Consider the following 144,179-nt stretch of genomic DNA (forward strand, 5'->3'; position numbering starts at 1 on the left):
GCCCGGTTTCAACCAGCCGAATGTGCGGTCGCCTCTCAGATCGCTCTAGAGCAATCTAAAGCGACCAGGCGAAGTCACCATTAAATAGACGTCTCCCGATTGTAAATAACGTGGCGCCAAAAATGCGCGACATGACGCGCGAAATTTTTCACTACCGCCTTGGCCTAGCATGTTTCCAGCATTCCCTGCCGCCTTTATCCTCCCGATTAGAGACGCCTCGGCACAAAATGCACCTTCTACCCCACTTTTTTGGAACCCCCTCCCCCCCTATCGCCCCATCTACTTCTTAGCGCCAGTTCACCCCGAATATGCCGGTGCCGTACCTACCTTAAGCGCGTCAGTAAGCAAGAGAGCATGCGTGACGAATTACACTCTCGTCAAGAGGCGCCTTAATTTTGGTATCGCTTTTCACAAAATCCCTACTGGATAAAATATTCAACTTTGGTTGCCGTCACCTAGGTGACGGCAACCATCTCATCTCGTGGCTATAGCTATAGCCACGAGATAAGTAAAATTCGTCACGCGTGCTTCTGGGCAGGCATGTCCTGGAGCTTACTTTTTTCTCTTTCTTGATGACAGCAGCGAGGGTGAGAGCTTGCCTGTCGCACGTCTTCTTGCTCAACACGAGTCAAATCCTTTCCTCCTCTCCCTTCACCTCGTTTATTTCATTTATCCATTCTATCTGCTATCCTTTATTTCCACTGCCCCAGCTCAGGTGCTTTCGTATCAATGGCAGATGTCGGAGTTAGCAGAAATCTTTTCCTTCCTTTTTATTATTTTAATAAAACCACTTAGTACCACTAGCCCGGACCAGTACTTAATGAGAAGTCTACTGCCTTGGCCAGCGACTATGGAGTAAGGTGGCAAGCCAGCGTCTTTTGGCAACCAGAGCAGACAATTGCACTGAAGCGAGAAAGGCGGCCTGTGTTGCTCCGAATCCCTTTAGTTGAGTTAGGCGTGAATGGTGGCATTGAAATGAAGCCGTAATCTAGAATTGAATTTTTCTGGTTTCTTTGTGAATCGGTCGCTTTTGTTGTTTTTCCTTCATGCTTTGAACTGAAGGAAAAACTAACGTTTTTGTATACTTAGGAACAGAAATTTGTTGTTGCTATGTTGCCTTATTCAATTACGAATTTCACTGTACCGATTATTTTTAAATATTTCTAAGAAAAACCAATAAAAAAGACAGATGCCTTGCTGAATAATCAGCAAGGTGTCGCACCCTACTATCAATCAACGTCTATTCAACACTATTCAGAGGGAAACTTTGATCATGTGCATAATTTTTTTGTGGAACAAGCCTTTAGCAAACGAGAAAATATGAACGTATTCTTTCAGACATGCACTCAGTTGTCCACCCCAGAAGAGTGTGGCGACGGATCGCTTGGAAAATAAATTTCCTATTACCGCTTGGAATCCTGTACTAATGGCGGAATAATAAGACAGTCATCCCAGTTAATGTTGGACAAGCGGGTCTTAACCACGCAAAAAATTGTTATGTTCGGCAGATCATCCTCCGCGCTGCTCGCATACCTGAGAAACTTGGCATCTAGTAAACAGCTTTTAAGTTAGAACAGCAAATGTAGCATAATCCAGCAGCATTTGGCGACCCTGATACTGTAAATTATGACTACGAAGGAGGCGCCAATAACCGCAGGCTTTTTTTCAGTGTAGCCAGTGAGTGGGGGAACGCAGCGAACAGTCATACCTTTTCGATCGGTGTGCATTCGCAGCGACTGCATCATGTAAAAAAACATTCAAATCTGGCAGAATATTGCTTCCACGAGCGAAAAAAACCATGTAGCGTGAATTTCCAGTTTATTCGCATCATTACAGTCGCCACGCAACCGCACAAAAACCGCGTTACATGCAAGCGCGCAGTAACACGACCGGCGCGCGTGACCATAATGCCGCTGCGAGGGGAAACGGCGGCGCGGGGTGCTACAAAGGGTGCCCTCACCCTGAAAGCGGAGGCGAGGCGAGCGGTCATCGATCCACACTAAACACAAATCAACCCAGATGGGTGTTTTTGGCTTGTCCTCTAGCGTCCTCCCAAATCGAGGATCGATATACACCGTTAGACTTGGGGTAGATTTCAGCACCAAAAATACGGAGGACTTACGGTTGGCGAAGGGAGCATATTGGGTGTAAATTTTTACACCAAAAAATATGAAGCACTTGCCGTTGACAATGGGACTATATTTGGTGTAGATTTTTACACCAAAAAATACAATGCACTTCCGGTTTGCAATGGGACGTTTAAACCGCGGCGATACGCTGAGCGGTGGCTGCGGTGTCGCGTTTATGCAGGCGCCGATTTTGCAACGCCGGCATTTAGAGGAGGTGATGACAGCGGTCCGTTTTTCAATATTGCATTTTTGCTCTTTCTTACAGGGCTACTAGAACTGCTAACAATATAGACGGAACGGTGCTAGTTAGTTAATCACAATAATCAGGTTCGAATGCGTTTTGTATTCATGAACAAAGCCCAATCGAACTTCAATTTTGAGATATAACAACGAGCCCCGTTCCGTCCATGCCGTTACGAAGTAGTACTGTAAGGAACAGGGCAAGAACGCTGGATACAAAGTGCATCGAACCGTTGTCTTCACCTCCTCCTGGATGCCTGCGTTGCACGATCGTGGCGCCATGCATACACACGACGTCGCAGTCACGTCGCAGCGTATACTGCCGTACATCGCGGAAACAAAACGAGAACAGCAGTGGCGGCAAGGAAAGGTCTTTAATCTGACTCCGCTGAGTATACGGCACTTCTGTAAAAAATACACAAACCATGGCTCCGGCGCTAGCCGAAAGTATATTGACGGGGTGGTTCGCAATGGGCAAGAAAAGCAGTTGGGGAGACGACAGGCAATGAAACTGAAAACAAGAGCGTGGTAACAGATCTACGTGCCAAATTCCTGCAACACATTTTTCTTGTAAAAGTATACCATCTCTTTACTGTGGCATAAAAACCGAATCCCTGAAGTTAAAGAACCTGAATAGTGCACAAGCCACTTGCGGGCAGCACCATTTTGGACAAATAAAGTTTGCCATCTCTCTGCTTTAGAAGTTTTTAAAAAGAATGCATTTGTATATTGTATCCTTAAAATCCGTTCATTACTGTTACTTAATTTTCCAGCCCATAATGAACCTTTACAAAGAAAATTTTGAATTCCGTGCTCCACTCGCGCATTGAAAATATTTTTAGAGCACTATTTTAATCCAGTCTATAAATCCTCAAAGTCGATAAAAGCAGGATTCGCAGTAAGGATTATACAAAAACATTGCATATAGCTTGTGCTCCGTGGTTTTATTTTCAAACAAAAATATAGTTCTTGGATTTTACCTTAATAGTGCAAGGTAGGTGTGTAAGTTTCACAAACTATATTTTCGTGACTGCAGTTTTAAGCACTTTACAGAACATTGTTACTAGCACGTCCTCAAAACACTGTTCGCAATTTAACTTGTGCATGCGACTTACATTCATTCCATTGGATGTTCGAAAATACTGAATACGCAGACCACCGCTACAAATAGCACTGGATTATCACAAATGTCAGTTAGTAACCTACACACATATCTGAAATAATAACACCAGCAGCATTAAAAGGCTGCTTAACATGTCAAGCTTATTCAATTGAAAAGAAATTAAAGAGCCTGCGTAAAGTAAAGAAAAGGTCACAACGACCTGTAGATTACAATTTCATTCTTTTAACTGGAGGACAATAAACAACATTTGAAACCACAATTCTTGGACAGGTATTAGAGATAAGGACTAACTTGAAATCAGCACCTAAAAGTAATCAAAACGATACAATACCAAATCATGAAAAACAATGCAGAGTTGACTTGAAAAGTTCTTCGCTACACTTCAGGATAACTGGTGCTGTCCGATAAGATTAGCTAAAAAAATATGCACTAGACAATTCCCAGTGGCTAATTCCAAGAGGCTAACTTCAAGATGCAGATTACAAACTACAGTAAAAGAAATACTAAACAGACATCCTAAAGCAACCCACTAAATCTACAGTAAAATATCACAGGTATCCAACCTCTAATGTTCGTGTTTGTTCTTGAGAAACACATACGATGACCATAACCTTAGAAAACGTATACAATACATTCAGTTTAACACAGTCACATAAAAAGAACACAAAACCAAACTTTACACTCAATATATGGAGGCCTATGCTCTAGAGAAAGTTTATGTGCCCCGAAAGATATGTTACCCACCCATTTGAAGGAGCCTGTCGGAAATAAAATGCAGGACCCATAACTTATATGAAAAAAATTAGAGTACAGAAACACATGCACACATGCTTTTCAATCTAGCTAACAAGTATTGACGAATGCTGAAACACAAGGAATCAGTCAACCTGGCATCACGTGACTGTGCGCACTACAAGCAAAGCAAAAACCCATGGGCTTAGGTCAAAGCCCTCAGCACACAGGCATTCTCTTTGATCGCGGGAAAAGTATTCATCACCTTCACTTTAGGACGAAGTGAAGAAAAATTCTAGAAAAGTTTCCATGGCAACTGATCAGACTAAGGACTAGTAACTTTGTGATTAAACAAGGAATTGAATTTCTGAAGACCTGTGTCTAAGCACATATTTCCTTGAAAACTTAATTGTGCACCAAATCAATTATCACCATTATTTTTTTCTAATTAAAGGATATGTATAAATGCTAGCAAATGTCATGTGGCAGAACGGGAAGTCCCTTAAAAACAAAAAAATACAAAATGCTGACAGTGCTTCCAGGAAGCTGTCCGAGCTAGATGCAAAAAGATAAAAACCATGACTAGCCCATGCAGGGACAAGAAACCAGTGGGGTGATGAATCTTAGGGTCAACGAAATGTTGCTATTCCTGTTTGTCATGTCTTTCCATGCTGTCACATAATGCGAGTACAGCATTTGTCGAAGTTTAGAACCCAAGAAATTCGCTTCTGAGCCTTGTTGTGCATCGATAGCATTCCAGATCTTTTGAAGGTATAGAAAATGTTGCCCTGACCACCGTGAATGTTGGACATCCGTGGATGCTCAGAGGCCTTATTACACGGCTCAGAAGCCAAACCCTTTGGCTCTGTACTTTTTGACAAAGGCTATACATCAGTTTTCTCTCACACATTCATGCTGATATTGTTTTCCTTTTTCTTCACTCTGGCCAACTGTATCATGTTAACATTGATTATTTATAGCAGCACAGTTTGTATTCCACTACCAGTATTCCAAACAGTACTAAAAACCAGACATGTAAAACATGTACAGGCAGATAGAAGAGGCCACTGCGAAGGAAAAACGAAGTGGTTTTTAAAAACTGATGAGCTCAAAACCATCGAAGCGTGGTTTATTTAAAGCCAAATATCTAAAAGCACTCTCAAGAAAAGTCAGCAGACAGAGTGCCTTCTTTAGATTTTCAAAACGCAACACACAGAAGGCTGCAAACAGCAGAATCCCCACAGAAGCGATGAGGTTTTCACTACAGGGTGATGGCCAATGAACAGAAAAACTGCGCCTTGATAGGTGAGGAGGCATGCTGTGAGTGCTTGGTCCTGCAAAATTAAAAACGAAATATAACTGACATTTCTAACACTTGTAGAAGTGAAAAATAATACTGTCACATTTCAGTATAATGCACATTATGACTACACTATCCTAGGGATGAATTCATGAGGGGGTGGTCTCCCCTCCTCAAAGTGAGAAGTTTTACATGGAAAAACCATGCTCAACCCAATTTTTTCAAGTGCAAAGTAAAAAAAATGCGAGGTTCAAACATGTCACTGACCGATTTTTAAAGATAATTGTAACCAGGTTAAGCTACTTGGAGCTATCAACACTGTCTAGCATCAACTTCATTGCCCACCACTATGTGCAGGAGACCTTGGTGACAAGTTTTGTATCAAAACTTTTTCATTCATGATTCGTTAGTATGGATGAAACACTTTGCGAGAATTTTGCTGGGAAACCAGTGTCCATATTACAGAGGTGCAACTGTACATATGATTTGTTCATTAGAGCCATGATCACATTTACTGGGCCACCACAACTATGCAAAAGTTAAACAAAAAGCTGCAATGGCCTCCCTGCCAAAGATTTGAAAACCATATTCTGGCTATAAGACAACTGAGCTGCTTAATCTCATTTAATTGCAACCAGCGCAGCAACAGCCTAACTGTAATCGAACTAGAGGCTAAAGAAACAATGGTGAGCCACTGCTCGTTAGGGAGCGTGATACAAAGTGCGTATTCGACAGGTACAGCTGCACATGAAGTCTACCACTTATGCTTTTTCCGTGACATTTGATACATATGGCGATTACAAGAATTTTTGCTGAGCATCGAAGAAAATGTTTTCTAGGGAATCACATTTTGAGCACCTATAACAGGTCGGGATGCAACAATCAGTACTCCCCATGAATTATATTTGCGTGTGTATAATGAAGACCAAAAAATACAAAACTGGTATGGTGTTGTTCAAAGTGTATATCGCCATTATACACAGCTTGTGAAGTAGCACTCCACAATGATTGGATGCCATCGAAGACTACAACACAAAACACTCTTTTCCAACTGAAAATAAAAAATAGCTGCACCGTATACAGACCTCATTACCATTTGGCAATAAAATGAAAAAACCACAGTCGCAAAAATCAAATGGTGATCGCCTCTCCATAATTTCGTGCAAGTCTGAAGAAACCACAACCGCCTCAACATTGGGTTAATGGTTAGTTGAAAAGAGTGGTAGTAAACACGCGTGAAAATGAGACAGTAGCAATGCAACTCCCAAAATAGCGTCTCAGTACGCTGTATCTGGTTTAGTCATGAAATTACTCTTTTTTCAGAACTGAGCATAGTTGCAGCAGTTACACTGGCTCCTTATTCATATTATTGTCTTTTTTTAATTGCAGAAGTAACTATGCCTGAATTTTAACAAAAATCCCTTCGGGGTCAGCAGCTCCTTAATGCCACTGTTTGCATCCCGCGTCTTTGAAGATAACGAAACACCACGGCTTTGTGCCAGCCCCATTCTAAAATAATCACAAAACCCAAGCTTTGCTAAGGCTCGTGACATCAATGACTAAATTTGAGTAAATCCTGTGCCTAAAAGGTAGTCATCAGATGGTCAGATAAATACTGAGCTGCTATTTTTGTACAAAAATTTCATTTCCTGCCCATGTCCACCAATAATTTGCACAAAAATACCTACAAGTGTTGCAAGGGGCATCTTTCTTTGCGACTTAACTCTGAACTGTTTGGTACTGCTTGTAGATTAAACTGATGCAACCTTGGAGTTCTTCATAGATTAGAACCTGTATAGAACAATGTCCAGTCAGGTTTGATACCAAACAAATCATTATGAATAAAATGTATGTCGTTTGAATTACTGGCTCCGATAATGATAGGTGAGCACGGCAATGGAGTATGTGATGCTTTGAAATTAAAGCAGCTGTTATATTTTCAGAAATAGTGACAGCACGTTTACACTGCACCCATCGAAGTTATGCCGCAACGAACCGCAGAACATAAAGCAAGAAATGACAGCCGTTGCTTTCTCGTTTTCACTCGTGTTCCAGTGACAAAGAGATTGCACCATTGACTGAAAGCAACAAATAATCAGATTGGAATTCTAAATGTGGCGGCCGAATCTATGACGGCAGAATACAAGTATGCACTTCAGAAGCTTTGAGCACATTCATAAATTTGCTGCGACGCGCACGATAAGCAAAATTATGTTGTTTTTTTTGTGGGGAACCATGGCATTTTAGAAAAAGCGACCTGATTTTTTATGTTAATAGCGATGACGCATACCTCGTTCTGCGAACATGCATGAAATTAAGAGTGGCCAAAAATGCTGCACATATACAAACTAAAGTGACACAAATGCTTCGGAGGGCACAAAAATAACAATGCCGAAAACATACAGCTGCTTGCAAGGTGTACTTCTGTGCAGACGCAAGGAGACTTGTACTACAGAGCGCTCGTGCGGTGCTTTGCGGAATGAAGGTGGACTTATAACGCAGGCAGTGGGATTGACTGACAATGCAGGTGCTCAAGCGCTGGCGCATAGTCATATAAAACAACCCATACACTGGCAGCGCGTCGTTAAGAAAACTGCGCTAATGTTTTGCTCCATTCCGCAGCACAGTGCTTCAGCGCTCCACACAAGCCTGCTCACGTCTTTATCTTACAACAATATTTAAGACGCAAAATCACTTACCATGACGGCGAGATGGACGTGAGACGGCAGGGATTCAAAAATATCCTTTCCGGCAGCAGTGTCGAGGTAGAAATTTCTCTCCCGCTGGCCAAGGGCGCGGCAAATCCAGCGCTTGTCTCAATTCACACACAACGGCGCCATACCGCCATTCGCAAACCAGAGCGAGGGGAAAAAGCCCAGCCGTCGTTTACGACATCTACTTCGGTGAACTCGGTTAAGCATCCATTTTCCCTTTCTCCGTCGCGCATCGAAAAGCAGCAGCAGCAAACGCACAGTCGCCCCTCACGATATCCGTTCCAAGAGAGGCTCCAGACAACCCGCCGCGCTCACTTCTGCGACGCAATCCGAGACGGCCCCGCTGGCGCTGCTAGGCCTAGCGCCTACGCCGCTTCGGTCACAGCGTCCTCACTCGCGAGTCACGACTCTCTCGCCGTTTTCTGATCTTTTGCGCCGCCTGCTGTCGATTGCATCTCGACTGAAACCAAAACTTGCTGCTTCGTTCCGGAACTAAGCGAAACAGATAAAAGTACACAGTTCCACTGGCGCGTTCTTTTGAACAGCAGCAGGAATTTGACCTCGCTCCGTCCCAGTTGCCGTACGGTGTTTTTTTCTACACCGTTCGGAAGGTTCCGAATGGCGACAACCACTCCGTTTGAGACGGCTGCTGAACGATTGCGGACCTCGTTAGCACACCGTCAGTTCTAGCTGGTGTTGCTTCGGTGTTTATGATATGTGCACCGTTTGACCGGTGTTCTCGTCTGGCGATGCGGTGTTTTAAAGCGGACGAACACGGATAAACCTCCCATCTCGTGTCATTCGTGTTTAGTGTGGAGGCACCCTACGCAGCGCGAGATAGCATCGCCGCGGTGGTGCCCCGGAGCCGCTCCTGCCGCCGAAGCCGTGGTCTCTCAACTTTTGCGCACGATAGTACGTACCGGGAGTAGCGCCCTATAAGGTTAGTTATGCAGAAACCATACTTCCACGTACAGTAAAGAGCCGTTTTACTAGTGCGTGTGGGTGCATCACTCGTCGGGCGAGACGATGGCCCTATATCTCCAGTAACTGCGTGGCGCTAAAAGTTAGCCATAATAGAGCATTCGTGCTTCATTCCGAGCTCCTGCAGATTTTCAGGGCTGAATACGATGTCCGTGCACTAAGTTTTCAGTATCATAAATGAACCTGTCGTCCCCCCCCCTCGACTGATATCGACACGACTTGGTGTTCATAAGCACACGGTTATATGTACTCAGCTGCAATGGCTCGAGCAACGGGACTAAAGACAAGTAAAAAGAGTGCGTATAATTGATTCTGTCGTTCACTTGACAAATGACGTGACTAACTCTTATGGCAGCGTTTGCGGCCGCTGCATAATTTCAACCGGACACAAGCTGTACTTAACACGAATGAAACATTACTGTACTCCGCATAGCTCACGAGGCGTACAGAAAAAGACGCACGTGGCACTACGCTACTCGTGCAAATGCTTTACAGCTAAAAGTTCGTCCTGCTGCGCGTTCTTGTCTCGTCCCGCTGCGAGTCACGAGGTGTGGGATGGACGCGAACTTTTTCGGCGAGGAAAAGCCTCCAAAGTAAAAAAAAAAGACTAGAGAGATAGCTGCACGAGATACATGTGTGTACTATCGGGCCGGAATGAAACGGGAACGCCTGGCCTGCGGTCAACTTTCATACAGAAAAAACACCGAAGTTTGGGCCAGTTGGTAATGATCCATCTTGAGAAAACGAAGGAGCATGAGAAAACGGGGACGAAAAAGACACACATACGAGAGGACGAATAATAATAATAATAATAAACACCTTTATTTTCAGACAGCACATTTACAATTCTTAGGACAAGTCTGCCCAAGTCATAAAGGCTTGTCGGGCAGTACTCGGCAGTCGGTGAATGACATATGAAAAACAGGTGTGACAAGCAAGCAAAGAATGATAAACCTTACTATGAAAAGCAAAGAAGAAAAAGAAAACAGATTAAATAACCGACATATCGGTTTTTAAGAAGTTCCTTATTTGTGACAGCGAAGAAACTGAAAAGATCGAATCAGGCAAAGAATTAAAAATTTTGGGTATGTAATAATTACGAGTGAAGTGGCCATAATGAGTGTAGCAGCGAGGTACCGTGAAACGGGGGTGATGTCGAAAAGAACGCTGCACTTCCAACTGATTTTTATTGAGAATACTAAAGCTTAAATACAGCGCTACTATCGCCTCATGGCAATCAACCGAAATGATTCAAAAACGCCATTTTATTATCAAGAAGAGACAAGGAAGCGGTGCCGACACACTGACCACCAGCTTTTCTGATGTGATATGCCTCAATAATCTATTTCCACCCGATCTCTTCCACGCCCAAGAATTTTAGCTTTCCGAAATATGGGTTTACACTTGCAATCCCGGCAGTGGATAGCAAGATGACCACTCTTCCCTTCTTTCACCAGATTATAATGCTCTCTAGCTCTCTCATTAAAACAGTGTCCCGTTTGACTAATGTACACTCTATTGCAAGTGAGCGGAATGCTGTACACTACCTTAGTAGTGCAACGGCTGAAAACGAGTTGGTGGTTTATAGTGCAAATCGGCCTTTTCTTACTAATCAGCATTGGACAAACTTTTGATAGCTTGCTTGGGGCGGAGAAGAGCACGTCAACACCGTATCTGCTTCCAACTTTCTTATGATTATGAGAAACTCTGTGAATATATAGAATTATTTGAGTTGGCAGCCTCTGGTCTTGCTTATCCGTCTTTTTGATGCACTTTTTTTTTGCAACAGCATCTCTGCAACAGCTGACATTAAATCTGGAGGAAAGCCGGACATGCGCAATCGCTCAGTTTGCATTTGGACACTTTCAAACATTTGATGCGGACATGATTTTTCCAAAGCAGAATTGAGGAAATTCGTGGCTATTGCTCTTTTGATTATTTTTATAATGAGCACTACTGTAAGGAAGGAGTGCCTTTTGTGTCATAGGATTGTACACCCAGCATATATGTCCGTCCAAGAAATGAGCTCTCAGGTCAAGGAACTGTACACAGTTTCCACTAGGGGGTACAAAAGTAAACTTTAAGCCTTTTTCAACCGTTTTGAACGATGCAAGAACATCATCAACAGCTTCGTCAATAGATAAAACATGCGGCTTGTCCATTATCACCAAATAATCATCAACATATCTAAAAATGCGTGGGTTAGGTCGTAAGCTATGCAAGCTTTTGTCAATGCAGGAAAGAAAAATGTCAGAAAGAACGGGAGCAACGCACGACCCGATGCATATTCCTGCTTCTTGTATCTAAAACCGGTTGTTAAAATTAATGGCAGTTGACTGTAGATACAGCTCTAAAAGGGCTAAGAAACTGTCACTGTTCACTTCCCGCCCTGTTTTGAAAAGGCACTTCTGCCGAATCCTGAATTACCGATCTAAAAGCTATGGGTAATTCAGGATTCGGGAGAAGTGCCTTTTCAAAACAGGGCGGGCGTGAACAGTGTACCGTTTCTTAGCCCTTTAGAGCTTTATCTACAGTCAACTGCCATTAATTTTAACAACCGGTTTTACCGATCCAAGTCCCACACAAGTCGCAGCAGTGCTTGAACTTCGAGGGGAACAACGCCTTGCTTGATGCAAAAAGAAAGAGCCCGGCACTGGCATGTGGTAACTGCGATTAAATTCACACACTTGACAATAGGACTCTGCCTGGTTTGGTGGGATGAGAAAGAGCCCAGTGTAGAATAAACACTATGCAAAAGCACCGAAGTTTGGGCCAGTTCGTAATGATCCATCTTGAGAAAACGAAGCAGCACGAAAAAACGGGGACGAAAAAGACACACATACGACCGGACTAATGCAGCACTTCCAACAGATTTTTATTGAGAATACCAAAGCTTAAGTACAGCGCTACTATCGCCTCGTGGCAATCAACCGCGATGATTAAAAAACGCCATTTAGTTATCAAGAAGAGACAAGGAAGCGGTGCTGACACACTGACAACCTGCTTTTCTGATGTGATATGCTTCAATAATCTCTCTTTCTGTCCGATCTCTTCCACGCACAAGAAGTTTAGCTTTCCGAAATATGGGTTTACACTTGCAATCCCGGCAGTAGATAGCAAGATGACCGCTCTTCCCTTCTTTCACCATATTATAATCCTCCCTAGCTCTCTCATTAAAACAGTGTCCCGTTTGACCAATGTACATCCCATTGCAAATGAGCGGAATTCTGTACACTACATTAGTAGTGCAACGGGTGAAAACAAGCTGGTGGTTTATAGTGCAAATCGGCCTTTTCTTACAGATCATCATTGGGCAAACTTTTGATAGCTTGCTTGGGGCGGAGAAGAGCACGTTAACACCGTATCTGCTTCCAACTTTCTTAAGATTATGAGAAACTCTGGGAAGATATGGCATTACTTGAGTTGGCAGCCTCTGGTCTTGCTTATTCGTCTTTTTGATGCACTTTTTCTTTTGTAGCAGTGTCTCTCCAACAGCTGTCGGGTCGTGCGTTGCTTCTGTTCTTCCTGACATTTTTATTTCCTGCATTTACAAAAGCTTGCATAGCTTACTACCTAACCTACGCATGTTTAGATATGTTGACGATTATTTAGTGATAATGGACAAGCCGCATGTTTTACCTTAGTACTTAGAGAAACTTGGTCACTAAGAGAAACTTGGCCACTAAAAGAAACTTGATCACTTATGAAAACTTTGTCACTTAGAGCTTTATTTACCTAACGACACTTACATATTTAGAGAAACTTGGTACTTAGATAAACTTGGTACTCAGGGCACTTGGTACTTAGCAGAATTGAGTACCTACAAGAACTTGGTACTTATAGATAATTGGTTACTTATAAATTCTTGGCTACCTAGAGAAACTTGGTCACTTAGAAAAACTTCGTACTATGAGAAAGTTCGTACTATGAGAAAGTTGGCACTTAGAGAAACTTGGTAGAGAGAGAAGATTGGTACTTAGAGAGACTTGGTACTAAGAGAAACTGTCACTTAGAGAAACGTAGTCTCAGAAAAACTTGGTCATTTTGAGAAAATTGGTACATAGAGAAAGTTGGTACACAGAGAAAGTCGCTACTATAGAAAGTTCCTGCTATGAGAAAGTTGGCGCTATGAGAAAGTTGGCACTATCAGAAATTTGGTTGATATAGAAGTTTGGTAGAGAAGGTTGGTAATTGGAGAAACTTGGACACTTACCGAAATTTGGTACATAGTGAAACTTGGTACTTAGAAAAACATGGTACTTAGAGGCACTTGTGGTAATTAGAGGCACTTGGTACACAGAGAAACTTGGAACCAAGAGAAACTTGGTATTTACAGACAATTTGTCACAGAGAAACTTGGTTCCTTAGATAATCTTGGTTCCTTAGAGAAACTTGGCTCCTTAGAGAAACTTGATTCCTTAGATAATCTTGGTTCCTTAGAGAAACTTGGTTCCTTAGAGAAACTTGGTTCCTTAGAGAAGCTTGGTACACAGAGAAAGATGGTACATAGAGCAAGTTGGTGCATAGAGAAACTTGTCACATAGGGAAAGTTTTTGCATAGAGATAATTGGTACATAGAGAATGTTGGTCACTTAGAGAAACTTAGTTACTCAGAGATGCTTGGTCATTCAGAGAAACTTGCTACTTAGAGACACTTGCTCGCTTAGAGGCACTTGGTCATTAGAGACAATAGGTCACTAAGATAAACTTGGTCACTAAGAGAAAGTTGGTCACTTAGAGAAAATTGGTCACTTAGAGAAGATTGGTTACTTAAAGAATATTGGTTATTTAGAGAAGATTGGTTACTTAGAGAAGATTGGTTACTTAGAGAAGATTGGTTATTTAGAGAAAATTGGTCACTTAGAGAAGATTGCTCACTTAGAGAAGATTGCTCACTTAGAGAAACGGTGCAAAGAAAAACTTGGTACATAGAGAAACATGGTCACTTAGAAAAGCTTGTCACTTGGAGAAGCTTGTACTTAGAGCAATTTGTAACATTGAGAAACTTTGTACTTAGAGAAGGTTGGTACTTCGAGATACTTTGTAGTTTCTCTTTGTAGAGACACTTGGTAGTAGAGACACTTTGCATTAAAGAAACTTGACATAAGAGAAACTTGGTATTAGTGAAAGTTGGTCACATAGAGAGACTTGGTACTTAGAGAGATTTCGTACATATAGTAGGTTGATACTGAAAGAAAGTTGGTACTTAGATAAGTTTGGTACTTGGACAAAGTTGGTACTTAGAGAAACTTGGTACTCAGAAAAAATTGGTTTTAGAAAAACTTGGTACTGAGAGAAAATTTGTCATTCAGAGAAACTTGGTCACTTAGAAGAATCACGGTTAAAGAATGCCGCGCTAAAAACAAGTGCAAACGAAGAAGTACACAGGACTGGCGCTGACTACCAACACATTTATTCAAAGGAAAGAGCAGCCATCCAAAAATGCGATTCAAAAACCACGTGGCGAAATAAATCAGCTGCCGTAATAAAGTTATCTAACACAGACACAAATCATTGCCCACAATATCAATGTAGCTGCACATCAAGGCGACGCAACGTCAGCCCCGAACCCAAAATCAGAGGACCAGGAAGAGCCATAACATGGAAGCATACACGTCCTCGCAGACGAGGCAAATGACAGAAACAAGTACAGACAACCAAAACAAAGACGAAAACAACATAGTCATCGCAAAAACTGTGTCAAAACTCGAAGCAAAGGAGAGTCAAGGGGCTAAACGCTTAACAAAACCAAACAAAACGCTACGCTAAAGCTGAGTCAACCGCTAAAACCATACAGAGTTATAGAAAAGTTAAAAAGTTCTAAAGAACAAGACTGATTCCGATTGAAATGCAAAACAGAGTCGTTATTATAAAGTTCTAGAGAACAAGACTTATTCCAATTGACATCCAAAACAGAGTCGTAATTAGAGTGTGCCTAGAAACCTGGACTCCTTGTCAGAAATTAAAATTGAAGGCGTGCTTATGCGCTTGTCTTATTTGGCGATCATCCGCGCCTTTATAATGACCCTTCCAATTTCGGTCCTCGCATGTGGAATAGTTCGCACCTTTTCAAGTACTGCATTGGTCGTCCAGGTGCCCGCCGCTTTTGACGAAGCTGTGGCTTATGTTCTCGCATCGTTGAAAACGGTTGCAAAAGGCTTAACGTTTACCTTTGAACACCCTGTTGGAAACTGTATACAGTTCCTTGACCTGAGATTTCATTATTTGGACGAACCTATATGCTGGATTTACAATCCTAGGTCACAAAAGGCACTCCTTCCCTACAGTAGTGCTCATTCAAAAATAATCAGAAGTGCAATAGCCAAAAATTGTCTCAAATGCGCTTTGGAAAAATCATGTCCGCATCAAATGTTTGAAATTGTCCAAATGCAAAGTGAACAATTGCGCATGTCCGGCTTTTCTCAAGATTTATTGTCAGCTGTTGCAGAGACGCTGCCACAAAAGAAAAAATGCGTCAAAAAGATGGATAAGCAAGACTAGAGGCTGCCAACTCAAGTAATTTCATATCTTCACAGAGTTTCTCATAATTTTAAGAAAGTTGGAAGCAGATACTGTGTTAACGTGCTCTCCTTCGCCCCAAGCAAGCTATGAAAAGTTTGCCCAATGATGATTAGTAAGAGAAGGCCGATTTGCACTATAAACCACCAACTCGTTTTCACCTGTTGCACTACTAAGGTAGTGTACAGCATTCCCCTCACTTGCAATAGAGTGTACATTGGTCAAACGGGACGCTGTTTTAAGGAGAGAGCTAGGGAGCATTATAATCTGGCAAAAGAAGGGAAGAGTGGTCATCTTGCTATCCGCTGCCGGGATTGTATGTGTTAACCCATATTTCGGAAAGTTAAAATTCTTGGACATGGAAGAGATCAAATGGAAATAGATTATTGAAGCATATCACATCAGAAAAGCAGGTAGTCAGTGTGTCAGCACCGCTTCATTCTCTTCTTGATAATGAAATGGTGTTTTTGAATCATTTCGGTTGATTGCCATGAGGCGATAGTAGCGCTGTACTTAAGCTTTGGTATTCTCAATAAAAATCAGTTGGAAGCGCAGCATTCGTCCTGTCGTATGTGTGTATTTTTCGTCCTCGTTTTTTCGTGCTGCTTCGTTTTCTCAAGATGTTTCGTACAGCACGCGCCTTTTAGCAGCGCCAGCGATAAGCTTCTGACGTGTGCGCTGTTTGCAGCTCTATCCCTAGCCGCCCTCTGAGGAACCAACGCTCGATTTGCTGCAGTGTGACAATCCCCGTCTGGCGCCTGCATGGCGCTAGCCGCGTCACTTCGAGCCATGTCCACGGTCCGGGCCAGCGGGATGGCGTTGCGGTTTCTGTCCTTTCGATGACCGCGTTATCTCGTTGTGCGAATAATAATAATAATAATAATTGGTTCTGGGGGAAAGGAAATGGCGCAGTATCTGTCTCATATCGTTGGACACCTGAACTGCGCCGTAAGGGAAGGGATAAAGGAGGGAGTGAAAGATGAAAGGAAGAAGAGGTGCCGTAGTGGAGGGCTCCGGAATAATTTCGACCACCTGGGGATCTTTAACATGCACTGACATCGCACAGCACACGGGCGCCTTAACGCCTTAGCGCCTTTTGTTGCGGAAGAACGCCAGAGGTGCCGTGAAAAATACTCCCAAATTATTTTGCTTCTATTCACTACTAATGGTCACAAAACCAAAAGTAAAACCGGAGCATCATACCGCAATACCTTGAACAAATGAAATTTCAGTTGAATGTCTGTGATGCACAAAATTAGTCACAAACATCGCGCCGGAGCGGCTGTCACTCGCACGATCACGACAGAGCTCATTCGGCGGACGAAGCTGTGCCATCGCACAGAGATAACGCAACCTTCAAAACAAGAGAAAGCCGCAACATCATTCGGCTAGCCCAGACCGTCGACAAGGCGAGCGTGACTATCGAGGCAATGCGGCTAGGGCCATGCTGGCGCTAGACGCGGATTGCAAAACTATAGTGCCTAGAATACTTGAAGTGCAATTACCGCCAAACGGTGCGTATTGGAAGCTTTGACGCCGCTTGGCGCTGCTTCCGTTAGATGGCGCGCTCTACAGCTCACAGGAGGTCAAGAGGGCAATAGAAAAGCGCAAGGAAGCATCCAGGGAACACAGATATTCCAAGAAGAGGGGGGAACCAAAACCCGAAGTAAACAGAAAATGGTATACCTTCATAAAGTGTAGAAGGGACGCATCCTATTTGATTAATGAGAAAATTAGAAGAAAGGGTGCCCAATGGATGTCAAAAGTAAATAAAAAGGATAGAAAAGCAGCCCAAAAATTCTGGAAACATCTAAATGCAATGAGTAATAAAACTAGGCTAGAACAAAGGTTTATTGTTACATATGAGGGTATTCGACTAGAAGGCGATGAAGCAATAAAACACATAGGAACAAGGATGACGGAAAAATTTTCAGCAAAGCACGTGGTACATAATTTATCGAAGGAGGATAGACCGGTTACAGCAATAGCTTCACTTGAGCAAGGAGAGTGGGAAAAGGGCAGAGAAGAAGGTTCCTAGTGGCACATCAACAGGACCAGATGGTATCCTGATTACGTTGATAAAGAAGTTAGGACCAAAATCCAAGCAAACATTAATTCAGGTTGTGAACAAAATGATAGTGGATGAGAAAGTTCCCGATGAATGGCGATTAAGTAGAATGAACATGATATATAAGGGAAAGGGGGACAAAGCAGACGTAAGTAACTATCGCCCCATAACAGTGACATCTGTGGTTTACAGGGTGGTGATGAAAATTATAAAGGATAGACTGCAGGCTTGGGTGGAGAACGAGGGGGTGTTAGGGGAACTACAGAATGGGTTCCGGAAACAAAGGAGGTTGGAGGACAATCTATTTTCATTGACACAGTGTATAAAAATTGCGGAAAAGGAACATAGGCCCTTATTGCTAGCATTTCTGGATATTAGGGGAGCCTATGACAACGTTACTCAGGAGCATTTGTGGGACATATTGGGCACATTGGATGTGGAAAATGGAGTAATTAATCTTTTAAAAGATATATATAGAGGTAACAGAGTGCTCATAAAATGGGAAAAAAATGTATCAGGGCCTGTAGAGATACAGCGGGGGCTTAGACAAGGATGTCCTCTGCCCCCTTTGTTGTTCATGTTGTACCTGCAAGGTTTGGAGGCCAAGCTAGAGGGGAGCGGACTAGGTTTCAACCTATCTTTTTTCAAGCAAGGGGAATTGATTAAACAGACATTACCGGGACTAATATATGCGGACGATATAGTGATAATGGCTGAGAACAAGGAAGACCTGCAGAAGTTGTTAGACATATGCAGTACAGAGGGAGATAGATTAGGCTTCAAGTATAGTAAGGAAAAATCTGCAGTCATGACATTTAATGAAGAGGGCGGCGAGCATAGAATACAGGAGTTCGTGCTAAAAGTAGTGAATGAGTACAAGTATCTTGGGGTGTGGATAAATAACAGTGTTGAGTATCTGACAGAGCATGAAAAATATGTAATGAATAAAGCTAGTAGGAATGCAGCTGTCATGAAAAATAGGGCACTGTGGAATTACAATAGGTATGAGGTGGTAAGAGGGATCTGGAAAGGGGTGATGGTCCCTAGCCTGACCTTCGAGAATGCGGTCCTGTGTATGAGGCCAGATGTTCAAGCAAGGCTGGAAATTAGGCAACGGGGAGTAGGGAGGCTAGCTTTCGGAGCACAAGAAATACACCAAATTAAGGGGTACAGGGTGATATGGGATGGGCGTCGTTCGAGAGCAGAGAAGATAGTAGTAATATAGCATTTGAGGAGCTATTGAGAAGAATGGGGGATAAGCAGTGGGCTAGGAAAGTTTTCAGTTACCTGTATATAAAGAATGTTGACACGCGAAATAGAGAAAGCGAACTAGAAAATTGACAAGCAAATATCTGGACAGCAGTAAGGGGTCAAATCAGCAATTATCGGATAAGAAAAATGTTAAAGAAGCAGAGAGAGCTCTGTGGAAAACAGGGATGCTTACGAAATCGGCACTGGGAACATACCGGACCTTTAAGCAGGAAATTGCCAAAGAAAAAATCTATGATAATTGTAGGGGAAGCTCTTTGCTGTTTGAGGCCAGGACTGGACTTTTGCGAACTAAGACATATAGAGTCAGGCACCACGAGATAGACCCGTTGTGCGGTGTGTGTGGAGAGGAGGAGGAAACGGCTGAACACTTGATACTTTTCTTTAAAGGGCTTCACCCTACTGTGGAAAGAAGCGGTGCTGATTTACCCAAGGCATTGGGGTTTAAGTATAGTGAAGGGAAAGTAAATTTTAAGCGGGTAGAAGTAACCAAACGAAGGTTATATGATTGCTGGCTAAAAGGAAGAAAGGAGTAAAATTTCACAAATCATGACTAGGTGGCTTGAGCCACCGCCCGATATATAGGGTTCAGTCGTATTCATCCATCCATCCTGACAGCCATGACAGTCATGGTTAGGTGGCTTGAGCCGCCGCCTGATTGAAAGGGTTTAGCTGTATCCATCAATCCGTCCATCCATCCATCCGTCCGTCCGTCCGTCCGTCCGTCCTTCCACCGATCCACCGATCCATCCATCGATCGATCCATCAATCCATTCATGTGAAGGAAAGGTAGATTTTAAGGGGGTATAAGTAACCAAGGGAGGTTACCTAATTGGTGGCTAAAATCAAGACAGGAGTACAATTTCACAAGTCATGGCTAGGTGGCTTGAACCACCGCCCGATTTAAAGGGTTCAGCCTTATCCAGCCATCTATACGGCAGGCCGCCACATGGAGTATATGGTTGGATCCTCGGCTGCGTGTGTTGCCAGCGTTTTGTGCTGCTTTTTTGAGCAAATGCTGCCTTGAGGATGCGCGAGGAGGCGACGACAGAGTAACTATTTTGTACACGACGAGCTGTCGAACAAAATAGTAAAGTACTGGATTCTTGCTAGGTTTCATTTTTTCCCAAGTCCCTCAATAAAGACATCGACTTTTAGCTAGCAAAAGAACGAAACGTATCTGAAACCTAAATCAACAATAACTTGAATAACAGCTATATATTTTCAACTTTCTTAGTGTACTCTCGTTTGACGTAAAAAACATTTAAAAGTAATGTCCAATAAGTTTGTAACAAAAGAAAAAAAAAGCTATATAGTTGTCTGCAATTTATAAATTTGTTCAATGTTTTAGGGTCATTCATTTTGTTTTCATCATTGAAGAAAACCGTCAAACAATTCAGGCAAAAATCATTGAAACAAATAACGTCTGACACAGGAAGTTATTTTTTCAATTAGCTCTATCAGAAGGGAACTTGCCAGATTTTGCTCCTCGTGCGCCGCTTGCTCAGCAAAGTGCGTTAACTTTGATAGCGGCGCTGCAACCGCACTTCGGCTAAATGTCGTTAATTTCAGTGCACCTGCGATTGCGGCTCAACGTTTCAGAAAACTGGGGCTTCTAGAATGAGTTTGATAAAGAGCGCGATAAAGATAGATATAAAGTGATAAAGAGTTTGATACAGAGCGCGAGAGTCGAGAGCGATGTGTAACAATGAAATTCACAGCAGAAAAAAAATCCTTCTACGAAAGTAGTTATTCACACAGGCACGACACATATTGTTTGCAAATAAAGATACTGCATACATGTGAAAGTCTAAGAACAAAATAAGCGCAGCGGATCTCAGACATATCGCCAAACGCGGCCGGTTTCTTTCGCCGCAAGCAGATGACTTCGCAGCGAGCAGACGTGTTAGCTGACGTCAGCCCCACCTAGACCTTTCCCAGAGCATCGCGGAGGTAAGTCACCCTAGCGGAGGGGCCTTAGCGCTGGCGGTGCTGTAAGCACAGTTCCCCTTTTCTAGACATTGCAACCGCGCTCTCAGTATGCTTTCAACGGCTGACAATGTCGGGTGCGCTGGTATACCTGACTACCTCGTCTGTGCCCGATCGCCGCGTAGAGAGCGCGCCCGTGACGGCGCTGTTTGGCCGCTTTTTGCCCCGGCGGCTGCAACATTACGCTCGCGTCTCTGCCTATGCGTTCTAGTTTCCTCATCGCGCTGGCCGGTACGGCGAGCGAAGCGCTCATGCTGCGCTTGCCATTTAAGTTCGTTGCCAGGGTCTGCCGTTATTTAAACAAAGGAAATCTTATAAGCAGCGTGCTGCGCCTCCAACTGGATTCCATAGTTGGTCCCAGAAATTTTTTTCGCACTTAACAAAGGCAAGGACAAAACGGGAACAGAGCTAACGCGAGTTGGTGTAGCTCGGAAGGCTAGATAGAAAATAATTCTGCTAGATAAATTTTCCGGTACTAGTTCACTTTTCTCTTTCACATCGCGCACCCGTGTGTTTTCGCAGATAAGTGTCGTATTTCCGCTTGAGTGTCCACGGTGCTCTGGAGATGATTCTTGAGTGTGGAAAGAAAGTGGCATGTTTCCTGTACAAGAAAAAAAGGTAGATGAGTTATGATTCCAACTGAATCTCTTCAGTCATGTCAGTTTCCATTGGCATGATTCCAGGTAATGCCGGAAAGCACATTGTTGTGACTTGCCGCATAAAAAAGGTGCTGTTTAGGCCGACTGGGAAAACTTGCTGTATACGCATCGTTCGGAAGGGTGGAAAAGGTGCGCATTACTAGCATATAACATTTTTGTCAGACCAAATCTAGAGTACGCCAACAACGTTTGGTTTTCCTTTACTAAGAAGCTCATTAAAAAACTTGAAGGCGTGCTCACAAAGGCATTAAGTTGTGTATATAATATACACCCCCTTACAGACTCACCAACACAATTACTAAAACGTGCAGAACTCCTAACCCTAGAGAACAGAGCAAAATTTGCAAGACATAAAATTATGTATCACCTAACACACGACCATCTAAAAGTGTCCGCTACAAAATGAATAACGACCACGAGTAAATCGACCTGCCAAAATCTCACATACAAATTAAGCGAATTTCCATTCCGTACCGGCATATTCAAATACTAATTTTTTTAACCAGCTGCAATCGAATGGAACAATCTGAACAAAGGTATTACTAACAGCTCATCATTAGATGCGTTTAGTGCCCTGGTTACAGATCAGCGGTTTGTTTCACAGTAGTTATTTTCATTTTTCACACTCTCCTATTCTGACCTGTCTTTACCGTTTGTTCGTGCCCAGGCTAATATTACAGCACTAATTGGAGCCGAATTATTTTTTTTGTGTACTTGGCACCATATTTGCAGCCTACTATTTGTACCTCATCTTGAATTCTCTAACCGATTTGGTAAATTTTCTTGCATATATTATTTTTCAAGTTGTTTTACCTATTGATATGGGCACAACTGGTTGCATCATTCACAGCCGTTCCCGTTGCAGTCCCTGATGGGACTTACAGTATCAAATAAAACAATGATAACTTGGCGCACTTTTCGCATCTTGGTGCCGTTGATAACGCGTCCTCGGTGTCATGCCGAGTTGCTACTGGGGCAACGTGTACGTCGTATATACGCAGGACACGTCCTAACGCTTCTTTTATGCCAAGTGCATAAGAAATGGCAGCACGTGGTCGGCACTGTTACCGACAGGTTCCGCTGGGTGAAACTAGTCACTGTACAAGTGCATAGAGTTGCGTGTAGGTCTGCCGAGTTGCTGCAGATAGCCTCCAATTAAATAATGAGGGAAAGCCGCAACTCCTGCATACTGGAGGCGGACGCGGACTTCGTGCAGTTGTTAGGATGTGTTCAAGCTCAATCTGTTTATTTATTGCTGACGAAATTGCTTTACGCAAATTGCCTTGCATTGAATGTCGCAGCTTGATAGTAATTCGTCGGCTGCACGGAGGCCTACCTCCACGGAGTTAAGGACGGATGGACGGAACCTATAAATCCGGCACTGGCTCAAGCAACTTAGCCATGACTCCTGAAATTTTACTGTTGTTTTGATTTTAGCCACCAATAGATAACCTTCACTTGGTTAGTTCTACCCGCTTAAAATGTATTTTCCTTCACTGTCCTTAAACCACATTGCTTTGAATAAATCAGCCCCGCTGCTTTGCACCGCAGGGTGAAGCCCTTTACAGAAAAGTATGAAGTGTTCAGCTGTTTCCTCCTCCTCTCCACACGCACCGCACAACGTGTCTATCTCATGGTACCTGACTCTGTATGTCTTAGTCCGCAAAAGCCCCGTCCTGGCCTAAAACAACAAAGAGCTTCCCCTACAAATAATATAAATATTTTCTTTAGTAATTTCCTGCTTAAAGATCTTGTATGTTCCCAGCGCCGATTTCGTCAGCTTCCCTGTTCTCCACAGAGCTCGCTCTGTTTCTTGAACCTTTTTCTTAACCGATATTTACAGATTTGCCCCCAATTGCTGTCCAGATATTTGCTTGTCGACATTCTAGTTCGCTTTCTCACTTTTGTGTCCACATTCTTCATGTACACCTAACTGAAAGATTTCCTAGTCCACTGCTTTTCCTCAATTTTTCTCAATCGCTACTCGAATGCTATCTTACTGCTAGCTTCTCTGCTTTCGATCAACGTCCATCCCATATTATTTATTTCTAAACACTGCTGTCTCAGTGTGAGACATTGCAGGGGTGGTTACATAGGTTTTGTTTATTGCGATTTAACGTCCCAAATGGACTGAGGCTATGAGAGACGCCGTAGTGAAGGGCTCCGGAAATTTCGAATACCTGGGGTTCTTTAACGTGGACTGACATAGCACAGTACACGGGCCTCTAGATTTCGCGTTCATAGAAATTCTGTCGCCGGGGCCGGGATCGAACCCGCGTCGTTCGGCTCAGCAGGCGAGCGCCGTAACTACTGAGCCACTGTGGCGGATCGGTGGTTACATAGAAAAAATAGTCACAATACATGATAATGCATTTCTTTGACAAACTGCTCAGTAGGTAGGTGTCGCAAAGAGTCGTAAAGTTTATTCCACATTTCTTCTTTGTGCGGGAAAAAAGAATTTATGACAATCGAGGAAAGACCTTACTGATTTAATGCTATAAGACCGCTCCGGAGGGTTACACGAGCAGAATGACTCGGAAATGAAATCAGAGCAGCTAAAGAAACAGACTTGTGCCCAATTTTGTGTATCATGATAAGCCGGTCACGCTGGCGTCTTTGCCCTCGTGAAATTAGTGCTAACGCAAGGTAATGCTTTGAAAGTGAAATGTTACGGTCATAGCTTTTAGAAATGCATCTTATCACTTTTTTTGTACCGACTGTAGCTTCTTTGTCATTCGCAAGATGAAGTGACCTCCCAACTGACGCGTATTTAAGAAGCCTGTCTAGGAATTTATAAGCTGTTAGTTTGCATTCTTTAGTCTCGCCTTTTAAAGTTCTTAGGTAGCCTGTTTTTTGCAATTTTTTTGCTCATATAGCGTCAAAATGTTTGTGCCATTTTATTTTAGAGAAAAATACTGCGCCAATGTTCCTGAAATTCGGGGACGCTTTCTAATGCGTGTTCCGCATTGCCGTACTTGAATTGCAATGGTTGTTTTTTTTACTAAAAGTCATACTTACTGTTTTCTTCAATTTCACCTCCATTTTCTAAGTTCTGCTCCAATCGCAGAAAGAAGGCATACCTGATCATTAACGCCAAAAACGCTCGAATAAAAAACACAATCGTCTGCCTACAAACTAAAGTTAAAAGTACTGATAGAAACAACTTGATGATATAATTAACATATATTGTGACTAAAGAGTCCCACAACGGAACCCTGTGGAACACCCTTGAAAATGCGAACCGGTGATGACTGCTCATGATTGTAATTGAGTCCTGAGTTGCGAATAATCTGTGATCCATCCGAGTAATTTATCACCATAGAAGCCTGTAAGAAAAGTGAGAAGATTAAAAGGCAAGATTTATGTGGCATACTTTGTAGAACGCCCTGATTTGGTATATTTCACAAGTCCATGTACTCCCAGAGCTAGCCTCCGTACGCCGCGTTGTTTAATTTCTAACCTTGCTTGATGATCTGGTCTCATGCACAGGACCGAATTGCTGATAATCAGACTAAAAACCCTCACCCCTTTCCAGATCCCTCTTATCACTTTGTACCTATTGTAATTCCGCAGTTCCCTATTTTTCAAGACAGCGGCATTCCTATTAGCTTTAGTCATTACATATTTTTCATGCTCTCTCAGATACTGAGCACCGTTATATCTCCACACCCCAAGATACTTGTACTTATCCCTGCTTCTAGCGTGAACTCCTTTATTCTATGCTCGCCGCCTTCATCAATAAATATCATGGCTGCAGATTTTTCGTATTAAACTTGAAACCTAATATATCTCCCTCTGTACCACAAATGTCTATCAACTTCTGCAAATCTTCCTTGTGACCATCCATTAGAACTATATGATCGGTGTATATTAGTCCCAGTAATGACTGTTTAATTCATTCTCCTTGCTTGGAAAAAGAAATGTTGAAGCCTAGTCCGCTCCTCTCTAGCTTGGTCTCCAACCCTTGCAGGTACAACGTGAACAACAAAGGAGACAGAGGACATCCTTGCCTAAGCCCCCGCTGTATCTCTATAGGCCTTGTGCGAAATGCGCTGCTATCTAGCGGCCGCCGCGCGCTATATAGCAGACATGCTATATAGCTATATATAGCTATATAGCGCTATATAGCTATATAGCAACACGTATATTCATGTACGCAAGACACGCGCACTCAAGTTTATTCTTTCTCAAGGTGCCCACATATTGTTCTGTACCTTGCTGTACACAGAAGACGCAGAATGGCGCCCAGGAATATAGGTAAGGGCACTTGATTCGATCGAATTTCTATTTTTCGGCGGCGATCACCGGCATCCGCGACACTAATTTGCGGAACCGTCGCCACTTGTCTTTCGAGAGCATAACGCGACGTATTTACCGCTAGGCCTTAAAAGAGATTAGTAGGAAGACATTTTTTAGGAATCAAGAAAATAGTATACTAAAGCTGTTTTTTCAGTACTGTTTAGGTAAAGTGCTGAAAATATCGGCGTCGCAAGGGGCAATCGTGATTCGTTCGTTGTACTGGTGCGGGCCGCGGCTTGTCATAGTTTCTTCTGCTACCGCTATCCGACGCAGCGGTTTCAGGCGTTAGTTTTGTCCGTATGTGTGCTTTGCTTTAAAGAAGACTAATGACTGGAACATAGGCGAGTGAAAATGGTTACTCTGGGCGCCCGTCGCACATATATTTAGCAGCAAACGAAAACTGTACTTGCCTCGACCATTTCTTCGTCTTTAGCGCCGCAGGCAGACATATAACTGCATGCAAAACTTGTACCTGAGTTTTCTGCGGCGCACCGAATGTCTTCTGGACGCGTAATAAGTCTCTGAAAATTTGGTTGGAAACCTTAGCAGCACGGATAGGCCAACTGACCACACAAGACTCAATTTTACAACCCCAGTTGCCAGGAAATATATCTTCCAACAAGCACACGCCGTACAAATGCTATCGCAGGACGCACGCGCCACAGCAGAGGAGGCACTGGCCACAGTCATCCTCCACCCTGGCGACGTTTCACTGCTCTCGCTTTTCTGCAAGAGATGGCGGCACTTTTTCATGTGGCCTATAGGCTCTGATGCATTTTTTGCATATATATATATATATATATATATATATATATATATATATATATATATATATATATATATATATTATACTAACGAATAATTACTGCCCCTTTCACATCAAATGAGCCCAGTGTGTCCAAGTCCTCTTGAATAACATTCCCGCAGGCTTCACTGATATGCAGAAATGCTAGCCATAGGGGCCTGAGTTCTTTTTCAGCAATTTTTATACACTGCGTCAATAAAAACAGTTTGTCCTCCAACCTCCTTTCTTTCCGGAATCCATTTTATAACCCCCTAGCACCCTCTAAATCTCCACGCAGGCCTGCAGTCTGTTCTTTATAATCTGCATCACCACCCTCTAAACAACAGATGTCACTGTTATGGGACGGTAGTTACTTATGTCAGCATTGTCCCGTTTCCCTTGTATATCATGTTCACTCTGCTGAATTGTCATCCACTATCATTTTCTTCACTACCTCTATCTGTAACGAAGCGGTGGCCAAATAGTTGAGCATCCGCCTCGCATGTCGGAGGTGCGGGGTTCGATCCCCAGTGCCGCCGGGTACCCACCGGTGTTACAATTGGTTCGCATGGTCTGGTGCTCGAAATATTTAGGGGGAAATTCTTGACAAATGGGTCTTTGACCCCACCTTAAGAAAAAGAAATCACCTTGTGTCTTGGCGCTCTTGCGCCCTTATGCCCTTGCGCCATAAAATCAATCCTCATCATCACTACCTCTATTAATCTTTGCTTAGGATTTGGTCCTTTCCTCAATATGAACATAACAGGAATAACATCTGGGCCTGCTGGCGTGCTACTAGGAACCTTATCTGCCCTTTCTCATCCTCTTTGCCGATGCGAAGCAATTACGGTGTCAAGTCTATCCTCCTTCGATAATTTCTGTGCAAAATTTCTCTTCTAAAATTTTTCCCTCAGCCTTGTTCATACGTGTTTCATTGCTTCATTCCCTTCTAGTCGAATACCCTGATCTGTAAATATGAACTTTAGCTCTAGCCTAGTCTCGCTACTCAAGGCGTTGTGATGTCTCCAGAATTTCTCAGCTGCTTTTCTATACTTTTAATTTACTCTTGACATCCGTTGGGCACCTATTCTTCTAATTTTCTCGTTGATCGAATAGGATGTTGCCCATCTACACTTTATGACGGTATCCCATTTTCTGTGTAGCTCATTTTCTTATTCCCCCTTTTCCTAGAATATATGTGTTCACTGGATGCTTTCTGACCTTTCTGAATGGTAATCTAGACCTCCTCAATCCACTAACTCTTGGTTCGCGCTTTATTTTTCCTTTTGGCTTTACTCGCATCTTGGCTAGCTCTAGCTAAGGTAATCGAGTTAATATGGTATAAGTTCATTGTAGGGCATTATTCTCAATATTTACTTTCTCAATTGCTTTGGATGCTGCTTCCAATTCCTTCTGAGTAGAAGTTCCCCTTTGATTGTGCATTTGGCTGCAGTCCTGCATTGGTGTCTCTTCTGAAACCCAACTTCATTCGTTTGTGGTCACTACCTAGACTTCAGGAGCCTTGCTCATCTATGCTCATTAACCCTAACCTCTTATTCATCCAATCTGACTTAAGAGCATAATCTATCGTCGAGTGCGGACTCCCGGCATGCCATGTTATGAGCCCTTCACACTTCTCGGTACTGTTGCATGCAAATAAATCATGCCGGTCACAGATATTCAGCAGCATGCTTCCTATCGAAACTGTGTACCCATCTAGCTCTTCTATGTGTTCACTCATGTCGCCTTTTATAATATCACTAATATCACCCTGTCCTCCAAGCTCATCAATGTCGCTTGCAATACATTCTATCATTTTTCTGTTTTCACCTTTCGCATTACCTCCTGTCCGCAGGTATACTAAGCCAAAGAGTGTTTGATCCCCTGCTACTTTTCTTTTAGACATAAATGTTGCTTGCATCGCAGCTTAACCCTTTGAATATTCATACTTTTATGAATGAATGCCCCAATTCCACCTTCCTTTCTGCTGCACTTTGTTCTATTGCAATGTTCCCATGCGTAGTCTGGGTTGCAGTACGGTTGCTCCATGTCCCTAATATGTGCATCCTCTAACCCATATACGATTAATTCCTCCTGCCTTAACTGTTCTCTATTTCCTACAATTTCAGCCTATTCCTGCCTCCTTGCATGTTAATGTGCCCCATATCTGACTTAACTTGGCAATACTGCTTCTGTCTCAATCTTCTCCTATGGTTCCATCGTTTCTTAGATATTGGTTCTTCCATTGGTTCGTCCTTGCTTACAGTGGTTTTTCAGGACTCTGAATGCCCTCATAAAGAGCTGCTGCCTGGCGACATATCCTATTCCCAACCCTCTTGCCCGCTGCATCATTGTAGTGAATGCCATCCTGAGCAAAAGAGTGGGAGCTAGCCTGGTACACGTCGCTGTTAACTTCCATTGCCCCATATGTAAGTCGTCGTCTCTTTAACCTAATTGTCCGGTTAGCGTAAACGACCCTCCTTTCCGTCCCGCTAGACAGGCTGCACACCTCTGAGATTGTGCACTTGGTCGCATGCACCCTATCTGAGGCCTCTTTATGCCTACGCATCTCCAATTCAAACTGTTTCTCGAGGTTCTGGCTCCTCCCCTTAAACGCAACTTTGAGATCAACATGGATAAAGGCAAGGTGTTCTTTATCCATGTTGTTCCCAACCACCTCCTGGGTTTTGGTCATTGCGGTTGCCATGCACTTTCCTGATCGGGTGTCCTCCTGCACCCAGCTGTCCGCCTTCACTGTCCTTAAAACGCCTTCCTCATCCCTCGCTATGTTCGGGTCACCGACTACCAGAACCCTTCTGCGCTCTAGCCTTTCACTTCCTGCTTGCCACTGTTGCCCTCCGGATAGCGTTAGCTGGCTCCTGCCGCCGAACGCTACTGCTGCGCGTCACCATGCCCGTTGTTACCTTTCCGTCTTCTCCACTGAAAGCGTGCTGCACTGCCGCGCCGTAGGGCCGACGAGCCTCCTACATTTTACTGCTATCTTCTCCCTGAGGGACAACAGTATTTAGGTGTACTACGCTGTCCTCGTCAATCACCTGACACTACCCCGAATTTAGGTGAACTGCCTTCCGCGACTTGAGCACTTCCACCTGGTCTTCTAGCTGGACCCGTCTTTCCCGCTCTTCTTTCAGCTCGCCCACAGTTCGCTCCAAAAGGTCGGCCTTAGACCCCTCCCTCTTAAGCGACTCGTCCGGCTTTGTTTCAAGCTTGATTCGTTCCTCTTGCTCCACCTTCAGGTCCCCTTTGAGTTCCTTAAACCTGGCTCCCATCCCGTTCCAACATTCTACCGGCGTCCTCAAAACACTTCTATAGCCTGCACGCGAAGCTGGCCTAGTCTGCCTCAGATAAAGTCCCGAAGTCCGTCCCGTCTACATAAATCCAACGCCCACAGTCATCGCACTGCACTAGCTCCCCGTCAACCCTGGGTTTCCTAGGTTGCGGACCCATCGTCCGGAAGACTACGTAACATAAAAGCCCTCCAATATTCCTACACAAAACCCTACGGTACACACAACTCCGCTAGCCCTCCTACCCGTAACGAAGTTTAAAACCACCACACCTAGAACATGTACAAAAACAAATACCAAAAACGACTTAGCTTCGAACGCAGTCACTGGAGCTCCAAAAAGCGTCCTCCGACAGAGTCACGAGCAAAAGCCAAATGTGAATGTGTGGCGCCATTCGTTGTATATGCCACAAATCACAAACATTTCCGTTTAAATTTCGCAAACATTTGTGATAAAACTGAATGACATTCGTAACAAAACTTCTTTTTCAGTCAGGATGTGCTCTGGCGCAAAAAAAGGCAGCAGTGCATGACGATAGGTGCACGAATTTTCTGTCAGCAACGGTCTTATGCTAAACGAAGCAAAGGAGTTGGCTTCTCCACATTTCATGCAGGCTTTACAACTATGTGATCGGTTTGGCTAAAAGAAGCGAGAATGGTTCAAGGAAAACAAACCCGCAACTCTAGGTACTTATTCAGCAACACTAGCTAAGCGAGCGGTGCTGCGCGGAATACAAACAATTGTTGCGTTAACCACAACTCTCTTAATATAGAGATGAAAGGGGTTTCACGTGCAGAAAAAGAAAGCTGTGGGGAGTAGTAACGCTTGAATGCAATAACAGGAAACACAGATGGGACTGGAGCCTAACCGCCCAACGCTTCGGGAGCGCCATCATGGGCTAAGGGGTTTACGAAAGCCTCAACAACGACAGTCCTGATTTTGCCTGCGAGCGTCTTGGGAGCGGACGTCACTTGGGGTTCACACAGGTAGCTGCGGCTCATGGCGGTGTATTCACACTGAAAACAGAGTAGTTATGCTGTCCTCGTACATACCTGACGAAATCGGTAATAGAAGGAAAGGATGTAAGCCGTAACAAAACACCCGTGCGAAGCGGTTTTACAAACGCCTCAAACACGACAATCGTGATGTCGCTTCCGGCCGTTTTGGGAGCGGACGTCACTTGGGGTTCACACAGGTTGCTGCGGCTCTTGGCGATGTATTCACGCCGAAGAGAGTGAGAGTAGTTCTGCTACTCTCGCGAGTACCTGACGAAATCTGTAATAGAAGGAAAGGATGTAAGCCGCAACACAACGACCGTGCGACGTGGTTTTACAAACTCCTTAAACTCTACAATCCTGATATCGCTAGAGGCTTATGGTAGCGGACGTCACCATAAGTTCACACAGGTTGCTGCGGCTCTAGGCGCTGAGTTCACAACGAAGAGAGTGAGAGTAGCTATGCTGTCCTCGCACGTAGCTGACGAAATCGGTAATAGAAGGAAAGGTTGTAAGCCGTAACACATCGCCCGTGCGACGTGGTTTTACAAACGCTTCAAACTCGACAATCCTGAAATCGTTAGCGGCTGTCTCTGGAGCGGACGTCACTTGGGGGTCACAAACGTTGCTGCGGCTCCTGGTTGTGTACTCACAGCGAATAGAGTGAGACTAGTTCTGCTGTCCTCGCACGTACCTGAGGAAATCGGGAATGGAAGGAAACGATGTAAGCCGTAACACAACGACCGTGTGACGTGGTTTTACAAACGCCTCAAACTCGAAAATCCTGATATCGCTTGCGGCCGTCTTGGTAGCGGACGTCGCTTGGGATTCACACAGGTTGCTTCGGCTCTTGGCGATTAATTCACACCGAAGAGAGCGAGAGAAGGTCTGCTGTCCTCACACGTACGTGACCAAATCGGTAATAGAAGGAAGGTATATAAGCCATAACACAACGTTAGCGCGACGTGCTTTTACAAACGCCTCAAACTTGACAAACCTGATATCGCTTGCGGCCGTCTTGGTAGCGGACGTCGCTTGGGATTCACACAGGTTGCTTCGGCTCTTGGGGATTAATTCACACCGAAGAGAGCGAGAGAAGTTCTGCTGTCCTCACACGTACGTGACCAAATCGGTAATAGAAGGAAGGTATATAAGCCATAACGCAACGTAAGCGCGACATGGTTTTACGAACGCCTCAAACTTGACAAACCAGATATCGCCCTCGACCGTCTTGGTAGCGGACGTCGCTTGGGGTTCACACAGGATGCTTCGGCTCTTGGCGAATAATGCACACCGAAGAGAGCGAGAGAAGTTCTGCTGTCCTCGCACGTACGTGAACAAATCGTTAATAGAAGGAAAGTATATAAGCCATAACACAATGTCAGCGCGACGTGGTTTTACGAATGCCTCCAACATGACAAACCTGATATCGCTTGCGGCCGTCTTGGTAGCGGACGTCGCTTGGGGTTCACACAGGTAGCTTCGGCTCTTGGCGATTAATTCACACCGAAGAGAGCGAGAGAAGTTCTGCTGTCCTCGCACGTATGTGAACAAATCTGTAATAGAAGGAAAGGATATAAGCCGCAACGCGCAGTCCGTGCGAAGTGGTTTTACACACGCCTCGAACTCGACAATCCTGATGTCGCTAGCGGCTGTCTCTGGAGCGGACGTCACTTGGGGTTCAGAAAGGTTGCTGCGGCTCCTGGCTGTGTATTCACACCGTATAGAGTGAGAGTAGTTCTGCTGTCCTCACACGTAACTGACGAAATCAGTAAAAGAACGAAAGGATGTAAGCCATAACACAACGCCCGTGCGAAGTGGTTTTACAAACGCCTCAAACTCGACAATCCTGATGTCGCTGGCGGCCGTCCTGGGAGCGGACGTCACTTGCGGTTCAGACAGGTTGCTGCGGCTCCAGGCGGTGTATTCACACCGAAGACACAGAAGTTCCGCTGTCCTCGCGCATACTTGACGTAATAGGTAATAGAAGGAAAGGAATTATGCCGCAACACATCTATGCGACGTTGTTTTACAAACACCTCAAAGTCGACAATCCTGATGTCGCTTGCGGCAGTCTTGGGAGCGGACGTCACTTGCGGTTCACAAAGGTTGCTGCGGCTCCTGGCGATGTATTCACACTGAAGAGAATCAGAGTAGTTATCCTGTCCTCAAACGTACCTGACGAAATCGGTAGTAGAAGGAAAGGATGTAAGCCGTAACACAACGCCCGTGCGACGTGGTTTTACAAACGCCTCAAACTCGACAATCCTGATATCGCTCCCGGCCGTCTTGGGAGTGGACGTCACTTGCGGTTCACACAGGTTGCTGCGGCTCCTGCGATGTATTCACACCGAAGAGAAGTAGAGTAGTTATCCTGTCCTCAAACGTACCTGACGAAATCGGTAGTAGAAGTAAAGGATGCAAGCCGTAACACAACGCCCGTGCGACGTTGTTTTACAAACGCCTCAAACTCGAGAATCTTGATATCGCTGGCGGCCGTCTTGGGAGTGGACGTCACTTGGGTTCAAACAGGTTGCTCCTGCTCCTGGCGATGTATTCACACCGAAGAGAGTGAGAGTAGTTATGCTGTCCTCAAACGTACGTGACGAAATCGGTAATAGAAGGAAAGGATGTAAGCCGTAACACAACGCCCGTGAGACGTGGTCCTATAAATGCCTCAAACTCGACACTCCTGATGTCGCTAGCGGCCGTCTTGGGAGTCGACATCTCTTGCGGTTCACACAGGTTGCTGTGGCTCCTGGGTATGTATTCACACCGAAGAGATTGAGAGTAGTTATGCTGTCCTCATACGTACGTGACGAAATCGGTAATAGTAGAAAAGGATGTAAGCCGTAACACAACGCTCGTGCGCCGTGGCTTTACAAACGCCTCAAACTCGACAATCCTGATGTCGCCTGCGGCCGTCTTGGGAGTGGACATCAATTGCGTTTCACACAGGTTGCTGCGGCTTCTGGGGGTGTATTTTCACTGAAGACACAGAAGTCCTGCTGTCCTCGCACATACCTGAAGAAATCGGTAATCGAAGGAAAGGAAGTAAGCCGCAGCACAATATCCGTGCGAAGTGTTCTTACAAACGCCTCAAACTCGACAATCCTGATGTCGCTGACGGCAGTCTTGGGAGTGGACGTCACTTGCGGTTCACACATGTTGCTGCGGCTCCTGTCGAACTATTCACACGGAAGAGAGTGAGAGTAGTTCTGCTGTCCTCAAACGTACCTTACGAAATCGGTAATAAAAGGAAAGGATGAAAGCCCTAGCACAACGCCTGTGCGCCTCAAACTCGTCAATCCTGATGGCGCTTGCAGCCGCCTTGGGACTGGACGTCATTTGCGGTTCACACAGGTTGCTGCGGCTCCTGGCGATGTATTCACGCTGAAGAGAGTGAGAGTAGTTATGGTGTCCTCAAACGTACGTGACGAAATCGGTAATAGAAGGAAAGGATGTAAGCCGTAACACAACGCTCGTGCGACGTCGTTTTACAAACGCCTCAAACTCGACATTCCTGATGTCGCCTGCGGCCGCCTTGGGAGTGGACGTCACTTGCGGTTCACACAGGTTGCTGCGGCTCCTGGCGATGTATTCACACTGAAGACAGAAGTTCCGCTGTCCTCGCACATACCTGACGAAATCGGTAATGGAAGGAGTGGAAGTAAGCCGCAAAACAACATCCGTCGGACGTGGTTTTACAAACACCTCAAATTCGACAGTCCTGGTGTCGCTTGCGGCCGTCTTGGGAGCAGACGTCGGATGGGGTTCACGCATGTTGACGCGGCTCCTGGCGATGTATTAACACCGAAAAGAGTGAGAATACTTCTGCTACACTCGCACGTACTTGAAGAAATCTGGAATGGAAGGAAAGGATGTAAGCCATAACACAACGACCGTGCGAGGTGGTTTTAAAAACGCCTCAATCTCGACAATCCTGATGTCGCTGACGGCCGTCTTGGGAGTGGACATCACTTGCGGTTCACACATGTTGCTGCGGCTCCTGGCGAAGTATTCACACGGAAGAGAGTGGGAGTAGTTCTGCTGTCCTCAAACGTTCCTGACAAAATCCTTAATAAAAGGAATGGATGAAAGCCGTAGCACAACAACCGTGCGCCTCAAACTCGTCAATCCTGATGGCGCTTGCAGCCGTCTTGGGAGTGGACGTCAATTGCGGTTCACACAGGTTGCTGTGGCTCCTTTAGATGTATTCAAACGGAAGAGAGTGAGAGTAGTTCTGCTGTCCTCAAACGTACGTGACGAAGTCGGTAATAGAAGCAAAGGATGTCAGCCATAACACAACGACCCTGCGACGTGGTTTTACAAACGCCTCAAACTCGACAATCCTGATGTCGCTGGCGGCCGTCTTGGGAGTGGACGTCAGTTGCGGTTCACACAGGTTGCTGCGGCTCCTGCGATGTATTCACACCGAGGAGAGTGAGAGTAGTTATCCTGTCCTCTAACGTACCTGAAGAAATCGGTAATAGAAGAAATGATGTAAGCCGTAACACAACATCCGTGAGAAGCAGTTTTACAAACGCCTCAAGCTCAACAATCCTTATGTCGCTGGCGGCCGTCTTTGGAGCGGACGTCACTTGGGGTTCACAAAGCTTGCTGTGGCTCCTGGCCAAGTATTCACACCGAATAGAGTAAGAATAGTTCGGCTGTCGTCGCACGTACCTGAAGAAATTGGTAATAGAAGGAAAGGGTGTAAGATATAACAGAACTTCCGAGCGAAGTGGTTTTACAAACGCCTCAAATTCGACGATCCTGATGTCGCTGGCGGCCGTCTTGAGGCGGACGTCTCTTGGGGTTCACCCAGGATGCTTTGGCTCCTGGAGATGTATTCACACCGAAGGCACAGTAGTGTTTTTACCCTCGCACATACCTGATAAAATCGGTAACATAAGGAAAGGAAGTGAGCCGCAACACAACATCCGTGCGACGTGATTTTACAAACGCCACAAACTCGACAATCCTGATGTCGCTGGCGGCCGTCTTCGGAGTGGACGTCACTTGCGGTTCACACAGTTTGCTGCGGCTCCTGGCGATGTATTCACACTGAAGACACAGACGTTCCGCTGTTCTCGCACATACCTGACGAAATCGGCAATCGAAGGAAAGGAAGTAAGCCGCAGAACAACTTCCGTGCGAAGTGGTTTTACAGACGCCTGAAACTCGACAATCGTGATGTCGCTGGCGGCCGTCTTGGGAGCATACGTCACTTGCGGTTCATACAGGTTACTGTGGCTGCTGGCGATGTATTCCCACCGAAGAGAGTGAGAGTAGTTCGGCTGCCCTCGCATGTACCTGAAGAAATCGGTGATAGAAGGAAAGGATATAAGCCATAACACAAATTTAGTACGAAAAGGTCTTACAAGGGCCTCAAACACCTCGATCCTGATGCCGCTTGCGGCCGTCTTGGCAGCGGACGTCACTTGGGGTTAGCACAGGTTGCTGCGGCTACTAGCGAGGTATTCACAAAGAAGAGAGTGACAATAGTTCTGCGGTCCTCGCAAATACCTGACGAAATCGGTAAAAGAAGAAAAGGATGTAACCCTTAACACAACGTGAGTACGACGAGTTTTACAATCGCCTCAAGCTCGACAATCCAAGTATCGCTTGCCGGCAGCCTTGGGGCGGACGTCATTTATGATTCACACAGGTTGCTGCGACTCCTGGTTATGTATTCACACCGAAGAGAGAGAGAGAGAGAGAGAGTAGTTATGCTGTCCTCAAACGTACGTGACGAAATCGGTAATAGAAGGAAAGGATGTAAGCCTTAACACAACGCCCGTGCGACGTGGTTTTACAAACTCCTCAAACTCGACAATCCTGATGTCGCTTTCGGTCGTCTTGGGAGTGGATGTCACTTGCGGTTCAAACAGCTTGCTGCGGCTCCTGGCGATGTATTCACACCGAAGAGAGTGACAGTAGTTATGCTGTCATCAAACGTACGTCACGAAATCGGTAATAGAAGGAAAGGACGTGAGCATAAACACAACGTCACAGCTACATAGTTTTACAAACGCCTCAAACTCGACAATCCTGATGCCGCTTGAGGCTGTCTTTGGAGCGGACGTCACTTGGGGTTCACACAGGTTGCTGCAGCTCCAGGCGATATATTCACACCGAAGAGAGTGAGAGTAGTTCTGCCGTCCTGGCCCGTACCTGAGGAAATCGGTAATTAAAGGAAATGATGTAATCCATAACACAACATGAGTGCCACGGGTTTTGTATACTGCTGAAACTCTTCAATCCTGATCTTGCTTGCGACCGCTTTGGGAGCGTACGTCACTTGGGTTTCTCACAGGTTGCGGGAGCTCCTGGAAATATATTCGCACCGAAGAGAGAGAGTAGTTCTGCAGTCCTCGCACGCACCTGACGAAATCGGTAAAAAAACGAAAGGATGTAAGCCATAACACAACATGAGTGCAACGGGTTTTACAAACGCCTGAAACTCGTCAATCCTGATGTCACTTGCGGCCGTCTTGGGAGCGGACGTAACTTGGGGTTCGCACAGGTTGCTGCCGCTCCTTTCGATGTATTCACCGAGAATACAGTGAGAGTAGTTCTGCTGTACTCGCACGTACCTGGCAAAATGGATAATAAAAGGAAAGGATGTAAGTCTTAACACAACGTGAGTGCGACGGCTTTTACAAACGCCTGAAACTCGTCAATCCTGATGTCGCTTGGGGCTGTTTTGGGAGCAACGTCACTTGGGGTTCAAACAGGTTGCTGCGTATCCTGGCGAAGTATTCACACCGAAGAGAGGGAGAGTTGATCTTCTGTCCCCGCACGTACCTGCCGAAATCGGTAAAAGAATGAAAGGATGTAAGCCATAACACATCGCGAGTGCAACTGCTTTTACCAGCGCATGAAACTCGCCATTCCTGATGTCGCTTGCGCCCGTTTTTGGAGTCGACATCACTTGAAGTTCACACAGGTTGCTGCAGCTCCAGGCGATGTATTCACACCGAAGAGAGTGAGAGTAGTTCTGCTGTACTGGCACGTACCTGACGAAATCCGTAATAGAAGGAAATGACGTGTGCAATAACACAACGTCACTGCGACATGGTTTTACAAACGCCTCAAACTCGACAATCCTGATGCCGCTTGAGGCCGTCTTGGGGGCGGAAGTCACTTGGGGTTCTCACAGGTTGCTGCTGCTCCTGGCGATGTATTCACACCGAAGAGAGTGAGAGTAGTTCTCTTGTCCTGGCACGTACCTGACGAAATCGGTAATAAAAGGAAATGATGTAATTCATGACACAACATGAATGCCACGGGAATTTTAAACGCCTTAAACTCGTCAATCCTGACGTCGCTTGCCCCCCGCAGGGGGGCGCCTGCAGTCTGCAGGCGTCCCGACGGTGTGTGGCGACACCCCGCAAGGGGATGATGGTGAACAGTGCATCACCACGGACCCGAGCACGCACGTTTCGCCGTGCGTGGCATCGCCGTGTCAGGGGAAAAGGGGATCCTTGTGGTTGAGCCGATGCCGAGCGTTTGGACCTTTGAGGCCCCTCGGCGGAGGCAACACACCACTTTGGCCCCTTCTTCCTGTAGACGGCACCTTCGTCCTAACCCGACCGAGGGAAATCGGCAGAGGCCTTTTCCTATTCTCCACTTCATCTTTCGCTTTCCTACCCTTTTCTCACAACTCTGCTGTCTCCTACTCACTTCTTGGTTTTTTTCCTTTTTCCTGGCGGCGAGGGTAACCTTGTGTGGCTGACAAACCTTTGTTACGCCATATTTGGTTATAGTGATGGTGTACAGCTGGCGTGGACAGGGCTTTTTGAAGGCCCCTGTACCGTCATCATGTAGCGCTCCATGGTGCGTGGCTGCCACCATTGCCGAACAAAGAACACATTCCATGGCTTCTCATTTTTTTTTAACCCGATCTCCCTCGAAAAAGAGGGCGCACCGAGACAAATAAATTCTTCAGAAAAAACGCTACAAGCTTCCCTCGATTCCACGTTGTTCACAGCGAACACGAGGAACAGACTGCTAGACAAGTGTCACCATTCATTGTTACTAGGACTTTAACAAGTGCCATAGGAGAAGGGTACAAGATAAAAAAACTAGCAAACGAAGAGCTTCTTTTAGAAATTTTATACAACCACCAACAAGAGAAATTGTCAAAAGTGAAGTCATTTGGAGATATACCGGTCACAATCAGCACACAACAATTTTTGAATACTGTTCGGGGAGTTATCTCAGATGATGACTTCAGATATGTAACTGATGAAGAACTTCTGGAAGGTTTGAAGGAGCAAAACGTGACCAACGTGTACAGGATAAAAATTAGACGAGATAATAAATAAATCCTCACAAAGCACATTGTCCTGATTTTTGCCTCTAGTATTCTCCCCGACTCCGTAGAAATAGGCTACATAAAGCTCCAAATAAGACGGTACATACCAAACCCACGAAGCTGCTTCAAATGCCAACGTTACGGCCACAGCTCTCAGAGTTGCCGGGGCCAACTCACATGTGATAAATGCTCTTCCCATGAACACGATTCTGAAAACCGTGCAGTTGAACCACACCTATGTGTAAATTGTGAAGGCAACCATCCTGCATACTCACGCGCAAGTCCAGTTTGGAAACAAGAACAGCAGATTGTCACAATCAAAGTCAAAGAAAACAACATTTAGGGAAGCGTGGAAGAGGGTAGCTTCGATACAAAAACCTACTTTCTCCGATGTCGTGCAAAGGGGCACAGCACCGCAGCCGCTTTTTTCCACTCAGGCCACACGCAGTGAGCCTGTAGCGGGGCCACCTGTGCCCAAGTTGACAGCATCTAGCGCTGCGCCACCACTCACAAAACAGGACGCGCGGGCCTCCAGGTCCGCGGGCCCCAACGTCCCTCCCCACACGGAGAGGCCGAACATGAAAACAAACGTGCGGCTCGCACGTTCGTCCAGCGTGTCGGAGGATGCGATGGACACAATGAACACAAGTCAAAGTAGTCCTATGGCGTCGACGTCGGATGGGCGGCTGGGCTCCATAGACCGAAAAAAAAGAAAAGCACCGAATAATGGCGCCTGAAAATCCAACCTAGTTCCTTTCAGTACCCACATATTACAAGATGGCTTTTATACACTGGAACTGCAGGGGACTCTTACAAAACCTAAGCGACATAAAAGACATATTAGCCACATACTCACCTGTCGCCTTTGAGTGTACAGGAGACAAATTTAGGCTCTCAACACGAAATCATTTTAAAACACAATAAGATCTTCCGCCGTGACCGAGAACAGGCGAGCCGTCTTTCGGGAGGCCTAGCCATCATTGTTAACAGTGGAATCGCAGCCCGAGAACACAAGTTTAAAACCAAATTAGAAGCTGTGGCGGCCATCCTGCACACATTTAAAAACTCACAGTGTGCTGCGTTTATATAGACACACATCTTAAAATAACAGTCAAAGACCTACACGACCTTTTAGCGCAACTACCAGAACCGTTTTTGATGGTCGGAGATTTTAACGCCCACTCCAGTTTTTGGGGCAGTAACAAAACAGACACTAGAGGCCAACTGATTGAGGATTTTATGCTCTCCAATAACCTTTGCCTCCTGAACACTGGCAAACAAACCTATTGTTTCCCTAGCTCAGGAAAACTCAGTTGCATAGATTTGTCTTTTAGTTCATCCTCAGTTTTTACAGATTTTAATTGGGATGCCTTAGAAAACCCATATGGAAGTGATCATCTACCCATATTAATTAGCTTAGCACACTCACCCGAAGTAATCCCAACTAAACCACAACGATGGAAACTGCACTTAGCCGACTGGGCACTGTCCCGTGAAAAAGCCAGCCTAGATAGAATAGTTTCTGACGACTTGAGTGTAGACGTACTAAACGAGTTTCTCACAAACTGTATTATTGCCGCTGCACGCCAAGCTATTCCTCAATCCTCTGGAATAGTAAAACAAAATCACAAATATTGGTACACAAAATAATGTAAAGAAGCAAAAAAGAAACAAACCAAAGCCTGGAGCATTTTTCGCAGATACCCTACACAGGAGAATTTTATAAAATTTAAAAGGCGAGAGCAAAAGCTCGTTATATCCGTCGTAGTGCCGAAAAATCTTCTTGGAAAAATTACGTGTCTTCGATAAACAACTCAGCCACATCAAAACACATGTGGGAGAAGGTCAGAAAGCTAAAAGGCAACTACTCTCCATTCACAGTCCCCCTTCTTACCGCTCCCGGTGTACAGACTAGTCTAGAACAACAGGCAGATATTTTAGGCGAATATTTTTCCGAACCATCCAGCTCATCCAACTACAGCGATTCATTTCTAATATACAAAAAGGCAGCAGAGAAACAAAGACTGCAGACAGGTTGCGGCACAAATGAACCGTACAATAGTTTAATTACAAGACATTCAAACAGTACTTTCTTCCGGTAAACATACTGCCCCCGGCCCACACCAAATACATTACCAAATGCTAGCCCATCTTTCTGAACCTGCCGTAGAGGCACTTCTAAAGTTTCTAAAGGATGTAATCCGTAACACAAGGCATGTGCGACGTGGTTTTGCAAATGAAAAACTCGACAATCCTGATGCCGCTGGCGGCCGTCTTGGGAGTAGACGTCACTTGGGGTTCAAACAGGTTGCTGCTTCTCCTGGCGTTGTATTCACACCGAAGAGAGTGAGAGTAGTTATGCTGTCCTCAAACGTACGTGACGAAATCGGTAATAGAAGGAAAGGATGTAAGCCGTAACACAACGCCCGTGAGACGTGGTCTTACAAACGATTCAAACTCGACAATCCTGATGTCGCTAGCGGTCGTCTTGGGAGTCGACATCCCTTGCTGTTCACACAGGTTGCTGTGGCTCGTGGCTATGTATTCACACCGAAGAGAGTGAGAGTAGTTATGCTGTCCTCAAACGTACGTGACGAAATCGGTAATAGTAGGAAAGGATGTAAGCCGTAACATAACGCTTGTGCGACGTGATTTTACAAACGCCTCAAACTCGACAATCCTGATGTCGCTGGCGGCCGTTTTGGGAGTGGACGTCACTAGCGGTTCAAACAGGTTGCTGCGGCTCCTGGCGATGTATTCACACCGAAGAGAGTGAGAGTAGTTATGCTGTCCTCAAACGTACGTGACGAAATCGGTAGTAGAAGGAAAGGATGTAAGCCGTAACACAACGCTCGTGCGACGTGGTTTTACAAACGCCTCAAACTCGACAATCCTGATGTCGCTGGCGGCCGTCTTGCGAGTGGACGCCAATTGCGGTTCACACAGGTTGCTGCGGCTTCTGGGGGTGTATTTTCACCGAAGACACAGAAGTCCTGCTGTCCTCGCACATTCCTGACGAAATCGGTAATCGAAGGAAAGGAAGTAAGCCGCAGCACAACATCCGTGCGAAGTGGTTTTACAAACGCCTCAAACTCGACAATCCTTATGTCGCTGACGGCCGTCTTGGGAGTGGACGTCACTTGCGGTTCACACATGTTGCTGCGGCTCCTGGCGAACTATTCACACGGAAGAGAATGAGAGTAGTACTGCTGTCCTCAAACGTACCTTACGAAATCGGTAATAAAAGGAAAGGATGAAAGCCCTAGCACAACGCCTGTGCGCCTCAAACTCGTCAATCCTGATGGCGCTTGCAGCCGCCTTTGGAGTGGACGTCACTTGCGGTTCACACTGGTTGCTGTGACTCCTTTAGATGTATTCACACCGAAGAGAAAGAGAGAGTATTTCTGCTGTCCACAAACGTGCGTGACGAAATCGGTAATAGAAGGAAAGGATGTAAGCCGTAACACAACGCCCTTGCGACGTGGTTTTACAAACGCCTCAAACTCGACAATCCTGACGTCGCTTGGGTCCGCCTTCGGAGTGGACGTCATTTGCGGTTCACACAGGTTGCTGCGGCTCCTGGCGATGTATTCACGCTGAAGAGAGTAAGAGTAGTTATGGTGTCCTCAAACGTACGTGACGAAATGGGTAATAGAAGGAAAGGATGTAATCCGTAACACAACGCTCGTGCGACGTGGTTTTACAAACGCCTCAAACTCGACAATCCTGATGTCGCTGGCGGCCGTCTTGGGAGTGGACGTCACTTGCGGTTCAAGCAGGTTGCTGCGGCTCCTGGCGATGTATTCACACCGAAGAGAGTGAGAGTAGTTATGCTGTCCTCAAACGTACGTGACGAAATCGGTAATAAAGAAGGAAAGGATGCAAGCCGTAACACAACGCTCGTGCGATGTGGTTTTACAAACGCCTCAAGCTCGACAATCCTGATGTCGCTGGCGGCCGTCTTGGGAGTGGACGTCACTTGCGGATCAAACATGTTGCTGCGGCTCCTGGCGATGTATTCACACCGAAGAGAGTGAGAGTAGTTATGCTGTCCTCAAACGTACGTGACGAAATCGGTAATAGAAGGAAAGGATGTAAGCCGAAACACAACGCTCGTGCGACGTGGTTTTACAAACGCCTCAAACTCGAAAATCCCGATGTCGCTGGCGGCCGTCTTCGGAGAGGACGTCACTTGCGGTTCAAACAGGTAGCTGCGGCTCCTGGTGATGTATTCACACCGAATAGAGTGAGAGTAGTTATGCTGTCCTCAAACGTACGTGACGAAATCGGTAATAGAAGGAAAGGATGTAAGCCGTAACACAACGCCCGTGAGACGTGGTCCTACAAATGCCTCAAACTGGACACTCCTGATGTCGCTAGCGGCCGTCTTGGGAGTCGACATCCCTTGCGGTTCACACAGGTTGCTGTGGCTCCTGGGTATGTATTCACACCGAAGAGAGTGAGAGTAGTTATGCTGTCCTCAAACGTACGTGACGAAATCGGTAATAGTAGAAAAGGATGTAAGCCGTAACAAAACGCTCGTGCGCCTCAAACTCGTCAATCCTGATGGCGCTTGCAGCCGCCTTTGGAGTGGACGTCACTTACGGTTCACACTGGTTGCTGTGACTCCTTTAGATGTATTCACACCGAAGAGAAAGAGAGAGTATTTCTGCTGTCCACAAACGTACTTGACGAAATCGGTAATAGAAGGAAAGGATGTAATCCGTAACACAACGCTCGTGCGACGTGGTTTTACAAACGCCTCAAACTCGACAATCCTGATGTCGCTGGCGGCCGTCTTGGGAGTGGACGTCACTTGCGGTTCAAGCAGGTTGCTGCGGCTCCTGGCGATGTATTCACACCGAAGAGAGTGAGAGTAGTTATGCTGTCCTCAAACGTACGTGTCGAAATCGGTAATAAAGAAGGAAAGGATGCAAGCCGTAACACAACGCTCGTGCGACATGGTTTTACAAACGCCTCAAGCTCGACAATCCTGATGTCGCTGGCGGCCGTCTTGGGAGTGGACGTCACTTGCGGATCAAACATGTTGCTGCGGCTCCTGGCGATGTATTCACGCTGAAGAGAGTGAGAGTAGTTATGGTGTCCTCAAACGTACGTGACGAAATCTTTAATAGAAGGAAAGGATGTAAGCCATAACACAGCGCCCTTGCGACGTGGTCTTACAAACGCCTCAAACTCGACAATCCTGACGTCACTTGAGCCACCTTGGGACTGGACGTCATTTGCGGTTCACACAGGTTGCTGCGGCTCCTGGCGATGTATTCACGCTGAAGAGAGTGAGAGTAGTTATGGTGTCCTCAAACGTACGTGAAGAAATCGGTAATAGAAGGAAAGGATGTAAGCCGTAACACAACGCTCGTGCGACGTCGTTTTACAAACGCCTCAAACTCGACAATCCTGATGTCGCTGGCGGCCGCCTTGGGAGTGGACGTCACTTGCGGTTCACACAGGTTGCTGCGGCTCCTGGCGATGTATTCACACTGAAGACAGAAGTTCCGCTGTCCTCGCACATACCTGACGAAATCGCTAATGGAAGGAGTGGAAGTAAGCCGCAACACAACATCCGTCGTACGTGGTTTTACAAACACCTCAAATTCGACAGTCCTGGTGTCGCTTGCGGCCGTCTTGGGAGCAGACGTCGGATGGGGTTCACGCATGTTGACGCGGCTCCTGGCGATGTATTAACACCGAAAAGAGTGAGAATACTTCTGCTACACTCGCACGTACTTGAAGAAATCTGTAATGGAAGGAAAGGATGTAAGCCATAACACAACGACCGTGTGAGGTGGTTTTAAAAACGCCTCAATCTCGACAATCCTGATGTCGCTGACGGCCGTCTTGGGAGTGGACATCACTTGCGGTTCACACATGTTGCTGCGGCTCCTGGCGAAGTATTCACACGGAAGAGAGTGGGAGTAGTTCTGCTGTCCTCAAACGTACCTGACAAAATCGGTAATAAAAGGAAAGGATGAAAGCCGTAGCACAACAACCGTGCGCCTCAAACTCGTCAATCCTGATGGCGCTTGCAGCCGTCTTGGGAGTGGACGTCAATTGCGGTTCACACAGGTTGCTGTGGCTCCTTTAGATGTATTCAAACGGAAGAGAGTCAGAGTAGTTCTGCTGTCCTCAATCGTACGTGACGAAGTCGGTAATAGAAGCAAAGAATGTCAGCCATAACACAACGACCCTGCGACGTGGTTTTACAAACGCCTCAAACTCGACAATCCTGATGTCGCTGGCGGCCGTCTTGGGAGTGGACGTCAGTTGCGGTTCACACAGGTTGCTGCGGCTCCTGCGATGTATTCACACCGAGGAGAGTGAGAGTAGTTATCCTGTCCTCTAACGTACCTGAAGAAATCGGTAATAGAAGAAATGATGTAAGCCGTAACACAACATCCGTGAGAAGCAGTTTTACAAACGCCTCAAGCTCAACAATCCTTATGTCGCTGGCGGCCGTCTTTGGAGCGGACGTCACTTGGGGTTCACAAAGCTTGCTGTGGCTCCTGGCCAAGTATTCACACCGAATAGAGTAAGAGTAGTTCGGCTGTCGTCGCACGTACATGAAGAAATTGGTAATAGAAGGAAAGGGTGTAAGATATAACAGAACTTCCGAGCGAAGTGGTTTTACAAACGCCTCAAACTCGACAATCCTGATGTCGCTGGCGGCCGTCTTGGGAGTGGACGTCACTTGCGGTTCAAGCAGGTTGCTTTGGCTCCTGGAGATGTATTCACACCGAAGGCACAGTAGTGTTTTTACCCTCGCACATACCTGATGAAATCGGTAATATAAGGAAATGAAGTAAGCCTTAACACAACGCCCGTGCGACGTGGTTTTACAAACGCCTCAAACTCGACAATCCTGATGTCGCTTTCGGCCGTCTTGTAAGTGGATGTCACTTGCGGTTCAAACAGCTTGCTGCGGCTCTTGGCGATGTATTCACACCGAAGAGAGTGAGAGTAGTTATGCTGTCATCAAACGTACGTCACGAAATAGGTAATAGAAGGAAAGGACGTGTGCAATAACACAACGTCACTGCGACATGGTTTTACAAACGCCTCAAACTCGACAATCCTGATGCCGCTTGAGGCCGTCTTGGGAGCGGATGTCACTTGGGGTTCTCACAGGTTGCTGCTGCTCCTGGCGATGTATTCACACCGAAGAGAGTGAGAGTAGTTCTCCTGTCCTGGCACGTACCTGACGAAATCGGTAATAAAAGGAAATGATGTAATTCATGACACAACATGAATGCCACGGGAATCTTAAACGCCTGAAACTCGTCAATCCTGATGTCGCTTGCCCCCCGCAGGGGGGCGCCTGCAGTCTGCAGGCGTCCCTAAGGTGTGTGGCGACACCCCGCAAGGGGATGATGGTGAACAGTGCATCACCACGGACCCGAGCACGCACGTTTCGCCGTGCGTGGCATCGCCGTGTCCGGGGAAAAGGGGATCCTTGTGGTTGAGCCAATGCAGAGCGTTTGGACCTTTAAGGCCCCTCGGCGGAGGCAACACACCACTTTGGCCCCTTCTTCCTGTAGACGGCACCTTCGGCCTAACCCGACCGAGGGAAATCGGCAGTGGCCTTTTCCTATTCTCCACTTAATCTTTCGCTTTCCTACCCTTTTCTCACAACTCTCTTGTCTCGTACTCACTTCTTGGTTTTTTTATTTTTGCTGGCGGCGAGGGTAACCTTGTGTGGCTGACAAACCTTTGTTACGCCATATTTGGTTATAGTGATGGTGTACAGCTGGCGTGGACCGGGCTTTTTGAAGGCCCCTGTACCGTCTTCATGTAGCGCTCCATGGTGCGTGGCTGCCACCATTGCCGAACAAAGAACACATTCCATGGCTTCTCATTTTTTTTTAACCCGATCTCCCTCGAAAAAGAGGGCGCACGGAGACAAATAAATTCTTCAGAAAAAACGCTACAAGCTTCCCTCGATTCCACGTTGTTCACAGCGAACACGAGGAACAGACTGCTAGACAAGTGTCACCATTCATTGTTACCAGGACTTTAACAAGTGCCATAGGAGAAGGGTACAAGGTCAAAAAACTAGCAAACGAAGTCCTTCTTTTAGAAATTTTATACAACCACCAACAAGAGAAATTGTCAAAAGTGAAGTCATTTGGAGATATACCGGTCACAATCAGCACACAACAATTTTTGAATACTGTTCGGGGAGTTATCTCAGATGATGACTTCAGATATGTAACTGATGAAGAACTTCTGGAAGGTTTGAAGGAGCAAAACGTGACCAACGTGCACAGGATAAAAATGAGACGAGATAATAAAGAAATCCCCACAAAGCACATTGTCCTGACTTTTCCATCTAGTATTCTTTCCGACTCCGTAGAAATAGGCTACACAAAGCTCCAAATAAGACAGTACATACCAAACCCACGACGCTGCTTCAAATGCCAACGTTACGGCCACAGCTCTCAGAGTTGCCGGGGGAAAACTCACATGTGATAATTGCTCTTCCCATGAACACGATTCTGAAAACCGTGCAGTTGAACCACACCTATGTGTAAATTGTGAAGGCAACCATCCTGCATACTCACGCGCATGCCCAGTTTGGAAACAAGAAAAGCATATTTTCACAATCAAATTCAAAGAAAACAACATTTAGGGAAGCGTGGAAGAGGGTAGCTTCGATACAAAAACCTACTTTCTCTGATGTGGTGCAAAGGGGCACAGCACCACAGCCGCTTTTTTCCACTCAGGCCACACGCATTGAGCCTGAGTGACACAAGTCAAAGTAGTCCTATGGCGTCGACGTCGGAAGGGCGGCGGGGCTCCATAGACAGAAAAAAAAGGAAACCCTGAATAAGGGCGCCTGAAAACCCAACCTAGTACATTTAAGTACCCACATAATACAAGATGGCTTTTATACACTGGAACTGCAGGGGACTCTTACAAAACCTAAGCGACATAAAAGACATATTAGCCACATACTCACCTGTCGCCTTTGTGTTTACAGGAGACAAATTTAGGCTCTAAACACGAAATCATTCTAAAACACAATAAGATCTTCCGCCATGACCGAGAACACGCGAGCCGTCTTTCGGGTGGCGTAGCCATCATTGTTAACAATGGAATCGCAGCCCGAGAACACAAGCTTAAAACCAAATTAGAAGCTGTGGCGGCCATCCTGCACACATTAAAAAAACTCACAGTGTGCTGCGTTTATATAGCCACACATCTTAAAATAACAGTCAAATACTTACAAGACCTTTTAGTGCAACTACCAGAGCCGTTTTTGATGGTCGGAGATTTTAACGCCCACTCCAGTTTTTGGGGCAGTAACAAAACCGGCACTAGAGGCCAACTGATTGAGGATTTTATGCCCTCCAATAACCTTTGCCTCCTGAACACTGGCAAACAAACCAATTGTTTCCCTAGCTCAGAAAAATTCAGTTGCATAGGTTTGTCTTTTAGTTCATCCTCAATTTTTACAGATTTTATTTGGGATGTCTTAGAAAACCCATATGGAAGTGATCATCTACCCATACTAATTAGCTTAGCACACTCACCCGAAGTAATCCCAACTAAACCACAACGATGGAAACTGCACTTAGCCGACTGGGCACTGGTCTGTGAAAAGCCAGCCTAGATAGAATAGTTTCTGACGACTTGAGTGTAGCCGTACTAAACGAGTTTTTCACAAACTGTATTATTGCCGCTGCACGCCAAGCTATTCCTCAATCCTCTGGAATAGTAAAACAAAATCACAAATATTGGTACACAAAATAATGTAAAGAAGCAAAAAAGAAACAAACCAAAGCCTGGAGCATTTTTCGCAGATACCCTACTCAGGAAAATTTTATAAAATTTAAAAAGGCGAGAGCAAAAGCTCGTTATATCCGTCGTAGTGCCGAAAAATCTTCTTGGAAAAATTACGTGTCTTCGATAAACAACTCAACCACATCAAAACAAATGTGGGAGAAGGTCAGAAAGCTAAAAGGCAACTACTCTCCATTCACAGTCCCCCTTCTTACCGCTCCCGGTGTACAGACTAGTCTAGAACAACAGGCAGATATTTTAGGCGAATATTTTTCCGAACCATCCAGCTCATCCAACTACAGCGATTCATTTCTAATATACAAAAAGACAGCAGAGAAACAAAGACTGCCGACAGGTTGCGGCACAAATGAACCGTACAATAGTTTAATTACAAGAAATCCAAACAAATACTTTCTGCCGGTAAACATACTGCCCCCGGCCCACACCAAATACATTACCAAATGCTAGCCCATCTTTCTGAACCTGCCGTAGAGGCACTTCTAAAGTTTTTTAACAGAGTTTGGGTATCAGGAAAAATACCCAATGCTTGGAAAGAAGCTATTATTGTGTCGTTTCTTAACCCCGGGAAGCTACCAACCTTTCCGAACAGTTATAGACCCATAGCCCTTACCAGTTGCCTCGCCAAGTCCTTTGAAAGTGTCCTAAACATAAGATTAACTTTTGTCCTTCAATCCCGTGAACTTCTCGACAGCCATCATTGTGGTTTAAAAAAAAATGGTGCACCACAGATAACCTAGTCCGCCTTGAAAATACTGTCAGAGACGCGTTTATACACAGACAACACTGTCTTGCAGTCTTTTTTTTTACATAGAAAAGGCATACGACACAACCTGGAGGTTTGGGATTCTGCAAGACCTTGCCGAGCTTGGCGTCCGCGGCAGGATGTTAAATTGCATAAAAGACTTTTTATCCAATCCCGCATTCCATGTGCGCCTAGGCTCAACCCTTTCAAAAAATTTTATTCAGGAAAATGGGGTACCCCAAGGATGTATTTAAGTAAAACTCTCTTTGTCGTAAAAATGATTTCTATTAGGAAAATATTCCCAAGGTCTCTTATGTATTCTGTCTATGTTGACGATCTTCAGATAGCATGTACATCCTCAAACATATCCACTTGCGAAAGACAAATACAGCTAACAATAAATAAACTGGCAACATGGGCAAACAGGAATGGTTTCCAGTTCTCTGCACAGAAAACAATGGTTAAAAGATTAGAAAACTGAGCTAGTTGGTTCATTCTTCTCTGTGTGTTCCTTTCTGTGTCTGCGTTTTGGTTTTTTTCGACTGTTCCCACCAAGAGGAAAACAATGGCCTTACTTTTTTCACTGAAACGGGGTCTACAGACAGATCCCACATTACACCTAAACGAAACCCAGTTACCTTTTAAAACTAAACACAAATTCTTAGGCATAACATTTGACCAAAATATAACTTTTCAACCTCACATAAATGCTTTGAAAAGAAGACTTCTCGAGCGCTGAATATACTCAAAGTGCTTTCACACAAATACTGGGGTTCTGACAGGGCAAGCCTTGTACACATCGATCGCTCTGTGGTACGGTCCTGCTTAGACTATGGTTGCCTGGTGTATGGTTCTGCAAGGTGATCCTACTTGAAACGACTAGATCCAGTGCATAATGTGGGGTTGTGTCTTTCCACTGGCGCTTACAGGACGTCGCCCGTAAACAGTCTTTATGTCGAAACAAACGAACCATCACTTACAAATAGAAGAAGCATGCTTACATGCTCATACGTCCTAAACATCCGTTCCCTTCCCAAACACATCTGTTATGAAATAGTTACAAAGTGTCCATCCTGAACAATCTTTAACAACAAACCGCAAACCACCAGGCCACTGCTCTTACACTTTGAAGAGATCTGCCAGAGTCTCGGCGTAATGAACACATTGCCCAGCATTGCGCAAAGAGGAGGTCCACTGCCTCCATGGTACGATTTTTCTACATTGTGCGATTTCACTCTCACAAAGTTACGCAAAAAGCAAACTCCACAACACCAAATAGTTCAAGAATTTCTTGTACTTGAGGAAAAATACAATGGTTTCACAGCCTTTTATACTGACGGTTCGAAAACGGATACTTATGTAGGATGTGCAGTGGTGCGAGGGAATTCGGAGACAACAATATGACTTCCACAGTGCGCATCCATCTTCACTGCAGAATGTTACGCAGTATATGTGACCGTAGAATAGATACTCGGCGAGAACTTCAAAAGCACTGTTATTTACACAGACTCTTTAAGTATACTTACAGCCCTCCACTCAAGAAACGCCGTCACTCCTATACTTGGTGACATTATACACAACATAGTAACAGCCACAGCTAGAAGACAAAACATTAAACTCTGCGGGGTCCCGAGTCATGTCGGCATAAAAGGCAAAGAGCGAGCAGATCTCTATGCTGCTCAAGCTCGTGGCAAGCAAATAAAAAAAGTAAATATACCCTTGAATGACTGCATGAAATTAGTACAAAGGAAGTTAAGGAAAAAATGGCAATCGGCTTGGAACAGCGGACTGAATAATAAACTACACTTAGTAAAGCCGATTTTATGTGAATTTAAGTCATGTGTGCACCTAGAACGTTTTAAAGAAGTGATTTTGTGCCGTCTCAGAATAGGCCACACGCACCTTACGCACAACTTCCTGCTAACAAAACAAGATAAACCTCTTTGCGAAGAATGCGGAGATGAACTTACGGTTAACCACATTTTATTCTCATGTACCAAACTAGAAAAACTAAGAAAAAGTACTTCACTAAATTTTATTATGAATGCATTCCTTTCCACCCTACATTGCTTTTAGCTGATAATGCCATTGTTAACATACATTCCATTTTTAGCCTTTTTAAAAGCTGCAGGCGTACTTGAAAAGCTGTAATTTTTTAACCACTGGATCGCTTTTATACATGATACACCTCAGCCACTTTCTCATGCTTGAGAAGTAGGCTGAGGCTGTTTATTTGATTGTTTGGGAGCCTCCGGATCCTTGCTAGACAAGGAAAGCCACTAAGGCTGCCAGACCTTCTTTAAGGCTTTTACCATTAGCCATTCCCAAATTTCTTTCCTTCTTTTATTACTAGACAGTACAATTTTTTTAGGTCGTTTGCACCATCGCCTATTTTTCATACTCCAAAACATTCTGTAGAAGAGCAATTCTATAACTTGTGCTTGGCGCATGATGGCCTTAGCTGCCTATGTGCCATAAAACCCAACACAACACGCCTGATGTCGCTTGCCACCATTTTGTGAGTGAACGTCCCTTGGGTTTCACACAGGTTGCGAAAGCTCCTGGAAATGTATTCACACCGGAGAGGGAGAGAAGTTCTGCTGTCCTCGCACATACCTGACGAAATCGGTAATAGAAGGAAAGGATGTAAGCCATAACACAACATGAGTGCAACGGGTTTTACAAACGCCTGAAACTCGTCAATCCTGATGTCATCTGTGGCCGTCTAGGAAGCGGAAGTAACTTGGGGTTCGCACACGTTGCTGCCGCTCCTTGCGATGTATTCACCCAGAATACAGTGAGAGTAGTTCTGCTGTCCTCGCACGTACCTGACAAAATAGATAATAAAATGAAAGGATGTAAGTCTTAACACAACGTGAGTGCGATGGGTTTTACAAACCCCTTAGTCTTGTCAATCATGATGTCGCTTGGTGCTGTTTTGTGAGCAACGTCACTTGGGATTCAAACAGGTTGCTGCGGCTCCTGGCGAAGTATTCACACCGAAGAGAGTCAGAGTAGATGTCCCTGCACGTACTTGACGAAATCGGTAAAAGAAGGAAAGGATGTAAGCCATCACACATCGCGAGTGCAACTGGTTTTACCAACGCATGAAACTCGCCAATCCTGATATCGCTTGCGGCCGTTTTTGGAGTGGACATCACTTGAAGTTCACACAGGTTGCTGCAGCTCCAGGCGATGTATTCACACCGAAGAGAGTGAGAGTGGTTTTCCTGTCTTCGCACGTACCTGACGCAATTGGCAATAGATGGAAAGGATGTAAGCCATAATACAACGTGAGTGCGACGAGTTTTACAATCGCCTCAAGCTCGACAATCCAGATATCGCTTGCCGGCCGCCTTGGGGCGGACGTCACTTGGGGTTCACACAGGTTGCTGCGACTCCTGGCTATGTATTCACACCGAAGAGAGTGAGAGTTGTTCGAGTGTCCTCGCACCTACCTGATCAATCGGTAAGAGAGGAAAGGATGTGAGCCATAACACAACGTGAGTGCGACGGGTTTTACAAATGCCGGAAAATCGTCAATCCTGAGGTTGCTTGGGGCCGTCTTGGGAGCGGATGTAACTTGGGGATCGCACAGGTTGCTGCCGCTCCTGGCGATGTATTCACACCGAAGAGAGAGAGAGTAGTTATGCTGCCCTCAAACGTACGTGACGAAATCGGTAATAGATGGAAAGGATGTAAGCCGTAACACAACGCCCGTGCGACGTGGTTTTACAAACGCCTCAAACTCAAAAATCCTGATGTCGCTGGCGGCCGTTTTGGGAACGGACGTTACTTGGGGTTCGTGCAGGTTGCTGCGTATCCTGGCGAAGTATTCACACCGAAGGGAGGGAGAGTTGATCTGCTGTCCCCGCACGTACCTGCCGAAATCGGTAAAAGAATGAAAGGATGTAAGCCATAACACATCGCGAGTGCAATTGCTTTTACCAGCGCATGAAACTCGCCATTCCTGATGTCGCTTGCGGCCGTTTTTGGAGTGGACATCACTTGAAGTTCACACAGGTTGCTGCTGCTCCAGGCGATGTATTCACACCGAAGAGAGTGAGAGTAGTTCTGCTGTACTGGCACGTACCTGACGAAATCGGTAACAGAAGGAAATGACGTGTGCAATAACACAACGTCACTGCGACATGGTTTTACAAACGCCTCAAACTCGACAATCCTGATGCCGCTTGAGGCCGTCTTGGGAGCGGAAGTCACTTGGGGTTCTCACAGGTTGCTGCTGCTCCTGGCGATGTATTCACACCGAAGAGAGTGAGAGTAGTTCTCCTGTCCTGGCACGTACCTGACGAAATCGGTAATAAAAGGAAATGATGTAATTCATGACACAACATGAATGCCACGGGAATTTTAAACGCCTGAAACTCGTCAATCCTGATGTCGCTTGCCCCCCGCAGGGGGGGCGCCTGCAGTCTGCAGGCGTCCCGACGGTGTGTGGCGACACCCCGCAAGGGGATGATGGTGAACAGTGCATCACCACGGACCCGAGCACGCACGTTTCGCCGTGCGTGGCATCGCCGTGTCCGGGGAAAAGGGGATCCTTGTGGTTGAGCCGATGCCGAGCGTTTGGACCTTTAAGGCCCCTCGGCGGAGGCAACACACCACTTTGGCCCCTTCTTCCTGTAGACGGCACCTTCGGCCTAACCCGACCGAGGGAAATCGGCAGTGGCCTTTTCCTATTCTCCACTTCATCTTTCGCTCTCCTACCCTTTTCTCACAACTCTCCTGTCTCCTACTCACTTCTTGGTTTTTTTATTTTTCCTGGCGGTGAGGGTAACCTTGTGTGGCTGACAAACCTTTGTTACGCCATATTTGGTTATAGTGATGGTGTACAACTGGCGTGGACCGGGCTTTTTGAAGGCCCCTGTACCGTCTTCATGTAGCGCTCCATGGTGCGTGGCTGCCACCATTGCCGAACAAAGAACACATTCCATGGCTTCTCATTTTTTTTTAACCCGATCTCCCTCGAAAAAGAGGGCGCACCGAGACAAATAAATTCTTCAGAAAAAACGCTACAAGCTTCCCTCGATTCCACGTTGTTCACAGCGAACACGAGGAACAGACTGCTAGACAAGTGTCACCATTCATTGTTACCAGGACTTTAACAAGTGCCATAGGAGAAGGGTTCAAGATCAAAAAACTAGAAACGAAGAGCTTCTTTTAGAAATTTTATACAACCACCAACAAGAGAAATTGTCAAAAGTGAAGTCATTTGGAGATATACCGGTCACAATCAGCACACAACAATTTTTGAATACTGTTCGGGGAGTTATCTCAGATGATGACTTCAGATATGTAACTGATGAAGAACTTCTGGAAGGTTTGAAGGAGCAAAACGTGACCAACGTGTACAGGATAAAAATTAGACGAGATAATAAATAAATCCTCACAAAGCACATTGTCCTGATTTTTGCCTCTAGTATTCTCCCCGACTCCGTAGAAATAGGCTACATAATGCTCCAAATAAGACGGTACATACCAAACCCACGATGCTGCTTCAAATGCCAACGTTACGGCCACAGCTCTCAGAGTTGCCGGGGCCAACTCACATGTGATAAATGCTCTTCCCATGAACACGATTCTGAAAACCGTGCAGTTGAACCACACCTATGTGTAAATTGTGAAGGCAACCATCCTGCATACTCACGCGCATGTCCAGTTTGGAAACAAGAACAGCAGATTGTCACAATCAAAGTCAAAGAAAACAACATTTAGGGAAGCGTGGAAGAGGGTAGCTTCGATACAAAAACCTACTTTCTCCGATGTGGTGCAAAGGGGCACAGCACCACAGCCGCTTTTTTCCACTCAGGCCACACGCAGTGAGCCTGAGTGACACAAGTCAAAGTAGTCCTATGGCGTCGACGTCGGAAGGGCGGCGGGGCTCCATAGACAGAAAAAAAAGAAAACCCTGAATAAGGGCGCCTGAAAACCCAACCTAGTTCCTTTCAGTGCCCACATAGTACAAGATGGCTTTTATACACTGGAACTGCAGGAGACTCTTACAAAACCTAAGTGACATAAAAGACATATTAGCCACATACCTGTCGCCTTTGTGTTTACAGGAGACAGATTTAGGCTCTAAACACGAAATCATTCTAAAACACAATAGGATCTTCCGCCATGACCGAGAACACGCGAGCCGTCTTTCGGGTGGCGTAGCCATCATTGTTAACAATGGAATCGCAGCCCGAGAACACAAGCTTAAAACTAAATTAGAAGCTGTGGCGGCCATCCTGCACACATTTAAAGAACTCACAGTGTGCTGCGTTTATATAGCCACACATCTTAAAATAACAGTCAAAGACTTACAAGACCTTTTAGTGCAACTACCAGAACCGTTCTTGATGGTCGGAGATTTTAACGCCCACTGCAGTTTTTGGGGCAGTAACAAAACCGGCACTAGAGGCCAACTGATTGAGGATTTTATGCTCTCCAATAACCTTTGCCTCCTGAACACTGGCAAACAAACCTATTGTTTCCCTAGCTCAGGAAAATTAAGTTCCATAGATTTGTCTTTTAGTTCATCCTCAATTTTTACAGATTTTAATTGGGATGTCTTAGAAAACCCATATGGAAGTGATCATCTACCCATACTAATTAGCTTAGCACACTCACCCGAAGTAATCCCAACTAAACCACAACGATGGAAACTGCACTTAGCCGACTGGGCACTGGTCCGTGAAAGAGCCAGCCTAGATAGAATAGTTTCTGACGACTTGAGTGTAGACGTACTAAACGAGTTTCTCACAAACTGTATTATTGCCGCTGCACGCCAAGCTATTCCTCAATCCTCTGGAATAGTAAAACAAAATCACAAATATTGGTACACAAAATAATGTAAAGAAGGAAAAAAGAAACAAACCAAAGCCTGGAGCATTTTTCGCAGATACCCTACACAGGAGAATTTTATAAAATTTAAAAAGTCGAGAGGAAAAGCTCGTTATATCCGTCGTAGTGCCGAAAAATCTTCTTGTAAAAATTACGTGTCTTCGATAAACAACTCAACCACATCAAAACAAATGTGGGAGAAGGTCAGAAAGCTAAAAGGCAACTACTCTCCATTCACAGTCCCCCTTCTTACCGCTCCCGGTGTAGAGACTAGTCTAGAAAAACAGGCAGATATTTTAGGCGAATATTTTTCCGAACCATCCAGCTCATCCAACTACAGCGATTTATTTCTAATATACAAAAAGACAGCAGAGAAACAAAGACTGCCGACAGGTTGCGGCACAAATGAACCGTACAATAGTTTAATTACAAGAAATCCAAACAAATACTTTCTGCCGGTAAACATACTGCCCCCGGCCCACACCAAATACATTACCAAATGCTAGCCCATCTTTCTGAACCTGCCGTAGAGGCACTTCTAAAGTTTTTTAACAGAGTTTGGGTATCAGGAAAAATACCCAATGCTTGGAAAGAAGCTATTATTGTGTCGTTTCTTAACCCCGGGAAGCTACCAACATTTCCGAACAGTTATAGACCCATAGCCTTTACCAGTTGCCTTGCAAAGTCCTTTGAAAGTGTCCTAAACATAAGATTAACTTTTGTCCTTCAATCCCATGAACTTCTCGACAGCCATCATTGTGGTTTTAAAAAAAGATGCTGCACCACAGATCACCTAGTCCGCCTTGAAAATACTGTCAGAGACGCCTTTATACACAGACAACACTGTCTTGCAGTCTTTTTTTACTTAGAAAAGGCATACGACACAACCTGGAGGTTTGGGATTCTGCAAGACCTTGCCGAGCTTGGCGTCCGCGGCAGGATGTTAAATTGCATAAAAGACTTTTTATCCAATCGCGCATTCCCTGTGCGCCTAGGCTCAACCCTTTCAAAAAATTTTATTCAGGAAACTGGGGTACCCCAAGGATGTATTTAAGTACAACTCTCTTTGTCGTAAAAATGAATTCTATTAGGAAAATATTCCCAAGGTCTATTATGTATTCTGTCTATGTTGATGATCTTCAGATAGCATGTACATCCTCAAACATATCCACTTGCGAAAGACAAATACAGCTAACAATAAATACACTGGCAACATGGGCAAACAGGAATGGTTTCCAGTTCTCTGCACAGAAAACAATGGTTAAAAGAGTAGAAAACTGAGCTAGTTGGTTCATTCTTCTTGGTGGGAACAGCCGAAAAAAACCAAAACGCAGACACAGAAAGGAACACACAGAACGTAGACGAGGCTCAGAGCCTCGTCTACGTTCTGTGTGTTCCTTTCTGTGTCTGCGTTTTGGTTTTTTTCGACTGTTCCCACCAAGAGGAAAACAATGGCCTTACTTTTTCACTGAAACGGGGTCTACAGACAGATCCCACATTACACCTAAACGAAACCCAGTTACCTTTTAAAACTGAACACAAACTCTTAGGCATAATATTTGACCAAAAAATAACTTTTCTACCTCAAATAAATGCTTTGAAAAGAAGACTTCTCGATCGCTGAATATACTCAAAGTGCTTTCACACAAATACTGTGGTTCTGACAGGGCAAGCCTTGTACACATCTATCGCTCTGTGGTACGGTCCTGCTTAGACTATGGTTGCCTGGTGTATGGTTCTGCAAGGTCATCCTACTTCAAACGACTAGATCCAGTGCATAATGTGGGGTTGTGTCTTTCCACTGGCGCTTACAGGACGTCGCCCGTAAACAGTCTTTATGTCGAAACAAACGAACCATCACTTACAGATAGAAGAAACATGCTTACATGCTCATACGTCCTAAACATCCGTTCCCTTCCCAAACACATCTGTTATGAAATAGTTACAAAGTGTCCATCCAGAACAATCTTTAACAACAAACCGCAAACCACCAGGCCACTGCTCTTACACTTTGAAGAGATCTGCCAGAGTCTCGGCGTAATGAACACATTACCCAGCATTGCGCAAAGAGGAGGTCCACTGCCTCCATGGTACGATTTTTCTACATTGTGCGATTTCACTCTCACAAAGTTCCGCAAAAAGCAAACTCCACAACACCAAATAGTTCAAGAATTTCTTGTACTTGAGGAAAAATACAATGGTTTCACAGCCTTTTATACTGACGGTTCGAAAACGTATACTTATGTAGAATGTGCAGTGGTGCGAGGGAATTCGGAGACAACAATATGACTTCCACAGTGCGCATCCATCTTCACTGCAGAATGTTACGCAGTATATGTGACCGTAGAATAGATACTCGGCGAGAACTTCAAAAGCACTATTATTTACACAGACTCTTTAAGTATACTTACAGCACTCCACTCAACAAACGCAGTCACTCCTATACTTGGTGACATTATACACAACATAGTAACAGCCACAGCTAGAAGACAAAACATTAAACTCTGCTGGGTCCAGAGTCATGTCTGCATAAAAGGCAAAGAGCGAGCAGATCTCTATGCTGCTCAAGCTCGTGGCAAGCAAATAAAAAAAGTAAATATACCCTTGAATGACTGCATGAAATTAGTACAAAGGAAGTTAAGGAAAAAATGGCAATCGGCTTGGAACAGCGGACTGAATAATAAACTACACTTAGTAAAGCCGATTTTATGTGAATTTAAGTCATGTGTGCACCTAGAACGTTTTAAAGAAGTGATTTTATGCCGTCTTAGAATAGGCCACACGCACCTTACGCACAACTTCCTGCTAACAAAACAAGATAAACCTGTTTGCGAAGAATGCGGAGATGAACTTACGGTTAACCACATTTTATTCTCATGTACCAAACTAGAAATACTAAGAAAAAAGTACTTCACTCAATTTTATCATGAATGCATTCCTTTCCACCCTACAATGCTTTTAGCTGATAATGCCATTGTTAACATACATTCCATTTTTAGCCTTTTTAAAAGCTGCAGGCGTACTTGACAACCTGTAATTTTTTAACCACTGGATCGCTTTTATACATGATACACCTCAGCCACTTTCTCATGCTTGAGAAGTAGGCTGAGGCTGTTTATTTGATTGTTTGGGAACCTCCGGATCCTTGCTAGACAAGGAAAGCCGCTAAGGCTGCCAGACCTTCTTTAAGGCTTTTACCATTAGCCATTCCCAAATTTCTTTCCTTCTTTTATTACTGGACAGTACAATTTTTTTAAGTCGTTTGCACCATCGCCTATTTTTCATACTCCAAAACATTCTGTAGAAGAGCAATTCTATACCTTGTGCTTGGCGCATGATGGCCTTAGCAGCCTATGTGCCATAAAACCCAACACAACACGCCTGATGTCGCTTGCCACCATTTTGTGAGCGAACGTCCCTTGGGTTTCACACAGGTTGCGAAAGCTCCTGGAAATGTATTCACACCGGAGAGAGAGAGAGAAGTTCTGCTGTCCTCGCACATACCTGAAGAAATCGGTAATAGAAGGAAAGGATGTAAGCCATAACACAACATGAGTGCAACGCGTTTTACAAACGCCTGAAACTCGTCAATCCTGATGTCAACTGTGGCCGTCTTGGAAGCGGAAGTAACTTGGGGTTCGCACACGTTGCTGCCGCTCCTTGCGATGTATTCACCCAGAATACAGTGAGAGTAGTTCTGCTGTCCTCGCACGTACCTGACAAAATAGATAATAAAATGAAAGGATGTAAGTCTTAACACAACGTGAGTGCGATGGGTTTTACAAACCCCTGAATCTCGTCAATCATGATGTCGCTTGGTGCTGTTTTGGGAGCAACGCCACTTGGGATTCAAACAGGTTGCTCCGGCTCCTGGCGAAGTATTCACACCGAAGAGAGTCAGAGTAGATGTCCCCGCACGTACCTGACGAAATCGGTAAAAGAAGGAAAGGATGTAAGCCATCACACATCGCGAGTGCAACTGGTTTTACCAACGCATGAAACTCGCCAATCCTGATATCGCTTGCGGCCGTTTTTGGAGTGGACATCACTTGAAGTTCACACAGGTTGCTGCAGCTCCAGGCGATGTATTCACACCGAAGAGAGTGAGAGTGGTTTTCCTGTCTTCGCACGTACCTGACGCAATTGGCAATAGATGGAAAGGATGTAAGCCATAATACAACGTGAGTGCGACGAGTTTTACAATCGCCTCAAGCTCGACAATCCAGATATCGCTTGCCGGCCGCCTTGGGGCGGACGTCACTTGGGGTTCACACAGGTTGCTGCGACTCCTGGCTATGTATTCACACCGAAGAGAGTGAGAGTTCGAGTGTCCTCGCACCTACCTGATCAATCGGTAAGAGAGGAAAGGATGTGAGCCATAACACAACGTGAGTGCGACGGGTTTTACAAACGCCTGAAACTCGTCAATCCTGATGTCGCTTGGGGCTGTTTTGGGAGCAACGTCTCTTTGGGTTCAAACAGGTTGCTGCGTATCCTGGCGAAGTATTCACACCGAAGAGAGGGAGAGTTGATCTGCTGTCCCCGCATGTACCTGCCGAAATCGGTAAAAGAATGAAAGGATGAGAGCCATAACACATCGCGAGTGCAACTGTTTTTACCAGCGCATGAAACTCGACAATCCTGATGCCGCTTGAGGCCGTCTTGGGAGCGGAAGTCACTTGGGGTTCTCACAGGTTGCTGCTGCTCCTGGCGATGTATTCACACCGAAGAGACTGAGAGTAGTTCTCCTGTCCTGGCACGTACCTGACGAAATCGGTAATAAAAGGAAATGATGTAATTCATGACACAACATGAATGCCACGGGAATTTTAAACACCTTAAACTCGTCAATCCTGACGTGGCTTGCCCCCCGCAGGGGGGCGCCTGCAGTCTGCAGGCGTCCCGACGGTGTGTGGCGACACCCCGCAAGGGGATGACGGTGAACAGTGCATCACCACGGACCCGAGCACGCACGTTTCGCAGTGCGTGGCATCGCCGTGTCCGGGGAAAAGGGGATCCTGGTGGTTGAGCCGATGCCGAGCGTTTGGCCCCTCGGTGGAGGCAACACACCACTTTGGCCCCAGCTTCCTGTAGACGGCACCATCGGCCTGACCCGACCGGGGGAAATGGGCAGTGGCCTTTTCCTATTCTCCACTTCATCTTTCACTTTCCTACCCCTTTCTCACAACTCTCCTGTCTCCTACTCACTTCTTGGTTTTTTCCTTCTTCCTGGCGGCGAGGGTAACCTTGTGTGGCTGACAAACTTTTGTTACGCGATATTTGGTTATAGTTATGGTGTACAGCTGGCGTGGACCGGGCTTTTTGAAGGCCCCTGTCCCGTCTTCATGTAGGGCTCCATGGTGGGTGGCTGCCACCATTGCCGAACAAAGAACACATTCCATGGCTTCTCATTTTTTTAACCCGATCTCCCTCGAAAAAGGGGGCGCACCGAGACAAATAAATTCTTCAGAAAAAACGCTACAAGCTTTCCTCGATTCCACGTTGTTCACAGCGAACACGAGGAACAGACTGCTAGACAAGTGTCACCATTCATTGTTACCAGGACTTTAACAAGTGCCATAGGAGAAGGGTACAAGATCAAAAAACTAGCAAACGAAGACCTTCTTTTAGAAATTTTATACAACCACCAACAAGAGAAATTGTCAAAAGTGAAGTCATTTGGAGATATACCGGTCACAATCAGCACACAACAATTTTTGAATACTGTTCGGGGAGTTATCTCAGATGATGACTTCAGATATGTAACTGATGAAGAACTTCTGGAAGGTTTGAAGGAGCAAAACGTGACCAACGTGCACAGGATAAAAATGAGACGAGATAATAAAGAAATCCCCACAAAGCACATTGTCCTGACTTTTCCATCTAGTATTCTTTCCGACTCCGTAGAAATAGGCTACACAAAGCTCCAAATAAGACAGTACATACCAAACCCACGACGCTGCTTCAAATGCCAACGTTACGGCCACAGCTCTCAGAGTTGCCGGGGGAAAACTCACATGTGATAATTGCTCTTCCCATGAACACGATTCTGAAAACCGTGCAGTTGAACCACACCTATGTGTATATTGTGAAGGCAACCATCCTGCATACTCACGCGCATGCCCAGTTTGGAAACAAGAAAAGCATATTTTCACAATCAAATTCAAAGAAAACAACATTTAGGGAAGCGTGGAAGAGGGTAGCTTCGATACAAAAACCTACTTTCTCTGATGTGGTGCAAAGGGGCACAGCACCACAGCCGCTTTTTTCCACTCAGGCCACACGCAGTGAGCCTGTAGCGGGGCCACCTGTGCCCAAGTTGGCAGCAGCTAGCGCTGCGCCACCACTCACAAAACAGGACGCGTGGGCCTCCATTTCCGCGGGCCCCAACGTCCCTCCCCACACGGAGAGGCCGAACATGAAAACAAATGTGCGGCTCGCACGTTCGTCCAGCGTGTCGGAGGATGCGATGGACACAATGAACACAAGTCAAAGTAGTCCTATGGCGTCGACGTCGGAAGGGCGGCGGGGCTCCATAGACCGAAAAAAAAGAAAAGCCCCGAATAATGGCGCCTGAAAACCCAACCTAGTTCCTTTCAGTACCCACATATTACAAGATGGCTTTTATACACTGGAACTGCAGGGAACTCTTACAAAACCTAAGCGACATAAAAGACATATTAGCCACATACTCACCTGTCGCCTTTGAGTGTACAGGAGACAAATTTAGGCTCTCAACACGAAATCATTCTGAAACACAATAAGATCTTCCGCCGTGACCGAGAACAGGCGAGCCGTCTTTCGGGTGGCCTAGCCATCATTGTTAACAGTGGAATCGCAGCCCGAGAACACAAGCTTAAAACCAAATTAGAAGCTGTGGCGGCCATCCTGCACACATTTAAAAAACTCACAGTGTGCTGCGTTTATATAGACACACATCTTAAAATAACAGTCAAAGACCTACACGACCTTTTAGCGCAACAACCAGAACCGTTTTTGATGGTCGGATATTTTAACGCCCACTCCAGTTTTTGGGGCAGTAACAAAACCGGCACTAGAGGCCAACTGATTGAGGATTTTATGCTCTCTAATAACCTTTGCCTCCTGAACACTGGCAAACAAACCTATTGTTTCCCTAGCTCAGGAAAACTCAGTTGCATAGATTTGTCTTTTAGTTCATCCTCAGTTTTTACAGATTTTAATTGGGATGTCTTAGAAAACCCATATGGAAGTGATCATCTACCCATATTAATTAGCTTAGCACACACACCCGAAGTAATCCCAACTAAACGACAACGATGGAAACTGCACTTAGCCGACTGGACACTGGTCCGTGAAAAAGCCCGCCTAGATAGAATAGTTTCTGACGACTTGAGTGTAGACGTACTAAACGAGTTTCTCACAAACTGTATTATTGCCGCTGCATGCCAAGCTATTCCTCAATCCTCTGGAATAGTAAAACAAAATCACAAATATTGGTACACAAAATAATGTAAAGAAGCAAAAAAGAAACAAAGCAAAGCCTGGAGCATTTTTTGCAGATACCCTACACAGGAGAATTTTATAAAATTTAAAAAGGCGAGAGCAAAAGCTCGTTATATCCGTCGTAGTGCCGAAAAATCTTCTTGGAAAAATTACGTGTCTTTGATAAACAACTCAACTACATCAAAACAAATTTGGGAGAAGGTCAGAAAGCTAAAAGGCAACTACTCTCCATTCACAGTCCCCCTTCTTACCGCTCCCGGTGTACAGACTAGTCTAGAACAACAGGCAGATATTTTAGGCGAATATTTTTCCAAACCATCCAGCTCATCCAACTACAGCGATTCATTTCTAATATACAAAAAGACAGCAGAGAAACAAAGACTGCCGACAGGTTGCGGTACAAATGAACCGTACAATAGTTTAATTACAAGAATTCCAAACAGTACTTTCTGCCGGTAAACATACTGCCCCCGGCCCACACCAAATACATTACCAAATGCTAGCCCATCTTTCTGAACCTGCCGTAGAGGCACTTCTAAAGCTTTTTAACAAAGTTTGGGTATCAGGAAAAATACCCAATGCTTGGAAAGAAGCTATTATTGTGCCATTTCTTAACCCCGGGAAGCTACCAACCTTTCCGAACAGTTATAGACCCATAGCCCTTACCAGTTGCCTCGCCAAGTCCTTTGAAAGTGTCCTAAACATAAGATTACCTTTTGTCCTTCAATCCCGTGAACTTCTCGACAGCCATCAATGTGGTTTTAAAAAAAGATGCTGCACCACAGATCACCTAGTCCGCCTTGAAAATCCTGCCAGAGACGCGTTTATACAAAGACAACACTGTCTTGCAGTCTTTTTTTACTTTGAAAAGGCATACGACACAACCTGGAGGTTTGGGATTCTGCAAGACCTTGCCGAGCTTGGCGTCCGCGGCAGGATGTTAAATTGCATAAAAGTCTTTTTATCCAATCGCGCATTCCATGTGCGCCTAGGCTCAACCCTTTCAAAAAATTTTATTCAGGAAAATGGGGTACCCCAAGGATGTGTTTTAAGTACAACTCTCTTTGTCGTAAAATTGAATTCTATTAGGAAAATAATCCGAAGGTCTATTATGTATTCTGTCTATGTTGACGATCTTCTGATAGCATGTACATCCTCAAACATATCCACTTGCGAAAGAGAAATACAGCTAACAATAAATAAACTGGCAACATGGGCAAACAGGAATGGTTTCCAGTTCTCTCCACAGAAAACAATGGCCTTACTTTTTTCACTGAAACGGGGTCTACAGACAGATCCCACATTACACCTAAACGAAAACCAGTTACCTTTAAAAACTGAACACAAATTCTTAGGCATAACATTTGACCAAAAAATAACTTTTCTACCTCACATAAATGCTTTGAAAAAGAAGACTTCTCGATCGCTGAATATACTCAAAGTGCTTTCACACAAACACTGGGGTTCTGACAGGGCAAGCCTTGTACACATCTATCGCTCTGTGGTACGGTCCTGCTTAGACTATGGTTGCCTGGTGTATGGTTCTGCAAGGCCATCCTACTTGAAACGACTAGATCCAGTGCATAATTTGGATTTGTGTCTTTCCACTGGCGCTTACAGGACGTCGCCCATAAACAGTCTTTATGTCGAATCAAACGAACCATCACTTACAGATAGAAAAAGCATGCTTACATGCTCATACGTCCTAAACATCCGTTCCCTTCGAAAACACATCTGTTATGAAATAGTTACAAAGTGTCCATCCAGAACAATCTTTAACAACAAACCGCAAACCACCAGGCCACTCCTCTTACACTTTGAAGAGATCTGCGAGAATCTCGGCGTAATGAACACATTACCCAGCATTGCGCAAAGAGGAGGTCCACTGCCTCCATGGTACGATTTGCCAACATTGTGCGATTTCACTCACAAAGTTCCGCAAAAAGCAAACTCCACAACACCAAATAGTACAAGAATTTCTTGTACTTGAGGAAAAATACAAAGGTTTCACAGCCTTTTATACTGACGGTTCGAAAACGGATACTTATGTAGGATGTGCAGTGGTGCGAGGGAATTCGGAGACAACAATATGACTTCCACAGTGCGCATCCATCTTCACTGCAGAATGTTACGCAGTATATGTGACCGTAGAATAAATACTCGGCGAGAACTTCAAATGCACTATTATTTACACAGACTCTTTAAGTATACTTACAGCCCTCCACTCAAGAAACGCAATCACTCCTATACTTGGTGACATTATACACAACATAGTAACAGCCACTGCTAGAAGAAAAAAACATTAAACTCTGCTGGGTCCCGAGTCATGTCGGCATAAAAGGCAAAGAGCGAGCAGATCTCTAAGCTGCTCAAGCTCGTGGCAAGCAAATAAAAAAAGTAAATATACTCTTGAATGACTGCATGAAATTAGTACAAAGGAAGTTGAGGAAAAAATGGAAATCGGTTTGGAACAGCGGACTGAATAATAAACTACACTTAGTAAAGCCGATTTTAGGTGAATTTATGTCATGTGTGCACCTAGAACGTTTTAAAGAAGTGATTTTAGGCCGTCTCAGAATAGGCCACACGCACCTTACGCACAACTTCCTGCTAACAAAACAAGATAAACCTGTTTGCGAAGAATGCGGAGATGAACTTACGGTTAACCACATTTTATTCTCATGTACGAAACTAGAAAAACTAAGAAAAAAGTACTTCACTCAATTTTATCATGGATGCATTCCTTTCTACCCTACATTGCTTTTAGCTGATAATGCCATTGTTAACATACATTCCGTTTTTAGCCTTTTTAAAAGCTGCAGGCGTACTTGAAAAGCTGTAATTTTTTAACCACTGGATCGCTTTTATACATGATACACCTCAGCCACTTTCCCATGCTTGAGAAGTAGGCTGAGATTGTTTGATTGTTTGGGAGCCTCCGGATTCTTGCTAGCCAAGGAAAGCCGCTAAGGCTGCCAGACCTTCTTTAAGGCTTTTACCATTAGTCATTCCCAAATTTCTTCCCTTCTTTTATTACTAGGCAGTGCAATTTTTTAGGTCGTCTGCACCATCGCCTCTTTTTCATACTCCAAAACATTCTGTAGAAAAGCAATTCTATACCTTGTGCTTGGCGCATGATGGCCTTAGCTGCTTATGTGCTATAAACCCCAACACAACACGCCTGATGTCGCTTGCGACCGTTTTGTGAGCGAACGTCCCTTGGGTTTCACACAGGTTGCTAGAGCTCCTGGAAATGTATTCACACCGGAGAGGGAGAGAAGTTCTGCTGTCCTCGCACATACCTGACGAAATCGGTATTAGAAAGATAGGATGTAAGCCATAACACAACATGAGTGCAACGGGTTTTACAAACGCCTGAAACTCGTCAATCCTGATGTCAACTGTGGCCGTCTTGGAAGCGGAAGTAACTTGGGGTTCGCACACGTTGCTGCCGCTCCTTGCGATGTATTCACCCAGAATACAGTGAGAGTAGTTCTGCTGTCCTCGCACGTACCTGACAAAATAGATAATAAAATGAAAGGATGTAAGTCTTAAGACAACGTGAGTGCGATGGGTTTTACAAACCCCTGAATCTCGTCAATCATGATGTCGCTTGGTGCTGTTTTGGGAGCAACGTCACTTGGGATTCAAACAGGTTGCTGCGGCTCCTGGCGAAGTATTCACACCGAAGAGAGTCAGAGTAGATGTCCCTGCACGTACCTGACGAAATCGGTAAAAGAAGGAAAGGATGTAAGCCATAACACAACATGAGTGCAACGGGTTTTACAAACGCCTGAAACTCGTCAATCCTGATGTCAACTGCGGCCGTCTTGGAAGCGGACGGAACTTGGGGTTCGCACAGGTTGCTGCCGCTCCTTGCTATGTATTCACCCAGAATACAGTGAGAGTAGTTCTGCTGTCCTCGCACGTACCTAACAAAATAGATAATAAAATGAAAGGATGTAACTCTTAACACAACGTGAGTGTGATGGGTTTTACAAACCCCTGAATCTCGTCAATCATGATGTAGCTTGGTGCTGTTTTGGGAGCAACGTCACTTGGTATTCAAACAGGTTGCTGCGGCTCCTGGCGAAGTATTCGCACCGAAGAGAGTCAGAGTAGATGTCCCTGCACGTCACTTGGGGTTCACACAGGTTGCTGCGACTCCTGGCTATGTATTCACACCGAAGAGAGTGAGAGTTGTTCGAGTGTCCTCGCACCTACCTGATCAAATCGATAAGAGAGGAAAGGATGTGAGCCATAACACAACGTGAGTGCGACGTGATTTTACAAACGCCTCAAACACGAAAATCCTGATGTCGCTGCCGGCCGTCTTGGGCATCAACGTCACTTGCGGTTCAAACAGGTTGCTGCGGCTACTGACGATGTATTCACACCGAAGAGAGTGAGAGTAGCTATGGTGTCCTCAAACGTACGTGACGAAATCCGTACTAGAAGGAAAGGATGTAAGCCGTAACACAACGCTCGTGTGACGTGGTTTTACAAACGCCTCTAACTCGACAATCCTGATGTCGCTGGCGGCCGTCTTGGGAGTGGACGTTACTTGCGGTTCAAACAGGTTGCTGCGGCTCCTGGCGATGTATTCACACCGAAGAGAGTGAGAGTAGTTATGTTGTCTTCAAACGTACGTGACGAAATCGGTAAAAGAAGGAAAGAATGTAAGCCGTAACACAACGCTCGTGCGACGTGGTTTTACCAACCCCTGAATCTCGTCAATCATGATGTCGCTTGCGACCGTTTTGGGAACGGACGTTACTTGGGGTTCGCGCAGGTTGCTGCAGCTCCAGGCGATGTATTCACAAAGAAGAGAGTGAGAGGAGTTCTGCTGTCCTGGCACGTACCTGACGATATCGGTAATAAAAGGAAATGATGTAATTCATAACACAACACGAATGCCACGGGAATTTTAAACGCCTGAAACTCGTCAATCCTCATGTCGCTTGCGACCGTTTTGGGAGCGTACGTCACTTGGATTTCACACAGATTGCGGGAGCTCCTGGAAACGTATTCACACCGAAGAGAGGGAGAGTAGTTCTGCTGTCCTGGCACGTTCATGACAAAATCGGTTATAAAAGAAAATGATGTAATTCATTACAGAACATGAATGTCACGGGAATTTTAAACATCTGAAACTCGCCAGTCCTGATGTCGCTTGCGACCGTTTTGGGAGCGGACGTCACTTGGGATTCACACAGGTTGCTGCTGCTCCTGGCGATGTATTCACAGTGAAGAGAGTGAGAGTAGTTCTGCTGTCCTGGCACGTACCTGTCGAAATTGGTAATAAAAGTAATTGATGTAATTCATAACACAACGTGAGTGCGACGGGTTTTACAAACGCCTGAAGCTCGTCAATCCTGATGTCGTTTGCGGCCGTCTTGGGAGCGGACGTAACTTGGGGTCGCACAGCTTCCTGTGGCTCCTGGCGATGAATTCAAACCGAGGAGAGTAAGAGTAGTTATGCTGTACACGCAGGTACCTGACGAACTCAGTAATAGAAGGAACGGATGTAAGCAATAACAAAATGTGAGTGCAAGGGGTTTTACAAATGCCTGAAACTCGTCAATTTCAATGTCGCTTGCGGCCGTTTTGTGAGTTGACGTCAATTTGGGTTCAAACAGGTTGCTGCATCTCCTAGATATGTATTCACACCGAAGAGAGTGAGAGTAGTTGTGCTGACCTCCCACGTACCTGAGGTAATAGAAGCAAATTATGTAAAACAACACAATGTGAGGGCGAAACGGTTTTACAAAATAATCATGCTCGTCAATCCTGATGCCGCTTTAGGCCGTCTCGGTAGCGGACGTCACCTTAGGCTCACATGTGTTGCTGCAGCTCCTGGCGATGTATTCACAGCGAAGATAATGTGAGTAGTTCTACTGTCCTCACACTACCTGACGCAATTGTTTATAGAAGGAAATTATATAAGCCATAACACAAAGTGAGTGCGAAACGGTTTTACAAAGGCCTGAACATCGTCAATGCTGATGCGCTTGCGGCCGTCTTGGGAGCGGAGGCCATTTAAGTTCGTACAGGCTGTTGCGGCTCCTGGCGATGTATTCACTTTAAAGATAGTGTGAGTAGTACTACTGTCTTCGCACGCACCTGACGCAATTGATAATAGAAAGAAAGGGTGTAAGTCATAACACAACGTGAGTGCGAAATGGTTTTACAAAGCTTTAATACTCATAATTCCTGATGCAGCTTGCGGCCGTCTTGGGAACGGGCGTGTATTTGGGTTCACACAGGTTGCTGCAGCTCCTAGCGATGTATTCACACCGAAGAGAGTGAGAGTAGCTCTGCCGTCCTGGCACGTACCTGACGAAATCGGTAATAGCAGGAAAGGATGTAAGCCATAACACAACATGAGTGCAACGGGTTTTACAAACGCCTCGAACTCGTCAATCCTGATGTCGCTTGCGGCTGTCTTGGGAATGGGCGTCACTTGCGCTTCACACAGGTTGCTGCAGCTCCTCGCACTGTATTCACACCGAAGGCGAGTGCGAGTGGGTCTGCTGTACTGGCAGGTACCTCGCGAAATTGGTAGTAGAAGGAAAGGATCCAAGCCGTAACACAACGTGAGTGCAATGGGTATTAGAAGCTCCTCGATATCGTCAATCCTGAATTTACATGCGGCGGTGTTTCGAGCGGACGTCACTCATGGTTCACGCAAGTTGCGGCTTCTGGCGATGCATTCACCGTGAGAGTAGATCTATTGTCTTCGCACATACTTGACCAAATCTTTAATAGAAGGAAAGGATGTAAGCAATAACACAACGTCCATGCAACGTGGTTTTACTAACGCCTCAAACTCGTCAATTCTTATATCGGTTGCGGCTGCATTGTGAGAGCAGGTCACTTGGTGTTCATGCAGGCTATTGCGGCTCCTGGCGATGTATTAACACCGAATATAATGAGAGTAGTTCTCCTGTACTCGAGTGTATGTAACGAAATCGGTAATATGTAAGGATGTAAACCGTTACACAGCGTCCATGCGAGATGGTTTTACAAACGCCTCAAACTCGACAATCATGATGTCGCTTGGGGCCGCCTTAGGGCGGACGTCACTTCGGGTTCACACAGGTTGCTGCGGCTCTCAGCGATGTCTTCACACCGAAGAGATGGAGAGTAGCTCTGCTGTCCTTACACGTACGTAACGAAATCAGTAATATGTAAGGATGTACCCGTAACACAAAGTCCGTGCGACGCAGTTTTACAAACGCCTCAAACTCGTCAATTCAGATGTCAGTTGCCGCTTCATTGTGAGCGCAGGTCACTTGTTCACGCTGGCTACTGTGGCTCCTGGCGACGTACTCGCACTGAAGACAGTGAGAGTAGTTCCGCTGTACTCGCACGTACGTAACGAAATCGATAATACGTAAGAATGAAAGCCATAACACGACGTCCGTGCGACGTCGTTTTAAAAATGCCTCAAACTCGACAATCCTGAAGTCTCTTGAGGCTGTCTTGGGAGCGGACGTCGCTTGGGGTTCACACAAGTTGCTGCGGCTCCCGGCGATTAATTCACTCCGAAGAGAGTGAGCGTAGTTCAGCTGTCCTTGCACGTACCAGACGAAATCGGTGATAGAACGAACGGATGTAAGCCATAACACAACTTTAGTGCGAAAAGGCATTAAAAAGGCCTCAAACTCCTCAATCCTGACGCCGCTTGCGGCCGTCTTTTTCGGACGTTACTTTGTGTTCACACAGCTTGCTGCAGCTCCTGGCGACGTATTCACACCGAAGAGAGTGAGACTAGTTCAGTCCTGGCACGTACTTGAAGAAATCGGTACTAGAAGGAAAGGATATTGGCCATAACACAACTTCAGTGCGAAAGGGTATTACAAAAACCTCAAGCTCGTCAATCCTGATGCCGCTTGCGGCCGTCTTGGGAGCGGACGTCACTTGGGGTTCGCTCAGGTTGCTGCGGCTCCTAGCGATGTAATCACAACGAAGAGAGTGACAGTAGTTCTGCTGTCCTCGTAAATACCTGACAAAATCGGTAATAAAAGCATAGTGTGTCAGACGTAACACAACGCGAGTGTAAAGGGTTTTACAAACGCCTGAAACTCGTAAATCTTGATGTCGCTTGTGGCAGGTTTGCGAGCGGACGTCACTTGGTGTTCACACAGAATGCTGCAGCTCCTTACGAAGTATTCACACCGAAGAGAGTGAGAGTGGTTTTACTGTCCTCGCACGTACCTGGCGCTATTGGCAATAGAATGAAAGGATATAAGCCATCACACAGCGTGAGTGGGACGGGTTTTACAGTCGCCTCAAACTCGACAATCCTGATATCGCTTGCGGCCGCCTTATGGCGGATGCCGCTTGGGGTTCATGCAGGTTGCTGCGGCTTCTGGAAATGTAGTCACATCGAAGAGAGTGAGAGTAGTTCTGCTGTTCTCGCACGTACCTCACAAAATTTGTAGTAGAAGGAAAGGATGCAAGCCGTAACACAACGTGAGTGCGACGGGTATTAGAAGCTCCTCGAAATCGCCAATCCTGATATTACATGCGGCCGTGTTTGCAGCGGAGCTCACTCATGGTTCATGCAAGTTGTTGCGGCTTCTGGCGATGCATTCAATATGAGAGTACATCTATTGTCCTCGCACATACATGACGAAATCATTAATATAAGGAAAGGATGTAAGCGAAACCACAACGTCCATGCGACGAGGGTTTACTAATGCCGCAAACTCGTCAATTCTGATATCGGTTGCGGCTGCATTGTGATAGCAGGTCACTTGGCGTTTCTGCAGGCTATTTCGACTCCTGGCGATGTATTCACACCGAAGATAGTGAAAGTAGTTCTCCTGTACCCGAATGTATGTAACGAAATCGGTAATATGTAAGGATGTAAGTCGTAACACAACGTCCATGCGAGGTGGTTTTACAAACGCCTCAAACTTGACAATCATGATGTCGCTTGCGGCCGCTTTAGGGCGGACGTCACTTGGGGTTCACATAGGTTGCTGTGGCTCCTTGCGATGTATTCACACCGAAGAGAGTGAGAGTAGTTCAGCTGTACTCGCACCTACCAGACGAAAGCGGTAACGGAAGGAATCGATGTAAGCCATAACACAACTAGAGTGCGAAAGGTTTTTACAAATGCCTCAAATCTCTTCAATCCTGACGCCGCTTGCAGCTGTCTTGGCAGCGGTCGTTACTTCGGGCTCACACAGGTTGCTGCGCTGCTGGCGATGTATTCACACCGAAGAGAGTGTGAGTAGGTCAGCTGCACTGCATGTACCTGACGAAATCGTTGATGGAAGGAAAGGATGTAAGCCATATCACAACTTTAGTGCAAAAAAGGTCTTACAAAGGCCTCAAACATATCAATCCTGATGCCGCTTGCGGCCGTCTTTGGGAACGGACGTTACTTGGGGTTCAGCCAGCTTGCTGCAGCTCCTGGCGACGTATTCACACCGAAGAAGGTGCGAGTACTTCTGCTGTCCTGGCACGTGCATGACGAAATTGGTAATAGAAGGAACGACTGTAAGCCATAACACAGCTTCAGTGCGAAAGGGTTTTACAAAGGCCTCAAAATCGTCTATCCTGCTGCCGCTTGCCGCCGTCTTGGGAGCGGTCGTCTCTCTGGTTCGCACAGGTTGCTGCTGCTCCTAGCGATATATTCACAACGAAGAGAGTGACAGTAGTTCTGCTGTCCTCTCAAATACCTGACAAAATCTATTATAAAAGCAAAGGATTATAAGGCACTATTAAAATCTACTCGGCGCAACTTTTTTTCTCATGACTTGTCTTACATGCTGGAAAATAATATTCGCCGTTTTTGGCATGTGGTAAACCCAGTAATTCGACCTGACATCACTCTTACAGATTCTGTTGGTGTTCCCATCCCTGATTCAGAGTGCGCTCAACTTCTTAACGATGCGTTTGTAACTATGTTCACAGATGAAGACATTACATCCTTGCCTACATTAAGCGCACTAGTGGAACTAACTATGGACGAGATAGCCATCAGTGAGCCTGGTGTTTTATCTCTACTAAACAATCTCAAAACATCTTCTAGCGCTGATCATATGGGCTTCAATAATAAAATTTTAAGGAATACATCACATAGCATTTGTTCCATGTTAACCGCATTATTTTCCCAGTCGCTATCAACTGGCACCATTCCTAACGACTGGCGCATATCTAAGATAATACCCATTTTCAAATCAGGTGATCGTGCTTCTCCGCTTAACTATCGTCCCATCTCTTTAACAAGTACAGTTTGTAAATTACTCGAGCATATTATACATACTCAGGTCATCAACTACGTTGAAGATCATAGCATTATCTTCGATCATCAGCACGGTTTTCGCAAGGGCTACTCATGCGACAGCCAACTTGCCGGTTCTATTAACGATATTCATGCACTGATTGACGCTGGTTTCCAAGTTGACGCAATATTTTTAGATTTTTCTAAAGCATTTGATCGCGTTCCACACCAAAGGTTGTTGCTTAAACTTTCCCAACTGAACATTCACCCTAATATTATTGCATGGATAGCAGATTTTCTCTCATCTAGAATTCAGTTCACATCAGTTAACAACTCTAACTCATGTTACGCTAATGTTACGTCTGGAGTTCCACAAGGCAGTGTACTGGGACCTTTACTTTTCCTTATCTATATTAATGACTTACCCAATTGCGTGACGTCCAGAATCAGACTATTTGCTGACGATTGTGTGCTTTATCGACGTATAACCTGTAACACTGACAGCCAGCCACTGCAGTCTGATATAGAAGCGATAAGCACATGGTGTTCTAATTGGTTAATGCCTTTACATCTTTCCAAAACTAAGCTCATGTCTTTCACTAACAAGCCACGTTTTCCTACCGCCTACTTTCTTGATAACAATAGTGTAGAATTCACCACAAATTACAAGTATCTTGGCATTAACCTACAATCCGACTTATCATGGAATCATCATATTAATCTCACTCTTGCCTCCGCTAACCGTACTTTCGGACTTCTCAAACATAATTTAAAAGAGGCCGCGACACATGTAAAAAAACTAGCGTACACCACATTAATCCGTCCGAAACTCGAATACGCGTCTGCCATTTGGGATCCTCATCAAAATTATATCATCAGTAACATCGAAGTTCTGCAAAACCGTGCTGCACGATTCATCTTTTCTGATTATTCATGTTACACCAGCGTCACCTCATTAAAGACTAAAGCCGAGTTAGATAACTTAGCACTGCGCCGAAAAATTTCCCGTCTGTCACTTTTCCACAAGCTTTATCACCATCCTTCCCTTCATGATGAATTCTTTCAGCCACCGCCAGTTATCTTTCCACGTCGCGATCATCCTTACAAAGTTAAACGCGTTAACTGCCAGTCATTCCATTATGCCTATTCTTTTTTACCACGCACAATAACCGAATGGAACGCTTTGCCATCAGAAATTGCCACTGAATCTGATCTAAATAAATTCCAACATCTTATGCACTCATGGTTCAACAACTAAAAAGGTATTTTTTGAGCGTTCTTTTCTTCCGCCTTGTCTTCTTTTTATTTTATATTTTTTTTGTACTTCAGCGCACCTTTTCCAGTGTTGTCTTTTTCTTTTTCTAGCGGTGCTGTGATTTATGCTCAAATTTTGCTGTTATGTGCATTGTTGCGACCCTTTCTGTGAATGCCTATTTATGATTAATATTTTGTGATTTCTATTTTATTTTAGTGCAATATCTTTAACCTTATAACAATGCTTTGTAGTTACTCCCCCCCCCCCCCCACGAGTAATACCCTCAAATGAGGGCCTTTGGGGGTATTTTGAATAAATAAATAAACAAATTCTCTTCAATCCTGATGCCGCTTGCGGCCGTCTTGGGAGCGGCCGTTACTTGGGGCTCAGACATGTTGCTGCCGCTGCTGGCGATGTATTCACACCGAAGAGAGTGAGAGTAGTTCAGCTGCACTGCATGTACCTGACGAAATCGTTGATAGAAGGAAAGGATGTAAGCCACAACACAACTTTATTGCAAAAAAAGGTCTTAGAAATACCTCAGACATGTTAATCCTGATGCCGCTTGCGGCCGTTTTTGGGAGCGGACGTTACTTCTGGTTCACCCAGCTTGCTGCAGCTCCTGGCGACGTATTCACTCCGAAGAAAATGCGAGTACTTCTTCTGTCCTGGCACGTACATGACGAAATTGGTAATAGAAGGAAAGGATGTAAGCCATAACACAGCTTCAGTGCGAGAGGGTTTTACAAAGGCCTCAAATTCGTCTATCCTGATGCCGCTTGCAGCCGTCTTGGGAGCGGACGTCTCTTGGGGCTCGCACAGGTTCTGCTGCTCCTAGCGATATATTCACAACAAAGAGAGTGACAGTAGTTCTTCTTTCCTCGCAAATACCTGACAAAATCGATAATAAAAGCAAAGGATCTGAGCCATAACACAACGTGATTGCGTCGAGTTTTACAAACCCCTGAACTCGTCAATCCTGATGTTGCTTGGGGCTGTTTTGGGAGCAACGTCACTTGGGGTTCACAAATGTTGCTGCGACACCTGGCTATGTATTCACGCCTAAGAGAGTGAGAGTAGTTCTAGTGTCGTCGCACCTGCCTGAACAAATTGGTAATAGAAGAAAAGGATGTGAGCCATAACACAACTCGAGTGCGAAAGGGTTTTACAAACGCCTGAAACTCGTCAATTCTGATGTCGCTTGTGGCAGGTTTGCGAGCTGTCGTCACTTGGGGGTCACACAGGTTGCTGCAACTCATTACGTTGTATTCACACCGAAGAGAGTGAGAAGGGTTCTACTGTCCTCGCGCGTACCTGGTGCAATTGGCAATAGAAGGAAATTATGTAAGCCATAACACAACTTGAGTGTGACGAGTTATACTATCGCCTCAAGCTCGACAATCCTGATATCGCTTGCGGCCGCCTTGGGGCGGACGTCAGTTGGGGTTCACGCAGGTTGCTGCTGCTCCTGGCGATGTATTCACATCGAAGAGATTGAGAGTAGTTCTGCTGTCCTGGCACGTACCTGACGAAATCGGTAATAGAAATAAATGATGTAATTCATAACACAACATAAATGCCACGGGTTTTATAAACGCCTGAAACTCGTAAATCCTGATGTCGCTTCCGACTGTTTTGCGAGCTTACGTCATTTGGGTTTCACACAGGTTGCGGGACCTCCTGGAAATGTATTCACACCGAAGAGACGGAGAATAGTTTTGCTGTCCTCGCACGTACCTGACGAAATCGGTATTAGAAGGAAAGGATGTAAGCCATAACACAACATGAGTGCAACGGGTTTTACAAACGACTGAAAGTCGTCAATCCTGATGCCACTAGCGGCCTTCTTGGGAGCGGACGTATCTGGGGGTTCGCACAGGTTGCTGCCGCACCTTGCGATGTATTCACCCAGAATACAGTGAGAGTAGTTCTGCTGTCCTCGCATGTATCTGACAAAATGGATAATAAAAGGAAAGGATGAAAGTCATAACACAACTCGAGTGCGACGGGTTTTACAAACCCCTGAAACTCGTCAATGCTGACGTCGCTTGCGGCCGTTTTTGGAGTGGACATCACTTGAAGTTTACACAAGTTGCTGCAGCTACAGGCGATGTATTCACACCGAAGAGAGTGAGAGTGGTTTTACTGTCTTCGCACGTACCTGACGCAGTTGGCAATAGAAGGAAAGGATGTAATCCATAACACAACGTGAGTGCGACGAGTTTTACAATCGCCTCAAGCTCGACAATCCAGACATCACTTGCCGGCCGCCTTGGGGCGGACGTCACTTGGGGTTCACACAGCTTGCTGCGACACCTAGCTATGTATTCACACCGAAGAGAGTGAGAGTGCTTCTAGTGTCCTCGCACCTACCTGATCAATTCGGTAATAGAAGGAAAGGATGTGAGCCATAACACAACGTGAGTGCGACGGGTTTTACAAACCCCTGAATCTGCTCAGTCTTGATGTCGCTTGCGGGCGTCTTGGGAGCGGACGTCACTTGGGATTCACACAGGTTGCTGCTGCTCCTGGCGATGTATTCACACCGAAGAGAGTGAGAGTAGTTCGGCTGTATTGGCACGTACCTGATGAAATCGGTAATAAAAGGAAATCACGTAATTCATAACACAACATGAATGCCACGGGAATTTTACGCCTGAAACTCGTCAATCCTGATGTCGCTTGCGACCGTTTTGGAAGCGTACGTCACTTGGGTTTCACATAGGTTGCGGGAGCTCCTGGAAATATATTCACACCGAAGAGAGGGAGAGTAGTTCTGCTGTCCTCGCACATACCTGACGAATTCGGTAATAGAAGGAAAGGACGTGAGCAGCAACACAACGTCACTGCGACATGGTTTTACAAGCGCCTCAAACTCAACAATCCTGATGCAGATTGAGGCCGTCTTGGGAGCGGACGTCACTTGGGGTTCGCAAAGGTGGCTGCGACTCCTGGCTATGTATTCACACCGAAGAGAGTGAGAGTAGTTCGAGTGTCCTCGCACCTTCCTGATCAAATCGGTAATAGACGAAAGGATGTGAGCCATAACCCAACGTGAGTGCGACGGGTTTTACAAACCCCTGAATCTGGTCAGTCTTGATGTCGCTTGCGGGCGTCTTGGGAGCGGACGTCACTTGGGATTCACACAGGTTTCTGCTGCTGCTGGCGATGTATTCACACCGAAGAGAGTGAGAGTAGTGCGGCTGTCTTGGCACGTACCTGACGAAATCGGTAATAAAAGGAATGATGTAATTCTTACCACAACATGAATGCCACGGGAATTTTAAACGCCTGAAACTCATCAATCCTGATGTCGCTTGCGACCGTTTATGGAGCGTACGTCACATGGGTTTTTACACAGGTTGCTGCCGCACCTTGCGATGTATTCACCCAGAATACAGTGAGAGTAGTTCTGCTGTCCTCGCATGTATCTGACAAAATGGATAATAAACGGAAAGGATGTAAGTCATAACACAACTCGAGTGCGACGGGTTTTACAAACCCCTGAAACTCGTCAATGCTGACGTCGCTTGCGGCCGTTTTTGGAGTGGACATCACTTGAAGTTCACACAGGTTGCTGCAGCTCCAGGCGATCTATTCACACCGAGAAGAGTGAGAGTGGTTTTACTGTCTTCACGTGTACCTGCCGCAATTGGCAATAGATTGAAAGGATGTAAGCCATAACACAACGTGAGCAATCGCCTCAAGCTCGACAATCCAGATTTGGCTTGCCGGCCGCCTTGGGGCGGACGTCACATGGGTTTCACACAGGTTGCGGGAGCTCCTGGAAATGTATCCACATCGAAGAGAGGGAGAGTAGTTCTGCTGTACTCGCACGTACCTGGCAAAATGGATAATAAAAGGAAAGGATGTAAGTCCTAACACAACGTGAGTGCGACGGGTTTTACAAACGCCTGAAACTCGTCAATCCTGATGTAGCTTGGGGCTGTTTTGGGAGCAACGTCACTTGGGGTTCAAACAGGTTGCTGCGTATCCTGGCGAAGTATTCACACCGAAGAGAGAGTAGATCTGCTGTCCCTGCACGTACCTGACGAAATCGGTAAAAGAAGGAAAGCATGTAAGCCATAACACATCGCGAGTGCAACTGGTTTCACCAACGCATGAAACTCGCCAATCCTGATGTCGCTTGCGGCCGTTTTTGGAGTGGACATCACTTGAAGTTCACACAGGTTGCTGCAGCCCCAAGCGATCAATTCACACCGAAGGGAGTGAAAGTGGTTTTACTGTCTTCGCACGTACCTGACGCAATTGGCAATAGAAGGAAAGGATGTAAGCCACAACACAACGTGAGTGCGACGAGTTTTACAATGGCCTCAAGCTCGACAATCCAGATTTCGCTTGCCGGCCACCTTGGGGCGGACGTCACTTGGGGTTCACACAGGTTGCTGCGACTCCTGGCTATGTATTCACACCGAAGAGAGTGAGAGTAGTTCGAGTGTCCTCGCACCTACCTGATCAAATCGGTAATAGAAGGAGAGGATGTGAGCCATAGCACAACGTCAGTGCGACGGGTTTTACAAACCCCTGAATCTCGTCAATCCTGATGTCGCTTATAATAATAATAATATATTAATAATAATTGGTTTGGGGGGAAAGTAAATGGCGCAATATCTGTCTCATATATCGTTGGACACCTGAACCGCGCCGAAAGGGAAGGTATAAAGGAGGATGTGAAAGAAGAAAGGTAGAAGAGGTGCCGTAGTGGAGGGCTCCGGAATAATCTCGACCACCTGGGGATCTTTAACGTGCACTGATATCGCACAGCACACGGGCGCCTTAGCGTTTTTTCTCCATAAAAACAGCCGCTGTGGTCGGGTTCGAACCCGGGAACTCCGGATCAGTAGTCGAGCGCCCTAACAACTGAGCCACCGCGGCGGGGCATGTCACTTGCGGCCGTTTAGGGTACGGACATTTCTTGGGGTTCGCACAGGTAGCTGCAGCTGCAGGTGATGTATTCACACCGAAGTGAATGAGAGTAGTTCTGCTGTACTGGCACGTACCTGACGAAATCGGTAATAAAAGGAAATGATGTAATTCATAACACAACATGACAGCCACGGGAATTTTAAACGCCTGAAACTCGTAAATCCTGATGTTGCTTGCGACCGTTTTGGGAGCGGACATCATTTGGGTTTCACACAGGTTGCGGGAGCTCCTGGAAATGTATTCACATCGAAGAGAGGGAGAGTAGTTTTGCTGTCCTCGCACGTACCTGACGAAATCGGTAATAGAACGAAAGGATGTAAGCCATAACACAACATGAGTGCAACGGGTTTTGCAAACGCCTGAAACTCGTCAATCCTGATGTCACTTGCGGCAGTCTTGGGAGCCGACGTCAATTGGGGTTCACACAGGTTGCTGCCGCTCCTGGGATGTATTCACCCAGAATACAGTGAGAGTAGTTCTGCTGTCCTCGCACGTACCTGACAAAATGCATACTAAAAGGAAAGGATGTAAATGCGACGGGTTTTACAATGTGAGTGCGACGGGGTTTACAAACGCCTGAAACTCGTCAATCAAGATGTCGCTTGGGGCTGTTTTGGGAGCAACGTCACTTGGGGTTCAAACAGGTTCCTGCGGCTCCTGGCGAAGTATTCACTCCGAAGAGAGTCAGAGTAGATCTGCTGTCCCCGCACGTACCCGACGAAATCGGTAAAAGAAGGAAAGTATGTAAGACATAACACATCGCGAGTGCAACTGGTTTTACCAACGCATGAAACTCGCCAATGCTGATGTCGCTTGCGGCCGTTTTTGGAGTGTACATCACTTGAAGTTCATGAAGGTTGCTGCATCTCAAGGCGATGTATTCACACCGAAGAGAGTGAGATTGGTTTTACTGTCTTCGCACGTACCTGACGCAATCGGCAATAGAAGGAATGGTAGTGAGCCATAACAGAACGTGAGTGCGACGAATTTTACAATCGCCTCAAGCTCAACAATACAGATATCGCTTGCCGGCCACCTTGGGGCGGACGTCACTTGGGGTTCACATAGGTTGCTGCGAATCCTGGCTATGTATTCACAGCGAAGAGAGTGAGAGTAGTTCTAGTGTCCTCCCACCTACCTGATCAAATCGGTAATAGAAGTAAAGGATTGAGCCATAACACAACGTGAGTGCGACATAGTTTTACAAATGCCTTAAACACGGCAATCCTGATGCCGCTTGAGGCCGTCTTGGGAGCGGACGTCACTTGGGGTTCACACAGGGTGCTGCTGCTCCTGGCGATGTATTCACACTGTAGAGAGTGAGAGTAGTTCTGCTTTCCTGCACGCACCTTACGAAATCGGTAATAAAAGGAAATGATGTAATTCATAACACAACATGAATGCCACGGGAATTTTAAACGCCTGAATCTCGTCAGTCCTGATGTCGCTTGCGGCCGTTTTGGCAACGGACTTTACTTGGGATTCGCACAGGTTGCTATTGCTCCAGGCGATGTATTCACACCAAATAGAGTGAGAGTAGTTCTGCTGTTCTGGCACGTACCTGTGTCACGGATCTCTCCGGAGAACACTCGGACTGAAATAATGGACTAGGTGACGGGTGTACCCACACAAACGAACATTTCATACACCCTACGTGACACACACAGTAGAACACAAAACTGACAAAACTAACACAAAGGCTATAAATACAGACGACCCGGGCACACTGCTACCAGTGTCTACTACTAGCCTTCTACTATTCGTGGTCGGCGTTCGTGCTCACGGTTGGTTCGGTGCGGCTGCGGCGTTGGATGGATTCCGTAGCCGGCGTCGAGGCGGCGTTCGGCGTTCTTGGGCTGGCGTTGCTGGCGTTGTTCGACGTGCTTGGGCTGGCGTCGCTGGTGGCGTCGCTGGCTGTGTCGTACAAGCTCTCGGTCCAAGCGCCCGTGGAGGTGAAGCCGGTGTTGTGGCGTGGGGGCACCACCCGGATGGGTGGCAACAGCGCTGGAGACACCCCTGGCCGTAGCAGGTGGTAGCGTCTTGTGTTGACTCCCCGGAACGGGCTCAGGCACGGCAGGAAGTCCACGATGCGCAGTCGTAGAACGCGAGCTCACCGGAACAGTAGCCGGCGTCGCTCTCTTCTAGCCGATTGTGTCCCTGACCCGCCGAAGCCTCCGCTTCTCTGCTGTTCCCAGTCCCTCGCTCTCACTCGCCCTTTTAAGCCTCGGTGTTAGTCCACGTAAGCCTTGTCGTCTTCTCTTCTCCACCAATCACCTCTCTCCACCTCACCGAATGCTTCTACACCAATCATCTCTCTCCACCTCATCGAATGCTTCTTCTTCCTCTTCTTTACTCTTCTGTTAATTCGCATCGTCTTCTTCACACCTTTTTCCTTTAAAATTTAATTTATGCTCCTTAATATATGTGACAAAGTCCCCCTCTCTCAAGTGTTTTTCCATGAAAAACTGCTCACGTCCTCCTCATCTTCAAGTCATCAAGCCAGCCGACTATCTTCTGGGACGATTTTGGACCCGAACACAGCACACCACAGAGGTCCAGCACACACCAAACGCACATCACGAACACAGCACACCAAATTGCGTTTTCAGCACACTAACACACCACTGCCGCTGTCTGTACAGAGTCCTTAAAAACATGTTCGTGTCCACAACACACTCCCTTACATGATCAAACACCAACAATAGCAGCAACAACAACAACAACAACAAGGTAAATCCCAGAGATACATTAACACAACAACAACAAGATATATTCCAGAGACACCCAGAGCTGACCAGTTAGCTCTATCTCTATACAAGCCAAATTTGTAACATCGACGCTCTTGAAGCGGTACAAAACCGCGCCGCTCGATTCATCCATTCGTCGTACTCATATGACGTAAGCGTCACGTCACTGAAATCACTATCTGGGCTTGCGGACCTCGTTTTACGTCGGCGCATCACTTCCCTTTGTCTTTACCACAAATTCTTTTACAGTCCTATCCTTCATCAAGCACCATATATCACGCCCGCAGCGCGCATATCATACCGGACGAGACACTCGCTGCAAGTTTCACGACCACGCTTACGAACATCAACATTTTTAGCCTCGTTTTTTCTTCGCATGGCGGCCGACTGGAACGGCCTCCCAGCTGCCATTGTTGACATAATCTGCCCATCCGTATTTTTACAACATATTACTGACCATCTCCAATTGCATTGTACATGATGTTTCCTTATATGTGTTTGTATTTACATACGTGTATGTTGGTCTGCATATATAGGCTTTGATATGTGTAAGTACATGTGTGAATATACTTGAATATGTATACTATGTATATATATATATATATATATATATATATATATATATATATATATATATATATATATATATATATATATATATATATATATATGCGTGCTTGAACTTGAACGTTACTTGAACTAGTGTTAATCCAAATCTTGTACCACCCCTTATGTAATACCCCTGAAATCAGGGGTCTTTAAGGAAAATGAACTGAACTGAACTGATATGACCTCAGTTTTGCTGGGCCCATCCCAAAACGTCTCCCCCTTGATTTGGAGTAGAGCTGTAATCCTCTGTCTGCATTCAAATTGGGCTTCTTCAGTACCTCATCCCCTCCTGCGTTTTTCTTCCCACTGAACGTGAACACCTCGGCAGCATCACCTGTCTCCTCGGCCACTACCGAACCAGCTGCCCTGGGGGTGTACCGCCGTACGGCACCTCGTTCTTCATATTTCTTCAACATATTGACATGGAAAACCCTCTTAATGCCATCTATCAATACCTCATAATCGATACCATTTTTCTTCCGCGTCACAAGGTACGGGCCCTTCCATTGCATCATTAACTTATCATGATCCATGGGTAGCAACACAAGAACCCTGTCGCCCGGATTCAGATTTCTGTGAATGGCTTTCTTTTCATAACATCTCTTGTGGCGTTCACGCGCCTTTTCCAGGCTTTCATGTGCAAGCCTGCATGTTTCCTTCAACATATCCCGCAACTCAAACACGTATGTGTATGTTGTCTTAAGATCTGATGCAATCTCTTTATTGGCCCACAGCTCCTTGAGTATTGCAAGTGGACTTCTAACGGTTCTCCCATATAATATCTCCAAAGGCGAGAAACCAAGACTCGTTTGCGGTACTTCCCGGTAAGCGAACAAAAGAGCTGGGAGATATCTATCCCAATCAGTAGGTCTCTCCTGGCACATTTTCTTGATCATATTTTTGAGGGTGCCGTTGAACCGCTCTACAAGCCCATTACACATGGGATGGTAAGGCGGCGTCAGTAACTGCCTCACTGACAAAAGGCGGTTAACCTCCTTCATTAGCTCCGATGTGAAGTTCGAGCCCCGGTCACTCAAAATTTCCCTCGGGAAACCAAAGCGCGAAAACATTTCCAAAAGACCCTCCGTCACTTGGATACTGTCAATAGTTCTCAGTGGAATAGGGTCAGGATAACGAGTGGCCACGTCAACTAGAGTCAGCACATATCTATTGCCTTTGGCGGATACTGGAGAGATTGGCCCCACAATGTCAACCGCCACTCGCTGAAACGGTGGGTCGATGGCTGGAATCTTGCCCGGAGGTACGGGACCAACTCTTCCCTTCGGAACTGTGCGCTGGCACACGTCACATGAGCGAACAAAGCGCTTAACGTCACTCTCAACACCCGGCCAAAAGAACTCCTCGGTGATCCTAGACACCGTTTTTTGAACACCCTGGTGTCCGGCCAAAAAGACGTCATGTTCTAAGCGTAGTACGGTCTCTCGCATATCTCTTGGTAACACCAGCTGTTGGACCCGCCTTCCTGAACTAAATATGCATTCCCTGTGCAGAAGACCATTTACCAATTGATATTCGAATGACGTCCGACTCTTTCTTTTCACTCTTTCCCGACTCTTTCGAAACAAGCCTTCAAGCTCGGGTCTTCCTTTTGCCTAACTGTAATTTCGCCCGGTGTTACGCTCAGGCACAATGTAACAGGAGCAGAGAGCGGACACTGCGTTGCTCGGGCTGTCGCTTGAGCTCTTGTCTCCACTGCCGACAAAAAACTGACTGCACCCGTCTGAGCTGTCGCAGGCCTTCCCTCCTTTGGATCCTCTTCACCGTCGAGCATCCTCCAATCGGCATCGGGGTCTTCGACACCTCTTGCACCCGTAATGTTCCTTCCCCAAGATGAGATCGTAGATGGGTTGGTCTACGCATTTTGCCACAACCTGTCCAGTATAATATGGCGTGGACACTAGAATCCTTGCTTCAGGAAGGTACCTCAGTGTGCTATCTACAAGAGTGACGGCCGACGCTTCCGCTTTAAGATCCTCGCCCTTCACCAGGCTTCTACGAACCAAGACTGTGTTGGCTCCGCTGTCTCTAAGCACCAATATAGGACGGTCCTCAATTTGCCCAACGACCACTGGCATTGCTGCTTTCGACTTGGGTGTTCCACTCACTGCCTCATTTTCCAGCGGCGTTTGCTCTCTTTTCAGCTGTGGAACTTCGGATGGCGTGACAAGTTCTACCCTTGAGTCGACAACGCATGCAGCTCGGTGCTGCGTTCTGTATCGGCACTCATCCAGAGTATGACCCCTCCTCTTACAGCCTTGACACGCAACCTGTGTTTTCTGGGCAGCGCTACTAGTCCGACAGTCAGCTGCAGGGTGTCCCACTTTGCCGCAGAGAAAACACCTTACTGGCGCCTTAGACGCACCGCCATAAGCTCTTGGTTTTGCGGCATCTGTCTCTAGGACCTTTTGGGTTTCCTCCTTTGCCTTACTTAAATTTCTTAGCCGTTGAGCCTCGAGGAATTGGTCTGCAGTGTCGGCGAACTCTTCTAATGCACACAACTTTCTTTCTTCAGGAATAGCGCCAGCTTTGAGCTGCAACACGCTAAAAATTGCTCTCTGACCAGCTTTTCCCGCACCCCTTCAAAACTCTTTTCTGTGTTTGACATATCAAGCCACCTATCAAAATAGTTGTATAGCCTGCAGGAAAACTGCATAGCGGTTTCCGAATCCTCAGGTTTCGCGGTGCGAAATCTCACACGAGAACCCTCGGCCGTAAGCCTGAATCTTTGGAGGAGCGCCTTTTTGACTTTCTCGTAGTCCATGGAATCAGCAGCGGGCATCCTTCCAAACACATTCAGCGCCTCTCCGACTAAACACAGGCTTAATGCCGTGGCCCATTCACTGCGCTCCCAGCCTTGCCCCAAAGCTGTCCGCTCGAATCGTTGCATATATGCGTCCAGATCATCTCTTTTGTCATCTAAAGCAGCCATCAGCTTTCTCGGACAAACTCTGGCCGGTCTAAGAGATTCTGTACCCGCTAAGGAACGCTGATCATTGTCCGTGATCTCCTCATATCACCCACCGACATGCGCCTGTTTCCATAAAATAAACTCCTTCTCCCGTTCTATCCTTCTTTTCTCCTGTTCTTCTCCCTCGCGAGCTCTTCTCTCTGCCTCGCGAGCTCCTTTCTCTTCGCGCTCTTCTGCATCACGAGCGTCTGCGCGTGCTTGCGCCCTTTCCTCTCTCTGCCTCTTTCCCTCCTCCTCATAGAGATGCATCGCCTCTTCCTTGCTTAACCCTAGCTTGAGCGCCAGTTCTAACGTTCTTGCCAAATCCATCCTTTCTGCCGTCGAGAGATCGGAAAGATCCGAGACAAAGCAAAAAAGTAAATGTATCCTGCCACAGACTCGCCACTTATCTTTGTCACGGATCTCTCCGGAGAACACTCGGACTGAAAGAATGGACTAGGCGACGGGTGTACCCACACAAACGCACATTTAGTACACCGTACGTGACACACACACTAGAACACACAACTGACAAAACTAACACAACACACAAAGGCTATAAATAGAGACGACCCGGGCACAGTGCTACCAGCGTCTACTACTAGCCTTCTACAATTCGTGGTCGGCGTTCGTGCTTAGAGTTGGTTTGGTACGGCTGCGGCGTTGTATGGATCCCGTAGCCGGCGTCGAGACGGCGTCCGGCGTGCTTGGGCTGGCGTTGCTGGCGGCGTTCGACGTGCTTGGGTTGGCGTCGCGGGCTGTGTCGTACAAGATCCCGGTCCAATCGCCCGTGGAGGTGAAGCCGGTGTTGTTGGCGTGGGGGCACCATCCGGATGAGTGGCAACAGCGCTGGAGATACCCCTGGCCGTAGCAGGTGATAGCGTCCTGTGTTGACTCCCCGGAACGGGCTCAAGCACGGCAGGAAGTCCACGATGCGGAATCATAGAACGCGAGCTCGCCGGAACAGTAGCCGCCGTCGCTCTCTTCCAGCCGATGTGTCCCTGACCCGCCGGAGCCTCCGCTTCTCTGCTGTTCCCCCCAGTCCCTCGCTCTCACTCGCTCTTCTATAGCCTCGGTGTTAGTCCACGTAAGCCTTGTCGTCGTCTTCTACTCTTTTCCACCAATCACCTCTCTCCACCTCACCGAATGCTTCTCCACCAATCATCTCTCTCCACCTCAATGAATGCTTCTTCTTCCTCGTCTTTATTCTTCGGTTAATTCCCGTCGTCTTCTTCACACCATTTTTCCTTTAAAATTTACTTTTTGCTCCTTAATATATGTGACAACCTGACAAAATCGATAATAGAAAGAAATGACGTGAGCAGTAACACAACGTCACTGCGACATGGTTTTACAAACGCCTCAAACTCGACAATCCTGATGCCGCTTGCGGCCGTCTTGGGAACGGACGTCACTTGGGGTGCACACAGGTTGCTGCTGCTCCTGGCGATGTATTCACACCGAAGAGAGTAAGAGTAGTTCTGCTGTCCTGGCACACACCTGACGAAATCGGTAATGAAAGGAAATGAGGTAATTCATAACACAACATGAATGCCACGAGTATTTTAAACGCCTGAAACTCGTCAATCCTGATGTCGCTTGCGCCCGTCTTGGGAGCGTACGTCAGTTGGGTTTCACACAGCTTGTGGGAGCTCCTGGAAATGTATTCACACAGAAGAGAGGGACAGTAGTTCTGCTGTCCTCGCATGTACCGGACGAAAATGGTAATAGAAGGAAAGGATGTAAGCCATAACACATCGCGAGTGCAACTGGTGTTACCAACGCATGAAACTCGCCAATGCTGATGTCGCTTGCGGCCGTTTTTGGAGTGTGCACCACCTGAAATTCACAAAGGTTGCTGCAGCTCCAGGCGATGTATTCACACCGAAGAGAGTGAGAGTTGTTTTACTGTCTTCGCACGTACCTGACGCAATTAGCAATAGACGGAACGTATGTAAGCCATAACACAACGTGAGCGCGACGGGTTTTACAAACGCCTAAAACTCGTCAATCCTGATGACGCTTGGGGCTGTTTTGGGAGCAACGTCACTTTGGGTTCAAACAGTATGCTGCAGCTCCTGGCGAAGTATTCACACCGAAGAGAGTCAGAGTAGATCTGATGTCCCCGCACGTACCTGACGAAATCGGTAAAAGACGGAAAGGATGTAAGCCATAACACATCGCGAGTGCAACTGGTTTTACCAACGCATGAAACTCGCCAATCCTGATGTCGCTTTCGGCCGTTTTTGGAGTGGACATCACTTGAAGTTCACACAGGTTGCTGCAGCTCCAGGCGATCTATTCACACCGAAGAGAGTGAGAGTGGTTTTACTGTCTTCGCACGTACATTTCGAAATTGGCAATAGAAGGAAATTATGTAAGCCATAACACAACGTGAGTGCGACGAGTTATACTATTGCCTCAAGCTCGACAATACAGATATCGCTTGCCGGCCGCCTTGGGGCGGACGTCACTTGGGGTTCACACAGGTTGCTGCGACTCCTGCTTATGTATTCACTGCGAAGTGAGTGACAGTAGTTCTGCTGCACTGGCACGTACCTGTCTAAATCGGTAATAAACGGAAATGATGTAATTCATAACACAACATGAATGCCACGGGAATTTTATACTCCTGAAATCCGTCAATCCTGACGTAGCTTGCACCGTTTTGGCAGCGTACGTCACTTACGTTTCACACAGGTTGCGGGAGCTCCTGAAAATATATTCACACCGAAGAGAGGGAGAGTAGTTCTGCTGTCCTCGCACGTACCTGACGAAATCGGTAATAGAAGGAAAGGATCTAAGCCATAACACAACATGAGTGCAACGGGTTTTACAAACGCCTGAAACTCGTCAATCCTGATGTCACTTGCGGCCGTCTTGGAAGAGGGCGTAACTTGGGGTTCGCACAGGTTGCTGCCGCTCATTGCGATGTATTCACACCGAAGAGGGTGAGAGTAGTTCTGCTGTCCTCGCACGTACCTGACAAAATGGATAATGAAAGGAAAGGTTGTAAGTCTTAACACAACGTGAGTGCGACGGGTTTTACAAACGCCTGAAACTCGCCAATCCTGATATCGCTTGGGGCTGTTTTCGGGGCAGCGTCACTTGGGGTTGCTACGGCTCCTGGCTATGTCTTCACACCGAAGAGAGTGAGAGTAGTTCTAGTGTCCTCGCACATACCTGATGAAATCGGTAATAGAATGCAAGGATGTGAGCCATAACACGTGACTGAAACTGGTTTTACCAACGCTTGAATATCGCCAATCCTGATGCCGCTTGCGGCGTTTTTTGGAGGGGACATCACTTGAATTTCACACAGGTTGCTTCGGCTCCTGCCTATGTATTCATCGTGAAGAGAGTGAGTAGTTCCACTGTCCTCGCGCGTACCTGACGCTATTTGTAATAGAAGAAAAGGATGTAAGCCATAACACAACGTGAGTGCTAAAGGGTTTTACAGAGGCCTCAAACTCGTCAATCTGGATGTCACTTGCAGCCGTCTTGAGAGTGGACGTCACGTGGGGCGCGCACAGGTCGCTGCGGCTACTCACGATGTATTTACACCGAAGAGAATGAGAGTAGTTCTCCTGTCCTGGCACATACCTGACGAAATCGGTAATAAAAGGAAATGATGTAATTCATAACACAAGATGAGTGCGATGTGGTTCGACAAAGGCCTCAATCTCGTCAATCCTGATGTCGTTTGCGGCCGTCTAGGGAGCGGCAATCACTTGGGGTTCGCACAAATTGCTGTGGCTTCTGGCGATGTCTTCACACCGAAGAGAGTGAGAGTAGTTCTGCCGTCCTGGCACGTACCTTAGGAAATCGGTAATTAAAGGAAATGATGGAATCCATAACACAACATGAGTGCCACGGGTTTTATGAACGACTGAATCTACGTCAATCCTGATGTCGCTTGCGACCGTTTTGGGAGCGTACGTCATTTTGGTTTCACACAGGTTGCTGTAGCTCCTGGAAATGTATTCACGCCGAAGAGAGTGAGAGTAGTTCTGCTGTCCTCGCACGTAGCTGACGTAATCGGTAATAGAATGAAAGGATGTAAACTATAACACAACATGAGTGGAATGAGTTTTACAAACGCCTCAAACCCGTCAATCCTGATGTCGCTTGCGGCCGTCTTGGGAGTGGACGTCACTTCCGGTTGACACAGGTGGCTGCGGCTCCTGGCGATGTATGCACACCGAAGAGAGTGCGAATAGATCTGCTTTACTCGCAGGTACCTCACGAAATTGGTAGTAGAAGGAGAGGATGCAAACCGTAATAAAACGTGAGTGCGACGGGTATTAGAAGCTGCTGGAAATCGTCAATCCTGATATTGCATGCGGCCGTTTTTGGAGCGGACGGCACTTATGGTTCACGCAAGTTGTTGCGGCTTCCGGCGATGCATTCACAGTGAGAGTAGATCTGCTGTCCTCGCACATACCTAACGAAATTATTATTAAAAGGAAAGGATGTAAGCCATAACACAACGTCCAAGCGACGTAGTTTTACTAATGCCTCAAACTCGTCAATTCTGATACCGGTTGCGGCTATTGTGAGAGCAGGTCACTTGGTGTTCATGCAGGCTATTGCGACTCTTGGCGATGTATTCCCACCGCGGATAGTGAAAGCAGTTCTCCTATACTCGCACGTATGTAACGAAATCGGTAATATGTAAAGATGTAAGCCATAACACAACGTCCATGCGAGGTGGGTTTACAAGCGCCTCAAACTCGACAATCATGATGTCGCTTGCCGCCGCCTTAGGGCGGACGTCACTTGGGGTTCACACAGGTTGCTGCGGCTCCTGGCGATGTATTCACACCGCAGAGAGTGAGAGTAGTTCAGCTGTACTCGCACGTACCAGACGAAAGCGGTAACGGAAGGAAACGATTTTATTTATTTATTTATTTATTTATTTATTTATTTATTTATTTATTTATTTATTTATTTATCACAGTACCCACAGCGCCAGTTTGGCATTACAGTGGGGGGGGAGAAGTACATATATCATTGACAAACAGCAGTTTATATAGAATACAGATAGAATACAGTTTATATAGAAGATACAGATCAGAGCAAATCGCCGTCACAACAAAAAGAAGGAACAAAGAAGCAGAGCATAACCGTACATGTACGCAAGCACAAAGTACAAAAAAAATTGCAAGTCATACTGCTGAAGCAAAGGCATCATTTGAAGATAGCGATACAACATCGCCGGGCAACCTGTTCCAATCACTGACCGTCTTAGGAAAAAATGACATCCTAAAAAGCTCCGTTCTGCATCTATACTCTTTAATCTTAAGTGGGTGATCGCGCCTGCCAGGAGTGTACTCCGGTGGCCTTATGTAGCTATCACGATTAAGGCCGGTTTTAGAATGATATATATTGTGCAAAAATTTTAATCTGAATGTTTTTCTACGATTTTGAAGTGTATTCCAGCCTAATGTTTCCTTTGCTTGGGATGCGCTAAAATACCGAGTATAATTTTGAACCACGAATCGGGCTGCTAATCTTTGTACTCTTTCTAGTTTCTTTATGTCTGTCGCAGTCCACGGGTCCCAGATAGTACAAGCATATTCCAGTATTGGTCTTATGTTAGTCTTGTAAAGCAGGTTCCTTGTTTCTAAAGTAAAGCACTTCGCATTTCTACGTAGCATAGCAAGAACTCTATAGGCCTTAGCAATTATATAGTTAACATGAAGGTGCCAGCATAGTTGAGGGGTCAAGTACGCCCCAAGGTATTTATATTCGCACACGGATGCAAGATTTGTCCCGTTAATGCTATATGTATATACATTTGGTGACCTTTGTCTCGTGAAGCACATCTGCACAGTTTTATCAAGATTTATACTCATGCCCCATTTATCACACCACTCTGCAACCTTGTCTAAATCCTTCTGTAGTTCATTATAATCATGGGGACCTTTCATAACGCGATACAGAACGCACTCGTCCGCAAACAATCGGATGAAAGACGATATGCCAACGGTAATGTCATTCATGTATAACAAAAACAATACCGGACCCAAAACTGAACCTTGAGGCACCCCCGATGCCGCATCAACACAATGCGACAGCCTACCTCCAACGACTACACGTTGTGTCCTACAATTTAAGTATTCTTTTATCCATTCAACAACCGTTTTATTTATGTTGTACCACGATAATTTTTCAAGTAGTAAAGAATGGGGCACTAGGTCAAAAGCCTTCCTGAAATCTAAAAAGATGCTATTTACACATCCCCCTTTGTCAAGAGTGGATGCTAGGTCGTGCGTTAATTCTGTAAGCTGAGTAATACAAGAAAAACCACTTCGAAATGCGTGTTGCTGAGAGATCAACAAAGAAAACAAATTTAAGTGAGTCATGATATTGCTAAAAAGTACATGCTCAAGGATCTTGCAAGGTACGCTAGTCAAGGACACCGGTCGATAATTAAACACAGATTTTCGAGGTCCTGACTTCGGAATAGGAACAAGATTGGCAATTTTCCAGTCTATAGGACACATTCCGCAAGTCAAGGATTTGGCAAAGAGCACATAAAGGTATTTAGACAACTACATTGCGAAAGGTTTTTACAAATGCCTCAAACTCTTCAATCCTGATGCCGCTTGCGGCCGTCTTGGGAGCGGACGTCACTTGGGCCTCACACAGGCTGCTGCCCCTGCTGGCGATGTATTCACACCGAAGAGAGTGAGAGTTGTTCAGCTGCACTGGCACGTACCTGACGAAATCGGTGATAGAAGGAAAGGATGCAAGCCATTGTTGTGTCCGTGATTAAGTTCGGTCTTCGGATGCGGACGCGTGCAGCCGCGTAGTGGGAGTGTCGGGAACTACATGTGAACGCTCCCCACAGTGTCGATGGGTGGCGCCACATCCCTAGCAAGCCCCTGGTGTGGGACAGTCACGTGGACAGCGTGTTCGCGCCAAGTGTCATAGTGTGGTCGCCATCTCCGGCAGTGCTACGTTCATTATGTGTTGTGCTACGTGCAGAATAAAGTAATTCTCTGTACTTAACATTGGCGACGAGGCGGATCACCCGTGGCAGGGAAGCCCAGAGGGCATAGTGGAGCATCCAGTGAATCATGGCTGAGCACCAGCATGTTTTTTCTGCACGTTTTGAGGAGTTTACTGGCTTCAACTTGGCATCGTGGTTCGGTCGCTACAATTTTTCTTTGAGGCCAACGATGTGACTCAATCTGTCAAGCAACGAGCACACTTGCTTACACTGTGCGGTGCTCAAATTTACGATGTGGTTTGTGCGCTGCTTCAACCGAAGATGCCCGACCAAGTGAGCTATGCCGAGATCGTGGCCGCACTTCAGGCACACTACGACCCTCGTCCGTCCGAAGTCTACAGTCGTGCGATGTTCCTAAGGCGAGACCAGCTCCCAGGTGAGTCGGTAAACGACTATGTTGCCGCTCTACGCAAGTTGGCTACGAGCTACAATTTCGGCACGCTGCCGACGGCAACAACTGCTACGGCGACGCCAGCTGAGGGAACGGCATCACCAACACAGCAGGGAGCTACGGGCTGCAATCCAACGCTTCTGCCATTAGATGTGATGTTGCGCGATCGCTTCGTGTGTGGTCTCCGCGACCAGAATCTTTAACAGCGACTATTTGCAGAGAAGAACCTGACCTTTTCAAAGGCTTATGATTTCGCTATTCGAGCGGAAAGCGCCGTCCAGCAGCAACGACAAATAAAAGCTGATCACGCGGAAGTCAACAAGGCGGCTACGCGCGCCGGCGCCAGCGTTTCGATTTCTAAGACGCACCCTCACCAAGGGCAACGCTGCTGGCGTTGCGACGATTCGCACAGTCCCAAGACGTGTAAGTTCAGCACAACTATTTGCAATTACTGCCGGAAACAAGGGCACATTACCAAGGCTTGTATTTCCAGGAAGAAGGCTGAGAAAAAGACATACCAGCGTAGCATCTCCTTAGAAACTTCACGGACTGCGGAAGGGACTAACGAAACCAAACATGAGGTTTCAACGTTGCATGACCTCTGTGCAGTGGCAGACGGATTCAGCGCCCGAAGTTTACACTGAGGCTTACAGTGCACGGCAAACCTGTGACTTTTTAGGTCGACTCCGGTGCAGCGTGCACCATGGTTAGCAGAGAGACATTTCAAACCGTATGGCATGCACACCCACCCTCTCTGAGGCAGGACAACATACATCTGCGCACCTGGTCAGGTCAGCAACTGCAGGTTGTCGGATCGGCGACAGTAATGGTTCGTCACAAGAACACAGCTTGCAAGCTACCGCTTCTCGTTGTCGAGGGCACTGGATGCAGCTTGTTGGGACGCAATTGGTTTGACAGGCTGGGCATCGAGCTTCACGGCATTCACCAGACAACAGAGGAAGGCAGTTTAACCGAGTTGCTACAGCAGCATGAAGACATTTTTCGTGAATACGCCACAGGACACAAGGGTGCACCAGTAAATCTGGAACTGAAGGAGGGGGCAAGCCTTAAGTTTTTGAAGGCACGGCCTGTACCCTTTGCCATGCGCGCATCAACAGACGCGCAGATTGACAAGTACGTAGAAGACGGTTTTTGGGAGCCCGTACAACACTCAGAGTGGGCTACACCGCTAGTATGGGTGCGGAAAAAGTTGGAAGCTTGCGCGCCTGCGGTGACTACCGCTGTAAAGTAAATGAGGCTGCGAAAAAGGCTTCATGCCCCCTGCCCACAACAGTGGAAGTGTTTAGCACTTTGAAAGGTGGCCGGGTTTTCAGCACCTTGGACTTGGCTCAAGCTTACACTCAACTTCATGTGACTCCAGCGACCGCACAGATTCTCACAGTGAACACTACAAAAGGGCTGTACAAGGTAAACTGGCTTCCAATTGGTGTTTCAGCCACCCCAGCAATTTTCCAGCAGTTCATGGAGACCACCTTGAGCGGCTTTCCATTAGTTTGTGTTTACCCGGACGATATCATCGTGAGTGGAGAAACAGCAAGAGCACAAGGACCGCCTAGCGTCAGTTCTCCAGCGGCTGGCTCAGGCAAACCTTCGATTGTGCAAATCCAAGTGTCAGTTTGGTGTAGCGGAGGTTAAATTCCTGGGTCATAAGATTGATGCAGCAGGGATTCACACATCTGAAGAAAAAGTGGAAGCTATCGTGAAGGCACCAGCGCCCACAAGTAAGCAGACACTGCAGTCATTTTTAGGCATGTTGGCCTTTATGATCGCTTTCTGGAGCGCCGTACTACAGTGGCAGCAACCCTGTATGAACTTCTGGCAAAGGATACGACTTGGAAGTGGGAGCAACGGCATCAAAATGCGTTTATAGAGCTCAAACAAGGCTTCTTGTCGGGGACTGTCCTGTCGCACTATGACGAAAACAGGCCCCTCTTGATTTCATGTGATGCTTCACCTTATGGTGTAGGTGCCGTGCTTGCTCAGCTGGACAGCCAAGGCAGAGAGGCGCCGATTGCGTTTGCATCCCGGACATTGGGTGCTGCCGAACGTAACTATGCACAACTTGACCGTGAAGGTCTCGCTGTAGTTTTTGCAGCCACCCACTTCCACAAGTACATTGTGGGTCGAGAAGTCACATTCGTGACTGACCACCAGCCGTTACTGGAGATTCTCGGACCACGGAAGCCAGTACCGGAAATGCTTTCGCCCCGAATGAAAAGGCGGTGCCTTAAACTGTCAGCATACAACTACGACCTCCAGTATCGTGCCGGTAGTCGTCATCAGAATGCAGATGCGCTGAGTAGACTGCCTCTGCCAGACCACATTGAAGAGCTTAACCCACCTGGAGGCGTGCTCATGTTCGAGGCGTTACCACGACCACCGTTGACAGCTGAGGTTGTGGCCACACTAACGCAAGAGGATCCAATTCTAGCAAAGGTCTTTTCAGCAGTACAGAATGGCACCGCGCAGCGTCTGCAGGGAAACAGTTTCACCCCACACCGCAGAAGAGCCACCGAACTTGCTATCCATCGAGGATGCAACAGCTGGGGCTCAAGAATGGTCATACCGGCAGGAGCACGAGAACAGGCCATTTCATTGGTGCACGCAGGCCATCGTGAATTGTAGCCATGAAGGCTTGTGCACGCAGTTTTCTTTGGTGGCCTGGCTTGGATGCCGAGATCGAAACTGTCCAGTCATGCGCCCAGTGCCAGCGCACCCAGAACGATCCAAAAAAGGCTCCAGTTCCAAATTGGACTCATCCAACGACACCATGACACACATTGCACGTGGACTTCGCAGGTCCGGCAGAGGGACATACCTTTTTGGTTGTTGTCGACGCTTTCACCAAGTGGGTGGAGGTGCGACCGATGAACAGCCCGACATCAACAGCAGTCATTAGTGTGCTGCGCTCTTTGTTTGCCACATTTGGCATACCATGCAATGTTGTGTCGGACAATGGGGCTGCATTTGTGTCTTTCGAGATACAAGACTTCTACCAGAGAAATGGCATTCGAAGCGTAACGTCAGCCCCTTACCACCCTGCTACAAATTGGCAAGCAGAACGTTATGTTGGAGAATTGAAGAGGGCACTGGCCAGGGAACCGTTCGGTTCGCTCAGTGTTCGCTTGTCACGTTTTCTGTTTCGGCAGCATACCACTGTGCATCAGTCAACCGGGCTAACACCGGCTAAAGCCATGTTCGGGCGAGAGCTGCCAAACCAGTTGGGCCTCATCATTGCTTCGGAAGGACAGGAGGCTGCACAACCTGACCTACCTAGGAGTCGTCAACTCATGCAAGGAGAAGCCGTATGGGTAAAACAATTCAGCAAGGGGCCAGATTGGGCAGAAGGAACAACTCTGGTTAAGAGGATGGGCCACAGATGTTGGCTTGTGAAATGCGCAGGAAGAATTGTGAGACGCCATCTAAACCAGCTCAGGAAGCGTACTGGCGAAGTTCAGGTGCACAGACAAGCCTGAGCAACGCTCACGTGGGGCATGGACAGTACTCCAGCAGAAAGCACTCCAGCTATGCTCTCTTCACGTCCAGGAATCCTTCTAGTGGGGGAAAAGGGTTGTGTCCGTGATTAAGTTTGGTCTTCGGATGCGGACGGGTGCAGCCGCGTAGTGGGAGTGTCGGGAACTACATGTGAAAGCTCCCCACAGTGTTGATGGGTGGCGCCACTTCCCTGGCAAGCCCCTGGTGTGGGACAGTCACGTGGACAGCGTGTTCGCGCCAAGTGTCATAGTGTGGTCGCCATCTCCGTCAGTGTTACGTTCATTATGTGTTGTACTACGTGCAGAATAAAGTAATTTCCAGTACGTAAGAGGGATAACACAACTTTAGTGCGAAAAGGTCTTACAAAGGCCTCAAACATGTCAATCCTCATGCCGCTTGCGGCCGTCTTTGGGAGCGGACGCTACTTGGGGTTCACACAGCTTGCTGCAGCTCCTGGCGACATATTTACACCGAAGAAGGTGCGAGTAGTTCTGTTGTCCTGGCACGTACATGACGAAATCAGTAATACAAGGAAAGGATGTAAGCCATAACACAACTTCGGTGCGAAAGGGTTTTACAAAGGCCTCAAATTCGTCTATCCTGATGCCGCTTGCGGCCGTCTTGGGAGCGGACGTCTCTTCGGGTTCGCACAGGTTCTGCGGCTCCTAGCGATATATTCACAACAAAGAGAGTGACAGTAGTTCTGCTGTCCTCGCAAATACCTGACAAAATTGATAATAAAAGCAAAGGATGTGAGCCATAACACAACGTGAGTGCGTCGAGTTATACAAACCCCTGAAACTCGTCAATCCTGATGTCGCTTGGGGCTGTTTTGGGAGCAACGTCACTTGGGGTTCACACAGGTTGCTGCGATTCCTTGCTATGTATTCACGCCGAAGAGAGTGAAAATAGTTCTAGTGTTGTCGCACCAACCTGTACAAATCGGTAATAGAAGGCAAGGATATGAGCCATAACACAACGCCAGTGCGAAAGGGTTTTACAAACGCCTGAAACTCAATTCTGATGTCGCTTGTGGCAGGTTTGCGAGCGGTCGTCACTTGGGGTTCACACAGGTTGCTTCAGCTCATTACGATGTATTCACACCGAAGAGAGTGAGAGTGGTTCTACTGTCCTCGCACACACCTGGCGCAATTGGCAGTAGAAGGAAAGGATGTAAGCCATCACACAACGTGAGTGCGACAGGTTTTACAAACACCGGAAACTTGTCAATCCTGATGTCGCTTGGCGCTGTTTTGGGAGCAACGTCACTTGGGGTTCAAACAGGTTTCTGTGGCTCCTGGCGGAATATTCATACCGATGAGTCAGAGTAGATCTGCTGTCCCCGCACGTACCCGACGAAATCGGTAAAAGAAGGAAAGAATGTAAGCCATAACACATCGCGTGTGCCCCGCAAGGGCACCTTGAGTCTCAAGGTGATGGTGCTTGGTGCTACCACGGACCCTAGCTCCCATACCGAAGCTGTCTTCCGCACAGTGGCAGTAGGTTTTAAGGTGAAGGCTAGAAACCATGAACGGTGGCGATCGGGGCCACGGCAAGCCCGGCCGACGGGCTCCCCATCTGTATACCAGGTGGGGGCTCCGGGACCTTTTTGTGTCTTTAAGGGTGAAGCACAAGGGACAGAATTGGAACCCTTAATCCATACATGCCGCATGGATTCTCAATTTCCCTGCCCCCAAAAAACAATGATGGGAACAGAAAACGGTACCGCACCGAAGGAATCGTAGTTCCAACTGCAAAATCTACTCAAAATTTTCCACAGTTCTTGATAGTCCACGCTTTTGAGCAAAACGCTCCAGTGGTAGCACAATCCCTGTTTGTAAAACAAAAGTGGCTAGTGGCTAACATAGGCGAGGAATATGAAGCAAAAAACTATCGTCAGGAGATCTAGTACAAGTGAAATCCAAAAAGCAGAATGATGCATTACTCAAACAAGAGAAGCTTGCCGATCTTGACATTACTGTAACACCCCACAGAAGTCTGAACAGCGTTCAGGGAGTTATTTCTGAGTGCTTGCTAATGACAGAGGATGAAAAAGAGCTCCTCGAGAATTTGCGTGACCAAAACGTGACGTCCCTTCGCCGCATCACAATAAGGCGTAACGGAGAAGAAATGACGTCACCTCATATCGTTCTAACATTCGGCAGCACTCGTTTGTCGGAGTCTGTCCGAGAGGCATTCATCAGGTGCCCAGTGCGCCCGTGCATTCCTAACCCTAGGAGATGTTTCAAATGCCAAAGGTATGGTCATGGCAGCAATACATGCAGAGGCAAGGATAGCTGTGGCAAATGTGCCGAAACCGAACATAAAACAGACAACTGCCAAGCAAGTGAAACGAAATGTGCGAATTGCAAAGGTCCACACGCAGCCTACTCGCGAACCTGTGAAGTTTTCAAGAAAGAAAAACAAATCATCAATCTGAAAGTACGAGAAAATATATCTTACCCTGAGGCAAGGAAAATGTTTAAGGAAGAGACAGCCAGGTCATATGTTGACGCCGTGCGCCAGGGGGCCGAGCGGCGTCTGGTGACAGTGGGCACACAGTACACCATCGTTGATGTGTGCCTGCCCCGTCCCCCACTCGAACGGCACTCCGGTGTCGGCACCATTGACATTCCAGAGGTGCACCTGACGGCGGCCTCTGGCACAACCAAACTTGGCGGGAGTGGTGATACACCACCCCAACTTCAGGCCACTGCCCAGGCAGGGTCATCCACATCTTTGACAGGTGCAGCCTTGGCTGCACCTGTCATCACAAAAGAAAGACTCGCTGGCCCCTGAGCCGGTAGGCCGCACGGCTTCCCCCGTAGGGAGAAGCCACAAATCCGTATCCCCGCGGGTTCTCCGGGGAAATCCATCGCCTCGCATGAGGCGATGGATATAAGCAGTAGCCCGCCTCCGCAGCAGCGGCAGCGGAACTCCCTTGCACACAAAAAGGGAGCGAAAACTCCAATAACAAGCCCCACAAAACCGGGAGCATAGGTTTTTTAAATATATCACCAAACGTTATTGGATATGGCGTTCCTAATTCACTAGAACTGTCCAGGCATACTAAAAAACTACAGTGACGTAACAGATATTCTTGATTTGTATTCCCCGGTTGTTTTGTGTCTCCAGGAGACAAACATGAGGTCAAAAAACACAAAAATATTTTAAGTAAATATAAAGTGTTTCGGCACGACCGAGAGCAACCAAATAGGCTCTGTGGAGGTGCCCCCACAGTCGTTTAAAGAAACATGGCCACTCGTGAAGTCAAGCTTCAAACTACATTTTAAGCCGTTGCAGTATCTGTAGTTCATTTTAAAACATTTACAGTATGTTCCGTATACCTCCAACCACACCTGACAGTAACACTTCATGACTTAGAAGACCTTTTAAAACAATTACGAGAGCCATATCTGTTAGCGATTTTAATGCTCACTCCAAATTGTGGGAAGCGAACAAACGGACACTAGAGGTCGTATTTTAGAAGATTTTATTCGGTGCAATAATATAAGCCTGCTCAACAGGGGCAAACACACATATTGTTCTCCAAGCTCCGGAAAATGGAGCTGCATAGATTTGTCTCTTACATCGCCTTCTGTTTTTACTGCTCTTAAATGGGATGTCTTGGGCAACCCGTATGGCAGCGATCATCTACCCGTTCTTAAAGCCTAACATCATCTCCGCAAATCGTTCCTATAAACCCACGACGTTGGAAACTCCATTTGGCCAACTGGGCACTGTTTCAAGAAAATGCCAGCTTAGAAAAAATAGATCAAAATAACTCAGGTATAGATGAACTTAATGAAATTATCACAAACGGCAGTTTCTCCGCTGCGCGCCTGGCTATACCTCAATCTTCTGGAGTGGTGAAACAAAACCACAAAACCTGGTATACAAAAGAATGTAGACTAGCAAAAAGAAACCTAACAAAGCATATGAGAAACTTTCGGAGGTACCCCACGCATAAAAATCTCAAACTTTATAAAGGCAAGGGCAGAAGCCCGATTTATTCGCCATAATGCTGAAAAAACGTCTTGGCAAAGTTACGTGACATCAATAAACAGCTCAACCACATCAAAAGAAATGTGGGAGAAGGTACGAAAGGTAGATGATAAATACTCCCCATTCACACTTCCCTTCTAACAGCTCCTTGTATAAAGACAAACATCGAAGAACAGGCAGACATTTAAGGTGAATATTTTTCGGTAGTTACCAGCTCATCACACTACACAGAATCATTTCTAAGTTACAAAAACACAGCCGAGAAACAGACTCCCTACAAGTGGATTTACAAATGAGCCATGTAATAATTTATTCACAGTTCAAGAAATCAGCACAGTTTTGTCCGCTGGCAAACAGACAGCACCGGGCCCGCATAGAATACACTATCAAATGCTGTCCCACCTCTCCGAACCTGCCATAGAGGCACTTTTAAGTTTTTTTTAATAAGCTTTGGGTGTCGTGTAAACTACGCGAAACCTGGAAGAAGGCCATCATTGTTCCATTTTTAAACCCCGAGAGACCACCAACCTCTCCCAGTAGTTATAGGCCCATAGCCCTCACCAGCTTGCTTGCAAAATCATTTGAAAGTATCGTGGATATTAGACTAACCTTCGTGCTAGAAGCCCGTAAGCATCTCGATGTCCATCAGTGCGGTTTCAAAAAGGTATGCTCCACAACAGGCCACCTAGTTCGCCTTGAAAATACTGTCCGTGAGGCCTTCATACACAAACAACAATGTCGTGCTGTTTTTTTCGATTTAGAGAAAGCAAATGACACAACCTGGAGGTACAGAATTCTTCACGACTTGGCTGAACATGGCATTCGTGGCAGGATGTTGAACTGCCTAAAAGATTTCCTTTCAAACCGTTCATTCAATGCATGCCTCGGTTCAACCCTCTTGAGAATTTTCATTCAGGAAAATGGAGTGCCTCAAATAAGTGTCTTAAGCACGACCATCTTTGTTGTTAAAATGAATTCTATTAGCAAAATAATTCCAAGGTCTGTTATGTATTCGATCTATGTCGATGATCTGCTGATAGCCTCACGTCTTCAAACATATCAACGTTCGAAAGACAAGTGCAGTTAACAATAAATAAACTTTCAACATGGGCTGACCGAAATGGTCTCCGGTTCTTCCCACAAAAAAAAACAGTGGCCATTCTTTTCTCACTCAAACGTGGCCTACAGACAGATCTTAGTCTATACTTGAACGAAACGGAATTACCGATAAAAAGTGAACACAAATTTCTGGGCATAACGTTTGACAAAAAACTGACCTTCTTGCCTCACATAACGAACCTGAAGAAGAAAACTTCTCGATCAATAAATATCTTAAAGGTACTTTCACATAAACTCTGGGCGTCTGATGGAACCTGCCTTTTGCACATCTACCGCAGCGTAGTTCGCTCTTGCCTAGATTATAGGTGTATAGTGTACAACTCAACTCGACCATCCTACCTTAAGCAATTAGAACCAGTACATAATTCAGCTTTGCTCCTTGTAAGTGGGGCATACAGGACATCACCAATAAAGAGCCTATATGTCGAATGTAACGAGCCAGCCCTCGCAGCTAGAAGAGCCATGCTCACATGCGCATACGTCCTAGCAACCCGTTCACTACCAAAACATCTCTCCTACTCCATAGTTACGAAGTGCCCGTCTAAGCAGTTTTTTAGTAACAAACCGAATGCGACGAGACCCCTTATCCTCTGTTTTGAAGACATTTGCAAGGAATTTGGTATTTTAGACACACTACCTGATGTCGCATTGAGTCCCAAACCACTGCCACCTTGGTACACCTTTCCCGCAGTAGAGAACTACACAATGACACAATTTCAGAAAAAGCAAACTAAACGTGAACACATACAACAAAATTTTTGGCACTAGAGGAAAAGTAGAAAGAATACACAACATTTATACAGACGGTTCTAAAACATCACATTACGTCGGAAGTGCTGTGGTGAAAGACAAATGGGAAAATGTAGTGCGGTTACCTCAGTGCGCGTCAAATTTCTCAGCTGAATGTTATGCCATTTCGGTGGCTGTGTCAAAAGCAGTTGAAAAGAGCATTCAAAACAGCATTATCTACACGGACTCGCTGAGTGCAATCACAGCGCTGAAAGCCAGAAACGTAAGGGAAGCTTTAATAGGAAATATAATGCATGACATAATAACTGCTGAAACACAAGGTCATGAAATTAAGCTCTGTTGGATACCAAGGCATCTCGAAATTCGTTGCAACGAAAGAGCTGACACCTGCGCTGCTCAAGCTCGCCATAAGGAAGTCCAGACTGTAAATATACCCTATGCAGATTGCTCGAAGTTAGTAAAAAATAAACACAGAAAAATGGCAATGTACATGGAATAGTGAAGAAAATGACAAACTACATTTAGTAAAACCTATTCTGGGAGAATGGAGATCATGCACGCATCAGCAACGTTTTATAGAAATAATTTTATGCCGCCTGCGCATCGGACACACACACCTAACACCTAACTTTCTACTGACAAATCAAGACAAACCCTTATGTGAGAAATGCGGAGATGGCTGACAGTTAATCACATTTTATTCTCGTGCTCACAACTTAAACGGCTAAGAAAAAAATATTTACTGTTTTCACGATGAACGCATTCACTTCCATTCCAATTTACTTTTGGGAGATAATCTACTTGTAAGAACTTCATCTGTTTTATTTTTTCTGAAATACGCGGCCATCTTAAACAAAATATTATATAAAATATCATCATCATCATCATCATCAGCCTTACTACACCCACTGCAGGGCAAAGGACTCTCCCATGTCTCTCCAATTAACCCTATCATTTGCCAGCTGCATCCACCCTTTGCCTGAAAACTTCTTAATCTCATCCGCCCACCTAACCTTCTGCCGCCCCCTGCTGCGCTAACTTTCTCTTGGAATCCACCCCGTTACCCTCAAGGACCAGCGGTTATCTTGCCTTCGCATTTCATGCCCTGCCCAAGCCCATTTCTTTCTCTTGATTTCGACTAGGATGTCATTAACCCGTGTTTTTTTCCTCACCCACTCTGCCCGATTCATATCTCTTAACGTTACACCTATCATTTTTCTTTCCATGGCTCGCTGCGTTGTCCTTAACTTAAGCTGAACTCTTTTCGTTAGCCTGCACGTTTCTGCCCCGTAGGTAAGTACCGGTAAGATTATGCTGTTGTACTTTCCTCTTGAGGGAAATTGGTAAACTGCCACTCATGATCTGCGAGAATTTGCCATATGCGCTCCACCCCAATCTTATCCTTCAAGTTATCTCCCTCTCATGATCCGGATCAGCTGTCACTACCTGCCCTAAGTAGACGTATTGCGTCACAATTTCTTGGCTCTCGCTGCCAATTGTGAACTGTTGTTCCCTTGCTAGGCTGTTGGACATTACCTTGGTTTTCTGCATGTTAATTTTTAGACCCATCGATCTGCTCTGCCTGTCTAACTCATTGATCATGATTTGCAGTTCACCTCCTGAGTGACTCAGCAAAGCAATGTCATCAGCAAATCGCAGATTATTTAGGTATTCTTCATTTATTCTTATTCCCAACTGTTCGCAATACAGGCCCCGAAATACCTCCTGTAAACATGCGGTGAACAGCATTGGCGAGATCGTGTCTCCTTGCCTGGCACCCTTCCTTATTGGAATTTTATTGCTGACTTTATGGAGGACAATAGTAACTGTGCAGTTGCTATATATATATCTTCCAGTATTTTGACATAAGGCTCTTCTACCCCCTGATTACGCAATGCCTGTATGACTGCTGAGGTTTCCACTGAGTCGAATGCTTTCTCGTAATCAATGAAAGCTATATCTAGAGGTTGGTTATATTCTGCGCATTTCTCTATCACCTGATTAATAGTGTGAATATGATCTATTGTGGAATATCCTTTACGAAAGCCTGCCTGATCATTTGGTTGATTAAAGTCTAACGTTGTCCTGACTCTATTAGCGATTGCCTTAGTAAATACTTGGTAGGCAACGGATAGTAAGCTGATTGGCCTGTAATTTTTCAAGTCCTTGGCGTCTCCCTTCTTATGAATTAAGATAATGTTTGCATTCTTCCAAGCTTCTGGTACAGTCGAGGTCATATGGCATTGCGTATACAGGGTAGCTAGTTTTTCTAGCACGATGTCCCCTCCATCCTTCAACAGATCTGCTGTTACCTGATGCTCCCCAGCTGCTTTTCCCCTTTTCATTGCTTCTAAGGCTTTCTTAACTTCATCTTTCGTTACTGGCGGGATGACGCATTGCTGTGCACTGCTGTCTTTCTCATTAACGCTCTGATTACATTGGCTACTGTACAGGTCTGTGTAGAACTCTTCGGCTACGTTAACTATCTTATCCATATTGCTAATGACATTGCCCTGCTTGTCTCTTAATGCATACATCTGGTTTTTACCTATGCCTAGTTTCCTCTTCACTGTTTTTAGGCTACCTCCGTTCTTTATAGCGTGCTCGATTCTCTCCATATTAAACTTCCTTATGCCGGCTACCTTGCGCTTATTTATTAACTTTGATAGCTCCGTTAGTTCTATTTTATCGGTAGGGTTAGATGCCGTCATGTTTTGGCGCTTCTTAATCAGATCTTTCGTCACCTGAGATAGCTTCCCGGTATCTTTTCTAACTGTCCTAACGCCTACTTCTGCGCACTCCGTAATTATCGATGTCAGATTATCGTGCATTGAATGAACATCAAGATCATCTTCCTCAGTTAAAGCCGAATATCTGTTTTGCAGCGCTATCCTAAACTCCTGTGCTTTCCCTCTTACGTCTAACTCGTTAATGGTCTTCTTCTTCACTAGCTTCTTCCGTTCCCTCTTCAAGTCTAAGCTAATTCTAGACCTTACCATTCTGTGGTCGCTACAACGCACCTTTCCGGGGACGGCCACGTCCTGAATGATGCCAGGTTTAGCGCATAGTATGAAGTCAATTTCATTTTTAATCTCACCATTGCGGCTCTTCCAGGTCCACTTCCTTTTTTCTCGTTTGCGGAAGAAGGTATTCATGATCCGTAAATTATTTCTATCCGCAAATTCGACTAATAACTCTCCCCTGCTATTTCTAGAGCCTATCCCATAGTCACCTACCGCGTGGTCGTCAGCCTGCTTCTTGCCCACCTTCGCATTGAAGTCGCCCATCAGTACAGTGTACTGCGATTTTTATTCATTGCCGATTCTACGTCCTCATAGAAACTTTCAACAGTCTGGTCATCATGGCTGGATGTGGGTGCGTAGGCCTGCACCACTTTCAGCTTGTACCTCCTATTCAGCCTAACTACTATAGCTGCTACCCTCTCGTTAATACTGTAGAGCTCCTCTACGTTGCCAGCTATATCCTTATTAATGAGGAATCCCACACCTAGTTCTCGTCTATCCTCTAACACGCGATAGCACAGCATGTGTCCGTCCTTTAGTGCTGTATACGCCTCACCTGTCCTCCTAACTTCGCTAAGCCCTATCACATCCCATTTAATTCCCGCTAGTTCCTCAAACAGCACTGCTAGGCTAGCCTCACTAGCTAAAGTTCTAGAGTTAAACGTTGCCAGGTTCAGATTCCAATGGCGGCCTGTCCGGAGCCAGAGATTCTTAGCACCCTCCGCTGCGTCACAGGTCTGACCGCCGCCGTGGTCAGTTTCTCTGCAGCCGCTGGGGACTGAGGGCCGAGGGTTAATTGGTTTGATCATAGAAGGTTGTGGCCAAGTACTACACCAGGGTGGCCAAATCCTGCTCTGGTGAGAGAGTGCGTTCTCGGTTCTGGTCACCGAGATCAGGCCGCACTCCAAGCCTGGTTATGCAATTCCATCGACACGCGGATTTTTTTTTTAAACCCGGTGGAGAATTCCGCGGCACCAGGATTTGAACCCCGGTCCTCTTGCACGCGAGGAGGATGTTCTACCTCTACGCCATCGCTGCATATCAGACACATGTACAAATATACAAGTGGGCAGAATGATGGCATGCGACATGAGGGGGGAGGGCAGCACATTGGCACGCTGCCTAGGTTTGCACTGCCGATTTTGCACTGCCGACGGAGCTAAAAGAGGACCCCGCTACAAAAAGCTAAAGGCTAAGATTCTGGCCGTTGAAAGTATAGGGCGGGTTCATTATGAGAGTGGGTTCATTACGCGGGTACATACGGCACATGCTAGACTATATCCATTGACCGTCTAAGCAGCTGCATAAGCAATTATGTGATTTTGGCTTCGGACTTTTCGGAAGACAGCTCCTCCAATTTTTAATTTGTAGCGCCCCAAAGGCACAAGTCAGCTAAGAGGGACAATTAGTGGATGGCTCGGGACTAGTTTCTACCAGTTAGAATTCTTCCAATGAGTGCCAAAGTCAGCGAGCCCAGGAACATTTTTGCTTTCAGCTAAATTGAAATTTAGCCAACCTAGCTGCGATTCGACCCCTCAATCACAGCAGCTATGCAAAGCATCAACATAGTGAGACAAAATTATGCCCCTTTGCTGCGAGGTACTTGTCCAGTTTTTCTTACATTTGAAAATTCATCGTCCTCAGTGGCTACGAAATAATTTAAGAGCAGTTTAGTGCACAAGCGCAGTGCCATACATGTAGCCGAGCCCACTCCCTAAAAGGTCAAGAGACCGATATCAGCCGGCAACAGTCGCAGGCAAGATTAGGCAGCACAGGCACAGCATTCATTACCTAATAAAGCCAGTCAGATTCGGTCACTTTTGCCATTTTGACGCCAACATTGCATTGCAAATCACATTCAGATTGCAGCTGCATGTCAACCTTGCTGCTGTATGCACATTTTCTTTCAGCTCCTATGCTAGATACAGTTGCAAGGCAAAGCTAATGAAGAGAAAGAAAAAATTTGTGGCTTGTTCTACGTCACGCTTGCTTGTATCCTCAAAGATATATGCACGGTGTATCTACGTTTGTGCATCAGCTCAGTGCAGATTCATATATTCAGAGGAGTTGAGTGGCCTTTTACATGACACTGCACTTGCACCCCCTCTGGTGTATTCACATTCCACGGCTGGCGTGCACACAAAGGAAAGACTCACCGTTGGCAGACTTGTCGTCGCCCGGCTTCCTGAGTTGAATATAGGCAGGCGGCAGTGTGCGTGGCTGCCTAGGAATCGGCGGTCCCGCCGCGGAGCCACCTGGGACCAGGCCACGGCCACTGCCTTGCAATTCAGGCGAGGCAGAGGACTGCTCCGGGAATTGAGCAGTCAGCCGAGAAGACATCCCAAACTTCGGCCTAGCACCTCTGTGCTGGCTGGGTACCAATATCAAATATCGCAGAACTAATAATTCTAAAAATTTTTAACCCCGTGCTTTCGCGCCTTTTATGACGCACCTCATCTATTTTCTCAGTCCTGAGAAGAATGCTGAAGTCTGCATTCGATTTTATGGGCTCCTCGGAGTCCTTATCCGGACAAGGACTTTCGCTGAGGACACCCAATTTTTGAAATAAATTATGCCATGTGTTTGGCGCATGATACCCTAAGTTGCCTATGCGACATAAAACCCCATAAAATACAATACATCGCGAGGGCAACAGGTTTTACCAACGCATGAAACTCGCCAATACTGATGTCGCTGGCGGCCGTTTTTAAAGTGGACATCACTTGAAGTTCACAAAGGTTGCTTCGGCTCCTGGCTATGTATTCACCGTGAAGAGAGTGAGAGTAGTTCTACTCTCTTCGCACGTACCTGGCGCAGTTTGTGATAGAAGAAAAGGATTTAAGCCATAACACACCGTGAGTGCTAAAGGGTTTTACAGAGGCCTCAAACTCGTCAATCCGGTTGCCGCGTGCAGCAGCCTTGAAAGTGGACGTCACGTGGGGTGCGCACAGGTTGCTGCGGCTACTGGCGATGTATTTACACCGAAGACAATAAGAGTAGTTCTCCTGTCCACGCACGTACCTGACGAAATCTGTAATAGAAGGAAAGGATGTAAGCCTAAAAACATTATGGGTGCGATGTGGTTGGGCAAAGGCCTCAAACTCGTCAATCCTGATGTCGTTTGCGGCCGTCTTGGGAGCGGACGTCACTTTGGGTTCGCACAGGTTGCTGTGGCTCCTGGCGATGTAGTCACACCGAAGAGAGTGAGAGTAGTTATGCTGTACACGCATGTACCTGACGAAATCAGTAATATAAGGTAAGGATGTAAGCAATAACACAATGTGAGTGCTACGGGTTTTACAAACGCCTGAAACTCGTCAATCCTGATATCGCTGGCGGCGGTCTTTGGAGCGGACGTCACATGTTCCCTCAGGTTGCTGCGGCTCCTGGCGACGTATTCACACCGAAAAGAGTGAGAGCAGCTCTGCTGTCCTCACACGTACGTAACGAAATCGGTAGTATGTAAGGATATAACTGTAACACTACGTCAGTGCGACGTGGTTTTACAAACGCCTCAAACTAGTCAATTCTGATATCATTTGCGGCTGCAATATGAACGCAGGTCAATTGGTGTTCACGCAGGCTACTGCGGCTCTTGGCGATGTTCTCACACCGAAGACAGTGAGAGCAGTTCTGCTGTATTCGCATGTATGTAAAGAAATCGGTAATATGTAAGGATGTAAGCCGTAACACAAAGTCCGTGCGACGTGGTTTTACAAACGCCTCAAACTCGGCAATCCTGATGCCGCTTGAGGCCGTCTTGGGAGCGGACGTCGCTTGGAGTTCACACAGGTTGCTGCGGCTCTTGGCGATGTATTCACTCCGAAGAGAGAGAGTAGTTCTGCTGTCCTGACACGTGCCTGACGAAATCGGTAATAAAAGGAAATGATGTAATTCATAACACAACATGAATGCCACGGGAATTTTAAACGCCTGAAACTCGTCAATCTTGATGTCGCTTGCGACCGTTTTCGGAGTGTACGTCACTTGTGTTTCACACAGGTTGCGGGAGCTCCTGGAAATGTATTCACATCGAAGAGAAGGAGAGTAGTTCTGCTGTCCTCGCACGTACCTGACGAAATCGAGAACAGAAGGAAATGATTTAAGCCATAACACAACGTGAGCGCGAAAGGGTTTTACAAAGGTCTCAAACTCGTCTGTGCTGATGCCGCCTGCAGCCTTCTTGGGAGCGGACGTCATTTGTGGTGCAGACAGGTTGCTGCGGCTGCTTGCGATATATTCACACCGAAGAGAGTGAGAGTAGTTCTGCGGTCCTCGAACGTACCTGACGAAATCGGTGATAGAAAGAAAGGATATAAACCATTACACAACTTTAGTGCGAAAAGGTCTTACAAAGGCCTCAAATTCCTCCATCCTGATGCCGCTTGCGGCCGTCTTTGGGAGCGGAAGTTACTTTGGGTTCACACAGCTTGCTGCAGCTCCTGGCGACGTATTCACTCCAAATAAGGTGAGAGTAATTCTGCTGTCCTGGCACGTACATGACAAAATCGGTAACAGAAGGAAAGGATGTAAGCCCTAACACAACGTCAGCGCGACGTGGTTTTACAAACGCCTCAAACTCGGCAATCCTAATATCGCTTGCGGCCGTCTTTTGATCGGGTGTCACTTGGGATTCACACATGTTGCTGCGGCTCCTGGCTGTTTATTCACACCTAAGAGAGTGAGAGTAGTTCTACTGCGCTCGCACGTACCTGACGAAATCGGTAATAAAAGGAAAGGATGAAAGCCGTAATAGAACGTGAGTGCGATACGGTTTTCCAAAGCCCTGAAGCTCTTCAATGCTGATGCCGCTTGCGGCCATCGTGGGAGCGTAGGCCACTTAAGGTCGAACAGGTTGCTGCGGCTCCTGGCGATGTATTCACACCGAAGATAGTGTGAGTAGTATTACTGTGTTCGCACGCACCTGACACAATTGATAATTGAAGGAAAGGGTGTAAGTCATAAAAGAACGTGAGTGCGAAGCGGTTTTACAAAGGCCTCAAGCTCGTCAGTCCTGATGCCGCTTGCGGCCTTCTTGGGAGCGGGCGTCACTTTGGTTTTACACAGGTTGTTGCAACTCCTGGCGATGTATTCACACCGAAGAGAGTGTGAGTAGTTCTACTGTCCTCGCATGTACCTGACGCAATTGGTAATCGAAGGAAATCATGTAAGCTATAGCACAAAATGAGTGCGACGGGTTTTACAAACGCCTGAAACTCGCCAATACTGATGTCGCTTTGGGCCGTTTTAGGAGCGGACGTCACTTGGGGTTCGCCCAGTTATTTTTGAAACGTACACTCCCGGCCAGGCGGGATTCCGTCACACGCTGATCTTCACGTTGTGTTAAGGCTTACATATTCTCCTTCTATTACCGATTTCGTTAGGTGCGTGCAAGGACAGCAGAACTACTCTCACTCTCTTCGGTTTGAATACATCGCCAGGAGTCGCAGCATCCTGTGTGAATCCCAAGTGTCATCCGCTCCCAAGACGGCCGCAAGCGACATCAGAATTGACGAGTTTGAGGCCTTTGTAAAACCCTTTCGCACTCAAGTTGTGTTATGGCTTACATCTTTTTCTTCTAATATCGATTTCGTCAGCCACAACCCAACCAGTGCGACGCGGTTTTACAAACGCCTCAAACTCGTCAATTCTCATATCTTTTGCCGCTGCATTATGAACGCAGGTCACTTGGTGTTCACACAGGCTACAGCGGCTCCTGGTGATTATTCACTCCAAATACAGTGAGAGTAGTTCTACTGTACACGCACGTACATAACGAAATCGGTAATATGTATGGATGTAAGCCGTAAAACAACGTCCGGTGCGACGTGGTTCTATAAACGGTTGAAACTCGTCAATCCTGATGCCGCTTGTGGCAGTTCTGCAAGCGGACGTCACTTGGGGTTCACACAGGTTGCTGCGGCTCCTGGCGATGTATTCACACCGAAGAGAGTGAGAGTAGTTCTGCTGTTCTCGCACGTACCTGACGAAATGGGTAATTCAGGGAATGGATGTAACCCGTTAGAAAACGTGAGTGCGACGGGTTTTACAAACTCCTGAAACTCGTCAATCCTGATTTCGCTTGCGGCCGCCTTGGGAGCGGACGCCCTTTGGGGTTCCACGCGTTCTTGCGTCTCCTGGCGATGTATTCACACCGGAGAGTGATAGTAGTTCTGTCCTCACAGGTACCTGAAAAAATCGGTAATAGAAGGAATGAACCTAAGCCGTACGACGACGTCAGTCAGACGGTTTTACAAACTCCTCAAACTAGTCAATTCTGATATCGGTTGTGCCTGCATTGTGAGCGCCGGTCACGTGGTGTTCACACAGGTAGCTACGACTCCAGGCGATGTATTCGTACCGAAGATTGGGAGAGTAGTTCTGCTATACTCGCGCGTACCTGACGAAGTCGGTAATAGAAGGAAAGGATGTAAGTCATAACTGCAGAAAGAACGATGTTTACGTGGTCGTACAGTCTGAAATTTTGTTCACCACCTAAGCACATATATCACCAAATAGTCACAATATGCCTATCTAGCACACTATATCACTAACAGCAGACTACTAGGCCACTGCTCTTACGTTTTGAAGCGGTGTGCAAAACCTGGGTATAGTGGACACATTACCTGGCTTTGCTGGAAAACGAGATTCACTGCCTCTACAGTATTATTTTCCTTCAATCTCTCCACCTCTATACGCTTGCACAGTTCCGTAATGCAGGAACATATAATGCTGGAGTTTCTGCCCTTGAAGAAAAATACAGTACTTTCACACATTTTTATACAGATGGCTTAAAAACAGATGTTTACTTAAGAAGCGCAGTGATACCAGGGAACTGCAATAAAATAGGCTTGCAAATTGTGCGTCAATCTTCACTGACGAGTGTTACGTCGTCTGTGTAGCCACTGAACAGAGTAAACGAGTACCTTACCAACAGTATTATTTACGGAGTCTCTAAGTTTACTAGTTGCTCTCCACACTTGATATGCTATCACTCCGACGCTTGGCGACATCATACACACTATGACAAATGCCATAGCCCAAGGGCAAAACAAATTTTTCTTGGTACCGAGTCGATCGGAGTTACAGGGAAGGGGAGAGCAGACTCCTGCGGCGCTCAAGCTCGTGACAAGCAAATCAAAAAAGTAAATATATCATTAACATTAGGTAGTCGTAACTAAGACAGAAATGGCAGTCCTTAAAGAACAACGAAGTAAAGAACAAACTACACGTTGTAAACCACTTTTAGGTGAATTGTAGACTGGTGCCCACCAGGAATATTTCAAGGAAGTGGTTACCTGCTGTCTTGGTATGGGACACACCCATAATTTCCTGCCAACAAAAGAATCTAAGATCTAATTTGAATTATGCGAAGATGAGCTAAGCGTACACCACGTTTTTTGTTCTTGCAGAAAAGTCTTAACACTGAGGAAAAAACATTTTCTTTATAATCAAGGCTTACCATTCCATACAACATTGATCTTAGGTGAACATGCTCATGTCGGCCTTTTTTGAAGGTAGCAGGTGTTTTAAACAAATTATAGATTTAATAAATTATGGTCAGTTTATTACAAGCACACTTCTTATCCACATCTCAGTCATTCATTTCTCAGTAGAAGGCTGAGGTCTTTATTTCATTGGTGTTTATTCACGTGCAGGGAGAGAAATTGTAAAAAGCCTTCCCACAGAGATTCCAGACGCGTTTTCAAAAGCAACCACGCCGTATCAATCAATGCCTTCACTTACACTAATTAACTGTTAGTCATAAGGAATCGAATAGAACAAGTCTTTCATGTCAACAGAAAAAGGTAAATATTCATCATTGCTTCAGAAATTCAGGTTTTTGGTAATTTTTTTATGTGAAAATGATTGTGTACGGAAATTAGTTACGGCATAGTTCACTTTGAATAAATTCAACAAGGCAAATCTGTCAAGCCCCCGTCCCTGACACATTTACACGCCGTGGGCATTCAGACTTGCGTGTTTTGGCAGAGATGGACGCTGTTTAAATGAACACTGCTCTTAATTTCCAAGAGTAATTTCTGGACACCTTGGAAATTACTGCCGGTATTGTGCATGGTAAAAAAGGAAGTGTGTGCCGCTTTATCGTGAAGCAGTGATCGTAAAAAACATGGACTGAACTGCAAGGATAATGTAGGCATACAAGATATTGAAGCAGGCAAATGTTTGTCTGCGACCGTTCGTTAGCACTACGGTAAGAAGCCCCGCGTGAGATGCCTTGCGGCCTTATAGTATCGCCTTCTCTAAAAGCTGCAATAAATTTTTAATATGCCCCGACACAAGACTTCTAGGGACAATTCCAGGCGGCACCCGAATTCTTGACAGTGGAATAAGAATTTACGATAACGTGCATTAATTGACGAAACTTTCGTATTTCATCAGTCATGAAATGATTAATTTACAGTACACTGCTGAAAATGCAATGCCAAAAAAGTGCTCTTAATCCTAAAAAGCCTATTTGCAAAAATTGTCCAAAGTCTGAGGTGAAATACCCTTCTTGTAATAATAGAACGATCGGTTATTTTGCACCTTGTGCTGCTTTAAATCAACAATCTCCTCGGGCACTCTGCAGCAACGAGGTATGCCATGCGCAAAGTTTTTATCTTCACACATTTATTACCTCCAGGAATTGTGTGGAAGTATGGGTGCTCTTTAGCACTGCAAGATAGGGCTGTGCCCTGCACCTGTGTATCATGCAATTCAGTTGTCATCCATTTTTTTCTTGCTTGTTATCAGTCCATATTGCCCTAATCAGTTTTCTTTCACTTCCTGCTGCCTTTTGAACGCAGAAAAACTCTTGGCTTCCTCTTCACACTTTCGAAGTAGGGGATAGTTGGTCAAAACGCGTCATTTTGTTACACAGCGCTGCCTGAGTTATCAACGAGCAGTCGATTGTAATCTCTTAGCTCAAATGACGTACAAGATGCACAATCGAACTGAACTTGCAGCTGGCGAGGTTGCCCTTTCCCAAGAGGAGAAATTGCGAGTGAGCATTGGTGAACAATATAGTGGACAAGCGGTGCGAATTTGCTCGCCTCACGTTTTCGGAACATTTTAGCACAACCAAAGCAGTCCCATGGATTATCTTCAGCGGTTAATACAATTAGTTATTCTTATAGTTTATGCAAGAGGGTTTGCCTGTGGCCTGCTTATACGATGAATTTTTTAACAAGCTACACATATGCGAGAAAACGCGAATTCATGTTGTTCGCCTGCGTATAGATAACGAGTTCATGGCTGGATCGAAAGCTGCACCTCTATTTTGTAGCTGTTTACTATGGCCGGAACGTAGGCGACACAAAGCTTTGGAGAGCATGAAACAGAGTTGGGTCGTTCTTGGGGCCGCCGTAGCAGATTCGACCAATGGAATCCTTAAATAGAAATTCCTACTGCGGGTGTTCATACCCAATTAAATCAGCAACGATTTTCAACAACCCTTGTCTCCAAGCCTTTAGATCTCTACAGAGGGTCCCTCCAAAGGAAAATGAATCAAGGCGAATTAAGGCGCAGCACTAAACGAAAAATCTTTGGAATCCAGGCGGTCCACTCTTTCCGAGTAGCGAGAACGGCAAAGCTTCTCCAACACATCCTGTAGCCACTGCGGTGGCTAAGTGGCTTTCAAATGGGACTGATTCCAAGCTTCTGCCGTTATTCAAAAGTGGCCAAATAGAAAAGATCATTGCGAGTATAATTCGTGCTACTCTTAGAATACCACACTTTTGAAATTCATGAGTCGTTCATTGTTTCAATGTCACGCATATGCTAGCACCGAAGGAAAATTTGCACAAGACAAATCATACTACACTTGTTTGTTTACATCAGTTGCGAGCACCCGGAGATGAAGTACCATGTACGACATGTCTGTTTGGAATCATCGCCGGTTATCGCACCTCTCCGCAAGGATTTCTTAATTTCATTTACTTTTCAATTGTGTCACGAGTTTCATTTGAAGTTGGTCTGGCGGACGCAACGAACGAGGACCCTAGATTTGCCTTTAAGATGTTTATAGACGTTTTAGGCACGCAGAAAGCCAGGCATACAAAAACAATCACACTAAAATAGAAAAATGTGGACACAACCACCTTCGAGTGGGGACAAGAGCACTTTGAAAATTGTAGTGCTTGAAGGCGCGAACAGACAAAGTAGACTACACGGACACGAAGAGAACTTTTTATTCTGTTCGCATTTGTATAGATACTCCACAGCATACCACAGCGCGTCATTGTATATTCCACAGCTTGTTTTTATCTCAATTTCAAGAAACCATATCTCTCGAAGCGCTATAGATAGAACACACGAACTTATCTATCTGTTTTTGTTTCTAACTTCCACAGCACCATACGTTACTTTTTTTTCTGCTTACATTTTTCCTGAAATCTGCTTTACGGAATTACTGAGCACACCAATTTCTGAGCTTTTTATACAGATGTTTCAAAAACTCACTTACGTTGGAAGCGCAGTGTTACAGGCAAATTGAAATAAAATAGTAAGACTTCCACAGTTTGCTTCCATCTTCACTGCGGAGTGTTACACAATCTGTGTAGCCATAGAAAAAACAGTAAATGATATGATTTCACTCACACACTTCCCTAAAGAACAAATTCCGCAACAACATGTAATACAAAAATTCCTCACAGTTGAAGGAACGTATTTCTCAGCTTTTCTTACAGACGGTACAAAAATAGACATTTACGTTGGAAGCGCAGTTGTACAAAGAATTGTAATAAAATAGTAAGACTTCCACAGTGTGTTTCCATCTTCACTGCGCAATGTTACGCTATCTGTGTAGCCATAGAAAAGATAGTAATGGGAACCTCGGCAACAGTATTATTCACAGAGACTTGCTATGCGTGCTCAAAGCCATTCATTCTAGAAATGCAATAACTCCGCTGCACGGCGACCTCATTCACAACATCACAACAGCCATAGCTGAAGGACAAAACATAAGACTGTGCTGGGTACCATGTCATGTCGGCATAAAAGGCAACGAAAGAGCATATTTGTGCGCTGCTCAAGCTTGTGGCAAGCAAATAAAAATTGTAAATATGCCTTATAAAGATTGCATGAACTTAATAAATTGTAACGCAAGGAAAATTTTGCAGTCCGCTTGGAACAGCGAAGTAATTACCAAGCTACACCTAATCAAACCTGTTCTAGGTGAATGGAAGTCATGTGTGCACAGAAGCGTTTAAAGGAAGTCATTATCTGCCATCTCTGTATAGGCCACGAACTCATTACACAGAAGTTTCTGCTAACAAAAGAAAACAAACCAGTTTGTACATGTGGAAATGAACTTCCACTCAGTCATATTTTACTTTCATGTTCGAAACTTTAAAAGACTGCTCTTTGGTGAGAATGCAATTGAGGACATGTCCTGCGTTTTTAGATTTTTGACAGAAGCTGGTGTTCTTAAAAAATGCAAAACATGACCTAGTGCTTTGGCTGATGCACCTAAGCCACTTTTTCATTCCTGATTAAAGGGCTGAATTTTTTTTTATTCTGTTTGGTTGAGGGCTCCACTCCTTGCCCAGCCAAGGGCGGCTGATGAGGTTACCCAGCCTCCTTTGAAACCTTTAATATTGTTCGTTTGTGAATCTTGTTTTTCTCTCATTACTGGGCAGAAGGAAATAGCCTTTTAGGCTTTCTACACCGCCATATTTTTATACCTTTGTAAAAATCTACATAAAGCAATTTCTCGTACTTTGAGATTGGCGCATAATAGCCTTAGTTGCTTATGCGCCTATATTTAACACAACAACAATCTTAAAAATGCCCGTACCGCTGACTCTGTCAGGTGCGGATATTTGAACCTGACGTGGATTGAAAAAGAAAAAAACAATCACAAATAACTAAATGGGGCTTTAATTTTCAATACAGTCGGATAATACCATGAAAAATGTGGCAGCATATTCACGTGAACAAAAAAGAAGTGAATAAGGCTCTACAATAATTGAAACAGCCTTATGCTGGTCTGATTACCAATGGTCTTACTGGCCTTCAATGTATGTGACCGCTGTTAGCAGTGCTCTATGAGTGCTAATACGGGATACTTACCACATACTCCAGAGCGGTAATTACCAAACACACACGAGTAAAACGACTATCCAGGTTGCAATAGGCGGGAACAGGGAATCAACCAAAGTTCTTCAGTTTTGAAGCATAAGTAACTGCTCCAAGCTCACCATCACTGATAAGCAGGATACAGCTTTAAAGAGTGCCCATGATAGCTACCATATAATACAAATTTATACGCACCAATAGTATCATTCATGGCTTCTTTCTCAAGGGTCTGTTTGTTTATTTCAGAGCCCTTGAGGCAGGATCTCGCGAGCACATCAGATCCAAAAATCTAGCTGGCAAGTTCCTAGGTATATACTGACGTCTGCGAATTTTCGATCCTTATCATTATGATCGCAGGTATGATGTCTGAGCCAAACTTGACCCAAAACAAGAAAGATGAACAGATAAAGCAGCTCATTTATTTGCTAATTATAGAGTGAAATGTCAGCTTCCTTGAAAATAAATATGAAAAGATGAAACAGTGACTTCCAATTCATAGCAGTACATTTTTCCTCTTTACTTTGTTGCCAAATTCTGTTTAATTGTAAAATTTATGTGCTCATTTGTTCTTCAATTACTGTTCGGTTTATTTCGATGGCTTTTTTAGGCTTGCCGTCAAAATTAACAGATTTGCCTCTGCTAATACATTCCTTAAGGGGACCATCAGGTCTGAGAATTGAAACTAAAGACTCCTAGTTAGGTAGATGCTGAAAGGTGCTGCACTATACCACATGCCTCAACATTAAACAATACATACGTTGATAAAATTTCTGCATAGGTTCACTTGACAGATGCAGCCCTTAGCTACATCATCATTAAAAATTTTAAATGTAGCTTTAGTTGCTGCAGACCTAAAATGTTAAATGATAGCGCCTCCGTGATAATCCAGTTCATGTGTAGCTGTTATAAATGAACAGTACACTTAAAGGCGTCATGATATGGTCTACCAAGAAAGCGTGGCTTTACATTGGAGCTGCTAGCCACGACATTATTATGCATAACTAGAAAAGAACGAGGCCTCTATGCACGCATTTCAGCTAGAAATGTTTTTTTAGAAATTATCGGCTCTAAGCCCCTCCCACTAGCAGTGATGACCATGCAGAAGTGGAATGCGTGAAATCATGACCCGACCACACTGTCGTCTGCTGTAAAACTGGGTGCATGTGCATTCACGGCCAGTCTGAAGCCAGAGCTTACACTAATGGTTCATATCTTCAGTTAGGTGTTTCACAGTGCTTCGAGAGGCGACAGTACATTCAGCTGGTTGATATTTTGTGCTCTAATTGCACTCAGCTCACCTCACCTCCAGCTCAGAGTCAAGGAACTCAGACTTTCTTCTCAGAGCAGTTGGAGCCAGTTACGGCGCTCTGAGTCACATAGGTATTTTGCGCATGTCCCAGCCTAGCATTGGCATGGTGGCAACATACAATGTAGTGATCGCGGTGACAGGTGGCGAAACGGCTGTGCGGCAGTGTTTTGATGTTCTTTATTAAGAGTTCTGCACAAGATTCAATCCAACAAAGTACATCAGCATCTGCAGGAGTTTTAGAACATTTCTAAGATGTGAGTAGCAGCACAGATCACTGCGCTAATGCCGGCAAATGCATCAGTGACGCTTATGAGTACGGAAAAGGCCTAGTACGGAGAGCCTTGAGTGGTGTCCTCCGCACACTGCATTTTTTGCGATACGTTTTGCAGCTTAGCTCTTTTGTTTGCGCCAATGCAATGGAGGTGCTCATTAGAATGTGCAGTGCAAAAAATACTGTACATACAAAGCGTCTTTGCAACTCTTTTATACTTTATAGTATTAGTGTCAGCCGAGGAACTTATCACGTGCTGACCAGGTTGGAAAGTTACCTTGACGTGCGGACCAAATGGCTCGCTGCCCGTGAGTGCACCAAAATGGAATATGGGTGTGCTTTGACAGAAATATAATGCAGAATAAAATTCGTCCAATGCTGCCAGCAGTTGCCCGTTTTCCCTCATGGCGCTCTCAAAGCACCTTACATATCTGACTTGATCTTGCCTTCTCCGAATCTTGAGTTTACCTGTATCTGCGCACTCTGGATCACAATACATGATTTTGGGCGCTAAGCCTGCTTTTCACCCTATGTTTTACCCCAGTTCCAGGCAGCGACACCAGCGTCACCGCATCTTGCTGACACCACAGATTGGTTTTTGTCTATAGTGCTAACTGTTATCAGAACTGATTTTCATCTTGACCGACAAAATCAGTTAACAGCCATTTTTAACTGCCCGACTGGCAGCAGTGGCCATCCTACCATCCAATGTTCGCCGAATGTGACAGATAGTGATAACATATGGCTGCAAAGACATCTTTTTTTTCAAATAATCTGTACCGATTCAGCAAGATCTCCCGAACTACTTAACTGTCCAAATGGCAGCAGCAGCCATCCTACAATCGAATGCATGCTGAATGTGACAAATGGTGAAAATATATGTCTGTAAATGCCATCATTTTTTCAAATGTGTATAAAATATTTAAAAAAAGATGGCGTTTACTGCCAATTGTTTCAATTTTGTCGCATTCAGCGAATATTCTATGATAGAATGGCCGCTGCTGCCATTTAGGCAGTTGAATAATCTCTGTTAACTGCCTTTGTCAGTCATGACTCCGATCATTTTTAACCACAGTCGGCACTACAGGCCAACACTGACCCATAGTACGTTGAAAAATGCAATTTTTTCATAACAATGAAAATTTCCGATGACTAGCTTGCACAAGCTGCACAAGAAAAAGCTGTGTAACCTGCAACTCAGCAAACAAAGTTGCTTAAAGTTTGTGCTCATTTTTTCCTTCAGAAAGCAGAATGTTGCTGAAAATTTCATTCTTTCTGTTAAATGATGCGAGAGACCTGAAAATACACGAATTACTGGGCGGTATTTTCCTACAACCGCTAAATAATTTATAACTGAATTTTTTCTCTCTTGATGTTTGGTTTTAATCAACCTAACGACGACTGTGACGTCAAGTTAATATTTAGGTCTTGTGATCCACTAGAAAAACTGATGTAATTGCTGATATATAGTTTTAATTCGCAGCGACATTTAATCCAGCCTCTTTGAAGACCTGGATTGACAAAAAACGACCTGTCAGCAATTTAGAGCCGATTTTTTGTGCCTCATGTGACCTCAACACCAAATACCCGTCACAGTCATCGTTCGAGTTATGCAACTTATACAGCGTCAAAACATTCAGTTATAAAATATATATCGCTCGAACTCCAATACGACAGGGTGCTCAATTTATGCGAATTTCTAACGCATCGTTTGAAAGGAGAAAACAAGCAAGCAAAAATTTGGCGTCTATAGTTCTTTACGCCTTAGCAAAAAATTATTTGGCCCAAGTTAAAGGCCTACTTGACTGAAAGATTACGTCGCCTAATTTTGCTCTCTACATTGCGTGCATGTTATAAGCAATATATATAGTTTTAATATTAGGGCTGCGAAGCACCTAGTATTTTAGTCAGAAGCGCTCAAAAACCACTCTAATAGACTACAGTCCACAAAAGGTGGGTTAGACTACTAGCAAGCTAGACCGGAAATGATGCACCATTGAGGCACCGGCATCGCCGGTTTCAGGAGTTCCCAAGTGAGCACATTTCACAGTCACCTCAAGCTTTTCGTGTAGGCCCTTTTTCCAGCCCGTTTCTTGCTGTTTGCACCAAAAAGTGTATGGTCGCCGAGAAAAGTCAGCTACTAGAATCATGTCGACGCAGTGCATAGGTACGGAAAGGAATGCGAGGAATGCAGAAAGCACCACTGTACCTTTTCGGCTACCGCCATTTGCACCCGATCTTAAAAGCTGGAGGCAGATGTCTAGAATTCTGGTTCTACCATAAATTCCTAGCCTTCAAAAAGAAGGAGTAAATAACAATGATGCCATACTAACGATTCTGCGTTGTACTAACTCATTTTGAGCAGTGCAGGAATTGCAGTTTTACAGTTAGCAGACCTCTCCCGGTCGACATCATCAGAGCAAGTGTTTCTGGTGAGATCAGAAAATCATGCGCGTACCAATGGGACTATAACCGGGAGAAGAAAGGCTGTGGGGAGTATCTAATCGGCAGAGTAAAGACGACGAGAGAGCACTGGTCACAAGCTAGATTAACCAGTTAAGACGCTAAATTGGACAGTTTTGCTTATAGGCCCAATTGGTCTCCATTTGATTATGCGTCCTTCCTTCACAATATCCAAACTTTGCACAAACTGTAATCGAATACTGCCAGGCAGGCAACTCTCACTAGCTTTGCAACGCGATCATCTTCACTGATGTTAGAAGATGACTGACGCCAACAAAGATATCTTTTAAAAAACTTGACGTTTCGGGACCGGCTTGCTCCCTTTTTCATGGTGTGACTACGGGCGAGGCGCAACTTGGCTTTTAAAACCCTCGTTTGGAAGACTTCTGGGTCAGTGGCCGCAAACCATGGATGCAAGAAGAGGAAAGTGTCCCCAGGGAACGACTAACATTATTCCGAGTCTTTTCGATGCGCCACGACTCAGGTAGAAACCTCCTGTGCAGGTTAGCTTTGGTTTTCAGTACAATAGTGCCGTCAATGTCAGTTCGGTGGTCGCATGCCTCGCAATGTGCGGCCATAGCTGTGCATTGACGGCTCATTTGTCGGGCGTCCACTTTGTGTTGGCTCAGGCCCGTTTCACATGCTGCGAATTTTGCCTACCGACACTGCAAATTCAGCGCCGCCGCTGATGGTGCAATTCGATTGCCGCTCAGTCCTTTCACATGCAACGCAGGACGTTCAAATTCATTTGGAGTGACCGCAAGGTTGCTAGATGTCTGCTTATGCACCGTGAATAAACGCGGCATTAATGCAACATAGAATGTGGTCGTGTTGTATTCATGCGTACTTTTTGACACAAGGAAACATTTCGAATGTTTTTTTATGAAAGTAAACAGTTCTGAATTATTCAAAAAAGTAAGTTGATGTGCTGAATGAAATCACTGAACGTGAAAGCAGCGCGCGCCACCAGTGCGTCAATATAACGCTCAAGATAGCTCAGGTTCGTTCCTCATTTTGGCAGTGGCGGCAGATGGCACTTACGATCCTGAACGCGTGCACCTTCCTATCCTCGAGGAGTGCTACCTTCACGAAAAAAAAATACTCCTTGCCACGCAACCAGAAAGCGTCTGTAGAGCAGAAGATGTTGACACGCCGGCACTTTCCGCTTCCTTCGAACATGGAATCCACGGGCTCCTGCTGCTCGAGGAGTACTGATTCCACGAGCAGAAGTTGTTGGGAAACCTGCACATCCAAGTGTTTGTGGATGCGGCCGCTCTAGGTGAATAGAAAGACAGAATCTGAATTCTACACACCCGTGAGTTTGAATTTCCTAAATATCGCCTGGTGGGCGTTTTCACATATTTGCTGCTTACCAAGTCCAGCCATAATCATGGCGTGCAGATTCCTCTCCTGATAAGGGGAGACCAAGACTGCTTTCGGAAATACTACCAGATGACGCCAGAGCTTTTTGAGCAGCTGCACGTCCCGGTGGAGGATCCGCTGACAAAAGGTTACCTCACGCGTGAGCCACTCCCTTAACGATTGAGGCTGGCGACCACTTTCAGGTATGTGGCTTTAATGCTTGCAAGTTGGTGGGGTGTCTGTTCGTCTGCTGCCGTTCTGTGATCTGAGATTTTCATTCCTGGAATCAGTAGTTGTGGACTTCAAAAGTCATGAAAGTCACCGCCAATACTAGAACGGGCGGACGGTCGCGTCCCTTTACCTTGTTGCTACACGGCAATCGTAAAACTGAGCTGCAATATCGAGGCAAAAATTGTTTTTGGGGCAACTGCTTCGGTAGGCCCACAACTGTTTCGTTGAACCGACAAAGTTTTGAGGAAAAGAATTGTTTGGTGTGTAGAAAGTTTTTCTGAATTCAGAGAGACTGCTCAGTGCCACAAATCTTTCATTAAATTTCGCCTTCTCTTCCTCTTTTTTCTTTAGGTACTTGCCATAGGGGATGCATATGAAGGAGGTGGCCTTGGCTTCAGGGTAGGCATCTCCACAGTAGCCGGGATAACTCATTTCACATGTCGGCTCCTGTGGAGGGTGGTGCAATCTCTCTGCTTAAAGAAATGCTTTATTGCATAACTGCCTAAAGACTACAGGCTTTAGTTATCATGCATCCATTTTTAATTTTAGGGGTGATGGCTATATGTCCCATGCTTTCGTCGTTCATTTTGTAAGGAAATCGGCATGCACCGACTGCAGACATAATTCAGTGAGTGCTTCCAGCTGTACCAAGGCTCCCAAGAAGGTGTGATGAGAGGCCAGTGGGCATGACGTGAATAAAAACAAACTAAACAGTGCCAGTAAGAAGAGAGCGCAGACATTCAACTAGAGAACCGGAATGTAAAGCTCGTCCTGTCTACTCTACCTTTGTCTAGTCTAGTACGGCAATTTTTTATTTTTATTTTGAGTTCTACAATGTTTGCTACTGAATGCGCCAGTAGCTTATGCAGATATGAGCGTTTAAGCATTGCATCACTATTCATATGTAAGAAAAATGTGAATAATAAGAGAACCTGGAAGAGATTTCATAAAATGGCATTGTTTTTTATTCAACTACAATACACAACGATACCATACATTGTTACACAATTCAGTTGAACAGTGTCATTATAATGCTGGTGCAAGAAAAATGTTTAGTCTGGTTTAATACCTTGATGTCTGAGTCCAACAAACCGCTGGAATCTCGATTAGCCCTTCAGTATATAAATGCCACCACCACCATCACTGCCTTCATGAGATAAGCTGATCTCTTTTACACCACTTCCGCTCATAAATGTGCATCTCATGGCATGGCAAATTTTCATTCCAAATTCCAAGAACTGAAAAGTGGCAAGAGATTGCAGACGGCTTCCACCAGAAGTGCAACTTTCGCCACTGCGTCGGCGCAGTGGATCGAAAGCATATACAAGTACAGGCTTCACACAATTCTGGAAGCCTGTATTGCAACTACAAGGTATTAATTGTGCTTTGCTATGTTTCACGAGTAGTACTTATTGTTTTTATTACTTGCAGGGCACATCCTCTATAGTGTTGACGGCAGTCGCCGACAGCAACCTTAAATTCGTTATGGTTGATGTCGGTGGCTATGGTCGGCATAGCGACGGCGGCACACTAAGTGCATGCAGGTTTGGGAAGTGCCTGGAGCAGGGCGTTCTTGGCCTGCCAGCCCCCAAGCAACTTCCCGGTTCTGCAGTTATTGCACCCAATGTATTTATTTGGGACAAAGCCTTCTAGCTTCCACCAGATTCTCTCAGGCCCTACTCTGGAAGGTGCCAAGATGAAGAAAAAAGAATACAATTATCGCATGAGCCGGGCAAGGTAAAATATCGTTTTAAATTCTTTTCTTAGAACATATATTAATCGATGTTATTTATTTGCAGGAGGTGCGTCGAAGGTGCGTTTGGGTTGATGGCCTCACGGCACTGCAATTTCCGGCGTGTCATCAACCTCAAGTCAAAAAATGCGATTTTTTTTGTGGTGGCCAAATGTGTTTGGCACAAATTCCTCACTGAGGATGAGTGCTAAATGGACGCTCAGTATGTGAACCAAGAGGAGCACTTTGGCAATTTGAACAAGAGGCACTGGTGCTCAACCCTGGCAGCTGATGGTGGCTCAGCCATGCTCGGCCTCCTGCTGGCTGTAACTTCTCCAGAGCAGCTGCGAAAGGGCGGGATATTTTTTCTTATTTTGCGAGTGCTGCCGGCTCTGTCCCATGGCAGCGTACGTCTGCCGCATTGCGACCAAAAGCAAGGTCTCTGGGGTGCTATCTGCAGAATTGAAAAAGTTGGGTTAAACTTGTCATAAGCTGCACATGGGCTAATAGTCTCCACAGTCGAGAGCTCCGGGTTAATTTCAGCCGCTTGGGGTTCGTAATGTGAACTAATAGTCATCACCTATTCATCATCTCAACGACTGTTGCTGGAGGCCGTCTTCGAGGGCGCATTTTGCTGTTATCCTAGCACCTTCAAAAGTTCTACAAGAGATCTTGCATGCATAGAAGGCCCAAGCCATTGCACACTTCGGATTGCTTTTTTATTTAATAAGTGACAAGCGGAAGACCACGGACATTTTATCTGAGAAAAACATGTTATATTGCAAATTCGGCATTGACTTGAAGGGTTAAATTCATTCGTACCACTGTGCAAGTCGCAGCACATGCAAGGTAATGGTTTGGTGTGACTTCAACCTTTTTTCATAGCTAAAACAGTCATACATTTATGTTTGTTGTTTTATGTTACAACACAAGCGCCGAGAGATGCAGCTTTTTTTTCTATCGGCAATGTTCAGCCGCTCCATTTGCAGGCGGTGCCGCATGCTTATCAAAATTGTAGATATGGATGTGCGGTTTTAACATCTGTGATTGTAGTGGCTATTCGAATACATTGCAGCTATTTTAATACATAAATGTGGCACTTGCGGCGTTGTATCATGTTTTTTTTGCTTTTAATGACTTTTTATTGTTGTACGGTGTATTTTGACAGGTGAAATAAATGACGTGACACGCAACATAGATCCTCGCGCTTGTTTGTTCATATTTTCGAGTTATACCGCATCACAGGAGAAAGAACTGTGAACAAGATTTGGCACACCGAGTGCTATGTGTGCGCCAATTCTTTTCACTCCTTTCTCTTGTGATGTGCTATAGCTCGGAAACTTGGCACATATACTACATTTAAGTTTTTCACGGAGGGGTCACAATGCTTGGTTACACACCTTGGCTGTACTGGCCAACAATATTAAGGAGCTCCATCTGAATGTGGTGCCGCATGGCGTTTGGCACTGTGCCTATGTATGGCTTCAGGGACAGAAGGAAATGCTCATTATGACAAATAGGCATTTGAGCAACAAGAACACTTCTCACAGCACTGAGCAGATAATTGACTTTTTCAAGGTCTTGCTGGACTTTTCTTCGTTTCGGAGGCCTCTGCGTTTCTGTCTTTTGTGAGGTGCATGGTGCTTTATATGATGGAGATGGCTCTGCAGTTCATGCTTGTATATTGTCAGGCGACACAAAAATTTCGTAAAAAGGCTGTTGTGGCGAATCTGGCCGACTTTGGTCTCCACCTTCAGGCATCAGTTCTGGTTCGACACTGCTCTTTCGTCTGCAGGTTGAATGTCATGTGTAAGCATTGATTACACGCTCAGCATAGTATTTGACTTGTAGCCTTTGTTGGCAGCACTGTGAAAACCTGGGCTTCACGGAAAATCATGGCAAATAAACCAACTTCTCTGTAAATCTCCTCGTTCTGTATATTATGTGAAAACTAGCAACCAAAAAAATGTGCATAAAATTGGTTCTCAGAAGAAAATGGAGTGCTACTTACAGGCGCATATCCATTTGGTCCTTCAGGAACCGCATCCTATCCAAGTATTCCCAAGCTTTCTCTTTCGGAATATCTCCCGCACCACTCTTCTGCTGTTTTGGATCTCTCTGTTTTTTGCAATAAATGTCCTTCAGATTTCGCCACCTCGTCTGAACAATCTCCACAGATACTGCAAACATTGCGAAAATTAGTTAAAAAACAAAATAGCGAGCAAAAAAAGGTCAAATGCTTTTCAGCACGTGCAAGAAAGAGCACTGCGCATTCCCAGAGTTGGCTTTTAGGAACAAAATTTGAACTGGATTCACGCTACCATAAAAGCAGTTATTATGCGCTAAGCAGTTTTCGAATGGATTGTCTGTAATATATTCAGTGCGGCTTTACAGACAACATAACTGCGCATGCTGTTCGGTAGCGATCGGTGCCGAGAAATTGCGTTTCGACGTTTGAGCAGAGAAATGTCAGCAGAACAAAACGATCCATAATAATTCTGGTCACTTAGGTTCATTTAGTGTACAGCACGAAGCTATTTTTGGCAGTCAGTCTGCCGCTATCATAAATTGTAGCCTTAACTGGCGCAGTTATCACGCACTCGGCGGTAAAATATCGTGTATGGCAATCCTGAATTTTATTTTTTTAAGAAACGGAAGTGAAGCACAAGTCCACGTGCCGCCGTTGGCTGCCGCGGAATGCAAACAATGGCAGAAAAGTGTTTATGCCTCGAGCCAAACATATATGGAGAACACGCTGTTGGAGCGAGTCGGGTGCACAATCGCAGCGCGCCACTCCGCCCATATTTGTACTGCGCGGTTTATTTCCTAATAAAGAGCACAGTACATACTGCTTTACCGATCTTGTTATTTCTTTGTGAAAGGGAGCGAGGCAGAGTACGGCTGCTGGGTGCTGAGAATTCATGTGTATATATTCCGCTGAACATGTTGCATGCTTCTGACAATTCTTAGCTGTCTGCCGGATAATTTTATTAGAGAAGAAGCACAATCGCTTGTGGTTACCGCTTTGACATGGCAATTAACATGCGTATAGAAAGAAAAGGAGGGTGGACAGCGGAAAAAACATACGGGTACTTGCCTGTGGTGTCGATTTTCCTTAAGACATCTCGTACATCCTCCAAAAGTCTGCTCTCGTTGCTTTTTCTGAATTCTTTTGCTGGCGCGTTCCACAAACGTGGCCGCTTTGCCACCTCATTATTCAAAAACTCATTGAAGGAAGCACGGCCTGCTTAGCAGGCGCTGATGCCAGATGCCATGATGCGACCCCGTGCGTACGCCATAGACCAAAACATACTTTGTGTTTGCCGCGGTGCTGCTTCAGCTGTGGCACGTGAGCGCAAGTGACGTCAGACCGCTGAGGCGTGACTGCCAAGACAGCCGTAGCTCTCCTAGCCAAGCCTGACGGGGAGTCAAGCAGAGGATGCTTCCTATTGGTCAGTCGCAGAGCGAACGCTCCGACGCCTGGAATGAATTCCAACCGGACGGAAATCGTTCGCATGCCTTCTGTGGCAAGAGCGGCGGCCCTCTCCAGACGCAGACCGAATGAATTCGCAGTGCCGCACGGTGTAATTCGCAGCATGTAAAACGGGCCTCATTCTTTCCACAAAGTTTTTCGTTTCCCCAACGTACGAGGCCTGGCAGCCCAAGCAGGGGATTTTGTATACAACGCCTTGGGCCATTTCTTTAGGCTGATGGTCTTCCGGGCAGGGGAAAAACGTCCGATAGGGTAGTCTGTGAGTTGTTAGCACCCCTTCTTTACCGAGAATGCGAGCCAGCGTCTCGCTCACGCCTTTCATGTATAGAATGCAAATGCGTTTTCGCTTCAGGCACATTCTTGGAAAAAGAATAGAGCTGTTCTTTTTGTCTTTTCTTGTTTTTGGTTAATTATTCGGGTGAATGAGCTGCGGTACCCGTTTTTTGAAGAACAGTGACGACTCGGTTCTTGTCGTTCGTTTTTCTTCCTGTGAGGAACATATGGTGCCGGCTCTCTTCAGTAAAGAAGTAATGACAGATGTCTAGTCGGGAGTGGAATTGTTCGAGTTGAAATGGAGGTACCGACCCGTGTGGGTTGGCTTCCTTTATACCGAGAACGGCAAGCCTTTGTTGTGCCGTGTGAGTGGAACGTCGAAAAAAGGCAGACCACCCTGCTGCACACGTTCAACTTTAAATGTTATGACCGGCTCATTTGAAATTAGATGGGTTAGGAGGTCTTTTTTATTTCTGAAATAGAAAATAGATAAATAAAAAACCTCCTAACCCATGTGAATTCAACTAAAAAGCGTGAACGAGACGCCGGCTCGCATTCTCGGTAAAGGATGCGAACAACGCACAAAACCGACTACCGCCATCAGACGCCTTCTCCCCCGCCTGAAAGACCATCACCCTAAGGAAAGGGCCCAAGACATCGTATACAAAATTCTCTGATCGGTCTGCCCGGCCTCGTACATTGGAGAAACGAAAACCTTTGCGGAAAGAATTATTCAACACAAGCGGACGTCCAACAAATGAGCCGTCAACGCACAGTTGTGGCCGAACACCGCGAGACATGCGACCATAATAATTAATAATTGGACTTTTACGGCACTATTGTATTGGAAACCGAAGCTAACCCGAGCAGGAGGCTTCTACTCGAGTCGTGGCACATCCATCAGACACGGAAGAATGTTAACCGCTCCCTGGTGACACTTCCCTCTTCTTGCATCCATGGCTTGCGGCCACTGACCCAGAAGTCCTCCACACGAGGGCTTAAAAAGCCAAGCTGCGCCTCGCCTGTAGTCACGCCATGACATGCGTTGCGGACCAAGCCCGTTCAGAAACGTTGTTGTGCCTAAAATTAACTTGGTTGGCGTCAGTCATCTTTCTCCGAAATCAAATTTCCTTACCAGACAGACTTGTGTTAAATGTTTTCTTTTCACTGATGTGCGAGGAGGTTTCTAGTAAACCACAGCAAATAAAAAAGTTTAAAACTTCTTCTGAAGTGTTTCTAATATTGGTGATCATTTTACGCTTGTGCTTCGTGGTTTTATGTTTTAGTTCATACATAACCATTATGCACCAAGCAAAATGTTGCATGCGCCGCCAGTATCAGCGTTTAGCACGAGTTGCAACAAGCAGACACTCCGGACCTATCTACACTCCGTCATAAACAAAAGTCACTTCCTGCGGGGAGTAATGTAGGCCGTTTTTTCAGGTTCAATATTCGAAACGCTGATTTTTGCCTGCCATTGGCACCTTAACTGCTTGAAGCTGGAATGTAATGTTTTGTGGCTGACATACTCGGGGGTTTACTATAATAAAAGAGAACCTTATTACGATTTGCAAAACTTCGGTCAAGTAGGCCTCCAAAGCCAAACATGTAATTTACTCCAAACTATCTCCCCCTCTTTTCCTCAAAACCTTTTCTATTTTCTTTTCCTACTGGTCGTGTCGTGGTCTATAATACACTCATTCGGTATTATTCTTTGACAAAAGCCACACGAAAGTGCCACTACTGCCGCTTCGCAAGATTGTCAAACTCGGACCGCCTGCTGGTTACCAGGAAATTCGCTTCTGAAAGGAACCTTCAATCTCGCGTGGGCTGGCAGCAACCAGAACCAGCCCGCGTGCTGCTGAGTTTCGCCGCAACGTGTTCATACGGTAGAAATACGGTCCTCGGATGTGAAACAAATGTTATGAAGTTAATGAAGGTGGACTCAGAATGCAGAACAAACCACAGGTTGCGCTTACACACGAACACAATGGCGACAAGGACGCGGTCATTTGGCCTTCGGTACATTGTGTGCAATCGCGGAGATTCTCAAACACATGTGACCAGCAGTCACACTCGTCTATCATCCGACACCTCAGCTCAGTGAAATCTGAGTGTGCACTTCTCATCAAACTACATGCCGTGCTCTGGGATAATCGCATTTGTCAACTACGAAGCAAGTACGATTGTAGACAAATGACCCTCCTGTGGTGACTGCAATTTATATCTTTGTGAACCGCTTCTGGTTGTAAGTTCAACACAACCAAGATATATTCCGCCCAAGTATAGTTTGTTACACTCCAGCTGTTGCATGCCGGCAAGGAATGTATGCATAACCTCGACAAATGCACGCAGGCTGCTTGAACGTTTTTTTTCTTGCAAGGTGCACGGACTGCCAATACAAATTTAGCTACATATCTCATCTGTATGCTACATACTTGACGCTAGGAGCGAGCACCTGGATGAAAGGCGCTACAATCCAGCCTGGCGACTCACGTACTGCATGTGCATAATGATCCCCAATGGGAAATTTCTCACATACTTTGCAGCATTTCTCAAAGAAAACATGGAAGACTACACGCTCATATCGTGCTTCACACAGGGACTACATTCATGCATGTGCCTAAGTGCGTACTCTGAGCTGGAATTTGTGGCTACTCTCGACAAAGGCCTCAAACACCATCGTAATATCAGCCGGGTGCACAGGATTGAGAGCCGAATTATTTTGTCCATTCGAACTAATGAAGTCGGCATATGAAGGCAATATGAAGTTGGCACTATGCACGCGGGAGACGAGACAAGATATGAACGTACGCACGCACTCGAAATAAACAGCAAGCTGCCTCAAAAGTATTAATTGCAGAAGACAAAGATGATGTGCACTTTGGAGTAGCCTAAACGAGTGCATGCATGAACTGGACAGCAAAAAAAACTTTGTATGGAGAACAGCAACTCTTTTAGTCCTTACAAGAATGGCTGCGCGCGCTCCCCTCTTCTTACTACCTCTGTCGTCTGCTAGCGGTTCGAGCGATGCCAGCTCAAAATCGTCCTGGGGTGTCTGACTGCCTGCAGGCCGCCCGAGACCGCCCAGCCAGAGAAAAATATTTTCTGCAAAAGCCACAGGAAGCGCACAGACCAAGAAAAGACAAACAAGAACCTGGTTCCACACTCTGCCAGCCTGCAGGCAGCCAGAGGTGGATAATCGAAGAGGCTCATTTTTTGATTGTGAACAGCATATATCTGAGTTAAAAGGCTACAATTTCAACAAACTTTCACTACAACAGTTGTTTACATCTAACGGGATGGCCAAAAATCTCGGTCCACCAATGTTTGCTGCAGCACCAGCCATCCCTGCAGTCCTTAAACACTCCACAAGGCTTGGCAACTCTATAAAAGGACAGAACGTTATATAAAGCAAACATGAGCACCACTGCACATTGGTGCTTGAAATGTGTGAAGTTCAAACTTCCCCACTCTCTACAAGCATACTAACTGCACACATAAAAGAACGCTATTGAGTCACAACATTAATTGCACTCATCACCTGAGCAATAGAAATTAACCATTTGTTTCTATTGCTCCTATGCAAAGCCTGAAGACATCAGATGAAATCCCTTGTACTTATGATTTATGGGGGTTTTACGTATCAAAGCAGCTCAGACTATGACGGACTCCATGGTGAAGGGCTCCTTAAATTTCAACCCTCTGGGATTCTTTAACGTGTGCGACATCCCACAGTACACGGGCCTCTAGAATTTCGCCTCCATCGAAATTCGACCACCATGGTCGGGTTCGATCCCGGTCGCGGTGGTCGACTTTCTGATAAATCGCCCCTGAAGAGACAGCACCTAAGATATCGGTGTACTGTACAGTCGCCAAACATATAGCTACCATCGCATAGCACTGACCACAATGAGATTGGAATGCAAGGAGGCAGCGCCCGTATTCTACCCACATAAAGTAATGTGCCTGAGAAGAAAGTGTGCTAATATATATGATGTCAGCCTCTCAGCTAAATGGGCCCACTTGCTTGAAATATTGCGTCATGCTCACAACTCCAGTCACAGCTAAAATTACTGAAATAAGTGCTTCGACTGGAGTGTTGCTTTTTCCAAGTGAGCCCTGAAAGATTTGTTGAAAGGATGTCCGCATTTTTAGCATGTTAGCATTTTTTTTTCAAGAAGTGTGCCTTGAGGCAGAAATTGAGAATAGGGGAAGGAAGGCGAAGAGATAAAGTTAAAAGAAGTGAAGACCCAATGCGCAGAGGTATTCGCAGAGGTCGTCGACGAAATGATTGTTCATAGTGCATTTCACATAGTCACGTTCGCGGTTCCACCGCACGCCCACCTCCCAGAGGAGCCATTTTCTAATAGCAGCCGCCGTTGCGCACGTCCACAAGTGCCGAAAATCACGAAGGTCTGGTGCAGCAGCACAGTGCGGGCACCTGTCGGTTGGTCGATGAGTTCACTGAGTGTATTAGTTTAGGCGAACTTCTGAAGCACAGGCATAGGTGTTAAACAAGGCAGATATGTTACGGCGCGCATAGCCTTAAGATTGATAACTAGTACGGGTAGGACGACTGCTTGCAATCTATGCACCTGCGCTGCGGTGGCAGGAGGTAGAGTAGGTTAAAGGAGAAAACTGCAGCTGTAGTAGATACATGTTTGGTAACTGCACAGCATCATTGCTGTAGAATATGTTTTGAGCTTGGCTGCCGTCAATAAAAAAGTGGCAGAACTTTAGTAATGCTGGTGATAAGTAACATATGGTAATGCAAGCCACGCTGCATGCGCTCTCTTCACTACCAATCAAAGCACCTGGCAAACAACGCAACAGCTTACAACTGCAAATCAGACTGCAGAGCTATATAGACTGAGTTTAGATTGTAGAGATTGCCCAATTTCATCCAATTTCCTCGGCAGTTGCTTGGTATAGGAAGAGACTAACACTTGTAACACATAATTTCAAAACCAACGTTTCTTGTAAGCAGGATGCAGCCACAAGCAAAGAATATTTTGATGACCCTCTAATATTTGACGACTTCAAAGTTTCTGCATGTATCTATAGAAGCCATACACATACAAAAGCTCAGAAACCGTTTCAAAATGTGGTCATGTTTTCCCTGCAGTTATTACAGTGAGCACAAAGGAAGCTTTAAGCGGTTCAACATCATTTGGAAGCATAGTCATCGTAAGGGCCAAATTCTTATCACCATATTGGACATAGGGCGGTTTATACCTTGTGGTAGAGACTAAAGAGAATTCACTGCAAACATTGGTTTGGTCTCAGCTGCCTGTGCCCTGGCCTTGGCTTCCTCCGCCCTAGCCTCTGCTTCCTCCGTTCTCTCTCGCAGCCTGTCAGCATGAGGTGCTCCACTACGAAGTGTGTCCACCTCTTCGGCAGCACTTCGAAGTGCATTCACTTCCTCCTCCAGAGCCCTCACTCTCCCCACTGCTTGTGCAGCCCTAGCTTCTGCTGTCGCAGCTCTAGCTTCTCCTTCAGCAGCCTTGGCCTCGGAAGCCTTAATTTTCATATTGGCACCACCTTCAGTGGCGGTGTCAGGTCTCCCTTGCTGCCATTCGCAGCCGCTACCATGGCACCGGAATAAACCTGCACGCCAGGTTCACAGGCCGCCAGAAGAGCAGTAATGGTTTAAATTAATGTCCCAAGTACATGGGCTAAAGCTGTCTTGCCCCTGATTAAGGCACACTGTCTATGGGGAAGGAATGAGCGGCGTTTTTTTATAAATCTATGCCATGTAGGGCCTTGCTCGTTTGTAGTATTCTGTAAAACTTGTATACTTTACGGACCTGAATTTATTACAAAGGAGAAAATGTATGACCGCAAAATAAGAAAAAAATGATGGTCGATTTCTGTGGTTAGGCAAAATGTGAATTAGTTGCGTTTCCGCTTCGGTTTCACTTTAGTTCTTGTGTTCGGAACCATACATCACAGATAGAAGTCGATCGGCTAGCAATAATGGGTTATATACAGAACTGGTTATTCTCAACTTTGCACTCGTAAATCCGCAAGAGTCCTCGTAATACTCCTAGTGCAGTGGCGCAGCAGTTAAGATATGCGCCACTGCCCTGCGATGGCAAGAGGCTCTTCTCCAGACTCTTCCAACCAATGAATAACTGAACGGCTTTATACAAAACTGGCAGGTTACCAACCATCCGGTGGGCTGTTGGGCAGGTAGCCATAAAGCAGGCTTCAGACAGAAACACACAGCAGCTAAATGTGGGGATAGATAATATAAGTGCAATTAAAAGATTCTATCTACGTATAACCGAACTAAGGAGCACTTCCCCAACTGCTAATAGCACCCCACAGTGCGCTCGTTTATTGTTTCGCCAAGCTGAGACAGCCCACTTTTCAACAGGCCGTCCAGTGCATAGCCCGCTTCATGACACAAACCCTCTGAAATCAACTGTGGGTTGCAGGCAGCCAAGAACTTGAAGCGACAGTGAAGCGGGCTGGAATAGGCATTGAAAAAACAAACCTGCGCAGATATCTAGTCCTCCTCAAGTGCTAGAGTAATCCATTTAGCGTGCCATTGGAGAACACACGAGAAAGTGTGGAATGCAGTGGTTTGATATGCAGCCCTTTTATTGAGATACCCAACTGAAGAGTGAACATCCGTTCTCATTTACAAAAGTAATGACGAAGCATACAAGCACTTACCACAACAAGAGAGCTGGGGCTCTGGGATTATTACGCTCAGTGTGATATTGATTTCCCAGCTTTCAAAGATTGCAGACAAACCATTCCTTTCTGTAGCCCTGTTTACATGAACCCGGCAGGACCGAGTAAAGTAAGCGTCGGGTTAGGTGACTCGCCCCTGACTTGTCCTGATTGATGTCTACATGAATTCTACTAAAGCGCGTAAGTTTCGCAGCGGCGCCTAGCGTCGAGGTCCGCAGTTATTGTGCAAGCTTCCGGCTCCTGCTTTCCTCGGCGTACAGGGTATAAGCGTTCGCTTCGGCTGCGGGAGATGGTTCCTTCAAAACCCACCGCCGGACACCGACCTGTAATAATAGATACAAGCTACCCCGGCCCAGCGCCCGGCTTCTTGAGGGGTGTGTGCTTGGAGCAGGCTCCGTATACCCCGCTGCGCCCTGTCGGGGGCAAACCCAGTTTTCAACACTCGGCCTGCAAATGTGGTTCGTGTTTCACTGCGAAGTGCAGAGTTCGACTCAAAGCCCGTACGCTCTAACCAGCGTCAAGTTAAGCACTGCTGTAAGCGATCCTTCATCAGAATTGCGAACGTGAGTATCATTGCGGTCCTGGCCATGTCCGGTTTTTCCGGTTGTCCGAACTTGTGAGAAAAAAAGGCCACAAATGGGCTTCTACCGCACGCAGAACTTATCTGTGATCCGTCAAGGCAACTGTTGTTAAGATCTTTTTCCAAAGCATCTCACCGCAGAATAGAAGAGCAGCAGGCAGGGAGAAACCTTGTACCCATTAGAAAACTGATGGGTCCCCGGCGGCACTGGGGATCGAACCCAGAACTTCTCGAAAGCGAGGCGGATACTCTACTACAAGTATGCTCTACAACCGAAGTGGTGGCCTAAAAAGCTTGACCTAAAAACCTCATATGAGTCAGTTGCTGTGACCGTCCTCGACTTTAAAACCATATCAATATACTCCGCATAGATTGAACCTCGCCTAACCGTCACCTAACCGTCACATGATTAAGAAACGCTTTTATCCCAACTACAGGAGCAGTATCATTTAGATGGGGATTTTATTGCCCACTCCTCCTTTTGGGGAAGTGAACATATGGACATCAGAGGCAGAATTCTTGAAGATTTTATTCCCTGCAACAATATGCCTGATAATTACGGGCAGACACACTTACTTCTCTCCAAGCAGTAGGAAAATGAGCTGCCTAGTTTTATCTTTTTGTTCGCCTTGTGTATTTAACAATTTTAAATGGAATGTCACTGACAACTCATATGGCAGCGATCATCTTACTGTTTTATTCAGTTTAATATTCCCAACGGAAATCATTCTAGCAAAGCAGCGTCGTTAGAAACTTCATTTAGCAGAGTGGAAACTCTTTGAAGAAGCCACACGAATTGCATATTTCACAAATTGCATGTTAAAGGCCGCACATTTAGCTATTCCTCAATCTTCTGGAGTGGTGCGACAAAACCACAATGTGTGGTGGACAAAAGACTACAAGGAGGCCAAAAAGCTACAAAACAGAGCTTCGGGTAAATTTCGTAGGCAACCAACACAAGAGAACCTCATACATTTAAAAGAAGCAATAGCCAAAGCTAGATATATCATTCGCAGTGCAGAGAAAATCTCATGGCAATGTTATGTTACTTCAATAAACAGTCAAACGACATAAAAAAATGTGGAAACAGGTTGAAAAATAAAACGGCACCTTTTCACCTTTCACAATTTCTTTCTTGACATCTGCCACACAAACAGGTACAAAAGAATAGGCAGACATTTTGGAGGAACATTTTCCCGCAGTTTCTAGTTCGTCTCGTTATACGCTGTCATTCCTAAGATACAAAAATATAGCCGAAAAACGACTTCCAACGAGTGGAGGTGCAAACCAAGAATACAACAATTTAATTACTCTCCAAGATATCAATAGAGAACGGTCGGCCGGCAAAAACTGCTAGGACCCTATCAAATATGCTATAAAATGCTTTCCCATCTTTCCCAGTATGACGTAGAGGCACTCCACACTTTAAGAAAATATGCATAGAAAGAAAAATACCTCAGGAGAGGAAAAAAGTCGTCATAGTGCCATTTCTGAAACCTGGGAACCAAGAACTTCCCCTGAAAGCTATAAATCAATAGCACTTACAAGCTGTCTCGCAAGTTCTTTCGAAAGTGTCCTAAATATAAGAATGACATTTGTCCTTGAATCCCGCGAACTCCTCAACGTCTACCAGTGAGGCTTTAAAAAGGCATGCTCAACAACAGACAATCTTGTTCGTCCCGAAAACACAATTAGAGAAGCGTTTTTCACAAACAGGACTCTCTCGCCGTCTTCTTCAATTTAGAGAAAGCATATAAAACAACTTGGAGGTTTGGGATCCTCCGTGACCTTCACGATCAAGGTATCCGCCGTAGGATGTTAAACTGCCTCATTAACTTCCTTTCAAACCGTTCTTTCCACGTACGCCTAGGATCAACGCTCTCAAGAAAATTCGTTCAGGAAAATGGAATACCTCAGGGGTGTATAAAAAGCACTGCCCTTTATATTATAAAAATTAATTCCATAGCTAAAATAATCCAAGTGTCCATCATGTATTCACTCTATTTCGACGATCTCCAAATAACCTGCACATCCTCAAACATGAACACATGCGAGAAACAAATACAACTGACAGTAAACAAACTAACGACATGGCAGATAAAAGTGGTTTCATGTTTTCGACGCAAAAGTCAGTAGCTGTTCTGTTCTGGCTGAAAATAGGACTTCACACTGATGCCAACCTTTATCTAAATGAAGTCACAATACCAGTAAAAGTTGAGAACAAGTTTTTTGGAATACCTTTTGATAAAAAACACACATTCGTGCCACACATTAACACTCTTAAAAATAAAACTTCTATATCCTTAAATATACTAAAAATACTCTCCCGAAATCACTGGGGCTCTGATAGGACATGTCTGTTGCAAATTTATTGCTCTGTAGTGCTCTTTACTTTAGATTATGTTTGTATAGATTATGGATCTGCGAGACCATCGTACCTTAAGGAACTGGATCCAGTGCATAATGTCGGCTTGCGTCTGTCCACTGGTGCATAGAGAGAGACCCATAAATAGTCTGTATGTGGAAACAAATGAACATTCACTTACAGACAGAACAGTCATGCTCACTTGCTCGTACATTTTAAAAATCTGCTCACTGCACAATCATAATTGTTATCCTATCGCTACAAACTGTCCATCTAGGACACTCTAGCAATGAACCGCAAGCTTCCAGACCACTGCTCTTACGATTTGAAGAGACGTGCGAGGACCTCGGCATACTAGACATATCGCCAAGCATTGCTCGAAGGCGAGGTCCGCTGCCACTATGGTAAAATTTCTCTGAAATTTGTGATTTCACTCTCACACAGTTTCGCAAAAACAAATTCCAGAGAAGCTATATTTCAAGAATTCCTTACACTACAGGAAGAATACAGTACTTTCACAGCTTAATCTACAGATGGGTAGAAAACAGGCGTACGTTGGAAGCGCAGTGGTACAAGGGAATTAGAATCAAATGGACTTCCACAGTGTGCATCCATCTTCACTGCCGAATGCTACGCCACCTGTGCAGCCATAGAAAAAATAATAAAGAAATCCTCGCGGCAGCACCATCACAGACTCGCTAATTGTGCTTACAGCCCTTCATTCTGTAAATACAATAAATCCGCTGCTTGGCGGCCTCATACACAACATTATAACAGCCATAGCTCAAGGACAAAACATAAGACTCTTCTGTTCACCTAGTCATGTCGGCATAAAAGTCAACGAAAGAGCAAATTTGTGCGCTGCTCCAGTTTGTGGCAAGCAAATTTAAATTTTTAAATATGCCTTATAAAGATTGCATAAAATTTCTACATTGTAATGCAAGGGAAAATTGGAAGTCCCTTTTGAACAACGAAATAAATAACAAACTACCCCTATTAAAACCAGTTTTAGGCCAATAGAAGTCATCAGTGCACGAAAAACGTCAAAGAAAGTCCTTATCTGCCGTCTTCATAAAGGCCACACACACATTACACATGACTTTCTGCTTACAAAAAAAGAAAAACCATTTTGCACATGTGGAAATGCACTTACAATTGATGACATTTTAATTTCATGCTCGCAGCTGGAAAAGCTAAGGAAAGAGGGCTATTCTCCATCTCATAACCAATGCATCCCTTTTCACCCAGCACTGCTCTTAGGTGAAAATGCAATTGTCGACATGTCCTGTGTTTTAAGACTTTTAACAGTAGTTGGGATTCTTAAAAAGATGTAAAGCATGACCCAGTGCTTTTCTTATGCACCTCAGCCACTTCCTCATTCCCGAGAAAAGGGCTGAGGTTTTGTATTTGATTGGTTGGGGGCTTCCAGTCCTTGCGCACCTAAGAACTGCTGATGACGTTACCCAACCTCCTTTGAAAGTTTAATAGTATTCATTTATCTATAATGTTTTTCTCGCAATACAAGGTAGAAGGAAATAACTTTTTAAGCTTTTTACACCGACATTTTTTATCCATGTAAAAATCTTCAGAAAACAATTTCATATGACTTGATCTCGGCGCATGATAGCGTTAGTTGCTTATGCGCCGTTGAACCCAGCACAACACAACGCAGCAGCTCTTTCAAAGAAAACCTAAATTCGCTGATCTGGTGCGCAAGGGCGTCGCTTGACACAGCACTCCGGCACTTGCCGAGGCCACTTACAATGAGCCTTTGGCAGGGTCATCCACACCCCAGGCAGTCAGCAAAAGCTGCCCTACCTTTGCCAAAGCAGGGAGCGCCGGTTCCTGGGTCGGCACCCCGCAAGACTTCCCCGTCGGGGAGGCCTGAAACTAACACAACCACGTCTGCGCGGTTCTCCAGCACCTCTAGCGAGGAGATGGATATAACTCCCAGTCCGCCCGCTTTGCAGCGGCGAAACAGTTCTCTTGAGCGAAAAAAAAACAGACCCCTCATAACAGCCCCAGAGCATAAGTAAACGCACTAGCGTTCTGACCTCAAAAAATAAACATGGCTTTTTGGTTGAATGGAACTGTAAAGGACTGTTGAGGAATTGCAGTGACATAACCGACATTTTAGGCTCAGTGTTGGCCGTCGCTTTATGTCTTTAGGAAACCAATCTTGATCCACAACATATAAACACCCTGGAAGATTGTAAAATTTTTTAGACGCGATCGCGAGCAGGCAAATAGACTTTCGGGAGGCGTCGCGATTGTCGTTCAAATCAGCGTCCCTGCACGAGAAGTCAAAATCAAAACAAAACTTGAAGCCGTTGCGCCCCGCATCCTCAGATATAAAACAATTTCTATCTGTTGTTTATATATTCCTCCACATTTTACATTAACAGTCCAAGATCTACAAGAACTCATTTATGAACTTCCCTATCTATATTTAGTAGTGGGGTATTTTCACGCTCAATCCTTTTTGAAGAAGCGAGCGCTGCGACTCTAGGGGCCAAATAATCGAAGATTTTATCTTCAAAAATGCTGTGTCTCTTAAATATGGAAAAGGCCACATACTTCTCTCCTACCTCGAAAAAAATGACCTGTTTAGATTTGTTGTTTACTTCACCTGTTTTTAACGATTTTAAATGGGATGTCTTTGACAACCCATGTAGTAGCGATCATCTCTCCATAATAATCAGTTTAACATCTCCAACGGAAATAATCCCCGCAAAACCGTGACGCTGGAAGGTGCATCTAGCAGACCGGGAAATTTGTAGAGCAAAAGCCACTTTACAAAACATAGACGCAGAAAACCTGACCAACGGTCAGATAAACTTAAAGTTCACCAATTGTATCATAACTACTCCACAATTAGCTATTCCGCAGTCTTCTGGATTAGTGCGACAAAACCAAAACGTGTGGTGGACAAAAGGCTGCAAGGAAGAAAAAAAGAAAGCAGAGATTTGTGTAAATTTCGCACGTATTCGATGCACGAAAATCTCGTAAATTTTAAAAACGCATGAGCTAAAGTACGGTATGTCCGTCGCATTGCTGAGACAGCTTCATGGCCGAGTTATGTTTCATCTTTAAACAGTCAAATCACACCTAAAAAATGTGAAGGCAGGTTCGAAAATTAAGCAGCAACTTCTCACTGTTCACAATTCCTCTTCTGAAAACCCGTGACTCAGAAACACGAATAAGGGAACACGCAGACATCTTGGGTGAACACTTCACTGCAGTTTCTAGATCATCGCTATACACGCAGTCATTTATAAAACACAAAAATATAGCCGAAAAACAGGCTTCCAATAAGTAGGGGTCGAAAAATACAATACAACAACTGAATTACTCTCCAAAAAATGAACAGAGTACTGTCTGCCGGGGAAAAAACCTGCTCCAGGACCCGACCAAATACGCTCCAAATGCTTGGCCATCTTTCTGAGACTGCTGTAGAAGCACTTTTAAGATTCTCTAACACAGTTTGGATATCAAGGAAGATACCTGAAGCCTGGAAAAAAGCCATTATTGCACCATTTCTTAAACGTAATAAACCACCACCCCTCCTAGCAGTAATAGACTCATAGCCCTTACCAGCTGCCTTGTCAAATCATTTGAAAGTGTCCAGGATATGACTAACTTTTGGCCTTCAACCCTGCGAACTTCTTGATATCTATCAATGTTGTTTTAAAAAAAAATGTTCCCCGCAACAGATGACCTAGTCCGTCTACGAAATACTGTAAGAGAAGCTTTTATCCATAAATAACACTCTCTTGCCGTCTTTTTTGTTTAGAAAAACATACCATCTAAACCAAGTTGCACCGTTAATGTTGGATTACAATGTCTATAACTAACACCCCTACACCCCTCGCAAAGGGTGACTTTAGATAGCAAAGTCTTCATATAAAGGGCACTTTCTCACAATACCACCCTCCTTTACCCGAAGCCGTGAAATGTGTTTTACTTAACTTACACCCTTTTATAATGAGTGCAGTAGTCTCACTGCACCTTTAACTCCCTGTTTGAATTTTTCACTTTTATGCTGTGTCATTCATTTTAGACACTTTTCAATGTGCTCTTTATTATATTTAATTGTATCAGTTGACATTGTAGCCACACACACATGTAATATATGCTAGAGACAATAGCTCGGCTTTTCCTTTTCATTCCGAAAGCCTAGAAGATGCGAAGTGAATTCAAAAAGGTCAGGCACATTACACTGCATGCTCCGGCAAACATTTATTGATGTTAACTAGCAAATTCAACTTTTTGCATTCTTACAAACCATCAGACACTGCACTTTTACTCAGTCACATAAACATCCAGAAATTGGAGTTGAAATACGGAACAAAAGCTGCAGGCTCCTGGTTTGTAGCTCCTGTCGAACTGGCAGTAC

Source organism: Amblyomma americanum, chromosome 1, assembly GCF_052857255.1.
Source record: "Amblyomma americanum isolate KBUSLIRL-KWMA chromosome 1, ASM5285725v1, whole genome shotgun sequence".
In the NCBI taxonomy this organism is placed as follows: Eukaryota; Metazoa; Arthropoda; class Arachnida; order Ixodida; family Ixodidae; genus Amblyomma; species Amblyomma americanum.